The sequence below is a fragment of the Stomoxys calcitrans genome, chromosome 2 (genome assembly GCF_963082655.1).
Source record: "Stomoxys calcitrans chromosome 2, idStoCalc2.1, whole genome shotgun sequence".
Classification (NCBI taxonomy): Eukaryota; Metazoa; Arthropoda; class Insecta; order Diptera; family Muscidae; genus Stomoxys; species Stomoxys calcitrans.
The window spans coordinates 2799778-2924893 of NC_081553.1; the positions used below are offsets into that span (position 1 = coordinate 2799778).

General features: G+C 35.9%; 5 protein-coding genes and 1 long non-coding RNA gene across 6 annotated transcripts; 4 read left to right on the forward strand and 2 right to left on the reverse strand.

Moving 5' to 3' along the window:
* Positions 1-1451: 1451 nt before the first annotated feature.
* On the forward strand, positions 1452-34622 carry LOC106084358 (probable sodium/potassium/calcium exchanger CG1090). The gene is made up of 7 exons (XM_013247982.2): positions 1452-1541; positions 25434-25649; positions 26520-26763; positions 26829-27118; positions 27190-28195; positions 32999-33187; positions 33950-34622. The coding sequence occupies exons 1-7, from the start codon at positions 1539-1541 to the stop codon at positions 33958-33960; spliced, it is 1959 nt and encodes a 652-aa protein (XP_013103436.1). The 5' UTR covers positions 1452-1538; the 3' UTR covers positions 33961-34622.
* Positions 34623-53612: 18990 nt separating this feature from the next.
* LOC106084364 (sideroflexin-1-3) lies at positions 53613-84477 on the forward strand. Its single transcript, XM_013247987.2, has 8 exons — positions 53613-53714; positions 75014-75371; positions 77054-77171; positions 79198-79273; positions 79343-79428; positions 79491-79618; positions 83420-83577; positions 83643-84477. Exons 2-8 carry the CDS (start codon positions 75059-75061, stop codon positions 83727-83729), a joined length of 966 nt encoding a protein of 321 aa, XP_013103441.1. The 5' UTR covers positions 53613-53714; positions 75014-75058; the 3' UTR covers positions 83730-84477.
* LOC131994966 (putative nuclease HARBI1) lies at positions 54621-56103 on the forward strand. The gene is made up of 3 exons (XM_059362252.1): positions 54621-54975; positions 55032-55458; positions 55511-56103. The coding sequence occupies exons 1-3, from the start codon at positions 54857-54859 to the stop codon at positions 56036-56038; spliced, it is 1074 nt and encodes a 357-aa protein (XP_059218235.1). The 5' UTR covers positions 54621-54856; the 3' UTR covers positions 56039-56103.
* Positions 56061-57595, reverse strand: LOC131994967 (uncharacterized). Its single transcript, XM_059362253.1, has 3 exons — positions 57142-57595; positions 56900-57080; positions 56061-56842 (listed from the first exon to the last, which is right to left on the reverse strand). The coding sequence occupies exons 1-3, from the start codon at positions 57189-57191 to the stop codon at positions 56246-56248; spliced, it is 828 nt and encodes a 275-aa protein (XP_059218236.1). The 5' UTR covers positions 57192-57595; the 3' UTR covers positions 56061-56245.
* Positions 84478-90622: 6145 nt separating the features above from the next.
* On the reverse strand, positions 90623-90974 carry LOC131995001 (uncharacterized). The gene is made up of 2 exons (XR_009397047.1): positions 90888-90974; positions 90623-90822 (listed from the first exon to the last, which is right to left on the reverse strand). It is a non-coding gene; the product is annotated as an uncharacterized LOC131995001 (long non-coding RNA).
* Positions 90816-120436, forward strand: LOC106084360 (mitoferrin). The gene is made up of 6 exons (XM_013247983.2): positions 90816-91648; positions 114110-114198; positions 114261-114385; positions 114459-114694; positions 114773-114934; positions 118216-120436. The coding sequence occupies exons 1-6, from the start codon at positions 91532-91534 to the stop codon at positions 118645-118647; spliced, it is 1161 nt and encodes a 386-aa protein (XP_013103437.1). The 5' UTR covers positions 90816-91531; the 3' UTR covers positions 118648-120436.
* Positions 120437-125116: the final 4680 nt, after the last annotated feature.

Consider the following 125116-nt stretch of genomic DNA (forward strand, 5'->3'; position numbering starts at 1 on the left):
GCGTTTGGCATCATAGGCAGCCATGCTATCCTCTGCGACACGATGGCTCCTAATAACTCATGCAGAATCATATCCAAAACATTTCTGAAATGTTTGAGATATAAAAATTTCGGGACTAATATTTTGTGCCACACTTATTCCAGCATTTAACATTTCGTTTTTATCTTCGCCTTCTTCTTCCATTACTCAAAGCTTAGCCAGGAAATAAAGGTGTTGCCACCTAACCAATAACATCCATGTAATAGCTGCCGTTTCTTACCACAACATTTCAACTAGCGGTTAGTTGAAGCAAATGCTCCCCATGTTCAGTGCTCTCTTAAACTTTTTACGTTTGGATGGGGCTTTTGTTAGCCCGAATGGAAACATAACACAACAGTTTGCAGTCTGTGCTCTGAGAGTTCGGTAAAAACTTTGAAACGTAGCGGAGTACTCGGTTTCCGCAACACTTAACATTACGGACGGAACACACACACACATATCTCTCACACATAAAAACAAAACACATACATATGTATGTACGTACACAAGTAAACCTACTTCTCCAAACAAACCTACACACAGCGGCGGCAACAACAACAACAACAACAGTAACCAAGCGATTAGAATAGAAACGGAGAGCAAGAGCAAGATTCGCTGTAGAATCATCATCCTTTAATGGAAAAATTATATAAAATAGGGTAAAAAACCTTAACAGACTTGAAGACGACAACGGAAAACGACTACGTCGCGGCGTCACAGTCAACCGAGGCAGCAATGACGACGACCAAACACGAATAGTGAACGAATAACGCGTTGAGAGCAAAACGTCTTCCGACACATGACAATTGCCAAAGCTGAAGAATAGTTGAACTACGGAATCAAAGGATGTGTAATTAAACACCAAATCAAGGAAATCTCGAAATTATTCCTGAAGTGGCTCTTGGGCTCAACAAAGCGAATAGAAAAAATAGAAGGTGCAAAAGTATGAAGAAATTGAATTGAATAAGAAAATGTTTGAAAATTGTGAATGTAAAGAAAAATGCAATAAAACGAAATGAAAAGAAAAGCAATCTGAAAATGGTGTAACACTGCCCTGTCAGCCAGTAAAAGTGAAAAAGAAGAAAAGTGTAAAGAAAATGTTCTGAAAAACGAGCGAGAGTGCAAAGAGCAAGCAGCCAAGTGTCCACAAAAGTAAACCACCAACCAACGTAACAATCTGACCAAAAAAATACCAAAAGCCAAGCCAAGCTGAAAAAACGGTAGGGTTTTTTCGTCTGTATCTATTTTCCAAAACAAGAAGAAAAAAACACAAAATACCAAAAAAAGAAATCAAATTTCACCACCCCCCTCCAGTTACTCAGCACGGAACCAGTGAACCAACCAACCAACCAGCCAGCCAGTTAGTTGTCGAATACGCCACGGAATTACGTGTGAAGTGCTGCCTGCCTTGGCTGGGTGTTACGACAGACCAGGACTATTGACAGGCAGCGCCTGTGTGGAGGAGTAATTGAATTTGCACGGGATTTTCTAAAAGGATACCGACCGCAGTGCACTGCAAAATGGTAAATTGTTGTTCACAATTCCCTCAAGAATATTAATTTAGGTTCCACTCACCCCAGCCAACGAACCATTCAACCATCATCCATCAACCGACAACACACAATTCAATTGTTTTGTAATTTCCTTTCATGAATGTGTAAGTGCAAGTCTTCCATTTCCATACCATTTCCCTTCGCCTTGCTTCTGCCACTGCCATTGCCCCTATACCTTCTCCGGCCTCTGTCTGGGCTTTGATGCTCTGACATTTTGCGTATTCTTAAGATACCAGGCGACATCGACATCGCCATCGCCATACACTTCACCACAATTCACCCAGCCAACGAATGAATGCCAACCATTTGAGTGTGTTTTCCGCAGTGGTTATGCTGATGCCGCTCCTGCTCTTAAGGGACAAGTGTCTATGTCTAGGTTTTTCTTCTTGAATTGCTGTTGTTTTGCCCATAAATGAAAAACAAAAAAAACATAAAAAATAGAAACAAAATACACGTCGACAATCAAAAACACAAGCATTTCCACCGATGTACACTTAAAGTGGCAAAACAACGACAATAAATGCAACAAAAGGACGACAATTGCACATTTCCCCAATAAAAGGCAATTGTTGGTAAATTAGCAGCAAAACAAAAGGATTTGACGACAGCGGTCTGTCTAAAGCTCGCACAATCACCAATCCATCCATTTATTTTTCCCTTATTGTTGTTTTTTTTTTCAGTCCTTTTATTGTTCCCATTCACAGGAAAAGCATTTCAATGTAAAAAAAATATATAGAAAAAAATCAGAACCTCCAAACAATTGTTTGGCAAATCTTATGATGTAACTCACCATTGCGCTTCATAGGTCATAGGGGGGAGGCGAGTAGGGTTGATTGTCGTGATACATTGAAGAGCGAGGTGGAGACCGAAAGCCAAGAGAGGCATTTGGGCGACACTCACAACCACCACCACCACCACCCCACATTCTCTGTATGTAGTAGTTAGACCCCATGTTAAGGCTCTATTACACGGCATGTAGTTGTCTTATGACATGCCAAATTTGGCACGAAACTAACATATACATTTTTTCGATTGGAGCGGGCTCTATACTTCTGACAAAAACATAAAGCAATCATCTGTTTTGTTGTCAGTCGAATGAAAGCAAATTAAATTGATTTTACCAGCTGTCTCACAACTTTTGAATTTTTTACGTATAAAAAATCAGCTTTTGCTCAAATTTTTAAGTTGTGTCATACGAAAATAACATACAGATGTGATAGCAAAAACGACGAATCGTATGTAAATTGACAATTTTGACAAACACTTTCAATTACATGTGAATACAAAAAGTGACCTGTCATAAGACATCTACATGCCGTGTAATAGAGCCTTAAGCCGCATAGTTCGTTTAGTTTTTTGTCACTTGAACTTGGCTCTTGTGTTGAATTTTTATTTTGTATTGTGGTGAACAAAATATTTGCTCTGCTTTACTGACAAAAATCAAAACAAAAGCTATGTCAAGGAAAGGATTTATTGAATATAAAGGAAACATTCCAATTATATTGTGAAATGTCACGTATCCCTTATACATGCGATTCAGTCTGCGTCCATTTTCTGTTTCTCCCTTAAGAAGATTGCTAAGAAATAACCTTTTTAAAACATTTGAGGAATCTTTCGTTACCCATTGTGTCAGGATACTGATATAAAACCAACCAGTTTTTAAATTTCACACCTCTTTCTGTAAATTTGACATGAGCTCTGTTTTTCCGCAATGTATCTGATGTAGCCCCCATATACATCGATATGCTGTATTCAACACATAAAACGCTTATTTTTATTCGATTTCGCTTAAATTCATTACAATGAGTTTTGTTAGAACACTTCGAGTGAAACATCGACTCGGTTTTGCTACCCACTGTAGATACCATATTAACTAACAACTCTTATTAGTTTAGTTTAGTTTCGGAACACGAAAATATTCTGAAAATGATACAGATCGGGCAATTTTTTCAGATATGTAAATGGCTTATAAACCGGTTTTCCGAATTATGGTGTTGAGTCTTGGCCTAGATCGGACCGTATTTGGATATAATCGTCACATACATCGATTTCGCGCATAAATGTCTAATGTTCATAGAATAAAATTTCCCTATCCCAATTTCGGCCGAACTTTTTTTTCGATTGAAACAAATGATTTTTAATCTAAAATCTACCTATAGTGAATTAAGCGATCTGACAATACTTTCGAATGAAAAAAAATTCTCCCATGTATTGTTCAAAAACTGGTCACAAAGTTGTGTTACGCACCCTACGCAGAATGAAAGTGTCTCTCGATGTTAGTGTATATTTTGGGCATTTCAAGCGAATGTTTCGTAGTTTACCTCAAAAAATATTCTATGATTTAAAGATGAACAAACGACAATTTTAAATTTGTGTCTTAACAACCAAAAACTTTTAAAATTGTTGTCTTAAGCCGTGAATCCTTTGTGACACACGTTACGTTATCGTTTATTTACACCATTTAAGAGAGATTTTACGCTTTTAGATCAATGAATTTATATTAATTTATATATGAATTTTATATTTGTATAAGTAAATAGTTTATGGTCTTGAAAAGCAAAAACCGATATTGGCTCGTATGGCAGCTATATATATATTTATGCAGCCATCGGAGCTGTATTTGGGAAGGGTATTGAAAGTCATCAGTGTGCTTTGAATACAAAATTTCAGCCTAATTAGTGTAATTGACACACTTATGGGCTTAAAAGCAAAAATTAGAATATGTGCATCAATGGAAGCTATATTTATCTGTGGACGTTTTCGGGTCGTATTAAATACGGGTATTCGAAGGCGTAAATGGAACTCCTTTACCAATTTCTAGCCAAATCGGGTCAATATTAAGGCCTCTGAGGGGCCCACAAATTAAATGGCAGTTTCGTGTTATCTTAAAATCTAAACTAAATTAAAAACCCTCCCAGGTTCGTCGATAATATAAAAATTGTTCTTAAAGTTGCTATTGATGAAAAGAAATAAAATCAAACAAGTAAGAGCGTGCTAAGTTCGGCCGGGCCGAATCTTATATTCCCTCCACAATGGATCGCATCTGTCGAGTTCTTTGCGCAGTATCTCTTGTTAGGCAAATAAAGAATAATGAATAAGGACGGAGGAGGAGCTATATCAAGTTACAGTCCGATTCGGGGCTCAAGAAGCAAAATCGGGAGATCGGTTTATATGGGAGCTGTATCAAGCTATAGATCAATTCTGACCATATTGCACACGTATGTTGAATGAAGGTCATGGGAGAAGGTTATGGACCGATTTGGACCATACACAAATCTTGGAAGTGATGCCAATACACTACTTGCAAAATGACAATCAAATTTTCTAAAAGCTCAAGAAGTCAAGACCCAAGATTGGTTTATATGGCAGCTATATCAAAACATGGACCGATTTAGCCCATTGACAATCCCAACTGACCCACACTAATAATTTGTGCAAAATTTCAATCAGCTAGCTTTACTACTTCAACTTACAGACGGACAGACGGACGGACATGGCTAGTTCGACTTAAAATGTCACGACGATCAAGAATAATTATACTTTATGGGGTCTTAGATGAATATTTGGAGAGTTACAAACAGAATGACGAAATTAGTATACCCCCATCCTATGGTGGAGGGTATAAAAAGAATTTTAAAGTTTTGAAATTTAAATGTTGGTGAGAGGTCAAACTGTGACCCACGCTGCAGAAAATATTTTACTATACATTTTTTCAGTGTTTTGTAAAATTTTTATATTTTGTTTACATGAAGGAGCACTCGAAGTGTAATGCCAAACATATGATGTTATGCACTCAAAAAAATAAAATAAAACACATATTTTTTGTGACGCACGCCACAACGCGAGGACCTGACTTTGGATGTCTCATATTTTTGTTTATAAAATAATAAACCTATTTTTTTAATAAAACTGAAGACTATTAAGAGTATACAAATATTTAAATATTTGGTCCATCTATGTTTACTGTATTGCAATAAACGAACACATTATAAATGTTAATTTTTTTGTTTAATATTACTAAAGACCTAAGGTAGGATACAATTTGGATATGATTTCTATATTAAATTTCATCAAATTCCAATTTATTTTATAGATTTATACAATTCAATATCTACTCTAACATTGCGTTAATCAAAAAATTCATTTGCCTTTATTTGGAAATTTGGTGGTTGGTAAACTGTTTCTGGGATCTGCCCATATACAACATGCAGTGGACTTGTGATGAGAAGGACATATGGATATAATTCCAATTAAAAGTTTTTAATGGCCCGTACTGGCGTTGAGCTGTTTTGTGAATGTGAAACTTTAAGAAAGGAAAAATAAATTTTCGACTTAAATGTAGGTATTAAGTTTGTTCACTGTAGAAAGTTTTCATAAAACATAGTTTGCTTTATTACTGAAAGGGAACAAAAGGAGGTCAGAATAGTTTTCGGTAACCTAGCAGGATACATAGGGCTACGAGCTCACTTATGCATAATAGATGCGGCAAGTGATAGCATGAGGGGAAGATGATGAGACAACGGCATTTCGGTGGGGACACAATACCAGGCATGAATCGACTTGGGGTTATGGTATGGAATCAATTAAGAATTTTGTTTCACTGAAAGCATTTTTTTTTTCCTAATTTTAAAGATTTGTGCCAGTAAAAAATAGTAAAAAATATTTACCTTTATATTAAGAAATTTTTATTTTAAATGGTAGTTTAATAAATCCTTAACTTCTTATTATAGACAAAAATCTTTAAAGTAAGTCAAAATATCGTTGAAGGTTAGGAAATTGAACTTGGGACTAGACACCAGTGAACCGTAGTTAGAGACGCAAACGAGCCTTACAAATTGGAACGTCTATGAACGTTTAGTTTTTTTTTTTAAGCTTAACAAAAGAATTTTTCAAAAATACAAAATAATTGAAAAAATACTAAAAAAATGAAGTCGAATAAGAATCAAAAACCAAAATCAAAATTTGAAACGGATGAAATGAAATTTATGGATAGCATATTTTGTAAGTTTTGGTTCTTTGGCTCCTTTGGCTCACTTTTTTCCCTGCGTAGTAGCACGAAATTCCTGATTAAGATATTTTTCTTCGAGGTTAATTTGTAGCATACAGAGCGAACAACAAGCCGATTACTGACTTAGTTGTATGTCCATAGTGACAAGGGGGCGGATTAATATCCACACCCGTTTTCAATCTAACCTAACCCAAATGGAGAGATTGCTCTACATGGAAGCTATATCTGAATATGGTCAGTTCAAGATGTTTTGAAGACTGTAGCGTGATTACAGCTGACAGACGACCAGACGGACGGACAGACACACACACGAAGTGTTACCACTTTACACGACTACATTTTTATTTATTTCTTCCTGCACAACAAGATAAAGATCATATAAATTATAGTGCAGGAACACACGTATCAAGAAAATATTCAGCTTATCTTCAGAAATCAAATAATTTAATTTAATTAACTTTAAAAAATTAACATTAAGTGAAAGAACAAGGATATTAAAATGAACAGAAGGGAAGTGTGTTATGTGAACGTTTCCAAATTTTGAAAATATATACGAAGGCTTTTCCTAAAATTATACATGCTGCTGATGCTTTGTAGATCAGTTGTTAGGGTATTCCATTCAACAAATGTATGGAAGTGACCCAATTTTCAGAATCCATTGGACAGCCACTGTGTGTTCGAAATGGTTTACATGTTCTTCATGTGGCGGTGCCGAGTCTTGTTGGTGCCTTCATGGTCTACGACAAAAATGTTTACGTGTCCATAGTTCTAAAGCAGTTTTCAAAAAGTTTTCCCGATAATAACTCACATTTATTTGACGGCTCGATGAAAATGATTGAAGTGCGGAGTGGGTAGGCTCAACTTTTCATACGTGTGCTCGGTTGAATAAACACGATTATTTTGGGAGTTTATGAAGAGCTTATTTCTGAAATTTTTCTCGTTCGTGAAAGTGTAGGATATACCTTTTGTGTAAAATCGTGTCCCTTTTGAAACGTTTAAAGTTTTTCTTGAGATCGTTTTTCATTATATATTGCATCCTTTCACGACATGTTTTTCAGATCTTTAGCCATTTGATTGCCTCTACGGCACGGCTTCTCGTTAACCGATCTCCATAATATTGCGTATTTTGCTTATTGGTATCAAAAAGAAAAACGGAAGGGTGTGCCTTTCCAAAAAAAAAAAACTTTTTGTTTTTTGAGACACTCTAAGGGTTATATCTGGCTTGTAATACCATGGACCTTAGACGCATTCCATTGAAGTTTTTTTTTTCAAACCAATTCCTCATTTCCCGATCAAAACGGTTTTAATACGTTTGCTTTTGACGAAAGCACGCTAAGTTTTGAAGGATTAAAGCTAGGCCCTTGAAATTTTGCACAAATCCTTATCAGTCCCTGTTTTGATATAGCTGCCATATAAACCGATCTCCCAATTTGACTTCTTTAGCTTCTAGTGGGCCTAATTTTTATCCGATTACGTTTTTTGCGTTTGTTATGATTTCCATCATCAGTGCCAAGTATGGTTCAAATCCATCTATAACCTGATATAGCTGCCATATAAAACTATCTCCCAATTTGGCTTTCTGAGCTTTTGGGCCGCCCAATTAGTACTCAATTTGTCTGAAATTTAGGAGGTGGTATTTTTCTATGACTTCTAACAGCCATGAAAAGTACGCTACATATCGGTCTATTAATTAATATAACTATTATATATTTGGAAAATTCATACAAAAAACTTGTCACATTCGATCCTTGGTGGAGAGTATATAAGAATCGGCCCAACTGATTTTACATATTCATTTTTTTGTTTGTTTTTGTTTCGTATAGACTGCATAACGGCTGAACCGATATTCAGGAAATTTGTACAGAAACTTGAGTTAATAATATTGTTAATTGTTTTTGTGTCTAAAGGCGGTGGGCTATGTTTCTAAGCGAACATATTGATCCATTCCATCCACATCCACCCCAAGCCCCCCTTGGAGGGCAAAGAGACCGAACGCACTATATAGACCGCTTACAAAAAGGATTTGGGATACCAGTACGAATCTGACATCGACGTTTAGAGCAAAGCCATACTGCCCTTCTTGTGAATATGTACCAAGTGATGTCATGGAGACAACATGGAGACAATCAATGAACTCTAACTCAATACATGTGCACATGTGGATTATTTTATCAATCAAAGATTATCAATATCAAAGATTTCACCATTTTTGCATGAAAATGTTCTGCTTTTCCCAATTTCCCTATGCTCTCTGCCAGCATCTTTAACGTTTGCGTTTTCAGCTTAATTTTTTTGTTTCAGAAACAAAATATTAAATGAAAAAACAACTTTTTTAGAGCCACTGAATTTGTCGTAAGACTTAAACCATTTAAATGTAGTATCTAGTAACTATTATTGGCCGTTACTGCAAGTTACTGTATTTTAATCCCACATTAAATTTTCGCTTCCTTTAACCTTTTGATGATACGAAAAGAGTCCAATAAATTTGGATTATTTTTTGTAGCCAGACTTTTCTGCGACTTTCCTGCACTCTCAAAAGCTGCGTTCTTTGTGAAGTAAAATGAAACGTGAAAATAACCTCTAAGCGACGCAAGGACCAATTTTCAGTTTTATCAACTTTTCTTTAATTAACTGTCATCACTATTATTGTTTTCCCCTGAACTTTTCCCATAAAACTCATTACAAAGAAAGGGGGTTTGAAAGGAGAATTAGAGATGTCAGAAGTAACAATTTACTTTTGGCTCCATACAAAGCGAAGCGATTCCTTGACATTTAACTTTTCTCGGGTCGCCTCAAATGCGCGGGTGAGTGGATGACGAATTCGACGACAAAATGCCATCGATATTTTGAACATCACAACAAAAAAGGCGACCCCGACCATACAGTTCAGCATTCTATTTGATATCAGCAGAACTGTCAACCACCACCCACTGCCACCTACCATTCATCAGTTGTTGGCAGGTGGCGTATTTAGTTAGTATTTTTCATTCGTTATCTTAACATTTCTCATGGCATAAACATCGACAGCAGGAGCACAGAGGTGAGAACTGAGGCAGAAGCAGAACAGCAGCAACAGCTATTTCTGTGTGTGTTGTTATCTCTTGGAAAACATTAGCTCAAAACATTTCCATGCATACATTGTGCTACTCTTTTTCTCTTGTGCAGTCAGTCGAATTCATTCATTGCGTTAAGGTCGACAATACTACACAACCTTAGACGCACACACACACACGCACGCATCCACATGCTAATGCACACATTCACCGTTGCTACTGTGTGGTGTATTTGGAACAAAGAAGAAAATCGTAAATCGATATTATGCGACATGTTTGACCCCCATGTATGGAAAAGTGTATTATCTCAAGACAGACGTTGAACTTTATTCGTAAAAAAACTTGAGGCACATAGATACAAAGAATGAAGTTATATTAGGTATATAGAGATAAAAAACACATTTGTCTCCTTCGCCTATTACTCTAGTCCAACAACTTAGGATGTTCATGTTGTTTTAGGGTTATAAGCAATTTGTAATGTTGTATGCCAGACTAACAATATTTGGAGATGCAACTCTTTTGCGGAAACAAGAGTTTTCCACTCTCGTGTGAAGACACTTGGTGGCGCTGTGCAGCTCAATGTCCGAGAGTGAACAAAGTTGTTCGTCGTACTCTGCCACCCACCAGCATACAAGCCGAATGTCACTTACACTCTGGCCGAGTGGCCCACTCACGAAGCCAAATTTTAATAACAGAGAAGAGCTCTTTCGTTGTATGAGTACCAGTGCACGTCGCTGTGTTCGTTCATGCATTGAGACTTAAACTGAATGTAGGCTTGAATAGCTTATGCTCGTGCATACGACTATGTGTACACTTGCAGGTGTGTTTGTCAAAGTGTCACAAATCGCATTGTAGACACTCATTTGTACACTCAAGCCATTGTAAATACAACCAACAATGCCAACGCGAGATGATGCTGGCTGCATAGACAGAATATCCGGTTCATTTCAAGGTGCCAAGAGAAGGAAACAATAAATTTGCCGGTGTTTTAAGCACATACATTCATAGGAATCCATTGTAGCCATGAGGGAAATAAGCATATATATTTGAATATGAATGTTATTGAAAATAAAAAATAACAAAATGTTGTCAACAAACTATTTAACAAAGGACAATGGGAATTGTGTCAAAATTGAGTATCACAAGAAAATCTTTACCATTCGTACAAAATTTCGTTGCCAATTTACTAAGTTGACAAAATGTCCAAAACGTCCAAGGGCACAATAAACCAAATAGGAGAATTGATTTATGTAAAGACTATATCTATTTAGGGTTGTATATTTTTGACCTTTATATTGCGAAACCCCAAAAAAGCATCATCCATTTTTATTTATTTTTTTTATTAATTTAGGAAAAACATATTTACAAAACCCTAGATATGTATAAAATAGATGTGTATAGATATGTAGATAGATATGTATTATAGTTAATGTTGGTTGATATTGTTATTTTTTTTTCGAATTTAAAGGGAAGGGTAATAACAAGGAAAATGGTGGAATAAAAAACCGCTTCGTCCACACAGTGCGTTGTACAAAATCAGTGGCTTATATTGCGATTTGGACTAAAAGCGAAATTTGATATTTGCTATATTTTTGGATAATAATCGATTTCGCATACAACAAATGGTTTTGAACTATATGCGAAGGGTCTATTGTATGGTAGGAAATTGGGTTTTTTGTCATATTCTTTATTATAATAAAAAAAACGAAACAGTAAAATGTTTTCATCGGACGGAGTCCAAAACTGTCAAGGCTATCATCACAATGTAAATATTTCGAAAAAAAAACTTGAAATATAGATTCATAGCTTTTTTTTATTTTCATAATTGATATAAGCCAATTGTAAGGTCGCCTACAGTCCATGTACATACAGTGAGCGTCAAAATCAAGTGTACAAAAGCGTTCGGTATAAAATAATTTTCATTGTAGCCGATTTTTTAAGAAATGCTGTTTTTTCAAAAAAATATTTAGTCTACACTTAAATCCGAAAACCAACAAAAACGCAACTTAACAAACAAATGCTTTTGTCTACTTTATCATGACGCTCACTCTATGTGCATTTTGTTGAGATAACAGTGTTTTATTTATTCGAACAAATTGTAATATCGTTCCTATTTTATTATTTCGGATGGAAAGCTTCAGTCAAAATTCACCAATTTTTATATTTTAATTTTGTGCTACATCTTACAAAAATGTTGTGCATTATATGTTAAGACAGCTCCATACATTTGGCTTATAAGCAAAAATTAACTTTATCGCGAATACACAATTAGGTTTAAAATGATTATAATTGACTTACAACCTAATCATACTACATCTTTCATTCTGCAATATGACGTGTGGAGATGAGCGAAATATACTGCAGTAAGTAGTAAAAGGACTATCCATGGATTGAAATAAGGCAAAGCCAATTCAACACATTGAGTTGAAATTTTATACGGATAAGAGAACGGTTTGGTTGTAATTTTCATATACGTATGAACCCTTTCTCAAATAACATATTATCGTCACCACAAATTATTTTAAAACAATAATGTTTAACACAAAACATAGAAAGAGAATATGACGAAAGCAGTGGATTGTATGACGTGTATTTTGTCCGTCTCACCTAACACTGTCAAAGGCAACGATATGCAGCAAATGGTATGCATTTTTTACTGTCGATTGAATAAAGCCTTTATATATACAAACTAGTTTGTTTTTGTTTGTCTGTTGATTTTGACTTGAAAATGGCTTCGCTAATTCGCTAAAGCAAAAGCTATAACATTTGTTGATGTCGGAAAGGGATCGGACCCTCTCCCTTTCCCCAAAAGCACCACCCAAAATCGATCAGAACATTATGGGACTAAATTGAACGGTATTTGGGAGCAGAGTACGAATATGATATTAAAAATCGAGTCCAAGTACCTAAGGCCCCAAAACAACTCCAAATAAAAGAGCTGGCTTTTTGTAATTCAATATTACACTATGCAGCATTTGTACCGAACTAAATTTGATTTTTGCATTTCATTTCTAAAATTTTTAACTCCATGTTTCATACCACACCAAAATGTAAACAAATGCTGACCGAATAATGCATTCTTTGATTGAGGTGTAGCGGCATTATAAAAGAGCGTAAAGACGCACTCATCAAAAACAATGCATGAATTACTTGCTGTTGTTGAATGAAGGCAAGTAAAAGGCAACGAAGATTGTTTCATTCTGTTCTCTGATACCGATGTCTGATACCTATTATATTTCGTAAAGTATATATATTACATCTTCTGGTTGAAAAGTCCCGAGATGAAATCAGAATCATTTTCAATTTATTCTGGCAAATCTACATTTTTCGGACATCTTGCACCGGTATTCACAAAACATAATGTAGATCAAATAGCAAATGAACCCATTTTAAGGTTTCATGAAGTCTTGTGAACAAGGCCGTAACGTAAGATGGTCATTAGGGCGATAATAAGCAAGGTAGATCTGATAATTCTCATTGGGCAATATATCTGCTCACACGACATTTGTACAATACTCATATCTATCCATTATTGTTTTTTATTCATTTTCGCGACACTGTACCGCTAGGCACTGTGTCGGTCATGTAGCTGAGGTGGATATTAAGATTAAACATTACTTTAAATTGACGCGCGTCCGTAGTCATTAATTCGATTTTTACATTTCCCTTTACAATATTTCCCTCTTGTCGCACAGTAACTAACGCATACATACAGCCATTAACATGGTAAAAAGTTATGACGTTTTGTTTATCTATGCTTCGTATCCAGTGTTGCTTGGTGCTTGCTCTCTTCTACTTTCCTGAGGAGAGAGAGAGAGCCCCATTGTCTCTTTGTGTAGCTGCATCGTTACTGTAGTGGAGTGAATATTGCATGTTTGTGTGTCTGCAGATTCCCTAATGTGAACGGTAAAGGTGATAACATGAAATAGTCAGCTACCAGAGTTGCTGCTCACTTTATTTTGCCATAGTTGTTATCATTGGCATTTGGAAGCTTTACGCTAAGCTAAGAGCTTCTTTGCTGGAACCAACGACATCATCTCAAGAGATGTGCACTTACCTATACTCCAGTAAATGTTCCCGTGGTGGTGTGTGTTTGACTCCTGTTCAACATTTCCATCACCAAGGGATGTCTTGTTGCTGTTGTTGACTTTTGCTTTTGACGCCGCTACATTTCAATTGATGCCTTTGTCTCTGGGCTGTGGTCTATGACAATCATAGTCGTTGATGTCAGTTCTATGATGTCATCCCTGCAATTGGTTGCCAATTGTGGCGATTGCTTTTAGTCATTTTCTTATAGCCGAGATTTTTGTTGTTGGTGCTTATTTGAATCTGGTTCAAATCTATTGTTGCTGTAGATGCTCTGTATGAAAAATGTGGTTTTGAGTTTATTGACTCTGAGTGGTACTCACCGTCGCCACATTGCGATGCCGCCTGCAAACAGAAGAGTTGTAGGGTCTAACTAGGTTGAGTGGATCAAATTTCATTTTTGTGCCGATGGCTTCTTCTTCGAAGGTGTTGTTGCTTTCCATTTCATGCTTGTTAGCCATGAAGTTTTCGAGTTCAAATAAATACATTAAAGTGTCGTACAAGGCAACCAAAACCGTCCGGCAAAATGACAGAAAAAAAAGTTAAAAAATCAAAAAAAAACATGCATCAAAAACAAAATACTTTCGTTCCGATGTTTTTTTAGATAGCGAAAAAAGTAAACATTTAATCGCAGACATTCTGTCTGCAAAACTATTCAACTCAAAGAATCCTTATCCTACACTCATAGAAAAAGGTTGCTAAAAAATAGCAATCACTGTCTGCTGAATATAAGTAGTTAATTGTTTTGCTATTGTAGTTCTGCTATTACAGCAGTAGTACTGCAATTTCAGAGTAGCAGGTTTATTACTGAAAAGTCTGTTGTTTGCTGAAAATGTCTGCTGCTTATTACGAAGGAGATTTTAGAAGGAAAAATAGAACACATATGTAAATGTTTGTCTCAGTGTATATTCACCACTGAATGAATACTTTCCATAACCTTTTTTCTTTAAATTTGCATACAAAAGGCCATGCTAGTCATGTGCACATTAGTAGAGCAACAACAAAAAATCCGAGCTTACTTAGCCACATTTCGAAATGTATACCAATGGATGGATCAGGTAGTTTCTTTACAGTAATATTACACAAATTAAAATCGAGCATTTTAAGTTTAATTTTGCGGTTCGATAATTGCCAAGGAAAGGGCAACTGCGTACAAAATCGAGGGGACGTATGGCGTGGGCGCCCTATAAGTATCCACCAGAGTTCCCTGCACGGGATTACTATGAGCACCACATGGGTTGGAAGTCTGATCTGCGATTTGTGTGGTGTTCATCTTCATAACGAGAAGATCAGCTGAAAGCTACCGTGTGCGTTCGCAGGTTGCGGAAAGTGGAATGCTTCGTATACGCAGTAGCTACAATTGTAGTCGCGATCATTCACCGATATCGAGTGGAGAGTCACAGTGATAGGCCCGGCGACTCTGCCTTTTGCTTGAATACTGAGTGCCTGTGATACTCGATATGACAAGACGAAAACCAAATTTCTAAAAGGATTCTAAATGCCTAAAGTAATCAAAACAAGTAACAGGCAACCATAAAAAATAGCATACATGTTTTGTTTTCAGCAGACTTGTGTACTCAAAACAGCAGATTTTGTTAGTTGAAATAGCAGTAAGAAATGTTTGCTAATGCAACAGCCCTATGTTTGCTGAAACAGCAATAATGTCTGCTTTCACATTTTCAGCAGACAAAAACTGCTGTTTTAGCAAACATTTTTGCAGTTTTGAATAACAAATTTGGTTGAGAACATAATTGTTATAGAATTATTCATATGGATGCTCATTTAAAGATTTACTGCTAGAAATATTAAAAAAATTATAGGGGGGATAAGTTTGGCTGGGCCGAATCTTACATATTCTTCACCATGGATTCAATTTGTCAAGTTCTCTGCGTGGCTTCTCTTTACCAAAAAGTAAAGGGAGGTCAAAACAACAAATTCCATGGATTTTTTATAAGCACAGATAATTGGATAGATGTTAGAGGTCATAGCAGAAATAATAGGTGACCCCAAATTAGATAAGAATAAACCGGCTTTTTCCTTTTTAAAAAACTGGTGCAAGATGAGTGACATTTTTAGTAAACTGTTTATTTCTTTTAACAAGAAAATATTTTTTTCTAATGAAGTTAACATTTGATCTGCATATCGCAGTTACTGAAATGAAAATATTTCAATGAAATATTCTCCAAAGAAAAATATCCGTAAAATTTTCTCTCAGTATTATGCAGTCTCTGATCGCGAGAAGACTTACGCATATACAAGCTGTTTTAAGTTCTTGTTACAAAAGAAAATATACGGATTCTCTTGTAACTCTTAGTGCAAGTACACTCAAATTTAACTTACAGAACACTAGTCACATCAACAACTCCAAAGTGTGCTCAACCTTAACTCGCCTGGACTCGAATACTGCGGGCTTATAATGTCAAGCCACCACCAGTAACCATCAATTTATTATATTTTCCATCCACATAATCCAACAAGACTGCCTCAGAATGTAAGTTCAACATTTCAACATTTTTCTGAATTATTAATTACCCACATATTCTTTGTTCAGACCGTACTGCGATAACTTTTTTATTCAGGCCAATTTCTAGGAAACTGCAAGACTTCATTATGATTTTTTTAGATAAATTGGAGATATTTAAAGGCTTTAATAAATTCGAAGTTTACCAACCATACTTTGCATAACCAATAAGTTTACCGAGTTCCATTGAAAAAATTATTGAGAAGTTTATACATAACAGGCTTAAGTCATTTGTCGTTGAAGCCAATGTACTTCAAAGTTTCCAATTTGGGTGTAGGGAAGAACAGTCAACTGTCCATCAAATAAAAAAACAAGTAAAGTTCGGCCGGGCCGAACTTAACGCCTTTTTACTTGTTGGATACTCACCACCTCGGGTATATAAGTAAACCACCTTTCGTCAAAATCTGGTGACAAATACAAGAGCCTAACACAACTCACTGTTCGAAATCGGACAATAAATGCACCTTTTAAGGCCCCAAAACCTTAAAATCGAAAGATATATCCAAATCTGGACCAGCTATATCCAAATCTGGACCGATCTAAGCCAAATTGAAAAAGAATGTGGAAGGGCCCAACACAACTCACTGTCCCAAAATTTGACGACACCGGACAATAAATGCGTTTTATAGGCCCAAAACCTTAAATCTAAAGATAGGTCTATATAGCAGCTATATCATAATCTGGACCGATCTGAGCCAAATTGAAGAAGGATGTCGAAGGTCCTTGCACAACTCACTCACATCGGGCAATAAATGGGCCTTTTATGGGCTCAAAACCTTAAATCGAGAGATCGATCTATATGGCAGCTATATCCAAATCTGGACTGATCTGTGCCATATTGCAGAAGTATGTCAAGGGGCTTAACTGAGCTCACTGTCCCAAATTTCGGCGACATCGAACAATAAATACGCCTTTTATGGGCCCAAAGCCTTAAAAAGAGAGATCGGTTTATATTGCTGCTATATCCAAATCTGGATTGATCTGGGCCAAATTGACGAGTGATGTCGAAAGGCCCAATACAACTCACTATCCCAAATTTTGGCAAAACCGGATAATAAATGTGGCTTTTATGGGCCTAAGACCCTAAATCGGCGAATCGGTCTGTATGGGTGCTATATGAAGATATAGTCCGATACATCCCATCTTCGAACTTAACCTACTTATGGACAAAAAAAGAATATGTGGAAAATTTCAGCTCAATAACTTTATTTTTATTGTAGTGTGATTTCAACAGACAGACGGACGGACATGGCTAGATCGTCTTAGATTCTTACACTGATCAAGAATATATATATTGTACTTCAAAGGGTCGGAAAAAGATATTTCGATGTGTTGCAAACGGAATGACCCCATCCTTCGGTGGCGGATATAAAAAGAATGATAGATACAATAAGATCTACAAAACGCCTAAGATATTCCACAATAGTTTTACTGCTGGACATTGAGAACTTTTTGTCCGATTTTCGTCTTTATGACAACAAAACCCACAGTTTTTCTTCGATTTGAGAGACATTTTGCAAATACCATACTGTCATTAACTTCCTCAAATGCACTGGATTTGGAACAAATCGATTTAGTTTAGAAGGTCTTTCTATAAATAATTCTGCATTAATTTTAGTTGGAACAAAGCATATTTGCAACTTTCCAGTGTTCCAAATGCACCAAACACCATAAGGGATCCGGGGCCATGGTTTTGGTTGCAGCACTCTTGTCGAGGGTACCAAGAATCCCATTCAATATTTAATTTAACCATCGGGTCGATCAATATTAAAGTTTATGTTGTCACAAAATTATACAAATCGAATTCTTCCCCCAAAAATTTTTATTTTTCAGTAATCAAAATTTTTGTGTCTTTATAGCGCTGAGTTATATAAGTTTTTGAACTTTACATAGCTATAAAAGGCCAACATACTGCTTCAATATTTGTTTGATATGTTGTCTGAAAACAGATAGATTCAATTCGTATTATATTTGATTCCAAGTCATGTTTTCATTAGCTGTTAGTGTTGAATATGCACTTTTGTCTATGGTTGTGTACATCCACTCCGCTCAACGCTGCTATAGTTGGCAGATTTAATTTCTACAAGTTTTTTTAGTAACTAATTTCATTTCAATAATCATTCTGCTCCTCATGCCTGAGAGTTTGTCTCCACGTGAATTTTTTCGTCAAAAATCCAAACAAAACAAAAATTGTAAATCTATTTTCAATTTTATTAAACCGAATCACCGAAAAAAATAGATGTTGTTGGCTTTTTGGTTCCTAAAACTTAAGTTGTTTCTAATGCACCTATAAATATATTCCAGGGAAATTTTATACTTCCACAGAAATTAGAAATAACAGTACATTGGGTGAAGTTGAAATAGAGAATTGGTTATGGAATGACAAAGTGTTCAATGAAGTGACAATTTCGTCCTTTAATAGCTGTTCAATACTGGTCTCATTTATATGGAAAATAGCGAAATTTTTTGCACATATAATTATTTATCTGCGAAGGTACTAAAACTCTAAATGATTATTGAAAAATTCTAAATTTATATCAAAATTGATTTCATACAAATCTGGAAGTTTCTGCAGCTGGAATGCTGTTGGTTGTAATCTGTCGATCTCAGCCGATAGTTTGTGAGAAACCTCGCATAATATTAAGAAGTTCTAAATTTGTGTTGACTTAGTGTAAAGGATGCAACATTAGGTGCTTTCTTAAGCCCTTTACCTTTGTTTTGTTGTAAAGTATGTCATAGAACTCGGGTATACAAGGAAATTTTTCTTATATTTAACCCATAAAACTTTAACTTTATATACAGCCCATAGAACTACTCAAATCTGTTCAAACAATAAAATTTGATGTTTTGTTAAATCAGATCTGCGGAGTCGAATCAAAATAGCTCGACTCCGACTCATCCTCCGGAGTCAACTCTGGGGACTTAAAAATGCTTTATTTTAGACCAACCACTAAAGAATGCGGTTGATACTCTAGTTGATACCTTGGCAATACGGATATAAAATATGTAAAAACAAAAAATAAAAATTGGACCTGGAGGGAGCTACGGGATCTTGAAAATTTGTGATCCCCTTTAGAAGATTATGAAAACGCATTTTTCATTTTTATTCAAATTGAGGATGAGCATGAGGAGGATGATGATGAGTATGAAGACATCACATCGTGGTTGTAAAGGGACACCACATTAAATTTACTTCTACATTAAAATGCGATTGCAGTCCCTGGGTAGCGTCAACGACAACAATAGGGAGCATTTTGAATAGATACTTCTTATTGTGGTTCGTTTGCTGTCTTATATTGCCCATATTGAGTAGATTGATTTTAATTTATACAATAATAGGTCAACTATTCCTGAATTGGGCTTTCAAACTGTTCGAAAACTGAGCTACCCAAAAACGTGTGCAAGTTTTTAATATTTTTAAATATTCACTGCTGGATAAATATGGAAAAACTAAAAAGTGAAAAGTGAAATGTTCCCTAAAATAATGAAACAATTTTTGTCCTGTGATGCAAAATTCAATGACTTTTTCCAAACATAACATTTTAATGTAATTTTACATTTTTTAAAGACAACTTTAAAAAACCTTTTTCTAAGAAAAATTAAGTTTGTGAAACGATTTTATTAAATTACTACTAAATTTTACAATTCCAATAAGAAATTGTCAGATATTAGGAAAAAGTGTTGCCCAAAAATCTCAATAATAACCGGTATTCAATGCAAACGCAGTGTTGCATTTCAATTTGGAAGATTTGCTGCAAATCTCCTTAAATAAGTAGATTTGCTCACATTGAAAATGGATGGCAGAACTCGTTGCAAAACACGAGATTTTCGAAATCTCGTCACAAATCTAGATTTGCTCCAAGTGGAAACATGGTTTATCTTTTCGAAAATGTGTCTTATGCTATGTCTATACATAGTATTATATATATTATACTAGTATTATGTGGACATAGCGTTAGTAAAAATATAGTCAAATGTTGTATTTAGAGGAAAATTTAAAGAAGGGTTTTTGACAAATTTTTAACGATTGTGAAAATGTTCACATGTTTAGGTATACATTATAAATATTATAATCAATATTAGTTATACGCCACCCAAAACTATCAATGCAGTAGAACGACTGTACAACCCCGTTTTTTTAAATGATTATTTTAATTTTCTTCCCACCAATACCGATTATGCTATACGTACGATGAAAATATTAACACTGAGTGTGTGTGTGTTTACATAACTGAGTTTGGCTAAACTATATATCGTACATTTCCATATCTTTCACTAAAGAGTACTGAAATTATTCTTCTGATTTAACAATGGAGGATATAGGCACTTAAATACTGTATCTAGTGTAAATACTTTTCATGACGTCTGATACCACTTGAATCTTGAATCGACCGACTTAAAATTTCGGATTTTGTCTTGGATTGGATTATACATAATTTGTTAAGGACGTCTCCGCAGTGGTTCATAGTTTTCTCGATTAATACGTACACCCTACGCCACAGTATAGTACATCTTAGTGTACTTGTCTGCAACACCCAGAAAGAAAAGAGATATCCCATTGAAAACTATATTAGAGAAATTTAACACGGCTAAAAGCCCCACAAATGTTACCAGCATTAGTGAGAGGATAACCACCACAGACAATTCTTTTGTGTTCAGTGTCATAGGCGGACATGCTAATATCGGTGCCATGGTAACCTCTTATTTATCTACACTGCAAATTGCAAATTACCATTTTCTTAAGGAACAGCAGGGTTACATCGATCATATAAATGTTCAATTGACGACTCCGAAAGGCTTGACGCAGAGCGAACCTAAATAGTAGAGAAGTTTACAGGGCTGATAACCTAAGATCATAACCTCACAAGTGTCGCCAATACTAGGAGGGGATAACCACAGCTGAAAATGTTGTCCTGATGTTCTCGCCGCGACTAGAGCCCAGGTGTTCAACGTCAAAGGCGGACATGCTAAACCCTGAGCTAAAGTAGCCTCAAAATATATACACACTTGGAGTTTCAAAAGTTAAAAAGCTTCTTCAAGAACCAATCGGTTTGACGCTGGACCACTGTGCGGCGTCAGGACAGAACAGAACAGAACGTCTCTGCACATACCCTGTATAAGGGAAATATTGTATAAATGTAATCAAATAATTAAATATTTGTTTGTGTATAATTGTTAGATGGGATGAATGGCTGGGCTTGAAAACAGGAATCATTATAATTTGGAACACGTCCTTTTGGCAAAGTCAATATTGAATGCATACAAATCATGTTTGCATAGATTTCTCCATAAAGCCCAAGCAGTCAGGAATTCACCGCCCACACCCAAGCCCTCAATACTTTCAGCCACTTCTGGGTGCGTGTGTGTATGTGTGTTTGCATGAATGTTTGCTTATGCTGCCGTTAAAATCTTCATCTCATTTGAACATTTCAGTAATCCAAAAATTAAATATCTTATGGCGCCCATCAGGCTAAATCCCCGGCATGTCATCATCAACAATGTCGACGCTTTCGTCGTCATCGCCTTGGCAGAGTCTAGAACATCTCCATCGTCACAACGAATAACCTTTTTGCGACACTCGGTTGCCTTCAATTGGGTGAGGATGATCACGGCATGGGATTCAACACCACACAAAGCGAAATTCTGTGCCTTCGAGGATGCACACAGACAGTAGTTCGCACAATAAGACGACACTACGCTTAAAACATTGGAATGGGGATTTAGACCCAAATGGAAAACTAAATACGTTAAGAATTGTTTGGTATTCACATTCAAGGAGAAGGGATTTGCTTCGGGGGACTTAACCCCCGCCAGGAGCTTAGTTGCTGCTGCATACCGATGGCATTATAAGGCACAAGAATATAGATAGTCGACAATCTTCTTTGGAACATAGAAAAAAATTTGAAGAGATAATTTACACCTCATGTGCAAATCAATCATATGATCACACAAACGTTTGGTGATGTGTGCCGTTATGCTATGGTGTTTTGCTAATAAAAATCCGAATTAATTTTTTGAGTCCTTCACCGAATGTACATTGATTTGTTCAGACTTTTACTTTTTATATCGTCTTTGGAAACGATTCATACATTTGTGGAAGTTTCCAAATACATATGTACAGTTCACTTGGACATTACATTTTCGCAGATGCACAGGTTGTCCCTATGTCAACCCATACTGGTGTGCAAAATGTGTACCCTACTTGCAAAGGCATTTTATTGCAGTCCCAAACGGCATACTTTTTTTTATTCATCCCGTTCCCCCAACGTGTAAGTTTGGTGGTAGGTCCCCCAAACAAAGTCCTTTTATTTCAGTCGCTTATTTTTGCGTTATACATGTCCTATTGAAGGGCAGGGCATGATCCAGATGCTTCGTCCCTAATATTAATATCAGATACATACTCTACTGTCAAAGACCTTTCATTTAAGTCTCATATTGTGCCGAAGGGACATGTCTTGGTGGGTGTTTTTATGGAGGGGATAATCCCCAAAAAATGTATCCCAAATATGTTTACCAGATTCATAGTCTTCTCACAAAGACTCTTCATATCCATATCAATGTGTGTATCGATGGACATACATGCCCCTTTTTGGGTATTTTGGGACTGAGTGGGCCCCCAAGACACCCTTGGATCAACATTTTTTTATGAGTGTTGTACTTTAATACTCCGAGATCTCGCCTTTTTAAAAAGTTTGTTAAGGGTAGGGTCCGAATATCATAAAATAAAGAACCAGAATCCTATTTTAACCGGAGGGCCAAACTCTACCACCCCTTCATGAAAATCGATGCAGCCGTTTTTCTATACGGAACAAACGGATTTTCCAATAACAGGTGGCATTTTGACATTCAAAGGATATTTATTTCATAATAAACAGGATGGTAAGCCGTTAATAATGAAAACGAACATCAGTCAAATGACCACCACAACTATGCTTACAGGATCATATCCTTTTCATGAAATTTTCATGTCTAAAATTTTCAGCGGTGGTTATCCCCTCCTAATGCTGGTAATATTTGTGACTTACTGTAGGGTTTGGTATGGCAGCCATGTAAAAACTTCTCCCCAAAGAGGTGTCGCACTGCAGCATGCCATTTGAACTCGGCTATAAAAGGAAGGTACCTCCATCATTGAGCTTAAACTTGAATAGGACAGCATTCATTGATATGTGAGAATTTGCATTTTCGAAAAAGTATGGTCCAATGACCCCGCCGGATTTTAAACTGCACCAAATAGTCACACGTCTTAACAATAACTCTTGGATTTTCCGAGCCCAAGATGCGACAATTTAGCTTGTTGACATATCATCAGTCAAGATGATTTCATGCTTTCACCATTTGTGTAGTGAATTTTAATAATTTCATCGCGTTTTTGAAGTTTTTATACCCTACACCAACACCACTGTGGTAAGGGTATTATAACTTTGTCCATTTGTTTACAATTATTGAATTATTTTTTAATTGCTATGATTTTTTTCAATTACAGTCGTAATACAATTTTTTCGTAATTTTGAATTAAAAAATTAATTGAATCAATTAATTTTTTAATTGAATCTGAAATAATTTTCAATTACAATCGCGATATATTTTATTCGTGATATTTTATTAAATTAAAAAGTTAATGGAATAAATCATTTATTAAACTGGATCGAAAAATGTTTCAACTATGAATTGGTGTTAGACAAACATTTTTTCAATTTCTTCTACAAAAACGGTGATTGATATTATCATTTTTGTGAAACAGTTTTAATTACAAATTTTCGTGATTGAACCCGATGTTAATCTTTCTCTGTGTAAGTCAACGGATCGGCCTAAAATCACTTTTTGATTCGATTTTGCTATGTCCGTCTGTCTGTATTCTTGTGATCAAGGTAAAGGTCGTATTTGTTGTCCGATTATAAAAAAATTTTGCACAAGTCACTTTTTTGGCCCAAGGGCAAACTCTATTGAACGGTTCAGATTAAGATATATTTAGCTCCCATTTATATATTTCATCCGATATGGCCTTGGCCATAATTTTGATGTGATCTTTACAAAATTTTGCACAACAAGTTCTATTTAATGTTCCAACATGTGCTCATAATTTTATCGAAATCGGTTCAGTTTTAGATATAGCTCCCATATATATCTTTCATCCGATATAACCTTTTAAGGCCACAATTTTGGTCCAATCTTTACAAAACTTAGCATGAGGTATTTTTTTACGTCCCAATATCTAAATAAAACGTCGTCCAGATTCGGATAAAACTCCCATATATATATCTGTCATCTGATATGGCCTTTTAAGGCTGTAGAAGCCACAGTTGTAGTCCTATCTTAACAAAAATCAGCGTAAGGTGTTTTGTTTAACGCCCCAGTATGTGTACAAAATTTCATCAAAATCGGTCATGATTTAGATGTAGCTCCCATATAAATATATATTTCATCCTTTATGGCCCTTTTAGGCTGTAGAAGCCACAATTTATCTCCCATCGTAAGAAAATCGTACAAAGTTTTATTCACTATTTCAAAAGGAATGCAAAATTAAAGTCTTAGTAGGTTTCAACAAATGTTCTTTGTAGTAAAAGTATTACGTAGACTCGGTGGTGTAGGGTTTTTATAGGCGGCATCTTGAACCCTTAGAAGCCGCAATTGTTATTCTATTTGACCGAAATTTTGTGCGTAGTGTTCTATTACGACTTCTATTACAACAATGTACGATCCAAATCGATTTGTAACCTAATATAGCTCCCATATAAACTTACCTCCTGAGTCCACGCCTTGAGCCCCTGAATATTGTAATTATTGTCTGATTTGGATGAAATTTTTATTTTTATGCACTAAAATTCATACCAAAGTCTTGCTTGATTTTGGCATCTGAACCAAGAAAAGTTAGGGTTGACTGAGAATGTCAGTGCTGTTGTCGCATTTTTAAATGCACTTTCGGCTCGAATTTTTGTGTTTTTGTTTTACCGTTACTTACCATTCCTGATGTCGCAAATCGATCGTTCTGTGAACTTGTAACTGTCTTTCGCACAGTACTTCTCAGTTTATCGGGAAGATTCCCAATAAACACATAACATTTTTGTTTACTATTGAAAACCAACTAAGCACAACTCCAAAGATCCACTACTCCTGCATATATTTCTTCCTTATTTCATATCATCGACTTGAACTTTCAATACTCAAATAAAAATACTTCAATTTTATAATTTTAGGCGTTTAGCAGAAGAACTCGACGAGCTCGAATGTGGAATATGGGTATTTTGTTCCTGATATACTACAGCGTTACAGTGTACTCGGCTAAAGATTCCAAACTGGATGAACCTGTCTCGTTAACCGATTTAGGCAGTGCTGAAAGCCAAAATGAGGAGCTTCCTGCCAAGTCCGGCGAACAATTGGATGAAACTAGCGAAGGAGCGGAGGAGACAGAGGTAGGTCTAAATGAACGATTATCCCCAGTATGTAACAAATCGGCATATTGTTCTGAGACCCAACAAAGTATATGTATTCTCAATCGTCTTGACATTCTAAGTCGGCTTTTAGCCTTTTCCGTCCGTTTGTCGAGAGCACGCTAACTTTCGAAGGAATAAAGTTTGGCGCTAAAAATTTAGCACGAATACTTGCTATAAGTGTGAGTCGGTTGGGATTGTATATGGGCTATATCGGTCTATAGTTTGATATAGTTGCCATAAAAATCGATCTTGCATCTTGACTTCTTGGGCCTCTAGGGGGCGCAATTCTTATCCGATTTGGCTGCAGCAGATATTTTATTTTGACTTTAGAGGGCGCAATTATTAAAGTGGTTTGTTTTGACTTCCAACAACTGCGTCAAGTATTGTCCACATCGGGTCACAACCTGATATATCTCCCATATAAACCTGAGACCCCGATTTTATTTCTTGAGCCATTATAGGGCTCAATTCTTATCCGATTTGAAATTTTACACAATGAACCAAACCAAATATATCCCCAATCGGTTCATAGCTCGGTTTTGCTCAAATAGTATAGCAATTTTTATCCATCATTTTTTGTTTGTCTATAAAGAGATATTGGCTACAGAACTTGACAAATGCGATCCATGGTGGGGGGTATATAAGATTCGGCCCGACCGAACTTAGCACGCTTTTACTTATTTTTATTTACTTATTTGCCCAATTTTGTATTTTAAACCGGACGGGCCATTTATAAAATTACCATAGAACTACACATTTATGGGAGATTACTCTCTTCAAAATATTGTATGACATATTTCAATAATATTTTTGGTTTTGTTTTTCAAATACAACAATTTTTATCTCCAGTTTATAGTAACTAGCACACAAGCCACACATGCAGCGCCGAGTCACTCACTGCCAACATGGCGCCCTAAGCGTGAAAATTGTACTCCTCCAGCGATAGAACAGTTCCCTCCCACCCTCATGGGTCCATGGCTGAGAAGACATGGAGGTCTGATTATACACGTCCTGGTGGCTGTTTTCACATTCTTCGGTCTGGCCATAGTGTGCGACGAGTATTTTGTGGCCAGTTTGGATCGTCTGTGCGAAGGTGAGAAAGCTTTTCAACCGTTCTTATCAATATTTGTAACCTATCTCCTCCTCTGCTTTAACTAGAATTGAAGTTATCTCCCGATGTGGCTGGTGCTACTTTCATGGCGGCTGGCAGTTCAGCACCGGAATTGGCCACAGTGGTCATTGGTGTCTTCTTTGCTAAGGACGACATTGGTATTAGTGGTGTAATTGGTTCGGCCGTCTTCAACATTATGTTTGTCATTTCGGTGTGTGCTCTGTGCTCGGGCACAGTATGCCAACTCAACTGGTGGCCTTTGGTGCGTGACTGCTTTTTCTATTGTTTGTCCATATTGGTGATGTTGATTATCATTGTCAACGATGTGATCTCCTGTGTAAGTAGACCAAGCACAAACGATCGCAGAAAAGATTCTTTAATGTGCTCAAATTCTCTTCCCTTCTGCAGTTCGAATCGATCGTCATGTTGCTGTGCTATGTGCTGTACTGTGTCGCCCTGCATTTCAATTCTGATCTGGAGCGATGGGCCATGTCTCTCAATCTTCCCTTCAAGCTTCCAACCAAAGAGGAACAGTCATCTTTAGTCACCTACAAAAACGTCCCCGACACCACCTATACAGAAGGCAGTCAACAGCAGACTAATTTGTCACAAGAGCCTAACGCCGCCTCTGCGACACCAGGAAACCAGCAGCAATCAGACTACCAGAATTACACCGATCCAAATGCCAGTTGGGACCCAAATTCCGCTTGGGGCGAGGAAGCCTCCAGCAATCCCGTAGGAGGGGCCAGTGCTAGAGCCACCCAACCTCCGGTGGACGATTGGGGCATGAGTCAGTTCAGTGGTGGCCAAGGCCAAGAGAATATGGCCTACAATCCCGATCAGCCTGAGTCGGTAGTTACACAAAGTGCTTCGGCAGATGCAGCGAATAAGCCTGTGGTGGGCAAGCCTCAACCACCTGGTGGGGGCGCAACGGACTACTACAAGTCCAGCGACAAATCCAAAGAAGCTCGTCCCAATCCACTGGAACGTCCTACCGCGGGTGGGCTTCCAGCACTGGTTTCCTGGTATGTTGTCTATCCCATTCACTTCATGTGCCAGAAAACCATGCCCGACTGTCGCACCGAACAGTATCGCAATTGGTACCCCTTCACATTCCTCATCTCCATGATCTGGATTTCGTTCTATTCATACTTCATGGTGTGGATGATCACCGTCATTGGCTCAACACTGGGCATACCGGATACGGTGATGGGTCTAACCTTTGTTGCTGCTGGTGTCTCTGTGCCCGATGCCCTAAGCTCAATAGCTGTTATCAAAGAAGGCTATGGCGATATGGCCGTTTCAAATGCAATCGGCTCGAATGTCTTTGATATCCTAGTGTGCTTAGGTCTTCCGTGGTTCATACAGACGGCCATCATTAAGCCGGGCTCTCACGTCAATGTCATATCGAAAGGTAAGTGGACTGGAGTTAGCGAGTGGGTGACGTGGGTCACACGGGTGACGTGGGTACTCTTAAGAGCTTCGCCAGAGCAACCTGGAAGACTTAAGGACAGCTGAGGACACTCAAGTGTCATTTGCCCGTCATTTCTTTTAATGAGTTGTGTGTTTTCTGTCTTAAACTTTAACGTAAAACGAGGTAATATCCAAAAAGTTTCTCAACACCTTACCTCTCCTCTTCACAAGCAAAACAACACCGGGACTCCCTCACTCCCACACACAGTCACTCTCCCAATAAAACACTAAATGCACATTTGTTTGCATTCGCAGCCACTAGACACTACTGACACTTGCAAAATTTTCCATTTGGTCAAAATTCAAAATTTACTTCAAGCCTATTAACCTACTGCTGACGACGAATCAATATGAGCACACATATTTATTTCTTCTACCATCATTCACTGCTATTATCACTTAGTTAGAAGTTTTGGTTTCTACTACACCATAGTAGAAAATCGTATTATTTATGGCTTTTCTATCGTTCTTGAAGTCCTTTTTGGAGAGAACTATAATGCCACTAGTGTTGATAGGAACAAATGTTACGATGATTAGTTGGGTTCGGAGCGGTCCCAAAAGTAGCCGACCTAATGTAGTAAGAATATTATTTTGTTTCGTAAAAAGTGGCAACCTTCTAAAACATATGTTTTATGTTTCAAAAGTAAGCGATCTCCGTGAATTGGCAAATATGGAAAAAATTGGTCACGGATATATTTATTATACAATACTTTCATTTGCAAAGCCTCCGCCCCACCAACATAAAAACCGAGCTACATTCTGCTTTGGTGAAGTCTGGTTGGCTGAGTTTAAACGGGACCGGTCGACTTGTTGAGCCAAAAAGTATTACAAAATCCACAAAATGGGAGTAGAAGACCGTCAATTAAAAATTCGTGAGATGGGTTTGCTCTCAATACATCGGAAACAGCCCTGATCTCAAATCCACCTTTGCGATGGCAAAGATCCGCATAGCTTCAGCACGTACCTTATTCGGCAGATATAGATAATTTTTGTGTCCAAACTTAAAAAGAGGACTTGTCGGAAAAAGATTTGCCAGTACTAAAGAGTTGGAAGTTGCGGTTGAGGGCTATTTTGAGGACCTATAGAGATCTTAGTGCAAAAACAGGGTATCAAAGCTATGAAAAATCGTGGAAAAAGTGTATCGAGTTAAAAAAAAGGTTATGTTGCGAATGTGTAAAGAACATTTTTTCCATATGTTTTGTGTTTTCTTTATTAGGTCGACTCAATCGAGCTTTCGATAATCACTATCATACATCTTCTTCTAATTTCTAACTTACAACTTTATCCACTTATGAATCGCAAGTGACACGAATACCAACATTTTTTTTAATGGAATTCATTACATAAATGTCTTAAAACCGGATAAAAATAGTGCTCCACAACATATGGTTGTAAAAATTGAGCCAGTGGGATATAAACATCATAATAAGACCGACCAACTTTAGCGTCCGCCACATAAAACGTGTAGTGATCGCTTTCGAAAAATCAATAGACGCAATCCTGATTACTTCTTTTAAAAGTTTGTCCACAAAATGTAACGCAACCGTTCCATATATCGAGAGGGTACCACAAAAACGGCTAGTTCGTGCTGCTCAACATATTTTCCAATTAGATAGTGCACTTTTGTGACGCTCAATATGTTCATCCACGGGGATATGAACAACTTTATGGAAAACGTCAAAATGTTTAAGGGAATATTAGATCCAAATAAAAAAATGCAAATTTTGCCCATGAACATTCCAATAAGGAACAAGGGAAAACTTCTCACATATCAATGAGTGCAGTCCGATTCAAATTTAAGTTCAGTGATAAGGGGCCTCCTTTTTATAGCCGAGTCCGAACGACGTACCGCAATGCGAAACCTCTTTGGAGAGAAGTTTTACATGGCATATTGCCTCACAAATGTTGCCAGTATTAGGAGGGGAAACCACCGATGAAAATTTTCTTTATGATGGTCTCACCAGGATTCGAACCCAAGGGTTCGCTGCGGTGGCCTCCATGTATATATATTGGGTTGCCCAAAAAGTAATTGCGGATTTTTCATATAGTCGGCGTTGACAAATTTTTTCACAGCTTGTGACTCTGTAATTGCATTCTTTCTTCTGTCAGTTATCAGCTGTTACTTTTAGCTTGCTTTAGAAAAAAGTGTAAAAAAAGTATATTTGATTAAAGTTCATTCTAAGTTTTATTTAAAATGCATTTACTTTCTATTAAAAAATCCGCAATTACTTTTTGGGCAACCCAATATATAAATATATTAGATCCAATTTATCTAAATGTTTCTCGTTCCAAAGAAATTATTATTGTGAGTTTATGTCGCAGAAGGGCTATCGTCAATAATAATCCTTCCAGATTATACATTTTTTTTGCGTGAGCATGAAAAAACGATTGATACCTCTTGATATACTATAATGATTCTGTCTTTACATATTTTAATGATAAGTCATCTCTCTTTTACATCTGTCCTACGAATACGTAGGAGTTATTTTGTTGCTACAAATACCAAACATCGAAATTCCGTCCTTTTACAAAATTACCCACTCACATTCCATTATGGAACAGTTGTCCGATTAATGATAAGGGACCTGATTTTTAATATCGAGTACGAACAGCGTGTCGCAGAGAATTTCCCCGTTATTTTATAGACCACAAAAGTGTTTATTAAGTTCCGCGTATGTCAAAAAAGGAGCCACGTGGAGGGCCAGTTACTACTAACTGGGGTCCACACTTACCCCAAACAGGAATCAGGACATGGCAATATGGAGCTCAATTACAGGGTATGCGAGAGTAGAATACGAATCTGGTATCCAAATGTGGGACCAAGTGTTTAGGAGGGCCACCCCAAAACACACTGAAAAGGGGCTCAAATGACATGTATTTGAAAGTAGAGGACGAATCTGATACCATCATTCAGTACATTGTGTCTGTGGTGCCACCCCAACTCCTTAACACCCCTCAAATAGGACGTATTTGCTGACTATTCCAATATGGAGCTCAAATAAAAGATATTTTAGAGAAGAACACGAATCTGATATATATTTTCAGCCACTGAACAGCCGCTCTACCCCCAAAAACTCCCCACAAAGCGGACATATTTACCGACTATGGAAATATTCAAAGGCTCCGATTCTTTCACTTCTCGGGACAAGGTGTCTAGGGGCCGTCCGACCTCCATTACAACCCCCAAATAGGACGTATTTGTTTACCATGGCAAATTGGGGCTCAAAGAGAGTGGAACACGATGTTCATAGATTTTAAGGCCCCACTCCACAAACGGAATATATTTGCCGACTATGCCAATTAGGGCCTCAAATGAAAGGTATTTGAGAGTAGAACACGAATTTGATATCCACCTTTGGGGCAAAGTGTTTGGAAGACGCCTCATTCCATAAACTCCCCTAAAATCAATGTCAATATGGGGTTCAAATAAATGGCACAATGCTGATATTTTTCGGGGCTAAATGTCTGGGTAGCCGCCACACTCTCTAAACACCCCCTAACTAGACATATTTGCAAATTAGGCCAATAATGGATTCAAAAGGAAGGTATTTTGGAGTAGAGAATGAATTTTATATCAACATTCGAGGTGAAATGTATGCTGGGCCATCCCAATCCCAAAACCCACATGGCAATATCGGGCTCAAATAGAGTATTTTAGGAATGGTGTACATCTAACGTCCAAACTTAAATGACCCGAACCCCTCCGAGCGATTTCGTAGACTAATAAAGATCATATAAAGACATTTACATGGTACTGCACTAGAAGCTCTATAAGTATCGAAAAAAAATATTCTATGGATAATTTTGTTCCATATTGTAAAATAAGGCTCAGCGGAGCGGGCCCGTTTCAGCTAGTTTGCCTTTATAAAAATAATGTTCACTCTACACTACTACTGTGGTATATAATAATTATATCGATTAATGGAGAATTACTAACGGATTCGAATTAACCATATCCGTTTGTCTGTGTGTATTCTTGTGATCTATGTACAAATCGGGTTTGTTATTCGGTTGAAACAACTTTTTAACAAGTAAAAATATGCTAAGTTCGACCGAGCCGTATCTTGGGAACCCACCACCATGGATTTTACTAAAAATGTACACAACTGAACTTTTTTAAAGGACACGTGTACTTTATGTAAAAAATGTCTAGCAAATCAGATAAAATATAAGCTTCGTGGGGCCGTATAAGACATTTCAGGAGATCGGTTTATATGGAAGCTGTATCATGATGTAGACTGATTTGAACCATACTTACCACGGATGTGGTGGGCACAGCAAATATATAACGGAACAAATATGTTGCTGTTCTCACGTGTTTAAAGAAAAGTACACACTTGTGTTATACATATTTAGAAAATTTGTTGAACTTTATACCCACACACTTGCTTTAAGCACCAACTCATTATCATACCTGATTCACTGGTGGACAATCTTATGTTTTATTTCCATCTCTCTCTCTCTCTGCCTCTCTCTACCTACCTATCTATCTTTTTCGCTCATATTGCACAGTTAGTTGAGGTTGTTGCAATTGGTTCTTCTCACCCAGCTCTGTTGTAGAAAATAAATCATTAATTAAATTAACTAGTCGATAGAGGAACGATTTAATTGAATCGAATCTAATTTGCCAAACACACCCACACAAACACTCTTACAAATGTCACCTGTTTAGTTCACATAATAAAACTGTTTTGCTTTCTTTTTCCATCCCCTTCTTCTCTTCTTTTAAACTTTGCATTTACAGGTCTGACCTACTCCACCATATCGCTGTTCTCAACGGTGATATTCTTGATACTTTCGACTCACTTGAATGGCTGGAAATTAGACAAGCGCCTCGGCATCATCCTGATGGTGTGGTACCTGTTATTCATCACATTAGCCTCCCTGTATGAATTGAATGTATTCGGCTACATGAATCCACCTGAATGTCCAAGTAAGTAGAAATCCCCAACTGTTTCTATTTCCAATCCAACAAATGTATGATGTGACTATTGAATTATTTGTGATTGTTGTCAAAGTCACTATTGAAACTGAGAGTAGATTAATAGACTACTTGGCGTATAAGCTATTCAATGTACAATTAATTAAATTAAGTATACGCCTTGGCATTTCAAAATTCTGAGTGTGAGATAAAATTGGACGAACTGTTGGCAATTATTTGTGAGGCTCGCCAAAGAGAAACACTCAATCGAAAATATCATCATTCACCAGGACACAGGACAAATCATGAAAATATTTGCCTATTTGCCTTTTTTACAACAAATTCCATGCGCAACTTTTTCGTGGATCATCACCTATACTGGCTATGACTTGCAGAGCTTTTAGAAACTCCCTTGATTTTGGTCCTATTTTGATTAAATTGTCTGAAGTAAAATTATGTTCGTACCATGTACAATACAGATAGGTTTATAAATTGAAGTCACCATTCGGAAACCCAATTTTTTATTCAATTTCAATATCCAGTGCCCGTCATATATCTATCCTAAATTTTATTGTGGGACAGCGGGCAGACTTATACTAAGTCAATGGGTCGAACGGCGCGTCAATCTATGGGAAGACTTACATCGTAGGGAAGATTTACAAATATTTTTGGGATTCCTGAAACATGTTTTTTCATATTCTCGCCAGAATTCAAATTCAAACGTATCTTTTCAGATTAAAGCTAAATTAATTGAAATATTTGTTTATTTTTCAGGTGATTACTAAATAAGTTGACTTTGTTCGTTTAAAAACTACATAGCAAAAATAAACCACAATACTATGGAGACTTCAATATCCAGAGCATCCCACATGATTTTAAGTGTTTCATTGTGTTTCATTCAAAACCAATTTCGTATCGAACCCAATCGAAACACAAAAGTCGACGACAAAAAAGAAGGTTTGGAAAGAAGCGAAATAAAATAAGTATAACAAAACGATAACAACCACCACCATCACCATCCCTCAGCCCTAAATACGAGTATAGATTGGAAAAATTGTTTATCATCCATCATCGAAGATGCATAGAGGATATTTACGAATATTTGCACACCCCTGTAGAGATTTGATATTGGCAGCATTCTGTGCCACCACTTGACGGAATTAAGTTTCTAGCGGCAAGGCGATCAGGAGATGTCGTCAACATGGCCAGAATGGCAGGGCATCTTGAATGTCGGCGAATGAGAAACTTTAGGCCAAAAGTGGAAGCTAAGAATGACAGCATTAACCACCCACAGCATTTATCGAATGAAATTCTTTACAGAATAAAAAGTAGAATGAACAACAATAACAACAATAATAATAATAACAACAACAAGAATAAAATATTAGCATATTTTACATTTTTACAACGCACCATAAACAATAAAGAACAAGAAAAAGATGAACAATATTATAACAATGATATAATATAATGTACTAAAACAAAACTGTAGTTAGGAATATAATTTTTGGAAAACAAAAGAGAAAAACTTCTGCAAAAAACAAACAAAAAACCAACCAAAATACCAAATATTTAATTATTTATTCAAAATGGCAAATAATGAATTATGTTTATATTAAATTATTTACCAAATAAAAACAATCGAAACCAACATCAAATAAAATTAAATTCAATTCAATTGTCATCATTTAATGAAATGCAATAATTTACACATATTACTCATTTGTTGTTTTTGTTTATTTTTTTGCGTACTTATATTAACCATAATAATTAACTTTATTTTTAGTATAATTTTAACACAAAATAGTTTATAAACATTAGAAACAAATTATAATAAGCTTTAATCTAAAACCAAAAAGGAAGAAAATCAATATCAAAAGAAAACAAAAATAATTAAGAATACAATACAAGACAAAAAACTATTGGTAAATTTTATTTATATACAAAAATAATAACCCCCGCCCAGCCCCCAAACAACAACAATGATATAATAAAACTAAACCACGCGTCGCATTTGCATAAGGCATGGTTGGCAAAGGCACAGAATAATCACCTTTAACATATATTGAGCAATTAATTCAATAGTAAATGGTTTTATTTCACCAAATATTTCTTCGCCCTCTCCATGAAAGCGCTGCGCTATTAAATTATGAATTCAATTTTTTTCTGGGATAAAATCCATAGCTGAAAATTTATCCTTATAGAAGATAAAAGTGGCAATCCATTAAGCACTTAGTTCATTTGGTAGTAATCCAACCCACAACAATCTCACAGAGAATTAATTAACTCAGCTACCGGGTCGCTACCCATGAAAATATTTACTTTCATTTGTTTATTTGATGACCGATCGAAATCGATTTCTCCAAGGCATTTAGTCGTGCGCGCTTCTTTTTCCGCAATTTCTAACCTTGTTTTAAGATATTTTGTTTCTCCAAGGCATTTAGTCGTGCGCGCTTCTTCTTCCGCAATTTCTAACCTTGTTTTAAGATATTTTGTTTCACTTGATCGTTCCAAATATCCAAATATAATCTTTAAGTGAAGCTTCTTCTTCCGTTCTCATAACATGTTCTGTTCTCACTGACCTAGTTGTTACATTCAGAAAAATGCTTATCGTAAATATGAGTTGATAACATAATACACGTTAGTTCATGATCTTTTCTCACGTTTAATTAAAATTTCCTAAGGGGTTAGAAAATAAACATTGTACAAATAAAATTAACACTTCATGAGTTTAGATGAAATTTTATGAGTATAGATGAAATAGTTAAAAACTCAGGTGGTGTTAACTATTTAACATAAATCTATTTCTTTGAAAAAAGCAAGCACTTTACTTAATACGCATAGGTAAAGGCATATTATCGTCAACGATACCTCTTCCGAAACTTATTACTGAATGAACTACTCAAAGAATTTGGAATTGGAATTTTAGTTCGATATATGTAACTAAACTGTTTGAGTTCACAACAACATGTAATATTTTAATAACTGTTAGTTAGTGTTGAACCAAAATTGATTTGCTGACTGTGGCATTGCCAACTCCAAAAATATATTCTTTATTTCTTTTAGCTCCCCACAAACGCGCGGAATAATGTGGGGCATTATTTTAAAGTATGAAATAATAAATAATGGAATATGTCAAAACTAAACAAAAGAGTATGGTCATCTTTGATGAAAATGAGTTAGAAAAGATTTTGCTTTTGGATTGAAGAAGAAAATAGTCGAAGACTTAAATAATAGTGATGTGGATGAATGCATAGAGTGTCTGCTTTGGAAGGTTCTTGCTTCAATACTTGGCTGCGACAAAAGTAGAGTTTATTTCATTAATAATTGCAATGTTTCATATTAAACTTGTCTTCTTCAAAACAGCTGAGCAATTGATAGCGTGATGCGCGGATGGGAGACAGTTAGAACCGGGTTATTTAATTAAAATATACTAGCCAATCTCCAATTAGATGCTTCAAAGAGTTCGGAGTTATTCATTTAATAGCGTAGCAGCCAACATTGTAGGGGGTTTTTTGTTTTGTTCTGTCAAAACCAAAATCTAAGTCCAAAATGGTTTCTTTTTCCAAAGAGCATTAATAATGAAAACAAATGAATTAACAACAAAATGCAACGAATTTTCGTTAATTAATTAATAAAGGAATTAAAATTCCAAAACCAAAAATCAAATATGAGCTACACAAGATTGAAATGAGATATATTCCACTAAAACGGCTATAATAAACCACCATCACCGTATCATCATCATCATCATTACCGTCATCAAGTACACAATCATTTAGAAAAAACTATATTTTTTAAATCAAACTTATAGTTTGTTGAATAATTTGTGATAAAGCAAAAAAAAACTTAATAGCTCTATTCAGCATTGCTTTTAATTATCATTTACTTAATTTGCACTGCTTCACATCTTGTCTTTTTCATTACATCCCAATATGTTGCATTTCTGAACTAAGTTTGGTTTCACAACTTCACAGATTAACTATCCACTGAAGAGAAATATTCAAAAGCACCAGTTGTAATTTGAGATTATCGAATCTGCTTCAACATAATTGTGAATGCTGCACAATTATATTGATCAGATTGGTTGGGAGTGGAACAATTCACTAAAACATATACAAGAAACTATTACAAAAACCTCCCCTGCGAGATATATATAAGAGATCTAAGCTGGTTGAACAAATTTATTTAAGGTTCAATTTTCAACACATACGCAAATATCTTTGGTCAAACTCTGAGTTCAATCTTTAAATTACACAAAAAAATGGATTTCAACCCCCAAATTAAAAGTTGACTCACATGGATCAAATTTGGTGTTCAAAGCTAAGGACTTGTCGGTGACATCAAGTAAAAAATATATTTAAGACTGGGTCTTTTTAATTTTCATAGGTCCAAAGGCCTTGATTATCTGCATAACATCCCAGTTTTTCGCAAGTAGGGCCGGTACTCTGTTTCACTTTTTTGGCCACTGCCACCAAAAAATTATTGAGAATGTTCTCAATAATTAAAATTATATTTTCAGGCTATGAATTTTAAAAGGCAGTAAGAAACAATAATTGGTGTATTATAAAGTCAAGCTTGTATATTCTGTAAATAATTAAAGCAAAGTAATAGTTTTAAACTTTCACAACTGTTCCGAAAGTGGAAGAGAGTACCTTGTCATTGGTAAATAAACATTTCTATGCCTTCCAACTTGATTTCCATCCCACAGTTTTTGTTTCCTATCACACTGTCTGTGTGGGAATTCAATCTTAAATCATGTTTTTCCACAAAAACCCCATTAAGGAACAGATGGTACACTTCACTTCTCTTTGACATTCTCTTTATGAAATGTTGAATATATTTCTGTAGACATTTGAAAAAACAACATTTCTCGAAAATTAAACAAGCATACGAGAAAAAACAAAAACAAAACGTTTAATTTATAAATTTTTACAAATGTTGAAAGGAAGATAATATAACTATATATCTTTTGATATTGGATTGAATATCATGGGCATGCTTGTAAAATTTGTACCTTCGAGAAATGTTGTTTTGTCAAATGTCCACCGATTTAATTGGAATTTAAATATTGTGGCGCACGGATCAATTAATTCTACGAATTACAAATGCTAAAATACAGTCACATTTTTATATCGGGATTCAAATCGATTTCTTCCAATTACAACTTTTCTTGTCTCTCTTTCTTTCGCTTGATTTATCAACATGAGCTGATTTTCTACTACAAAATCAGAACATAAGGTGTTCATACAAGTGTATCAGTCTTAAATGATTAGGCTGTTAGTTTTTCCGTCAAGAAGATTTTTGTGTTTGGGCACTGATGATATCTTAGCAATGTGGACAGAGTTCAAACCTTGGCATCTTCCATTATTTTAAATAATGACCTGTTAAACAGTAATGAATCCCAATTAGAAATATTGAAGTAGCATTGTTTCTTAATTATTTTGCTTATATTTTAGTTAAACTTAGTAATTTTTTTGTTAAACAATCAATCACATAAGATTCATTTGCAATTTCATAACAGTAAAATACTACACAAAACATACATTCAAAAAGTTATAGGTTTTTGTTCTTTCTTTTTTTTTTGGCTATCAATGAAAACGAGCAGAATTTCATGTCAATTTATCTCGGTGTTAATTATGAAAGCAACTAAAACAAAAGCTAAACAAGTTCAATTTTTTCAAATATAAAAAGTCAATTTGATTTTATACATTTTTATTTGTAAGTGTTAAAGTAATTGTAAAAGAAATTTTAAACAAATTATTTATAAATTAAATATACATAGAGGCAATACACAAACAAAATACATACATAAATACATTTTTTCCAAAGCAAATATAATGTTATGACTAGTTATGATTCTACCTAATTTTGAAGGAAAATATAAATAAATTGTAATAATTTTAATTTTAATTTCCTTGCAGTAAAATTAAAGACAAAACAAATCAAATTAATATTTACTTAAAACATTTCTATATGTCTATTTTTTAAAATAATATAATGATTAAATTAAAAAAACACACACACAAAACAACAACCACAACAACTCTTGTTTATTCTTTTCAAAACGAGAACAATTGCAGTTTTATCTATAAATTGTTATTTATATTAATACAAAAAAAGGAAAAGAACTTAACTGGTAACAATAATTATGTGCTACTATTACTACTACTATTTAACAAATGAAAGCAACACATCATACATATGCAAAAAAAACATATACAAAGTCTATAAGTATTCATTTCCTTTTGTGTTATATAATGAGGAAAAACTACAATAATACTCTTAACCATAAATTAAGCCCTAAATTAAGAATTCAAAAGACAATGTATAAATTTATTAATGATTAACCTATATATGTATGTTCCACTATATGTTTTTGTTTTCAAAACTGCATTATTGCATCTCGACCTTTCCTTCTCTCTTTTTCTTCTTTACCAAGCTTAAAATTTATTGCTCTTTAGCCCTGCCAGTAACAAGCAACAATGAAACAAAAGAAACTAGTTAAATCACATACACTTTTTAAACTTGTCCCTGCATTCATATGACAAACTTGCGTTTTTCTGGAGCAAGTAAAAAAAACACTGTAAACCATAACACCAGAAACAATCTTTCCTTTTGGCATGTCTTCAAAATAGACTCTACACTAGAAATAACTTCCAAATAAAATTAAAAAGTGAATCTTAAAACTTCCCGATACAAAACTGAGAAACTACCAACTACCAAACTCATAACTTCCCTATACAAATCTTACAAAACTAACAAACCGCTATACGACAATTTTATTATAATTATCAATCATAACAAATAGAACATATAAACAATACAATTAAATACAATGGACGAAATACTTACAAAAAATCCATTCATGCATATACAGGAGTAGTCTAAGCAGTGTCAAATAAAGATACACGAAATGAGTATACATTAACCATTTATATGATGACACAACATGCATAACTTTTATATCAGCATATACGAACTTTCATTTGGACATAAAAATTAACAAAACCCATGAATATGCACTTTCATTCGGTAAACTTAGAAGAAAAGTGTTCCAAATATGTATCCAACATTTATAAATTCGAGTATTGTACTCACTATAAATATGTAACGTTCCACGTTTTTGGAGTTTTTGCAAGTTGTGCTAAAATTAAATTTTTTAAAAATTTTTAATTTTTACCAACTGTTAAATTATGTTACGAAAAGTGTTGTGTTTTTATGATTCGTAAGATTCTTAAAAACGTTTGTAAGTTAAAAATAATGTATGATTCAATAAAACACCCCTATGAGGAAATCGGGAAACCAGCCCCTAGGTTAGGTTGAAAAGATAGTGCGGATATTAATCCTCCCCATGCCATACACCTATGCCAGTAATCGGCTTGTTCTGCGCTCTAAATGCTACAATGTGTCCTCGAAAAAGAAAGTCGGAACTCCTTGCTAATTACAAAATCCTTAATTGTTTTCCATACCACGCCCCCAAGTTGGTTCATGTCTGGTATTGTGTCCCTACCCCTACGGCGAAACACTGGAGGAAAATAGGTGAAAATGTAGTACTCTATTTATAGTGAGGAAAATGGCAAAAAGAAATTTTAGTGGCAACGCTTGACATCATTGTCGGCATAATTTTTTGTTTTATTGGTTTCAATGGTTGGTTTTTTTCTTTTGTTATTTTATTTACTTGCGAAAAAAAAATAAAACAATAAAAACAAAATATAACTGTCAAATTTCGCTCGCGGAACAAATAAACATTTCCGCGACTATTCCTAAAGCAGAATAGAATACCAACCCTTAAGGCGCTATTATACGGCATGTATATGTCTTATGACATGTCACTTTTTGTATTCACATGCAAATGTTTGTCAAATTTGTCAATTTACATAGGATTCTTCATTTTTGCTATTACACCTGTATATTATTTTCGTATGACATAACCAAAAATTTTGAGCAAAATCGGATTTTTTTATGGGTAATAATTGTTAAAGTTTTGAGAAAGCTAGTAAAATCACAAGTTTGTGAAGACAATTTAAATTGGGGTTTGCTTTCATTCGACTGACAACATTAACAGCTAATTTCTTTATGTTTTTGTCAGTAGGAATAGAGCACGCTATGAACGAAAACAAGTAAAAGCGTGCTAAGTTCGGCCGGACTGAATCTTGGGAACCCACCACCATGGACTATGCTAAAAATTTATACAAAATAAGTAAGTTGTAGTGCATAATTTTATTGTACATACCAAACTTCTGTCAAATCAGCAAAAATTAAAGCTTCTAGGAACCGAACAAGGATGATCGAAAAACCGGTTTACATGGGAGCTATATCAAGTTATAGACCAATTTGGATCGTACTAAGCACAGTAGTTGAAAGTCATATCAGAACACTACATGCAAAAATTCAGCCAAATCGGACAAAAATTGCGGCCTCCAGGGGCTCAAGAAGTCAAATTGGGAGATCGGTTTATGTGGGAGCTATGTCAGGTTATAGACCGATTTGGACCGTACTTAAAACAGCTATTGGAAGCCATAAAAGAACACCATGTGCAAAATTTCAGCCAAATCGCACAAAAATTGTGGCTTCTAGGGAGAACGGTTTATATGGGAGCTATATCTAAATCTGAACCGATGGCCCATTTGCAATCCCTAACGACCTATATCGATATTAAGTATCTGTGCCTACCTACATCGATATTAAGTGTCGTGATTTCGACAGGTGGACGGACGGACGGACATGGCTAGATCGATTTAGAACGACGAGACGATCAAGAATATATATACTTTATGGGGTCTTAGACGAATATTTCGAGGTGTTACAAACGGAATGACTAGATTAGTATACCCCCATCCAATGGTGGTGGGTATAAAAACTACATGTGCAATTTTTAAAAGTGATTTTCATATGTTAGATTTGTTTGTATCACATGACATGCATATATCAACATGTGTTAAATTTGACATGTCATAGGGCAACTGCTTGCCGTCTAATAGAGCCTTTACTCAACTCCTTTTTACTTCCTTTCAGTAAAAGCTTCGACTTTTCACAATCCGTATCTCCCCATAGGATTTGCTTTGTCCTACCGACCGTTTCGCTGTTTTACGGTGTGACATGCTAGTTCGTCGCCCACGCACTTAAATCAGATTGCGTCGCCGCGAAAGGCTTTGGATTAACAAAGTTTATTGACGGCAGTCCACTGCGTAAATATGCCTGAATCCAAATTCATATATGAAGTTTCTTATCTATTTACAAAATTTAACTTAATTCGACTCTAATAGCATTTCTGACACCGCATCGTTTCCTCAATTCCTTCCATTAATTTAATGCACATAACATTGTTACAATGAAAGCTATCGTCATGTTAGACATGTGTTACATTTCATTCGAATGCTATACTCTCTGGACTATCTAGACTATGCGCCCTCTTCTTTTACACCAAACAATTAACCTTTCGCTCTCCTCACATTCTCTCAAACTTGCATTGTTTACAGAGTTAAGTTTCCATCGAGTTTTTCTTGAAGGGTTTGAGTCTTTGCTATGGCAACAACAATTTCTGTTTATCACACATCGAAACCACATCAATTTAAAGAATAACTGAAATGATTTTTTATGAAGCTTATTTCCTTTAATAATGTTTGTATATATACATTGTAACCTTTAGACGTACATATACACATACAAACAATATATACCTATTTACCTATTCTTATACAATAACAGATAACATTTAGGTTATAGTGTTAAACTAAAAAAATCCATATAATCTCCTGATATATAAAAGTAATACAAACACAAAAATAAATAAATTAAAAAACTTAAAAATTAACACAATAACTATTATACTAATTAGCTAAAATATTTATTAATTATGGCAAATGTCTGTTGTTAAGAATTATTTGTTAAAATTCGTATCCGTTTAAGTTTCAATCAACCAACGTTCATTTACCTGAGTCCCTCACGCAGGCAATCTCCTTCTAACACTAAGAAATATTTTGAGGTGAACATTTAAACTCAACATATATACATGCATGACATGACATACCCACATAGTTACATATACATATATATATACATATATACAACACAACAAAAGAATGAGAAACAAAGCAACTAGCGAAAGCCGACATGCCGACGAAAAGACAGTTGGCAGGCAGTTGCACCCATAGTGTATGGGCAGCAGACAAAACGTATTCTTATGTGAAAACAAAAACAAGATACCAACTAAACAAGAACTACTACCGCAATGAGAGAAGAACAAACCAAATCAATGAAAACAAAAATAAGAAGGACACGATATTGTACAATGTTTACTGTTGATGTTATGTTAGTTTATTGAAAACAAAAAATAAAACAAAGAAAATACCAATAAAAATACAATAAAACAAAACAACTACAAAACAACAATGATCAATCATTACAGCTTGCACTTACCCAAACAAATACAAATGTCACATTGTTTTATTTGAAAATTGGAATGGGAACAACGCCATTCAGCTGGACTTCACATGCTGAGTACTAACATACGATGCACCACTATTCGCTTTGGTATTTTAACAAACAAGCGTAAGGATCGCATATTGTTTCGGTACCGAACACACTTACTTGCCACCAGGGACATAGCCAGGGTGGTTGCAGGGATCCAGGAATTTATTGAATTTTTTTAAAATTAAATTTAAGTGAACAATTCTCTAAAGACAAACTTTTGCCTAGTTCTGGGCTTACCTCGAAATTATTTTTTTTTTTTTGGCCCAAACTTCAATAAAATTTTTTGTGTCTGATCAATGCATTTTGCGACACGATATTTAGCATAAATTTTTTTAAAGCTTTTTTATTTTGCGTTTCTCTTCTTAATAGAAATAAAAACAAAACATTGGTATAATCTGAACACAACTCCAATAAAAAATGACTTTTTTCTATGTGCAAATAAAACTTCAAAGACGTTTAAAAATTTCTGTAGACAAAATTAATTAAATTTTTTTCAAAATATCAATACCAATTTTTCTAGCGACAAAATTTAAAAAGTCAAAAATATTGGCTAAAAATGGAATGTTGCTTAGGCCTGGGCCTCCTTGAAAATATTTTTTCTAAAAGACTGATTACAATAAACAGTGAATAACATTTTTCAAACGACAACTTTTTCTAAAATTTTTTTTATTTTGAACAAATTAGGAAAACTTAAGGACTTAGAAAAACATGATGCAAAGTATATACGGCAATAACTGGATGCAATTTATACTGGACATCTTTTCAATTTAAAAGCGGATTTGCGATCGATATTAATAAAGTACGAAGGAAAATTAAGCAACATCATTTCAACCGAAAGTAGATGGCTCTTCGTGAAAATTGGTCAAAATGAATTTTTTTTGGTGTTTGTTTAGCTATTACCTTTTTGGCAACACTGGTTTAAACAGCTCACACAGGTTTCTGATTCACTGTCAAACATCTTAAGTTTGGTTTATAATGTAACCATCTTTCAACGGACAACGCTTGCAAATTATTGAATTTTATTATCAAAATGCGTGATCTGTTAAAAGAATTCATCGCGCGCCTCTTCCATTTTATGGACGAAGCCCATTTTTGGCTCAGTGGGTACGTAAAAAAGCAGAATTGTCGATTTTGGAGTGAAGATCATGGACTAGAATCATTGCAAGAGCCACCAATGCATCCAGAAAAAGTCACAGTTTGGTGCGGTTTATGGGCTGGTGGCATAAATGGACCGTGAACTGTGGATGGTCAATGGTAAGTGCTACCGTGAGATGATAACCAACTTTTTGCCCCCAAAATGCAAGAATTTAACTTTCATAACATGTGGTTTCAACAAGACGGTGCCACATGCCACATGCCACACAGCACGTGTAACAATGAACTTATTGAGAGGCGAGTTCGGTGAACATTTTATTTCACGGTCAATTGGCCGCCTAGATCGTACTACTTAACGAATTTAGACCATTTTTTATGGTGCTATGTTAAAGCTCATGTCTATACAGACAAGCCCGCTTCAATTAAAGCATTTATACGTGAGATACCGGCCGAAATGTTGGAAAGAGTATGCCAAATTTGGACTAAGCGGAAGGACCATTTGAGGCGCAGTCACGGTCAAAATTTGCATGAAATAATCTTCAAACATTAAATTCTATGTAGGGGTATTTAGTTTGTAGGGTAGTTGTAGGATATTATATAATCGGCTACGCCCGTTTTTTGCCTTTCCTTACTAGTTAATTAATCTATTCTGCCAAATGTAAAAAAGCAAAAAATCTAATTAATTATTAAATATAACATTAAGGATTTTAAACACCATTATGACTTTGGAAGAATTTGTTTCTTTTGGCATGCAAGCAATTATTCGTGTGATCGAAATAACAGATAGAAAATTTCAGCCAAATCAGGTCATAGACACGTCTCTTATTAGCCAATGACTTTTTTCAGCAGAGTTGTCTATACTATAGCACCTATATCGAAATATGGTCTGATTTAGACCGTGTATAAAAAGTTTTATCGGAAAAGTTAAATTTTCCCCATAATTAATTTATTAATAATTGTTCTACTTACAACCGTAATTGTTCTACTTATAAACGTTTACTTATAAAATCATATATGTTTTTTGAGACGACAAGACGGCAACATCAGGTACCGGAGATCCAAATGAAAATGAATCGTCACTCACTAAAACCACTCAGTAATCAATGTGCAATTTTTGTCACAAGAAATTACCCCTTTTATTCTTTCAGATATCCTATAAAATGTCAATCATATAACGAATTTATTATATTATGTATTACCAAGTAGCTAGCTGGTATTTAAAAATAACCAGACTGTGGAACCTGACAACTTACTGACGATATGCAGATACCCTAAACTGGAATCTGAGTGTGTTATGCCCTGTTTACAAAAAAACAAATTTAAAAAAAAAATGTAATGTTCAACCTTAGTTATCCTTACAATATTTTCTAAAACCATTTACGTTTCAAAATGAAAAAATTGGTGGCTCACATGTAATTCTTATAATATTTGGATTTAATTTCGGTAAATTAATACTAACAATAGCCGCATGTGCAAAAAATCATACGTAAAAGTCGATAAACCAGCCAAATCAACGCTAAAGCCGAATATCTATGGCGCGAAAAAAATACTTTATATTTGGAAATCGGATCAAAAGATCACAGGCGACCTGTAGCGAACACAATTGATTCATTTAAAGAGAGTATACAGCGAAAAAAGACCAGAATATTCAATCAGACACGAGGCCATAATCATCCATCGTGACAACGTTCAGCCACGTGTTGCATCACCTGTCGAAAACCATTTGGAAAATAGTGAAAAGGAAGAGGAAGACTTGAACGGGCCAAATCGGACCATATTTGGATACAGCTGCCATAAAGAACGATCTGCCGATTTAGGGTCTGAAACTCATAAAAGCTGTTGCTGAAATTTGAATAAGTGAGTTTTTTAAGCCATCCGACTCAATTATTATTCAGATCAGACTGTATTTAGACATAGCTGCCATATAAACCGATCTGCCAGTTAAGGATCTGAAGCCCATAAAAGCTGCATTTATTAGCCGATTTCGTTGAAATTTTAAACAGTGAGTTGTATAAAGCCTCCCATCAGCCGACCAGAATATGATCCTGGTCAGACTATATTTAGATATATCTGCTATATGCAAATTTTGCCCATGAACATTCCACTAAAGGGACAAACTTCTCACATATCAATGAGTGCTGTCCGATTCAAGTTTAAGCTCAATGATAAGGGGCCTCCTCTTTATAGCCGAGTCCGAACGGCGTGCCGAAGTGCGACACCTCTTTGGACAGAAGTTTTACATGGCATAGTACTTCACAAATTTTGCAAGCATAAGGAGTAGAAAACCACCGATTAAAATTTTTTCTGATGGTCTCGCCTGAATTCGAACCCAGGCGTTCAGCGTCATAGTCGGACATGCTAACCACTGCGCTACGGTGGCCTCCTGCTATATAGACCCATAAAAAGCGGATTTATTCTCTATTTCGCTGAAACTGTAACTTGTATGAGAGTTCTCGGAACATAAATCACTGTCGAAATTAACACGTTTTTACTTGTCATGATTATCATTTCGATTGATGCCTAACGCCCATACTGGAATACGCGCTATTGAACAAAGTATCATATATGTTTATAGTACATTGGTTTGTTTTATACCGGGGCTACTCTTTTATGACTGAAGAGTTTTGGTAATGTAACAGCCATTATTGACTAAAACTCCAAACATACAAATTATTTCATTTGATAGAAATGAATTGTTATTTAATTAATAAATTGAAAAATCATTTTTGTTGCAATCATCTAGGTACCTGTTCATAAACATTAGCACTTGAGAAACGGGGTTGTTACTAATTTCAACAGCAGTTGAATAATTAAAAAAACTAGTTGTTGCAGCTGGACAAACTGTCGAATGTATTACAATTGCTAAAAGTAACAACATTTAAATCAGTTTTTTATACCCACCACCGTAGGATAGGGTGCACATTCATTTAGTCATTTACTTTGCAACACATCGAAATATCAATTTCCGACCTTGCAAAGTATATATATTTCGGATCGTCGTAAAATTCTAAGACGATTCAACGATGTCCGTGTGTCTGTCCGTCTGTTATAATCACTCTACAGCCTTCAAAAATTGAGATATTAAGCTGAAATTTAGCACAGATATGTCTTTCTGATGCATGCTGATTAAGTTCTTGAACGGGCCAAATCGGACCATATTTGGATATAGCTGCTATATAGACCGATCTGCCGATAAAGGGTCTAATACCCATAAATGCTTTATTCTTTATCCGATTTTGATGAAATTTTAAACAGTGAGTATTTCTGGGCCTCTTAACATCTGACCCAAATATGGTTCGGATCGGAATATATTTATACATAGCTGCCATATATACCGATCTGCCGATAAAGGGTCTGAAGCCCATAAAAGCTTTATTGATAACCCGATTTCTGAATTTTAAGCCTACCGACATCTGACCTAAATATGGTTCAGATCTCACGCTTAAGGGTCTGAAGCCCATAAAAGCTTTATTTTTTAACCGATTTCGCTGAAATTTCAAACCCAAATATGGTTCAGATCGGACTATATTTAGATATAGCTGCCATATAGACTAATCTGCCGATAAAGGGTCTGAAGCCCATAAAAGCTCTATTTATTACCCGATTTCGCTGAAATTTTAAACAGTGGGTTGTCTTCCAGACATCTAACATAAATATGGTTCGGATCGCCCATAATAAATATATCGCCCACTATATTTAGATATAGCAAACATATAGACCGATATGCCGGTTAAAGGTCTGAAGCTCATAAAAGCTTTATTTATTACCGTTTTTTTCCAATTCCATCCAATTTTCACCGAATCGTGCCGAAAGGGGGTTTACATATATACCCGAGGTGGTGGGTATCCAAAGTTCGGCCCGGCCGAACTTAATGGTTTTTGCTTGTTTTTGTTTTCATTTATAGAACTTATCACATAGATAGATTATAAGTAGTAAACTTTCAAAACATATATAAGTACGTCCCAGTGGCGCAGTAGTTACCATTCCCCCTATAGCGTTGATCCTAGTAATATAATTTTTTCAACGGTGGTTCTTCCTTCCAACGCTGCACAGAGGCTTCAAATCCAGGTGTGCACATCAGAAAAAAAATGTCAGCGGTGTTTGTCCACTTACTAATGCTGGTGACATTTGTTAGATATCCACACTCATAGAAATAAATCTGCTGATAATAGCAAACACTATCTGCTGACAGTTAGTAGTCAATTTTGCTGCTATAACAGCAGTACTTCTGATGTCATAGATAAATGCTGGTAATTTCAGAACAGCAGTCTGACTGCTGAAAGGTCTGTTGTTAGCCTAAAATGACTTGCTAGAAGGAGAGTAAAATAAAATTACTTGGGTATTTTTTCTCCAAAAAGAGTCAACCATGAGAAAATATGTTGGAGTAGAATATTTTAATTTTTGTAAAGAAATTTTTTGATCGCGTCTACAAAAACAGCTGAAATATTAAAAACACATAACCACTCGTAACAGGCAATCGTAAATAATAGCATAACAAGAAAAGGGCGAAAAAGAGTTTGCGGTTTGTAAAAGAACTGCCGCAGCGCACATGCGTTGTATGGCGTGGTAAAAAGGGTCATCGTAAGTGTCACAACACACAGACCTCGTAAGCAACAAGTAGGTATAAAGCAGTAATGCGGCATTTCCCTGCTTAAAATACCTTTGCACTTGGTACCCGAGAGGTGGGTTCTTATTGTTGTATTCATATCAGAAATATCAAATAAATGGTTCTGCGAGGAAACAGAAGCGGTAAGTAAGAAGGGACAATGCGTTGCAGTCATGCATTGCAAAGAGGCAAATTGAGATCTACTCCTGTCGCAACTCGATAAGAAGGAGTTTGGGACTAAAGGTGGGGACGGTCGAGAAGGTACAGGGTACCATGGCAGTGCTTATCTCTGGGCAAGGATAAGTGTCCCGAGAGAGGCGCTGAATGCCTTTGTTGATTTTATGCATTGCACCTACATATGTGTGGAGTATGTGGCAACAAAGATAGCCATAAGACTAAGGGAGTCTGGTACATGGCGCTCCTCTAATTTGGCCATTCTTCTGTTCGAGAAGATGGCGTGGTGCCATGCTATATGCTATACAACTGCTTGTATGCCAGTGGAGTCCTTCATGGTTGATGGGTTGGAAGTCGTTTTCTCGAAAAGGGATCTCTAGGTTGGGGCACCCCGCCCCTCCCGGGACCCTTTGTACGAATGGCGACACTGGAGCAGAAGTCTACATTCTTATGGACTTCTGGACGAGTGCAGCGTCTTTCGGGAGGAGATCTTCGCGATCCTGAAAACTTTTTGTCAATTCACCAATAATATGTCTCATGTTTGCTGAAACAGCAGTTATGTCTGCTTTCCCATTTTCCGCAGACAAAAACTGATGTTTTAGCAAAACTTTTTACAATTCTTAACAACAAATTTCGTTGAGTGCAGCCTTGTTAAAACTTCTCTAACAAGTCATGTCGCTAAGCGGCAGGCCATTCGAATACGGCATAAAAGAAGAGGCCCCATATTATTGCGTTAAACTTGAATAGGACTGCACTCATTGATATGAGAGAAGTATTCCCTGTTCCTATATGGAATATTCATGGGAAAATGTGTATGAGTATGTTCTTCCTTCACCAATACTGGCGGTGTTTGTAAGGCATTGTAAATAGTGTTCCGACATGAGCTAAAAACTTGAATGGGAGAACACCCATTGATATGAATGTTCGTTGATAAATCTGTAAAACTAAGAATATAAATATAATTGAAATAAATTCTTTAGGCAGGCTCGTTAAAGGAGGAGGGAGAAATTTCGATTTTCGAAAAATAATTTGTAGCATTTAAGAAAAAGTAAAAAAATTCAATGAATTCGTCATTTAAGTGAATCACTATCGATTATACAATAGGATGATAGGACGCACTCACTTGCGTAAATTTTTCCGGTGTATATTTTATACTCCTACATATAACATCCACATAAAAGCCTTCGTTGCTCTCAGATTGAGAGAAAACTATTCCATGCATCCGACAATGAGGCCCTTGACATTCAATGGTCAAATAATCTCTCTCACATATTTTACTGATAATACACACACACACACAACACAATGTTTTGTTTTCTAAGGGGATACTGAATTTTGCTCATATTTAGTCATACAGTGGTTAGCTACGCTCAAGCAAGAGAACAAACTCTGATAACAGAACACAGTTTGCAAAACGGATAAGAATTGTAGGAAGAATTGCATCAGCACAGAAAAAATATAGACCTAAGTTTGACCGATTAAACATGGTATTGACTTATAAAAATCTTTTCAACAGAGATGTTAATTGCTTTAATTATTTTTGACATAGAAAATCGATATTTTTAGTATCACAACAAGTGATTGGTAAGGAAGGTATACGTTGAACATATTTTTAGTTGTACGAATTAAGTTGATATTTAATGGTATAAATTGTGTATCAATATTATACTCTCTTCCCTTTCCCATATATACTACGCGAAAAAATGCCGGATGTTAACAAAAAGAATGGATAAATAAGAATGTAAACGTGGTATTTATAAAAACATATTAATAATATTATCTTTTTTTAATATTTTATTATCCATATATAGATTAGATTGATTTGTCGGTGTCGACGACAACGAAGAGAGGCTAAAAATGGAATCGACAATTTTTCTTTTTTTATAACCCTGAGACCATTAAGAAAACATATAAATATTTTTAACCTATATTTTTCATGTTTTATACGCAATTTAATCCAATGCAATAAAAAGTTTTTTATTTATGTGAAAAAGATAAGTTATTTATTTTTATTAAAACATTAAAAATGTTATATAAAAGAAATGGCAAATTCCAAATGAATGATTTATTGAGTTAATAACCACTTTAATTGAACTTTTGAGCTTACCATAAATCCAAATTGCAAAATAATTAATCAATAATTATTTCGTCATTCCGTTTGTATATATGTATATACATATGTCCTTTACATTCAATTGAAATGTATTATGCATATTACAAAAACAATATGACGAATAGTAAAATGTTCATCGTTAACATAGATCATCAACAAAGTGTGTCCATCCTACTCTATCGTTGGCCAAAGCCTTGGCTTGATTCCACGGTATATGGGTTGACTCCATCACCCTTTTAGTACAGCGGATCCATGTGCTTCTGAAGCGTCCCCTTTTTCGCTGTCTGTGCGGGTTTCAGCGTCTAGGACATTTCTCGCTGTATCATCGCGCGTTCGGCGTAGGATATGACGCAACCAAATCCATTTGGTTTTCCGGATTTCTACACCAATAGGGGTAGTGTTTGTTCTTATTTGCAATTCTTCATTTGAAATACGGTTTGACCAGAAAATTCGAAGTATTTGTCGTAGGAAGCGATTACTAAAAACTTGGTTTTTGCGGGTAGTCGCTTGTGCCAAGCTCACAGTTCTACAGTCATATAATAAGGTCGATTTTACACTGCTCTCGGCGAATCAACTTTTGTACTATATGAGATGTCAATGCATCTATAAACATGTTTTGTAGAACTAGGAAACATAGCGTGTATTTACGTTAGTTTGGATCGACATTTTGTCTATTATTCATTTACTTTCGACCGAGTAAAGCTAGCGGCTCAAAATTAATATTTTTTATTAGTCCGGTTGGGATTTAGCATGATGCCTTCTGTAATGATTTTTAAACGACCTTTCGATTTGACATCCGGCGCACCTGAAGGTCGCAATTTCGATCCGATTTTTCGTTTCTACCTTTCCAAAGAAACTAACCAATGCTATCACAGATGTTCAATACTAATGATGTGTATTCCGACTCTTTCTAAATGCGCTAGGTGCAAAGACTGTGAACGTGCAATGAAAGTGCTTTAGCAATTTTTCAATCGATTGTGGTAATGTTTTTGCTATTAAAGATGAAACTATTTGTACATAACATGTTTTAACTTTGTTGTTAGCTTTGAATTTGTAAATTTAATTGTGTTTTTATTAGTTTTTATGTTCACTCATTTCCTTTTTTCCCTCTTGAATTACCTCTTACGAAAGAAACAAAAGAAAACATCAGTTTTCTAATAGAAGCCATTATTTTTGGGAGAGGAAAAGAACATCTATAAGAATCTACTGTTAATGAATGCTATGGTGAATGCATGGTACTTTAAAATTGCACTTAACGCGCTGTAGACATTTTAAAAAATTTTCAGTCAAAAACTTTTTTAAATCGCAAAATAACGTGCTGATACATATAAACAAATTTTTTTATTGTAATAATGATTAGTTTACGAATTATGTATTATGAATAATGGCATGCAAAGCTATTAAATGAAATAATTACTTTTTGTTCCCCATTCGGGTTGCCAGAAACTACTGTGCCCCATTGTTTGTTTGACGTAAACATTCTCCAAAATACGAAAGTGAGATGAGCGTAGAACAAAGAGAACTACCACCAGTGCGGTAAAAATAAGTTCTCCAAATGACGGTAGCTAAGCTTTTTTCTAGAGATGGGCGCGTGAGTTGTATATCAATCACGCAAACTCACGAGAAAAATCAGAACACAATTTGGGTCAAATAAACGGTTTCAATTGCAATGAATGAATATTCAATTACTTTTGAAGCAGAGTCTATAAAGAAATACGTTTGTTGCATTAAACGATAAATAAATAACTAAAAATTAGTTTTGTGTGTTCGGCTTATGCGTGAGTGGTGGTTTGTTCATGAGTCACTCACGTGTGAAGATTTTGATTTTATGCACAACCACGTTATTGGGTATGGATTTAGCATACGAGGCATGTGACTCACGCTTGACACAAATTTGTATTGTCACGCACTCATCTTCTGTTTGACGTAAAAATGTGTTGATTTAGCTTTTTCGCATCGCTCAGTTTACTCTCCACCAATTGAACAGAGCCAACAGTTCGACAGTTAAGTTGCTGTCAGTTGCTAGCCTGCTCCAAACCAAACCGGTCGAACCTCCCCTGAACCTCAGTGTTAAGGTAAAAGTGAAAAAAGAACGAAATTACAATTTAATGAAAAATGGGAAAAATGCTCAAGAAAAGATTACTGATATTCCTCGCCAGCACTTGTTAATTTAGAGAACAAAAACAAAAGAAAATGTGTAAAAAAACGCTCCAGAAAAGCTGTGCGTTAGTGTAAATGTGTGCCTTTGTGTATGTAGAAGGAACAAAAATCGTAAGAAATTAACGCTTCACTCAAAACCATCTGGTTTTCCGTTTAACGCCCCAACCAAAGGAGGCAAGCCAATGACAACGACGACATAATACTAGAACGACAGACCACATCGTAACACAAGTAACCAAGCAAGCAGGGATTTATGTGATAGTGCAAGTCCATAACTCAATCATTTTACTTTTTTACTACTACTGCTTTTATTGCCATTGTGGATTATTCGATTTGACTTGTCTTGTGCGTTATGTAACAAAGTGATTTGTTGTTTGTCGCGGCTGTTGTCCATGTCAAAAGAATAAAAACGGTGATAAGAACAAAACAATAAATGATGTGTACCATTCCGTTCCTCTACCGCGGCTGGCAGCGCTCGACCGTTCCATCGCAACAGAGAGCTCACAAATGTTCACAATTCAATCAATACCCGTATACACGCGTTTTTTGCTTCGTATGATTATTATTCCTATGCTGTCGAATGCTAAACAAGCTACAGAAGCTACCGTACAAACAGAGAAAGAAGAAAGCACATTAGGCAAGCGAGTGTCTTGTCGTGGTCGCAGCAACAGCAGTAAAGGCAACAGTATTTGCTCTGTCCAAAACAATGCTCCTCCTCGCACAATGTCCACTTTGAACTTTCGTCGTGAACCTAAATTATAATTTCTTTCTTCAAGTGAATGTCGGCAATCGTTATCAGTCGATTGAAATGTATGGATTATTCGCCCATGTTCTTACTTTCGACCATTTTCATTTCCGCATCGTTTTTGAAATCCGCACATTTTGTTTTCCCATGTTCTGTGATTCGAGGGGAAGTCCACTTTCGATGCAAAATCAAAAAACAGCTGATTTTGCTGTGTTTAGTGAAATTTGTAAACAAAACAAGAAGCAAACATACGTTTATTTGTTTTAAGCCGGCATACAAATTTGTTAGTTTATCAAATAATTTTTGTAAAATATGCCTGCAGGCATGTTTTTGGCTTTGTTAGCTTCTAGAAAAGAAGCATTTTATTTGGAACGTGTTAAACGTCGTAAGTTAAGGGATGCTTTTGATCCTACCGATATCCCAGATAGTTGGTGAGTTCTTGTCCACTTTAACATGTGTCATCTAAATAATACATATCATCCCATAGCTTCATTGCTCTGTATAGACTAAACAGGGAAGCATTTTCAGATGTTTTGAGAGAAGTTGGTCCATATATAAAAAAAGGAAGCATTCCAGTTAAGCTTCAATTGGCGGCTACCCTAAGACATCTTGCAGTGGGCAGTTTTCAGGGAGTCATTGCAAACGACTTGAACATCGGTATTGCACGTACAACAATGTGCAAACTATTGTGGCAAGTTATAAAAGTGCTTGAAGACAAATTATGTCCAAAATGGATAAATCTCGAAATGTCCGAAAATGAAATGCAATCGTCAAAGATGCACTTTTACGAAAAATTCGGATTGCCTGGGGTGATAGGTTGCGTTGATGGCACACACATTAGGATAATTAAACCACCCTTGGATGCATCTCTCTACTACAACAGGAAGGGATATTTTAGCATTAATGCAATGATTGTGAGTACTACACAATTTGAGTTGATATCAAAAAACCTATTTTTCATTTAAGATTTGTGACTACCAAATGAGAATTCGTGCTATAGAGGCTGGTAGGCCAGGATCTTCTCATGATTCATTTATTTGGAATTTAAGTGAAGCCAAAATTTTCTTCACATCCCAAAGAAGGAATGGAATGCGAAACAGTTGGCTTCTAGGGGATAGTGGTTACCCACTTGAATCATTTCTCATGACTCCATTCAAAGATCCTCAACCTGGAACTCACCAGCACCGTTTTAATATTGCGCATACCTCAGCTAGGAATATAGTTGAAAGAACTATCGGCAATCTCAAGAGCAGATTTAGATGCTTACAAAACAGTGCGATTCAATATGTTCCGCAGAAGGTAGTTAAACTTGTCAACGTTTGTTGCGCATTGCACAACATTTGCAAGCACTACAATTTACGATATGAAGATATTCTTGTTGATAACGAACCCCCAGACCAAGAAGATGATATATATTCTGAGGAGAACGATGACTTGCCAAATAGCGCCGAAAGCCGAACAATTAGAGATAACATTGCATTATCACTCTCATAACTTTCACTAAAATAAATGCCAATATTTTTAAAACTTTTATTAAACAAAAAATAAGGAACTTTCAATTGCTTGTCCATTTTTTCCACTCTGGCCTAAGCTTACAAAATACTTAAAAATAATAAAAACAACAGAAAAAAAATGTAACTTTGAGATCGCATTTAGTTCAGGTACGCACTCGGTCCAAAGCAAGATTTAACTGCCAAGATTTTAGTCTTCACCAAGACCAAGCTTTAGCTTTTCTAGCTCCAGAAATTTTATTTTGATCTCATTTTTGGTGACTAGACTTCGCTCTAATTGAATGTTGTGGCGTTTCATTTCGTGGAGCTCTTCTCTTTTAATAGATTCTATTGAAGTCAAAGTTTCACAAACTTTTTTTAAATCATTTGACACCGTTTCCTTGAGTTTCACCAATTCACTTAACACATTTCCGATTCTATCTAGATGTTGGTTTTCTTCTTCGACGATGGAATTAATGTCGGGAACAACACGCCTACGCTTTGAAGTTGAGGGAGTTGATGCTTCAAAAACTTCATCAATTTCTTCCATTTCTGATGGTATTTCTTGTTGACTAATAGTATTTATTTCCAAGTTTTCTTTATTCGCACCCGACATCAATTTTTGAGCCCCAAAATTATTAGCAGGTTTTATACCATCGACCACTTTGTGTAGGCCACAAATAACTGCTATCTCTTCTTCTATGCGTGCAAGCACATACTGGTTAAATTGGCCGCCTCCAGTAGTACGCGTTTCTATTTTATTGTGAGCCAACTTCTTCCTTATATTGCATTTTAAGTCAATCCAAGTCTGTAAAGTAAAAGAAATAAATAAACTCACTCTGGCATTAAAATTGCATTAACAAACCTTTTTCCAATTAGATACATCTTTAGTTGGAGGACCTGCCGCATTAAGTTGTCCGCTTAATTCCTTCCACAGATCTTCCACCACAACCTTGTCCCCTTTAACAAACCCTTTGGCAATGTCTTGATGATTTCTCATGAAATCCAGCAAAATGTTGTCTTGGTTGTTGTTTTTGTGTTTTCCCCTGCAAAAAAAAAAAAAAGTGATTAATTATTGCTTATAACATTTATAAATTGAATACTTACATGTTTCTTGGCGGCAATGTAATGAATTTTGTTTTGTTTTGTTTTATCATCCACCTGTGCTAATTACAAACCTAAAAATGTGCGCTCCGCTTGTCAAAAAATATTTTCTGCCAAATCATACATTCACACGACCAAATTTAGAGCTGAATCAAACATACCAATGGCAAACAAAACAACATTTTTTATTTAATAATTTGCAGTTAATAAAGAAAATTTTTTTTACTTTTGGAAGCATAAATTGGAAAAAAACATATGCAGTTTTTATTTTATAAAGCTTTCCTAAGGAGAAAAGTTCTTTTTAATGGAAAGAAAAGCGGAATAGATATCAATCCGCCAGGGTGTATGCAGTCGGAATGAAACCTCATTTTTTTTTGTGGAATCGTTTTGCAGAACAACACAAAATAGAAATCGAATCACATTCGACCAAAATCGAATTGTAGAACAGGGCCGATTGTCTTATGCGTGCTATGTTATGGAATAGATGACAAACGTTTCATATAATCTCAATCTAATCGGAGAAATCATAGTCTCAATCCAAGGCAGCAAACGTCAGTATAACTTGTGAAGTGCATGCAAAAAGAGGGTGGAAAAATAACTGAGTGTTAGCACTTGCTAAGAAACACAAAAACACAGCTAAAGAATGGATGCAAAATATGCATTGGCATTGTATCAGTGAATATTGATTGCATCGTTATCGTGCATACGAGATTGGAATTAAATTCACTTTATAAGTTGCATTAATCGAGAGCTTAATTTTGTTATATGGTAACTGCTGAACGATGTAAAATTATGTCCTCGTACACTCAAAGAAAAAAAATTTTATGAACTTAGCGAAAATAGTTTAATGCACATAAGTACTCATATAATTATAATTTATGGTTCAATTTCCCACACAAGTGTGTATTACGCATATACTTATTCTCATGAGGCTCTTGTATATGCGTTGGTATGATGGGTGTTTGCCAAAAACAACGCAAACACCACAATCTTACTTTTTTAATATACATTTTTTAAAATATTGTATGGGCTTTCTCACCGTTGCAATACTACAAATATGATTCGAGCGAATGCGTTGTGTTGATACGCTGTTTGCGTTGTTTCCATTCTCGTCTTACATTTACCCATAACACCGCCGTGGCCAAAGGTGATGTTAAAAGCGATGATAAACATAGTATGAAAATGAATGCACGGGTATTCATACTATCACCACTGATAGATACAAACACCACATTTTTAGGAGTATACCGCAAATCAAATCAAATCAAATGGTATGTTTTTTAAATAATACCATAAGGTTATTTGAAAAGAGTGCGCGGATATTAATCCGCCCCATGCCATGTGTGAAAATTTTTACTTAATAGTCATAAAAGCGTATTTACTAAACAACCGTTCTTAACTTGTGACAAATCTTTAAATTCTCTGAAGATAGAGTGGTCATATATGTATATGTACCACCGCCGCTTGGCACAAAGTGCGTTCGGGCACTTGTCCTGTGAAACTTTACAGAGAGTAAGAACACCATTTACTCTCTTTAGTTATTTATTTGAATAAAGCAGCTGGTTTTCACGAATCGTCTGTTCATTGCTGCTGAAAAAAAACATTAAGCAGAAATTTGCGGTCTCTCAATTTTCTAACTCTCAACAATTTGCCAGCTCGCTCTCTTCTACTATTGAATAAAGTAAGCGAACGACTTCGAACAAACATATGAAACAATTGTCACAAAATGTTACTTATGGACAGATCTTAGTGGTAGTCTACCAACAAAACATTAATGCAATTAAATTTTTTGTTAACCCTAAGATGGGCGAACATTTATTTCAACATTGTTGAGCGGACGCGGTCTGAATAGACCACAACTTAAAAAGCGCTATAAAATGTTAATGGATTTGGAATGGGGGCATACTAATTTCGTCATTCTGTTTGTAACTCCTCGAAATATTCCTCTGAGAACCCATAAAGTATATATATTCTCGATCGCCATGTCATTTTAAGTCGATCTAGCCATATCCGTCCGTCCGTCTGTCTGTCGAAAGCACGCTAACTTTCGAAGGAGTAAAGCTAGACGCTTGAAATTTTTCACGAATGCTTTTTATTAGTGTAGGTCGGTTGGGAATGTGAATGGGCCATGTTTTGATATAGCTGCCCTATAAACCGATCTGATTGAGTCACTAGAGGGCGCAATTCTTATCCGATTTGGCTAAAATTTAGCATGAGGTGTTTTGTTATGATTTCCAACAACTGCGCTTAGTGTGGTTCAAATCGGTTCATAACCTGATATAGCTGTCATATAAACCCATCTGGCGTTTTGACTTCTTCAGCCTCTATAGGGCGCAATTGTTATCCGATTTGAAATTTTGCAAGAAGTGTTTTGTTATGACTTCTAACAACTGTGCTAAATATGATTTTAATTGGTCCACAACCTGATATAGCTGACATATAAACCGATCTGGGATCTTGATTTCTTGAGCATCCAGAGGTCGCAATTATTATCCGATTTGGCTGAAATTTTGTACAACAACTTCTCTCTTGACTTTCAACATACGTACCAATTATGGTCTGAATCGGTCTTTAGCCCGACACAGCTCCCATATAAATCGATCTCCCTATTTTACTTCTTGAGCCCCTTAAGGGCGCAATTTTTATTCGAATTGGCTGAAATTTTACAACAATTATGCTCCGAATCGGACCATAACTTGATATTATAGCTCCAATGCTGTTTGCCTAAAAAGAGATATCGGGTAAAAAAACTCGACAAATGCGATCCATGGTGGAGGATATGTAAGATTCGGCCCGGCCGAACTTAGTACGATTTTACTTGTTTTAAATCGTTTTTTAATTTAAAAAATGAAAATTAACGACAAGAAAACGAAATTATGGAAATTCCGCTAAAAAAAAAACAAAATTTTAAGCTTCTAGAAGCCGTAAAAGTCTAATCTGGGAGCTAATTAGCTTATAGACCGATTTAGAAATTACTTATCATGGATGTTGGAAGTTATAACAACACACTCCATGCAAACACACTTCAATGGGCTTAAGATGCCAAATCGGGAAATCAGATTATATCGGAGCTATATCAGGTAAGTGACCGATTTGGAGCGCGCTTGAAATGGCCATTAGAAGTCCCAAAAAAAACCTTCTGTGTATAATTTCAGCCAAATGGGAGAACAACAGCGGCTTCTGGAGGCTCAAGAAGTCATATCGTGAGATCGATTTATATTGGAGTTATATCCAAATCTGAACCGATAAAGCCTGCAAAATATCGAGCGTATAAGATTGTTAGTTTGACCGGTATCGTTATTTCCACCAGCCTATGGTGGTGGGTATAAAAATATAAACAAATAAAATATTTAAAGTAAATAAATTTTATATTTTCAAACTACTCCAACTTTGTTGTTAGCTAAGAAATGTATATACATGTTTTAAATTTGTTGAAAGTACCAGAATTGGTAAATTGAAAGTACCAGAATTGGCCCGCTTAAATCCGTCAGTATTAATTTGATTAGAATATAAGGTCTAAAAAAATTCCGAAATTTATAATTTTTCGTTTTATTAGCTTAGAACAAAATATTAACAATTTACAATACACTAATAAAAAATGGATAGCAAATTATGCAATAACATGTTTGTGGTTTACTACGCTTAAAATTATGACGTTTCTTAACGGCGAAAGACACTTGTACAGGGACGAGTGTCACACAATTTTTTGATAAATTTTTTAGCAGCTAAAATAAAAATATGTTCTTTTTTTTGCATTCGAATATGTGTTTGAATCCCTCTCTACACTATAAGTACTTCGATGGAATCTCTATCGTATCGCCGCTCACTTCAAAAATGCGTACGAATGTAGCGTTTGTCTCACGGAAATCGCCCACATAGAAGTTTATCTATATCTCATACTTTACATAATCATCTAAAAGTTAATGCCGTACAAACATTTTGATACTACATCTTCAATATAATATTTAGCACAACAAAGTCCAATTTTTTATTTATTTTAAAGCTCATTCGTACGCCCTAATCTTGCTCATGTTACATTGGTATTGTTTAGCACTGCTGTGCAAAGTTTATAGCAAATAAAAAGGTGCATCGTTATAATCAGGCTGTTGGCAATATCATGTATTTACTATGCAAGTGCTTATGCAAGGGCAAATATGAATGTATGCTTATGAATTTATTTATGTATGTACTAGCTAGCCCGGCGTGATGCGCTACAAGCCGATGTGGCTTTATAACAGTAATGGGCACACTAACCCAGTTGAAAATGCTAAAATGTGTTCGTGTGAGAGGCAGTAAAATCCGAACAATCAACTAAGTGAAGAACCTTTGTAAAATAACAACAATGCGTCAACCGAACGAAGCCACACCAAGTTGCTTACACTGTATGTGTGCTAGTTTTCGTTTTTCCTGTTAACCATCTATACTTTATAAGAATACAAATACTTCTTTAAGTATTATGAATCCGACTCGAAGGACATGGGTCCGTCCTCCTACCTAACCTATAAATACCATATCTGATACAATAGCTTAAAAGTCTCGTAGGTCCTAACTAGATAAACCATACATCAAATTTAGATGTATGATTCTCGCAGCTCTTTCTTTGAGTCCCATATTGTCCCTATCGGGCTGCATGTCACCGAATTCGGTTATCAGATTCCCACTTTATTCACATAGTCTTTTCATTTACTTTCACTCCGTTTGGGTGTTTTTTGGCATCCCTCAGACACTCAGTCCCTAACGTTATTAGATTCTTACATTACTTCCAATGATCCTTTGCGTTCGATTTTGTATCGATCGTCCTACATGTACCTTTGGGATTATTTGGAGGTGCTTGAAAAGTCGAATTTTGGCGGCCCCCTGACATTGCCAAATTTGTATATCATATTCGTATTTTATACTCAAATACGTGACATTCGAATCCTATATCATTTCTATCGGTCTTCTTTTCCACTATGGGATTTTAATGGGGAGGAGGGTTGACGCAAATTTTTATATCAAAGACGGTTTTTACTCCGAAATACCTTTCATTTGAGTCCCATATTGCCCCAATGTAAACATATTCGTTGGGGGTCGTTTTTGTGTTTGTTTTGGTGCGGGTCGCCCTTTGAGAACTCACCACATATTTTGATACATGTTTCGTTTACTACAGAAGGAGTCCGCTCCCTTTGGGCGCTATTTGTACAGCGTACCTAGGACATGCATACACCTCGAGAGCCTGGTGAAATGTATACCCAAACCGCTCAAAACAAGTTATGCGACCCTTAAACCCTTACGTTCTATCTACTCAAAACCATGATATTGTGGATACCATGATAAAGAGTAGGACATCCCCCGATCGACTCAAATAAAAATAGCATGCCTTTGTCAACGGAAATTCGGTGGAGACTGTCCTCCACGGAGTTGTGCATAAAATATAAGAAAGCTTCGATGTCAAGACGTACACATTGGCGTTATGCATTCTCATTGAGGGGGCTTTTAATAATGTGCGGACCAACACACTGAGGTCTGCTGTATTAGCAAACATTTCGGTCAGCTAAATCTGCTGTTTCAAGTACCTGTTGTACCTGTTGCCTGTTACTTGTTTTGATAACTTTAGAAATTTTATTGGAGGAGATTTGTGGAATATTACTAAAAAGACGCTACCTGACCCATTCATTGGTATACATTTCGAAATGTGGCTGATCTCGGTCCTATTTTTTGTTAATACTCTACTAATGTGTACATTACTGGAGTGGCCTTTTGTATCTAAATTCAAAGCTTATGAAAGGTATAAATTCCGTGGTGATTATAAACATCCACTGAGATTATAAACATCCAGTGAGTCACATTAACATTTATATTTTATTTGTATTTTCTTCTAACTTCCCCATCATTAATAAGCTGCAGTCATTTTCAGCAAACAACAGACTTTTTTAGCAGTAAGCCTGCTGCTCTGAAATTGCAGAACTAATGCTGTAAGCAGAACTACTGCTACAATAGCAGCAACATATACTACTAATATTCAGCAGACAGTGTTTGCTATTTTCATCAAACTTTTTTCTATGAGTGTATGGGTCTCAATGTAATTCCAAAGAAGAATAAAATTAGAAACAGTGTGTCGTTTTAAGCCACCCGCCATCCAACCCGAATATGGTTCAGATCGGACCTTAGTGAGTTGTTTTAAGTCTCCCGACACCAAACTCAAATATGTTCTATATCCGACTATACTTAGGTATAGCAGCCATATAGACCTATCTCCCGATTAAGGGTCCTAACCCCACTATGCCAATTATCTTTATGCAAATTATAGCCTAATACCTGCGGAATAAGATTCTTTGGCCGATTCCCGAATCGTATAGCCTTAGTTTTTTATTTTTCTTAAACATTTTTCATTTTGCCAACCAAATAGTTTAAGCTTTACTTTACCCTTTGCTCCTTTGGAGAAACTTTAATTTGCTTTTCCCTCTAGGCTCTTTGATTCAATGCATTTCAATTGACACAATACGCAAAACTTGAAAAAATAATACTCGAGTGTAAACACCCCAAAAATCATACATACATAATTTGAATTCGTTTATTAACACAATTTGCGAATGTTGTCTCTGAAAATATGTGAATAAAAACTAAAACATATTTTATATTTAGCTACAAAACTATTGTAGACGATGATATTTTTGGAGGAGTATTTATGCAATCTACTTGTTATTGAATAGCACACTAGTACGCAAAAATGTTGTCCTTGATGTTAAAAAAGTCTATAGGTTCATTGCACTCAAACAAGCATTCAGAAGCTTAAGATGCAAGACAATGGCACTGAGACATTGTAATGTCCTATCACTCGCTCACTCTTGTAGAGATGCAAGATGTTAAAGCGGGGTATTGATAGGCATTGGTATATCTAACTGAAGTCTGGGCGCTGGAAATCATACACAATTTCAGGTAAATTGGGAATGAATTTGGGCTTTTTCTTCTGGGGCACAAAATATCAAATCAGGGGATCGGTTTTAAAAGGACATATATGCTCAAACCGATGCAAGTTAAGGCTTCTTAAGAGCCCAGATGAAAGAATCATTTTTTATTGGGGTTTCATTTCATTCAATTTCAAGCAGATTCAACGGACTGACAGACACGAATAGATGATCAAGTGAGCATATAAAAAACCGATCACTTAGAGAACTGTAACTCCCATATACAAGTAACCTTGATCTAAATCTGAAACGATTTCTATGAAATTCAGCAGTATTGTCAGCAGTCATAGGAGAATCCTTCGTGACAAATTTCGTGAGAATCGTTAAGCAAATGATCAAATTATTGCGGTATTAGTCCAAATCGGACGAACTTATAAACGGGAGCTATATCCAAATCTGCACCGATTTCAATGAAGTTAATCATAACCATGTTATAATCGATAAACAAGTGTCGATTTGATTACAATCGCACAAACATTGCGAAAGTTAAGATGAGCTGAGCTGATTAAATTAATTTGATCTCATACAAATATGGCAGTCCCAAAATGTTCTTTATATGATAGAAAGGTGGTGAAATAAGGAACATTTTGAGGTAATTTTGAAGGGGGCATAAATGTTTAAAATTTAAAAAAGTGAGGAGGAAAATGAGAGTTTAAACCATTCCCTATGTCATTGCCCGGTTTTCGCGGCTAACAGACAACGGCACTTAGGCATCTAAGCACCGAACCCAATTCCAGGCATGAACCCACCTAGAGGCGTGGCATGGAAAACAATTAGGGATTTTGTAAGAAGCACAGAATTCTTAACTTCGATTTTCTTTTCCAAGGTTACTTTTGTGAATGAATCATTAAAGTGCACAGTAACAGTTATTAAACGATTATTGTACAATAAACCTACTACAGAATTTCGTAAAGTGCGATTCTTTACTTTGCTTTGGTAACCCTATGCCGTTTTAGTGTTAGTGCCGAAGAAAATTGCTTTTGCTTCGGGTTTGTGACAATTGGTTATTAAACTAATTTGTTTAAGAATTATAAAAAAAATGCAATTCACAAAAAACAAATGAATTTGTTCTCATCACAAGCAACTGGGAAATAATAAGCATGAAATTTTAAACATAAAATCTTTCTTTTTTTTATAAACCGGTGGGTCGAATGTTGGATTTTTTATTTAGTTTGCATCACTAAAAGTGTGTCCGGCTGTTTTATAACAAAATCAAAAAAAATTTACAAATAGCCATCGGAACTTCTCAAATTGCAATTAATTATAACCAGCGTAACTTTAGAACAACTCCTATTGACTTATGTAACGACTTTAACTCACTAAACGAATTTTTAATGAATTCAATATATTCCAATAGATTTGCATTCAACTGATTTACACCGTACAAAAAAAAATGGGAGACACCACTTAAAAATGTTTATTTTTGCTTTCGACTAATTGGGATTTTCATGGCCGTGTTTCAAAAATATACACCCGTCCGCTCATAAAAGAATAAAGAATAAAGAAATTCTTTTTCTTAACTTTTTATAAAATTGGTTTTAATTAATAAAGTAGTATAAATTATATTTATCCGCATATCATTAGGAGATCATTTTCCTAAGTCTCGCAAAAGTTCTGTTTATTTTTTCAAAAGATTTTTTTTCGAAATATTTTATTAAATAATATTATTTATTAATTTGCGAGTGTATGCAGAAATTACAATAAGTGAAGTTAATATTTGGTTAAAGAAGGTCAGCGCCAACAACAATGCTCATTGAGAAAAAATTTTTTAAAGCCTTAATAGGCTATTAAAGGTTTGCGAATACGGTTTTTAGTGCAAATTCCTAAAAAAAGGTTCTAAAACCCTCCATAACTTTTTGTAAATGCGGCTGTTAGTATTTAGTGCGCACAATAAGCCGATTACTGGCTTAGGTGTAAGCCCATAGTGGCATGGGGCAGATTAATATCCGCACCCTCTTTTCAACCTAACATAACCTACTATATCATGTCTGCTGGTATTTAAAATCGATAAAAATATTTTTTGTTGATTTTATGACCTTTGTTGAGCTTTTCTACATCTCAAAGCAGAACAAAATGTGTGCTGTTTTAGAAAACATTACCACTGTTCCATTTTCAGTAGATTTTCTATTTACCTTAGGTTGCATAAAATATGACTGAAAATTCTATCCATCAGAAGTATTTCACCCTACGGGAAATGTGTAGTTAATTGCCCCAAATATACCGGTCTCAAGGCGTATTTAATAAGGTGGCCGCATCGGCGAATTGCTACAACAAAGCATCTTTGTTAGGAACTTGATATGTTAAAATTTGTAAACAGGGCGAAGAAAATTCGATTCGCCCTCACTTTTAAAATATTCAGCAAATTTGCTTCGACCAATCAGTGTAAAAAGAAAGAAGTTTATTTTTTGAGTGTCAAGCAAGAAAAACGAGGATGACATTGTCATAATGGTGCGTGTCCGTTCAGAGTGCATATAGCACTAGTCACCAATACTAGGTAATTTGGTATGTTCAGGGGACCTCTCCTAGATATGATGGAGCTGTCGCTCTCACTACTAAAAGCCCAAAAAGCCATTGCAATGTCAGGACTTTGACCTTGCGCAGGGCACATGGCGGACTTAAGCTTGCTTCGTGGGGATGAGGAGAAGTCATAGACAGTTGGGCACCCATTATGGGACTACCCTGAAATTGCGACAGTAGGTGCTGGTTTATGGCTACACAAACACCTAGTTTCCTGTCTAAATTATCTTCATGCAATAGATCTTTCGCTATTCTTGACTACTATAGGTTATAATGGCATTTTGGAGGGAACTTCTCCAGACTGCCTGGCATATTGGCTCCTAATCTTCTTCATTCTAATATCTGGCATTGTACTGACGTAAATTTTATCAGTGTTCTTCTGCGCTTTTTGAATCTCTCGTGGCGACACAATAGACCTAAGTTCCCTGATTGAAGCTGATAGTGAATGAGTTTGTTAGACGCGTGCCATTACATAACCTAAGTTTAAAAACTATACTAACAGCAAACACAATTTATAAAATATTAGTTTTGAAGTTTATATTTTTGTACAGCGAATTCAAAAATGAATTGACACATCAAATTCTCTCAACTGGGTAGATGCGGCCATTTGATAAATACGCCTTGACCGGTCCTATACTGGAGAACTAGTTACCTGTCACAGGAATGAACATTTTAAATTGCCATAACTTATGATTGTTAATTATTTTTTAAGAAGTAGCTTAATTATTGTTCGAAATTGCTTATCCGTTAGATATATTTGCTAACTAATGTTATCTGCCTTAAAAATACTTGCACAGTATACTCATCCTTTTCGAACTGTCCCAGGACCTATCCAACGATGTTAGAATGGTGGCAATTCGTCACCTCGAGCTACAAGCCCTTATAAAAGTGATGGGTTTTTTCCATGTAAGGGAGCGAGAACTGGGGCCGGTACCTATCACCAAAGGATCTATCCCGTGACAGGTTTGGGACCTGTCCCATTTTCCGTAGTGCAGTTGTTCGTTGTTATTAGTTTTAGACGAAGACAAAAAAAATATATATTTTTATTTTTTTTTTTTGCACAATTTCCTTGATTCATTTTGAACAAACAACACCCCACATTGTAACAAAAAGATAAAAATTATTTTTTGTATGAAATTTTAATATTTAAATAGCTGAATGCTAATTGCTTATTAAAATTTAAAATAAATAAATAAATGATTCAAATTAAATAAACGTAGCACGTAATATACATGGGTTGAATACAAGTATAAGGTATGAAGCTTTAACTCTTTACCACATTGCTATTTTCATGAACAAAACATTTATAAACAATTATAACTGTTAATTGAGAACTGCATAAAACAGAAACGTCTACTAAAAGCGCCCTAATTTTAATGTAAACAAGCAAAATAGCATAGCAACCAATTCTTGGTAACATAAAGGTCTAAGATATCAGCTTAAGTAATAAAACAATTAAAAAGTCGTCAAGTTCGGCCGGACGGAACTTTGGATACCCACCACCTCAGGTATATATATAAACCACCTTTCGTCAGAATCCGGTGAAAAATGCATAATTTTATGCCCCCATAGCAGCTTTATTAAAATAGGGTCCGATTTGGACCAAATTCGACATTGATGTGGAGTGGTCTAATAAGTACAAGTCATTGTTCAATTTTACAGAACAAAATATTGCTCTTTTTAGTAGCCATATCCAAATATAGACCGATCTGAACCATATACGAGACGGATGTCGATAACTGTCACTGTGTCAAATTTGAGCGAAATCAGATTGTAAATGTGCTTTTTATGGGGCCAAGATTTTAAATCGTGAGATCGGTCTATTTAGCAGCTATACCCAAACCTGAACCGATCTGGCCCAAATTGCAGCAAGATGTCGAAGAGCATAACACAACTCACTGTATCAAATTATATTTGGTACAGTGATATATCGTGAGATCGGTCTATATGGCAGCTATATCCAAATCTGGACCGATCTGAGCCAAATTAAAGAAGAATGTTTAAGGGCCTAACATAACTCACTGTTTCAAATTTCTACGAAATCGGACAATAAATGTGACTTTTATGGGCCCAAGACCTTAAATCGAGAGATCTATCTATTGTATACGGCAGCTATATCCAAATCTGAATCGATCTGACCCAAATTGAAGATGGATGTCGAGTGGCCTAACGCAACTTACTGTCCCAAATTTCAGCAAAAGAGGATAATAAATATGGCTTTTATAGACCTAAGACCCTAAATCGTCTAATCGATCTAAATGTGGGCTATAGTCCGATATAGCCCATCTTGGAACTTGACCTGCTTATGGACACAAAAAGAGTCTGTGTTAAGTTTCAGAAGTGAATTCAACAGACAAACGGACAGACATGGCTAGATCGTCTTAGATTTGTTCGCTGATCAAGAACATATATACTTTATAGGGACGGAAACGGATATTTCGATGTGTTGCAAACGGAATGACAAAATGAATATACCCCCATCCTTCGGTGGTGGGTATAGCAACTCTAAAAAACGCAATAATTAAATTGGGACCCTAATACCTTGAGTTGAAACATGATATATGGCAAAACTTGAAATTATCGAGTATTTAGCAGTTTATTATTAACACATTTCAAAATTCCAATTGTTAATAGCTTTTTTATCGCATGCATTGTTCTTTTCTAATGAACACCGTTTCCCAAAGAAAAACTACATTTCGATTGCAACGCGTCGAAATATTAATTTTACTGTACACGTATTGTTCCTCGTAAACATTTAATATTCATGGGTCTGACTGTCCCTCTAGAAGCTGATCTCCTAGGTTCATCATGAACAAATTTTCAGTGTGAGTGTGAGTTCTTAAGCCATGTACAACTTATCTACGAAATGATGTCATTATCGAACAGCCCTCTTTGATGTGAGAGATATATCCCTGGTATTGCTTGGTTTTCTTGAGCAATACTTAACTGCGATTTTAAAATATCTCAAATAATTTAAGATTAATATATAAGCGTAGAACTTTACCGACTTTCTACAAATTTATTTATGACATTAATAAAAATATTAACATTCTCTTTATTTAAGAGAAATTTTTTGGCAAATAATAATAATACAAGTTTTACTACAAACTATTGCAGTTTTATCGACGTTACTGCTTGAAAAACACTCGCGTGTCGCCAACATGGAAAAGGTGTACTTACTTGTTGCTACATACCGTTGTATATGTACACATGCAGAAGCTTTTTATTTCTTGTGTAAAAAAACTAAAATTGAAATAAAAAATAAATTGTCGACGCAGCGTCACATAATTGTGCCACCAATTAAGATAGGAGTCGAAAGAGACGCAGCGTGAGCATGAGAATATGGAACATTGAACGTAACATTGTCATAATTTTCCCTATAGACTCGGTGCGGTCACATACTCGTACAAAGTATGAACCATCAACTGATAACGCATCCATAAATATTGGCCTATGGAATATGTAAACATAAGCGGATAAGTCTCTATTATTGGTGTACACCTAAAAAAATTATCATTTTATTATTGAGATTCCATTGCTAGATACTGTTCGGCTATAGACCATTTTGTTTAAAGCCATTCTTTTCATGGTATTCTATAGCAAAAAGAAATTTTGTCTCAGCTTGATGGACTTTTGCACCATTTTAGCCTACAGGTCCAATTTTATATCTTTTAAAGCGTCTAGAGGAATAAAAACCCAAATTGGGGGAACATTTTTGCGAGGGTCTATAACCATGTATTACACATGCGTAATAAAACATTCCGCACCAAATTTGGGATAATGATAGTTTCGGCGAATCATAGTGAAATTTTGGCTTTAAAAAAAAACATTTCGAGGTAGGCACAAAACTGGGAAAAGGTTTGTTTTTAGAGAATTTTTCACTAAAATTTAGTCTTAGAAGAAATTTTATTAAAATTTCATCTTTAGAAAAAAATTAAAACAAATTTAGTCTTTAGAAAAAATTCGTCTTTAAAAAAAAATCGACGAGGGTCTTGAAGTTTTTTCGCTTGAAAATGTTATGCTTGGAAAAGAATTGATTAATTGTGCTTATGGAGTAAGTACATGCAACAAAATTTCTTATTCAAAACAGCAAAAAAGTTTGCTAAAACAGCAGTTTTTGTTTGCAGAAAATGGGAAAACAGACATTACTGCCGTTTTACCAAACATAGGGCTGCTGTATTATAAAACATTTCGGTTAGCTAAATCAGCAAACAAAATCTGCTGTTTTAAGTATAAAAATCTGTTGAAAAAAATTGTTTATGCTATTTTAATACCCACCACCATAGGATAGGGGGTATATTCATTTAGTCATTGCGTTTGCAATACATCGAAATATCAATTTCCGACCCTACAAAGTATATTTATTTCGGATCGTCATAAAATTCTTACGATTCTTACGACGATTTAACGATGTTCGTGTGTCTGTCCGTCCGTCTGTTGTAATCACTCTACGGCCTTCAAGAATTGAGATATTGAGCTTAAATATGGCACAGATACGTCTTTTTGATACACGCTGCTTAAGTTCCCGAACGGACCAAAGCGGACCATATTGGATGTAGCTGCTATATAGACCGATCTGCCGATAATGGATCTGAAGCCCATAAATGCTTTAATCTTTACCCGATTTCGCTGAATTTTTGGGGCTCCCGACATCTGACCCAAATATAGTTCAGATCGGACTATAGTTCAGAACGGAGCATATAGACTGATCTGCCGATACAGGCCCATAATAGCTTTATTTATTACCCGATTTCGTTGAAATTTGTGTTACCGATCTGCTGGTAAAGCGTCTGAAGTCCATTAAAGATTTATTTATTATCCGATTTCGGGTAATAATTGAAGCAGTGAGTAGTTTTAGGCCTCCCAACAACCGACGCAAATATGGTTCAGATAGCATTTTATTTAGGTACAGCTGGCATATAGCCCGATAAAGGGTCTGAAGCCCATTAAAGCTTTATTTATTACCCAATTTCGATGAAATTTGAAACAGGGAGTAGTTTCAGGCCTCTTAACATCCGACAAAAATATGGTTCACATCGAACTGTATTTAGATATAGCTGCCATATAGACTGATCTCCCGATAAAGGGTCTGAAGCCCATAAAAGCTTTATTTGTCATCCGACCTAAATTTGGTTCAGATCGGATTATATTTAGATATAGCTGCCATATAGACCTATTAAGGGTCTAAGGCCCATAATAAGCTACATTTTTTACCCGATTTCGCTGAAATAGGAAACAGTGAGTTGTGTTAAGCCCCCGAAAATCAATCTGAATATTAACGATATTAAGATATAGCTGTCATATAGACCGATATGCCGATTAAGGGTTTGAAGCCTATAAAAGTTGCATTTATTATCCGATTTCGTTGAAATAATGAGTTATCTGATGCCTCCCGATATCCGACCCAAATATGAACCGGATCGGACTATACAGATATAGCTGTCATATAGACCGAACTTATTTTGTGTCTTAATCCCATAAAAAGCGGATTTCTTGCCTGATTTCGCTGAAACTGTTAATTGTATAGAAATTCTCGGGACCTGAATAAAATATGATCGAGACCAGCGCCTATTTAGATATAACTATGGTTATAGTAGTAGACTTAAAACAAAGTAGGATGACTATTATATCCCTGATGGTGGGAACTTAAGACGTTATTACTTGTTTATGTTCGCCTGTTACTTGTTTTGATTATTTTAAGCATTTTTTTAGATTTTTTTCTTTTTGAAATTTTGTTGGAAGAGATGCTTTTAATTTGTGGAATATTACTGTATACACGCTTCCTGATCAATCCATTGGTATGCATTTCGAAGTGTGGCTGAGCTCACTCGCATTTTTTGTTATTGCTCTACTAATGTGTTCATGACCTTTGGTTTCTAAATTTAAAGAAAAAAATTATGAAAATTACACATTTTGTGGAGATTATAAATATCCAATGAGACATATATTAACATTTGTATTTTTTTTTCTAACATCCCCTTCATAGTTAAGCAGCAGTCATTTTCAGCAAACAACAGACTTTTCAGCAGCCAGCCTGCTGCTTTGAAAATGCACAACGTCTGCTGTAATAGCAGAACTACTGCTATAATAGCAGCAAAATTAACTACTAACATTCAGCAGACAGTGCTTCCTATTTTCAGCAAACTTTTTTCGAAGAGTGTAGTCTTTTAGACCTCTGTGCAAATTCAGATGTGTCCTTTGCAACCTACACTTTTTTAATTGGTATGTAGAGCACCATTGATCCATTTGACAAAATCCGCAGAAGAAGCTTCAGCAGACCAGAAATCGCGATACAGATTGACAGTTAAATGTCAATCTGTATCGCTTGGCCTCAAAATTGGATATCAAATTCGTTTTCTACTATCAAAAACCTATTATTTGAGCACTGTATTGCCATAGTAGGCAAACATGGCCGGTTTGAGGGGAGTTTAGGGGGAGGACCCTGAAATAATATCAGCATAGTGCTAGAGCACGATTTTGTTTGAGCCCCATAATGTCAAGCATTTTGAAAGTGGCCATCAAGATATTCAGGACTACAGGTCTCTTTCAGATCTACACTAATTATTTTTTTTTGTATTGGTTATCTACATTCAAAATCATATTTCAAAGCTACCACTTGGGATACCACATTTTAATGATCCGCAGGTCCTCCGCCGCAAGTGTCCGCAAGTGTCTATCCCAATTTGAGGGTAAAGAGTGTACTCTCCTTTTATTGCTGTCCTATTCTATCCTGATCGGCGTTCTTTTTTTATTTTTAATTCCTTTTTTGGGTAGGATGGGGGAGAGCAATTGCCCTCCGACACGTTCCTTCATTTAAATACAATATATTCTCGGTCGTCCTACATGGCAGTTTGGTGTTGTTTTTATTGGCAGGAGCGACGCTAAGACACAAAAGACAATTTATCTGAGTCCTTTAATGTCGAGATCTACATGTACGGCTGAACGGCAGGACGTGACCCAGATATTTCAATCATTATATCAACATTAGATTTGAACTCTACTGTCATAGAACTTTTGTTTGATTCCCATATTATCCCGATCGAACTACACGTCTTATTGAAGCGCACTAGGTGGTTGGGCCGGTCCCAGACTCTGTCCCACATGTGTATATCAGAGTCGTAGTCAACTCTCAAAGATTTTTCATTTTATACCAATTTTGTTTCGTTGGTCATTCATGCCCGTTTTGGGGGTTTTATGGGTTGAAGAGGCCCCATAGGCACCTTGGACCATATTCTTATAACAGATGTGTACTCATCTTTCAAATACACTTCATTTCATATATATTGATGATTAGTATATCGCCAATCTTATGCGTAACAAATTTGCACCTTTTCTATGTTTCTCTGAAAATGTTCTAATTTTGTTCAAAATTAGTTTCACATTGAGAAATAAATTAATTTAATAAAAGGAAAGGTGCTACATGCATCTCATTAAAGAATTTTCAAATGAGTATCACTTCAAACAAAAAAAGCAAACAAGGCATACGTAACGTATGAGTGTTACAAAAAATTTAGTGCTTGTTAAGTATACGTCATAAAATCTTCGGAAAAAGATAAGATAAAACTGCATTTTTAGCGTTTGCGGTAGAACAACAATGTAAACGACGAACCCGGTTGTTTTGAATCAAATCCCAAACATTGTTTTGGAATATTTTCTTTCCAAATTTAGATACTATAACAAAAAGTTAGAAGTAACATGATACAATAGTCAGGAGGAGCCGGCTATTGTTTGTGATGGACTTTGTCTCCATATACCGACAATACCTTCCAAGGCATACACCTGTTTATTTGGTATCTTTTGGAAACAAAATGGCTTCAAATGGTAAATTCGCTTTGATTCTGAACGATTTTTACACATCATATCTCATAACAGTCTATGTGGGAGCTACGATATATCTGAGTGCGACCATTTTTTGATATAATTTTACACACATATTCAGATAACACATAAACCATCTCATGCTAATTTTTATGAAAATCTGGAATCAATTTGCCTTTCTTCTTCGGTCAAAAATGTGATATTTGCAATATTTGGCGAGAGTCGGACAACAAATGCGTACAAATACATAACACGTATGTAGCTTGCTTAGAAAAGGCCATTGATGGTATACGGAAGAGCAGAATCAACTGATCGGTTTACTCCAAATAGACCCAGTTTCCTCTTCTTTCTTGGCATAACAAATGGATACACAAAGTTATAAAACCTTGTACAAAGTTACGTGATGTAGTTTACAATTTGTTGAAAAAAATTGGATGAATATTTTTAAATTGGTTTACTTTTATAAAAACGCTTCAATACCATTTATATCAACATAAGATTGACCTGCAATAAATTAAACCCAAGTAAACTTGGGGATCCCCATTTTGATTTTAATTTCTAATTTTAGTATATAAACTATTTATCTTTTGCAGGCTAAACTTCAGTTCTAGCAACAGGCAGCAAGAGTCTAAATCGAAATGTCAGACATAGCCAAAATCGATATCGATCAGCCCAAATATGAACAGAGCACTTATGTGAATCGTGCCAAACATTTTTTCCTTCTGACAAATCCCCTCAATTTGTTGGCCTCAAGTGATGAGCTGGAACGTGCTAAACGTATTGTTACCGATTACAGAGCTGGCAAACCTGTGCCAGATGTGAAAGATGTCGAAGATTTATGGAGAGCCAAATACCTGTATGACTCCGCCTTCCATCCCGAAACGGGGGAAAAGTCCTTAATTATCGGTCGCATGTCTGCCCAAGTGCCCATGAATACATTGATAACAGGATGTGAGTATTGAGATAAATAAGAAAAACAATCATTTAATTCATTCAAATATGAACACTGTTCGAGAATTGACTGTAATCGATGTTAAAAATTAAAAATATTTAAAATATCGTTGGATTTATTTGTCCAGCTGAAACCAATTGGCTTTGATTTTGCTTCTATTTAGAATAGAAAGCAAAATAAAACCCTTTGTTACCCGCGATTTCGAAGCTCTTTAGTTAGTGAGTAGGTGGAAGAATGTAGTATTTTTTTGGGCTAAGCTAAATGAAGATGAAGCTTTGGTCAGCTTCGAAATCGCGGATTAAAAAGGGGTTTATTTTGCTTTCTATAACAAATAGAAGAAAAATTGGTTTGAGATGGTCAAGAAATTCAACGATAAAATGAAACAAAATAAAAGTAGCACAAAAACAGATTATTTCAAATAAGTTAAAGGATTTCTTAATAGAATAGGATACGTTAGGAAACGCCTTGGGTCTTAAGATGAAGTCCGCTAGGTATGATTAGAGTCCATTGACTAAATTAGTCTTCCCTGAGGCCATTAGAGCCTCGTAAGGACAGAGTTTACTGGTTCCAGCCTATTTCCAGGCCATTTCTCCAGCTTATATCCAAAATCGTTATAGGATAAGGCCAGTGTCCTGTGATAAATTTCTTAGTCGTGTGAGTCATATTGTTTCCATAGACCTCTGCATGTTTAGCAGTGGCCAGATTTCTGCCAGTGCTTAAGATGGTGGTTCCTTTTATCATCTATATTAGTTCAAATGTATGTATATAAAATTTAGTTTTTATCATACGAAACCCTTTACGAGAGAAATTTCATTTTGCTCAAATGATTCGCAGCTTGGTCTAGTCTGCATTTGCCAGCGAACCTCATACGCAGAAGGGTTACTTGCGTATTTCCCGCCACTTACTACAGGTATGGCTGGCATTCGTGGGTTACTTTATTTATGCCCCAATAATCTTAAACGCCGTTCGTTGCTAAACCAAAGCACTACAACGGCACAATTTTTCCGCAGCCATATCGTTCATATCTATCCCATTAGTGAGCATCAATTTGCTAATTGTCCGAAAAAAATGTCTCTATGTACAACGCTTCACAGGTTTCGCCTGGCTTCAGAGTTACAAAAACAAATTCCAAACCATCATTTGTTTCCTTCCACACAAACTTTAAATTATATCCTTCTAAACTGCAATTTTGTAACTGATTTATATATCTCATCGGTTATCATGTATTTTAACCAAACTTATAAATTTCAATTAAACAATAGACGAGCCCCCGAAAAATGGAGTACACACGTTGCAGCTCACACATACATATTTCTTAAACGAAAACAATCAAATTCTACACTTCCGTTATTTTCAATTAATGACAGCAAATTTTCAAGTTCACTCCAAGGTTCAATGAACGATCCAATCGTATGTCAGATCGCAATGCTTGTTCATTTTTAGGGTATTTTCAAATTGTCTTTCTCACAGCGTCACAGCGTTGTTGGTGGGGTGTCCTATGTCTTTGTGAACTATTAAGTAATTTAATACTTGTGTTATTGTTTCGTACATACATACATACATATATACATTATATGTATTACATACACATATATGTACTACACCAATATGAGGACCTAAATAAAATTATTTTCATTTCTTTTCATGCGCTTTGTTTGTTTGTTATTTTTTTTCCATTTAGGCATGCTTTCTTTCTACAAAACAACACCGGCTGTGGTTTTCTGGCAATGGGTGAATCAAACATTCAACGCTGTTGTAAACTATACAAATCGTTCGGGTTCAACACCCATCTCTAAAGAGTAAGTTTTATTCAATATCGATACTCGTAATGAAAACATTCGACCACAAGTTAAGGGATATGCGACCTTTGTCATACCGTATGTAAAATGTTGTAATTGGGACTTGGACGTCACGTCACTATATCGCCTCTGAATATCGTGTCATTAATCTGTCTGCAGCAAGTACGCCAATTTTCTACTAACTGAGTGATAAAACTCTCAGCTTCAAATTTTGGAAAAATACTTTTCATTGTTGTTGATGGGTTAGCATCTCAGTTGGGCAATAACAGGTGAAAAAAAATAGTATGTCAGATATATATTCAAATATAAAGCGATTTAGAAAATTTGCAATCCCTAACGAGCTACATTTACAAAAAGTTCAAAGTTCGTTCGTTCGACAACTATTGTAATTTCGACAGAAGGTCATGTCAAGACAGCGCACACTATACCCTCAACCAAAGGATGGGGGAATACTTATTTCGTCATTCTGTTTGTAACTCCTCGAAATATTCGTCTCAGAACCCATAAAGTATATATATTCTTGGTCGTCATGACATTTTATGTCGATATAGCCATGTCCGTCCGTCTGTCTGTCGACAGCACGCTAACTTTCGAAGGAGTAAAGCTAGCCGCTTGAAATTTTGCACAAATACTTATTATAGGTGTAGGTCGGTTGGGATTGTAAATGGACCATATCGGTCCATATTTTGATATAGCTGCCATATAAACCGATCTTGTATCTTGACTTCTTGAGCCACTACAGGGCGCAATTTTTATCCGATTTGGCTGAAATTTTGCATGAGGTTTTTTTATGATTTTCACCAACTGTGCTGAGTATGGTTGTAATCGGTTTATAACCTGATATAGCTGTCATATTAACCGATCTGGGGTCTTGACTTCTTCGGCCTCTAGATGACACAATTCCTATCCGATTTGACTGAAATTTTGCACGACGTGTTCCGTGTCGTGCTGCCATATAAACCGATCTTGAATATTGACTTCTTGAGCCACTAGAGAACGCAATTCTCATCCGGTTTGGGTGAAATTTTGAATGAGTTGTTTTATTATGATTTCAAACAAATGTGCCAAATACGGGTGATGCATCGATGCATAACCTGATATAGCTGTCATTTAAACCGATCTGGTGGAGGGTATATTAAATTCGGCCCGGCCGAACTTGGCACGCTTTTACTTTTTACAATAGCAAAGTTGTACTGGATTTTTAAAGATATCATAAGGTATCATACCACATATTTGCATGTGGAGGTAGCAATCCTCGTCGAGCTCCTGTAGTTGAACTACCTCGCTCAGGTCTATACGACCGATCTTCATTGGCTATTGAAAGGCGCCAATAATTCGCTCAGTATTAAAGCAAGATCCGGTGCCGCTCGGCCTCTCCACTCAATATCGCAAATTGTCCGCGACTGCAGTTACAGCTACTCCGTATGGAGCATTAAACTACACGCATCCTGTGGGCTCGACCGGCAGTTATAGTTTAGAACTATATAGTACATGTCACTATTAATCGCCACTTATTATCCTAGATGCACTATATGCTGTGTTTTATTTAAGTACTATATAGTGCCAATCACGATCAAGCGGTTGTTGTTGTTGTAGAAGTGCTTTGCACACTGAGGCGGCAGCCCTTGCCGTTGAAGGAATCCATCGGGTCAATCCGGTACATACAACCGGCTGCCATGGGATTGGCCAATCGGTTATTAGTTGCAGTGGTTGCTTTTAGTCCTATCCAGGCAAGACAATTTTCTGGATAGAATTTCAATGCAAAGTTGTACTGGATAGTTTCCGATATCATGGATAACAGATAATTAGTGCCGATTAATAGTGATTTGCATCATATAGCACAAAACTATAACATACCCGGCACAAGATAAGTATATATGTATACGTTACAGAATCAAAAATATATTTTTCGAGGTATTCCTATGAAATGACTTCATTATATTCCCCCAATTATATGATGGTGGGTCGTGTCTTATTTAAAATTGGATTTTGTGATATTTTCAATATCCCTTTCGTTTGCTTTCAGGCAATTGGTGACGTCATATATTTTGGCTACTGGTGGTGCTCTGACAACAGCTTTATCCCTTAATAGAATAGTTAAGGTAAGAAGAAAAATTGTAGCTTAGTTTATTCAAAAATAACGCTTTACATCATATACATACAAATTTCAGAATTTAAATCCTTTAATTGGCCGTTTGGTACCCCTCGCCGCTGTGGCTGCCGCCAATTGCATCAATGTCCCTATGATGCGTTTGCAGTAAGTAGACACTACTTTTAATAATCCCACATAAGACTTTAAATTTCCTTGTATTACTTTAGAGAATTGAAGAATGGTGTCACTCTTTTGGATGAACAAAATAACGAAATGGGCATATCAAAGAAGGCTGCAGCGGTGGGCATTACTGCTGTTGTCGCCAGTAGAATAGCAATGGCAACACCAGGCATGGGTAAGTCATAGTTTTCTTTTGCATCTACACACTTATACTCTTCGTGTTAGGCGGGTTTATTTTAACGACGAAATTATTTTTATAATATGTACATTAGGCCGGGTTAATTGTATGGATGAAAAAAAATTAAAAATCGTACAGCAAAAACGTAAACTAAACCATGTATCTAAAATAAAATCCTAATACGGGCCTCTCGACATCAAAAAAAAAAAAAAAAATTTCTTTTGATATTCAATTTTCTTTTAATCAAGGTATAGGTCGTATTTGTAGTCCGATTATCGTAAAATTTTGCAGAAGTCACTTTTTTGGTCCAAGGACAAACGTTATTGATTTTGAACAAGATCGGTTCAGATTAAGATTTAGCTCCCATATATATATATATATATATATATATATATATATATATATATATATATATATATATATATATATATATATATATATATATATATATATATATATATATATATATATATATATATATATATATATATATATATATATATATATATATATATATATATCATCCGGTATGGCCTTTTAAGGCTCCAGTAGCCATAATTTTGATGCGATCTTTACACAATTTTGCACAAGACATTCTATTTAATGTTCCAACATGTGTCCATAATTTTATCAAAATCGGTTGAGATTTACATATAGCTCCTATACATATCTTTTTGCCTTTGCACAACAAAGATGGGACCAAAATTATGGCTACAAAAGCCTAAAAATTTGATATCGGATAAAAGATAATAATATATAGAAGCTATATTTAAAATTGAACCGATTTTGGTAAATTTTTGCACACATGTTGGAACATAAAAAAGAACGTCTTGTGCAAAGTTCTTTTGTAAAGATCGGACCAATATTTTGGCTACTAGAGCCTTAAAAGGCCAAATCGAATGAAAGACATAAATGCATGATATATCTAAAACTGAACCGAAATTATGCACACTTGTTGGAACATAAAAAAAACGTCTTGTGCAAAAGTGTAAATATCGGACCAAAATGATGGCTATATATATGGGAGCTATATCTGAAACTGAACTGATTTTGAAAACATTATGCACACATTTTGGAACATCAAATAAAACGTCATGTGCTAAATTTTGTAAAGATCGTATCAAAATTATGGCTACTAGAGCCTTAAAAGGCCATATCGGATTAAAGATATATATGTGGGAGCTATATCTAAAATTTAACCGATTTTGATAAATATTTGCACACATGTTGGAACATTAAAAAAAAAGTCCTATGCCAAATTTTGTGCAGATCGGACCAAAATTATGGGTACTAGAGCCTTAAAGGGCCATATCGGAAGAAATATATATATGGGAGCTATATCTTAATCTAAACCGATTTTGGTCAAAAGTCCAAACATCTTTGAATTGTATGTAGTTCATCGTTTTTGATATGCGATTAAAAAAATCGAACAAGCCTAATGTACATATGTACAAGCATATATATATTTATTTAAACATTACTTCAATTCAGTTTTCTTAAACCTTTCTCATGTCGAATATAAAGTAAAAATTGTATTGATGATGTGCTTCAGCTTGTTATCAATCTCTAAGTCAAAATTTCGTGTGACCTAAGAGATTTCTTGAACCTATGAGGAACAAAACACAAATCTGGAATAAAGTGAGTGACTTTCATTCGTCTTGGCTTGTTTTTTGACATCGACAAACGGGATATTAATTTTTTTTAACCACCACTACTATTCTGGTTATTCCAGATATCAATCTTGTCATTTTAAGTTTAGCACCTCCAATCATAGAAAAAAATTCTGCTAAACAGTCTGCTGACTGTTAGTAGTTAATTTTGCTGCTATTACATCAGTAATTCTGCTACTACAACAGTAGTTTTGCATTTTCAGAACAGCAGGTCTACTGCTGAAAAGTCTGTTTTTTACTAAAAATGACTGCTGCGTAATTTATGATGGGTTTGTTAGAAGAAATAAAATGAAAGAGAAGAGTTTTGGAAAGAAAATGAGAAAAAAGGTTCCAGTCACACACCCACACACTCATGTTATCCTTTTGTTGTTAATTGCACACTCTGTTTCTACAAGAGTTTTGAGCACAGGCTCATGTGCGCTATGTTTATGGCATAGTAAAAAGGGTCACGCTATTGTGAAAAATACACAGCGCACATGCGTCATAACCATCAGATATATATGATGCAACATTTCCCTGTTTAAAATACCTTTGCCCTATTGTTGTTCTACCTTACTCAGGATTCACTGAATAAGGTTAAGCCAAGCGATCAGCCGATATACTTTTTTTTAATATTTGGCAGTACTTGGCATTGAGGATGTCAACTTGTTCTCTTTTTACATTCATTCTTTGTTTACGTTTTCTCCTATATGATGACATTTTCAATCGTCAGATTTGACATCCTTAATGATGTTTATGGGGCCTATCCACTTTGTGTTTTTGCATGTGACCTAACCTTCTATTAGTGAATCCTGTACCTTACTGAAAACAAAAGATGTATTGTCGTTGTTGTGTTAAAAGACAAAATACCTCGCAGAAACGGAGAGTAAGAAGCGACAAAACGTACACCCAACCAAATTGGTTGCTCAACGCAGCAAAAGTGTTTGATAGAACAGCAGTTTTCGTCTGCTAAAAATGGGAAAGCAGACATTACAGCTGTTCCGGTCATTTCGGTCAGCTAAATCAGCAAAGATGCACAGAATCATGTGTACCACGGAAATAGTGTAATAGTCACAGAGAAAAGTCTGTCATAACACAAAAATACATACAATAGGAAAAAGTACAGCTAACAGGCAGGGTTTTCGAGCGTGGTTAATGTGGTAATTGTATCATAGAGGCGTTTTCGCAATTAAAACGATTCAAATACAACATACCATCGCACGGCCCTTGAAGCCATCACACCTAATATGGTTGAAGACTTCTAACCAAAGACGAAACGCGTCCCATAGCTATCTCTGGCTTTCCTTTTGCATTTTGCAAAGAAAATCTCCGATGATTTTAATTCGTGGAATATTACTGTAAAGAAGCGACCTGATCCGTCCATTGGTATACATTCCCGCTCGCATTTTTTGTTATTGCTCTACTAATGTGTACATGACTGGCATGGCCTTTTGCTTCTAAATTTAAGGTAAAAAGAATATGGAAAGTATAAATTCAGGGATGATTATAAACATCAACTGAGACTCACATTTACTTATGTATTTTATTTTTTCTTTTAACATTCCCTTCACAAATACGCAGCTGTCATTTTCAGTTTCATTGGGTTTCTCGTGAGTCTCGACTTTCATATGACCTTCAACACCCCACCTTTTAAACCAACCACCCGATTTGACTTTGTAAGCCCATATAAGCCACAATTTTTCAATGATTGGGTAAAATCTGGTGCGTGAAGTGTAGTTATGCTCTGCAAGATCCACCAAAATTACAGTTTAGACGGCCGATACCTGATTCCTTAAATTTCTTTCGATTTAGATGAAATGGAGATTACTCTTACAGCTCCTAACAGGCAAATAATTCATAAAGCGAACTTGCGATTTGACTTCTTGAGCCTATAGATGTGAAATTTATTAGACAATTTGTTGAACTCTCGAGCGTCATATGAGCTGTCGAAATATCAACCCGTTCGAACTTACCGCCTATATATACAAGTTTATTGAAATAGTTTTCTTTTAGCTTCAATTTCAATAACCTTGTTTTTGCTAACCGGAACAATAATGTTGGAAAAAAAAAATATGGAATAAAAAAGACATAACAAGTTACATATGTACATAACCAAGCATAAAGAGACAAAATTTTTGCTTTTTTCCAGTACTCACACCATTGCTGATCAACAAATTGGAGAAGGGTGGTTTCTTAAAACGTTTCCCCAAGGCTAGTGCTCCCATCCAAACCCTGTTCTGTGGATTTGTCCTAATCTTTGCCACTCCCATGGGTTGTGCATTCTTCAGTCAAAGGGCAGCCATTAATGTAAGCCATTCCATTTCAATTTTAAAAAAATATGATAAAATTTTGTTTTTGTTTTTATTTTTTAGGTTGAGAGTTTAGAACCTGAAGTTAAGGAGGAAATTAAGAAGAAGAATCCTGCTCTAACCGAAGTATGGTTCAATAAGGGATTGTAAAGCCCTACAGCACAGCAAGAGGATACTGCAGCGGCTTCCAAAAAACAAAAGAATTTGAAAAGAGCTTAGCAAACTTTACAAAAAAAAAAAAACAAATCTGTTCAACCCAATAATGTGTTTGACAATAACTTAAAAACCCCACAACAGCAACAACAACTTACAGCATACTTTTCAAATTGCTTTCTTTAGTTCATCTTAGATAGTAAAGTCGCCAATTTCTAGGCTGGTGAATATCAATGTCTTGTTTGTAGTTACCAATATGCACACAACGGTCAGTGTTCACAACCCCATTGCATTTATTTTATGTGTGTGTGTATGTGTGTTCGAGTGTCAATTAATGTTCTTTTTGTTTGAACTCATCCATCTATACTTTAAAAATAAATTAAGGTCAAAAACTAGGATTTGAATTCTTCAATACAAAATAAATACGTAAACATGAATGTATGTGCATTTGTTTATATGCACAAAATAAACATATTTTGAAAAAATTACCTTCGATCCTAACTTTTTAGATGCGCATCAATTGAAAATACATATAAACTTGACGCACATCTGAATGGAGTCTTTTAAGGTGACTCGTAATACACAAATTATTTTAAATATTCAATAATTAATTAAAAGCTGAACTTTTTCACTTCCTAAGTTACAAAAGAATACATTACGTAAGCACACATACTTTTCGTTAAAAAAAATGTTTATTCTGTTATTATGTTTATTACTCCAATAAATGAAAGAGTTTAAAACTGTATTAATGTGCTGCATTTTACATTCCATCATGTGGCTGAAATCTTGTCATCAGGATGATTTGCACAAGTTTTGTTGATTCCAACAAAATAACATAATGAAAATTTTTGAAATTTCCCATTAAGGGATGATACCATGGGTTGAGGCCACCGTAGAGCCTGGGTTCGAATCCTGGCGAGACCATCAGAAAATACAAAAAAAAACGGCGGTGGTTTTCCCCTCCTAATGTTGGCAACATTTGTGAGGTACTATGCCATGTAAAACTTCTCTCCAAAGAGGTGTCGCACTGCGGCACGCCGTTAGGACTCGGCAATAAAAAGGAGGCCCCTTATCATTGAGCTTAAACTTGAATCGGACTGCAATCATTGATATGTGACAAGTTTGCCCCTGTTCCTTAGTGGAATCTTCATGGGCTCTGTTCATTGACTCTGTTCTTCTTTTCACTTGAACAACTGTCAAATTGTCACATGAACAACTGTCAAAAAAAAGAAAATATGTGTAAAAACACTTACTACTCAAAAGCAAGATTAAAAAAATTATGTTATTTTGTTCAAAACAGAGTACATAGCCTAAGTTTTTAACTGTCCGAATTAAACATTGAATGAACGTTGTGGAAATTTTCAATAAATTTTAAAGTGATCCAATTAAAAATGATTGAAATATTTTTAAATAATCCAATTAATTTTTAAATGGATCAATTAAAACATTAATTTAATATATTTTGCTAAACCGGCCCACACACCATATGTTAAACACCTGTAACACCAATTTGTGGTCCATTTTTGGAGCAAAGGTCCATGAGCCCTCCTAGGAAACAAAACCCCACGCTAGGTTTTCAAAAATTTGCGGATGTCAAGGAATGTATTCATATAAATTTGCCGTAATCTGTAACGTGGTCCTTAAATAATAATAACAAAGGCTAAAAGCATTTGAAAAGACTGTTTGTATGGTTTTATCTTATGAACATAGAAAGCAGTTGGCAAAATGTTGAGCCGCTAGGTGGAAGGACTTGTTGACTTGATAGGACGATAAATAAAACATACATGTTAGGGTCTACGATTATATTTGTAATTTAAATCTAATCTATCAATTTTTTAACTGAAAATTACAAAAATTTCAATCAGCATCGTAATTGAAATAATTGTAACATGGTGGAGGTAGACTAGTACCACAATTCTGTAACTTATAACGGACATCGTTTAGTTAAATATGTCGACAAAAAAATCTTTTACACTAACGATTTTGTTATTCTCTAATTTCTCGTTAACAGATATCGTTATCTATTTTTGCTCTCTGGCAACTCTAACCAAAAGAACGAAAAACCAAAAGAAGAAATCGTAAAAACAATAAATAATTCTTCTCATAGCCTGTAAATACTCTTTTATTAATTTAAAAACATCACAAATCTAAATAAAATGTACACAATGATTTAGGAAAAGTGCTTTCAATACCAATTTATTCGTATAAAACTTTTGCGGATATTTTTTCATAGTAAAAAACAAACGCAACCACGCTTATTAATTGATTGTATACACTAAATGTTTTAGAAAAAAATACTCTAAAGCCTTCGTAAATATAAATATTTATTAATTTCGTCAAAATAAACATGAAATAATTGTCAGTTGTTTAGTTACGGATTTCTATTTGTTAGCGAAAACAGCTGATTTTGACGATGTCCATTATCGTAAAAGTGGCTACTGAATACAAATTTCGTTTTTTTTCTGTTATCGCTTTTTAACTAAACGATTTTCGTTAAAACACTTTACTGAATTCCACCACAGCAGTCGTCCAGGGTTTACCTTTAAGGACCCACAAACCTTCCTTTCGGGGTACGCAATCTATGTTTTATTGATAATATACTTCAGTTATTACAATTCACGATGGTGTTATAAGCTTTTAGGAGCAGGGTGTTAATTAGTGTCAGCCAGTAAGGCGCTTCGGCTAGTAGTTGCCGGCTTCGGGAGTGGAGCCACTCGGTTGGGTACTCAGTTCTGATTTCTGAATATACTCAGAGAATTGTTGATACCAAACGTTCTCATTTCAGTAGCATACTCTGAGAAATTTATTTGTAAAAAAGCAGCATAAATGTTTGCCGTAATGCCTAGTACTGACTTCATTCACACCGAAAATGCCTATTAAATTATTGCGAAATGCGACGGACTCTTTTCATTGTCAGAACACAAATCATTTTATTTTTGTAGTAAAGAAACCAAAAAACCCCATTATTAACTATTACAAACATTATTGGCAGGTAGATTTGAAATAGGTTTAGTTGACAGATTTCCTCCCAAGCTAGGTAACTAGATAAAAGTGATGGCGTAGGATATCCCTTGACAGCTTGCAATCTTTAAATTAATGCTTTGAAAAAATGTATATTAAATCAAACGTAAAATTATCATTGTCTTTTCTCCAATATATATTCAACAAGCTTCGTTTAAAATGCATATGGAGCAGTGAAAACTTTCGTAATTCAATGAACAATGTATTTCAAATCCTTGCTACCCGAACTGCAAAGCCTCGTTCTGCAACACTTGCAGATATCCGGTGTAACAAAATTTGTGGATTTCTATTTGACTTAAAGAATGAAAACCTACTGCATAAGAGTGATGGAATGCCAGATATAAAAGTTAAAAAAATTTATAACACTTTATAATTCACAAAATCAGAAAACTGTACTCTCATAGTAGTTTCCCGCAATCCGACACTGATCATATCTGTGGAAATTATACACAAAACGAAGAATCATATTATATATAGCCTTGTTAACCACGCAAAATTTCCATGTGACGTTGCCGCATAAGCCTCAATACGATAACAAAGATCTGACGTGAGTAATGCAAAAGGAATTTTTCGTTTCACATTGATTAAAAGATACGTATTTACACTACATAACAGACGTAGTGAAATTAGGACAGTTTTGAACACATTTCTTATATGGTCAAAAAAATCAAGTCTACAATCAAAAATAATGCCAAGGCATTTTAAGTTGTCGACTAACTCAAATGTACATTTATATGTCGACGTACATCAATATGTCGACCATCGACATGTACATATGCTTAATACACGTATTGGGTTCAAAAAGCAAAGGCTCGAGCTGCCATTACACGATTAGATATGTCATATGTAATTTCAAAAGTAGCAACTCTGAAAGTTGTACACATCGTGCCATACGTAAAAGTTTTAACATGACAAATGGATATTGGAATAGATATGCAACTTTTTCGATTAAATCCAGGATTCACTACATGGCGAAACAATTAAAGGTGGTCTCATTTGTACAACAACCACAAATCATAAGATGCAATCCGCCACCTTGCCATCAAGCTGATCGACGTTTTGCCAACACACATAAAGAAATTTGTATGCGTGTGTGTATATGTGTGCGTACATGAACAGAAAATATGCGAGAAAGAAGAAAACAACAAAGAGAATGCAAACAAAAATCTGTCATCTTACTACCGTCAAAGCTGGCCGGCTGCTAACAGCTGTTCGCGTGAGACCATCTTTTTAAATCCGCCTTGGATTCACTACTATTTAAAAGGTTAGGTCACTTGCGAAAACATAAAGTGGATAGGCCCCATGAACATCTTTAAGGATGTCAAATCTGCCGATTGAAAATGTCATCATATGGGAGGAAACATAAACAAAGAATGGATGTAAAAAAAGAACAAGTACATCCTCAATGTCAAATGCTGCCAAAAATTAAAAAAAAGTATGTCGGCTAATCGCTTGACTTAACCTTATTCAGTGAATCCTGGATTAAATCGAGCTTTTATTTAAACGAATGTGCATGCAGGCAGATTTCTATAGGGTTGCCCAAAAAGTAATTGCGGATTTTTCATATAGTCGGCGTTGACAATTTTTTTCAAAATATTTATGCCATAACAGGATTCACTGAATAAGGTTAAGCCAAGCGATCAGCCGATATACTTTTTTTTTAATATTTGGCAGTACTTGGCATTGAGGATGTCAACTTGTTCTCTTTTTACATTCATTCTTTGTTTACGTTTTCTCCTATATGATGACATTTTCAATCGTCAGATTTGACATCCTTAATGATGTTTATGGGGCCTATCCACTTTGTGTTTTTGCATGTGACCTAACCTTCTATTAGTGAATCCTGATGCCATAAGATAGCAAAAAGGGTGTGATAGCAAAAATGATGAGTCGTATGTAAATGGACAATTTTGACAAACATTTAAAATTACATGTGAATACAAAAAGTGACATGTCATAAGATAACTACATACATACCGTGTAACAGCGCCTTTAGCTGTATTCACACATAGCCCATTTTCACAAAGCTAAACTCGTATTCTTTCTAGCACCATATTTATATTAGACTCAACACTATGGATCGAACAACTCTTAAAAACATGTGAACATCGTCATCATAAATAACCATGACATATACGTTAATCTGAAGCAGGAAACAGTATCATTAATATAAAGGATAAATAGAAAAGGACCCAAAACAGAGAGAGAGAGAGGGACTCCACTCAAGATAAATCGATACAAGTAAGTGCAGTTGCCCAAAAACAAAAAATCGAGTGCACTATCTGATAAAATCAGCGTTTAGTGCAACTCTGATTTCGAGTGTTTTTTCGTTGTTTGTGTATCTTATCGCTCTTAACTACAATGCACACACAGGATGCATTTATAAGGTGAGGTCTGGCCAACAGCTGAGTACAATGTTTTTATTTTTGTTTTGATTTTGTAGTAAATCTAATTGTCAAAGGCTTAAAACAGAGCTGTGATTTTTTCTAAAATCTTAAAACGATGTTCTATTTGATCTGATATTCCACCCACAAGCAACAAAACAGTATTGATGATGAAAATACAACTATAAAACACATTTGAGGAAGATAAGTTGTAAAACAATGTTTATTTCTAAAACCACTTTGACGTTTCTTTCTATTTATGGCATTTGCTATTCAAGCAAAACGGATTTAAAAAGTTGGTCTCACGCGAACAGCTGTTAACAGCCGTCCAGCTTTGCCGCTATTAAGATGGCAGATTTTTGCAGGCATTCTCTTTGTTGTTATCGTCTTACACGCACACAAATTTATTTGTGTGTGTTGATAACAATGCTTGATAACAATATGGCGGATTGCAACATATGATTTGTGGTTGTTGTACAAATGATTCCACCTTTAATTGTTTTGCCAATGTGCAAAAGTCCTTATAATGCTAAGTTTAAAGTCCATGTAAAGTCCTTATAATGCTAAGTTTATATGGCTCATCATGATACGTGGGCATTGTAATGCTCAGTTTACATGGCATTACTTGATTTTTTCGATGATTGGCGTCTAACGATTATCGTTTAAACACAAATGTGTAAACATAACTTGACAGATATTGGGAAACATGTTTTGTGAAAATAAAATTAAAAAAGTATTGAAAATTAAATAAAATCAAAAAAGGGAAAAAAAATATGTACTGTTTTTGGCAAAAGATGTAATCGACACGTACACACGATGGTACGATCAAGATGTGCCGTATACTGCCTACAATGGGGATTTTACATGCCACATCATGATGCGTGATCATTGTAATCAACGACTATTGAGTAAATAAAGATGAACCTTTTCTCTCCCATAATAATTCTACATAGAAATGTGTTATCATTATTTGACAAATATAGAAAAATACGTTTTGTCAAAATTAAATTAAAAAAGATAATAAAAGTATTGAAAATTCAATAAAATCGAAGAAAAAATTGGTGTACCGTTTTTGGCAATAGATGCAATCTTGAAGTGTCGTGTAAAGTCCTTGTAAGGAATGATGTGTTAATTGATTAGTGGAAGGTTAATCTTGTGATTGATTTATCATTGTTTCGACTCTTTGTCAAAAATTTCCAAAATTTTCCAATTCCTATTTCCTACTAGTTTTTGTAAACTTTTGCAATCAATGTATATATATATATTTATTTATTTTTTTTTTGTTAAACATTTTTTACTTCAAAGTCGATTATTCGACTTTTTTAATCAGTAAAAGTCGACTTCGTTTTTTCGACTTTTTTGCACAATAAGTCGATTAATCGATTAGTGGAAAGTTGACTTTGGGATCCCTATTACGACAATTGAAATGAAATTTTTACAATAAGTTTCAGAGTAAATTAGTTTTTTTTTTTGAAGAAATTCAAAACGGAACAAGGGTTTTGTCAATATAATAACAATCAGCCATCATCTTGCTTGCTGGGAGAGCAAGAAATGTAAGCAACTCTACTTGGTTTTGGTGAAAACGGCAAACATTCGATTGTACTAGTTTTGATTACAGCAAGCGGGCGTGTGTTGTGCAGAGAAGCAAAAGTCCAAATTCAAATTCCTACACGTTTCACCCGAACCTGGAACCAGAAAAAAAATGTTGCTAATGGAATGTTCTTCGTACAGATACGTCTAAGAAGATAACCTATTTCCAATAAAAAAAAGGATTGAAGAATTTCGATAAACAAAATTATTTGCAAAATTTAAATGTTCCTGTGTCAATCTCTTATCTTTAATCGTCGTTCAAAGTGAAATACAAAAACCCCAACGTACGCGAGAGAGTTCCCCCCAAAACACACGCTGAACAGAGCACAAAACACCACTAAAATTTTTGTCAACAGAGTGAGAGAGAGAGGGAGGGAGCCGGAGAGCCCAAACATCTGCCGACTGTGGGGAAAACGAAAGAAACCGGAGAAAAACATAAAACACTGACATTTGCAATCTCGTTTAGTCAGTCCGCACTCAAGACTCAAGTAGTTAGGCATACGGGCAGCCCCAAAGCAACCTCTCCACAAATCATACATCCATCTAGGAAGGCTTGCTCTATTCTACAAAAGAAAAAGCAAGCAAAGTAGATAAATAGGGGAGGAAGGCCAAAGCACAACAAAAAAGGAGGATAAACGGAAGGGCTACCAACAAAAATTAAAGAGGAAGAAAGTTGCTTTGATGCGAGTGGATTTTAAATTATTTTTAATTAAAATTGAAGCGATTGGAAGTGCTGCTACAAATCAGCTGTAGGAGAAAATCATCTTTCTTGTAGCCGACCGCAAGGAAATACTCAATTCCAGGATGAATGTGGACGATTATGAATCTTTACCCACAACAAGCTTGGGTATCAATATGACAGCTGGAGCCATAGCCGGTGTCTTGGAACACATTGTAATGTATCCCATGGACTCGGTAAAGGTAAGCGAATATACGCTCAAAATAACAACAACGCTCATATCAATTTTTTTTATTATCAAAATGAAAAGGTAGCAATTACCTAACCTAACATTTAGCTTTTGTAGTGCGTTTAGTGATGTAATTCACCTTTTTGTGCTTTTGTATGGTGCTACAAATACGATACGGATAAATGTACGCCGCTCACTCTAATTACTCTCCACATACGCTCTCGCCAGCATGCCCAATCCATCTCCCCATCGGTCTCTGGGAGCATATGGTGCGATTGGTGGTGAATGTTCTTCTCGTTTTTTGTTTTTATACCCGCGTTCTATAGCTCCCCTCGCGATAGACACCACCTTCACCCACATTCACGAAATTCTTAAAAAATTCGTTATATGTATGTGTGTGTGATTTTATGTGTGCATTTTTTTTTTTTTTTGAATTTCGTATGGTTTTTTATTTTTTTCTCAAAAATTCCTTGTGTGCCTGCCTAATGCTCACATTTTTTTAAACATTTTACAACATGTAACATGTGTGCAACCAAAATCAGCTGATGTTTGGTTTTGCAATGTTCGACGGGAAGTGAGGAGCTGAGCACCTACCCAAATTTATCCCAAGTAGTTTTATTATGAGCTTTGTGCAAACAACATGCAAGTGAGAAAAATTGATTAAAATTCCTAATTGCAATAATTTGCCTTTCTTTGAAAAAAGTTCTGCCAATATTGGCTGATTTTCTTTTGCTTGCGCAAATTATTTGACGATTTGTTTAAGAGGATTTTGTTTCTTTTTGTTTTTGCTTTGCGGGAATATACCAAACCAGTTCTATGTTCTATTGCTTATTCCAATTTTTGTCTTGTTATTTGGCTACAAAAACAAAGGCCACGTTAGCTTTGTTTTTAAGGTGGTTCTTATATATTTAGAGGGTTGCTTTTTTACAATTTCTGGTTACTGCGATCGAATAAATTGGTAATTCTCTGGAATGGACTTCTTCGTGTCTATAGCTTTATGTAACAAAAATGGCCTGACTCCTTTAACCGAATTGGTTTTTAAACCTTTTTTCTTTGGCAGCATCTGATGAGCTAAAAGAGTGACAATGTGCACTAACAATTTGCCAGTTTTTGACATTAGAAATTGTATGAAAAACCGGCTGCGATGTACGCTTTGGCATGCACAAATATTTAACATACAGTATAATTATCTTAGCTTCTCCAAAAGCACAGAGATGATTTTTTTATATTTTATCTCTTCCCTTAGCAACGACCGAGGTACAATTCTAAAAATGAGTTAAAATGCAGAATAATAATTTTACAAGATCTTATATTTTTAACTAAAAAATAACATATGTCTACAGTAAAGGGGAATTTGGCGGACCATTTGTGTATGGTCAATGTCAAAAATCGTATTTCTCCCAGCGATCTGGTCTGTGCAGTGCTACAATCTATTAGGTTGCCGAAAAAGTAATTGCGGATTTTTTAAAAGAAAGTAAATGCATTTTTAATAAATCTTAGAATTAACTTTAATCAAATATGCTTTTTTACACATTTTTCTAAAGCAAGCTAAAAGTAACAGCTGATAACTGACAGGAGAAAGAATGCAATTACAGATTCACAAGCTGTGAAAAAATTTGTCAACGCCGACTATATGAAAAATCCGCAATTACTTTTTGGGCAACCCAGTAGTTTTTATAGCTGAGCCCGAACGGCATGTCACTTAGCGATAACCACACTGAAAATTATTTCGTGTGTCCTCGCCTGGATTCGCAATTATTAGCCAAAATTCGTTGATTCCATGACACGAAGTCTTACCAATTCAAACGACCACAAATTTTTTCGACACAACTTCCGGAAGATGCACTGTGCACATGTGTATGCCATGGGAGTAATATAGTTGAGTAGAAATAAATTCTCCCAGTACAACACACAAACACATGCATTGGAAAAGGAACAGCTAGCAGACAGGGTGTCGAGCTCTGTTAGTGTGGTATTTATATCATAGAAGTGATTTCGCAATGAAATATACATAAGTACAACCTATCAACGTTCGGCCATTGAAGCCTTCACACCTAAAAGTGCACGAAGATGACCTCCCTTCCTTTCAAAGGGGTCGAAATGCATCAAACCATGGTTGGTGGTTGGTGTGATCTTCTGGCTTTTCTTTTCCATTGCATAGAAAAAATTCTTCAATCGTTAAGATCGTCTCGAAAAAGAAATAGAAATGAAAATATTTTTTTTTTTTTTTGATCCAAATAGAAAAAAATTTTAGAAAAAACCTAAATTCCAGATCTATTTTGTCGGATATAACCACCTTTTTACCTTGTCTGCCAAACAACGAGCAGTGCGAATGTAAACCGCCGGTGTTTTGGCCCGTTCCCGTTCAATTTCCATACTGGAATATTTTTTCCAACTTACCCTCTTCTCTAAAATGGACCAAATAGAATTGGACAGCCACTGTGTGGACGAAATTAAGTGCAGAACATGATTTTTTAGCTCTTCTTGGCTCTACTAAATTTCCGATGAACATTGCATTAGAGAACAGGGAATACTTCTCCCATATCAATGAGTGCAGCCCGAGTAATGTTTAAGCTCCACGATAAGGGGCCTCTTTTTTATTGCCTAGTCCGAACTTGGCAGGACACCTTACAAATATAGCCAGCATTAGTAAGGGTAAAACCAAAGCTGAAATTTTTTCTGATGTTCACGCCGGGATTTGAACCCAGGCGTTCGGTGTCATAGGCGGACATGCTAACCTCTGCGTCACGGTAGCCTTCTTGGCTCACATATGCTTTATGCGACGTTGACGAGTTTTATTGATACATCCATGATCTACGACTTTTATAATAAGTCTCTTTTACTCTGAAGCCAGGCTCCTTGTTAACGATTGGAGAGTGCCCATCGGCGGTCACAGTTGCCCATACAATCACTTGAAACGGAAAATCATCAAATTTAATGAGTAGTTAATTTTTGTGATCTTAGCGTTTAAATCATTATTATAATATAATCTCTGTATGCATACAGAACACAAAGATTATTTTATTGTAATTTGTTTAAATTGGCCACAGCGTGACTTCATGTTACATCTACTATAAAAGACTCAAAGTGGGTTTTTCTGTTTGTTTGTCCGAATAGACTCGAAACGGCTGAACCGATTATTTCTTGAAATTTTCACAGAATAATACTATACAATTTTTCTCATATCGAAAGGGTGCGGACGCTCCCAACCAAAATAAAGGTGGACTCCAATGAAGGTATACGGGAGTACAGTAGGAATTTGATGTTATAAATTTGGTTCAAGTACCTAGTAAATAGTAATTTTGGACGATCATGACAATATGGGACTCCATTGGTTATTCATAGGCGTCAAAAAACTTGCATTGTCGTATCGAGCATCACAAAACTTTCACTTAAACTCGGCACTCGAAACCGTTGATTGCATTTGCAGCTACTCTGCCACACAAATCAAAGGGAAAGTTGCATCATATGCCGTGCTTATAGTTATTGAAACAACTAAGGTTTGGACAGCTATTGCTCCTGTGAAATGAAAGCCAAATCCTAAAAGCGTTCTTCAATTTGAGCTTCCAGGGAAAGAAAACTAGACGGAAGATGGATTAATTCGATGATTCATTATTGTTCATATAAACAAGTGTGTTACGCCCTTAAATTATTAAAATATTTGATACTCCTTCATTAATCCGTTTTAAGTTTCTTTCTTGTATTTCAACTTATTAAAATTATTCATAGGTTTGGTATGAACTGTAAAGTAATGCAGCACTATGAAATGTGAACAATTTCCGCTTTATCTTTATACGAATTTTAAAATAAATTTTGGTCGCAGTCTAGAAATTTTGCGCCTAGGATAGAAAGCGTCTACTTTTGGCCACATATTGCACAATGTGGATATTGGTTGAGCAAAATCATATCGATAGCTTAAATTAAAAAGGACGTTTTAATTTGGAAGATACAATTGTGAATAGCGGATCATCTTTTTTAGTATTATTTTTACCAACGAAGTTTCACACACCATAATTGTAAGCTTAAAAAAAGGGAAACTAACTAGTTTTTGCCTTCTCCTGTAAACAAACAAGAAGTTTTGTTAACGTTTTATATGAACCTTGCCTACGATTTAAAAGAATGCCTAGTTAACTTTTTTTATTCTACTGTAACAACAACAGCAAATCGAGTTAGGCCTTTTTTATATTAAACCATTGATATGGTCAGCAGCTACAGCGGAAAATCATTTTTCCTTTTCTGTAGATAATCAGAGTTAACAGCATGAGTAAACGTGCAACGACAATTGTCGGAGTCTATAATTTTAAACGTGTGCCTAAGTGTGTAGGAACTGAAGATGACTAATTTTATGATGGCTCAGCTAGAACCATTCGCTCTTGTGTACTTTCCCCGAGTATTTTAATAATTCAGAGTACAAATGAAATCACCATTGATAATAGAGAGTACGATAAATTATAATAAAATTAAATAATTTTTATATTTCAATAACACTATGGAACAAAATTTAACTTTTTCCAAAACAATAGGAAAAATTGCAAAGATTATGGAAAAGCAGGCAGAAAGAAAGGACGCGTGTATCGGCGTTTTGAAAGTTTACATCGAAACCAAACTAAACAAGAGGGGGGAAGTTGCCCCCTTCTGGACATTTTTCCAAATTTTCGGTTACGATATCTTTTTATTAGTGACAAGACTGCGTAGAAAATCTCTCAACCGACTCACTGAAGGGGTATATAGATACCTCTTTTTAAAAAGGTTAAACTCTTTTAAAATGGTTTTGTAGCTGATCAAAATTATCTACAAAAATGTTTGCCAAGATATCGTACTATAGGTCTTTGAAAACACTAAAACCCAAAACTTAAATTGAAAGCCAGTTATCAGTAAAAATGTAAATGAAGGATTCAGGATTAAAGTTGTACTATTTCTAAGTTGGTGTCAAATTCTTTACCCGTTATTTTTTGTTGTGTTTCACAGTGTAATGTAAGCAATTTAAAGATGTCACAAACATCGCAACATGGAGCAAATTTAAATACATTTCTGAAAACACCTAGAAATGTTATTTTATTATTATAATTTTTTTTTTTTTTTTGGATATTTTTTGAATGTTGTGAAATTTTTTCGATTCGGATGTCATGACATAAATGAATTTGAACTTAGTAGCATAGTTGTTTTTATGGTATTATGACATATTGGAAGGTTAAAATATCACAATATCCAAAACCAGATTTTGGCTTTCTGACATTTGAAAAAATATTTTTGTGCTTTGTGTCATCGTTTGGGCGATACAACTTTTGTTGTTATAGGCAAATGACGGTACGCCGTACTCGCCAGATGAAAGACGCGCATTGGAGTAAGAGACAGACCTGCTTATGTTCGAACTGCAACAGATTGTCTACACAGTTCCTTCATGAGATCAGCAGACATAAGAGCTGACAAAATATCGATTGATATCTGTTCTATCAACATTATCGGCAAAATTCCGCTATTTCGCCAATCGTTCTTTTTGTTGAGCAACTCTTTGACACCTGAAAATATTCAACTGCGACCCTATGAAGTATACATACATGTGTATTGTTGATCGTCATGAAATTTAAAGTCGAGCTAGACATTTCCGTCCGTTCATCCGTGGAAATCATATGTTATCGATTAATGTCGTTGGGGATTGTCAATTGGCCATGTAACTCGGTCCGTGTTTAAAATAGCTCCCATATAAACCAATCTTACAAATTTGACACGAAATGACATATATTACCTCCATCATCCATACCAAGTATGGTCTGAATTGGTCCCATATAAAGGGTGATTTTTTTGAGGTTAGGATTTTCATGCATTAGTATTTGACAGATCACGTGGGATTTCAGACATGGTGTCAAAGAGAAAGATGCTCAGTATGCTTTGACATTTCATCATGAATAGACTTACTAACGAGCAACGCTTGCAAATCATTGAATTTTATTACCAAAATCAGTGTTCGGTTCGAAATGTGTTCATTCACCGTTCAGCGATGAGGCTTATTTCTGGTTGAATGGCTACGTAAATAAGCAAAATTGCCGCATTTGGAGTGAAGAGCAACCAGAAGCCGTTCAAGAACTGCCCATGCATCCCGAAAAATGCACTGTTTGGTGTGGTTTGTACGCTGGTGGAATCATTGGACCGTATTTTTTCAAAGATGCTGTTGGACGCAACGTTACGGTGAATGAACACATTTCGAACCGAACACTGATTTTGGTAATAAAATTCAATGATTTGCAAGCGTTGCTCGTTAGTAAGTCTATTCATGATGAAATGTCAAAGCATACTGAGCATCTTTCTCTTTGACACCATGTATGAAATCCCACGTGATCTGTCAAATACTAATGCATGAAAATCCTAACCTCAAAAAAATCACCCTTTAAAACGATTTCCTGAATTTACTTCTTCTACTACAAATTGACAAAAAAAATATTCCTATTATTTCTACTAGGAGGCCACCGTAGCGCAGAGGCCTGACGCTGAACTCCTGATTTCGAATCCAGGCAAGACCATCAAAAACATTTTCAGCGGTGGTTTACCCCTCCTAATGCTTGGCAACAACGCCGTTCGGACTCGGCTATAAAAAGGAGGCCCCTTATCATTGAGCTTAAATTCGAATCGGACGGCACTCATTGATATGTGAGAAGTTTGCCCGTGTTCCTTAGTGGAATGTTCATGGGCAAAATTTGCAATTATTTCTACTATGATATCTGAACCAATAATGGTTCAAAATTGTCCATTTCTTGATAAAACTCGCATATAATACTCCGATCTTCCGAATTTGGCAAAAGTTTTCTACGATGATGCTACGACCTCCGACATTTTAACCAATTTGTTCCTCCCTATAAAAAGAAACCGTGCAAAGAACTTAACAAAAGCGATCCATGTTATGTGATGGTTGGAGGATAATTAATTATTTTCTGTTAATGTTGTTGTTGTTGTAGCAGTGTTGTATACACTAAGGCGGCAGCCCTTGTCAATGAACAAACGGTTGCCATGGGTTTTCTGTTAATAATTTCCCTTTCGTTTATTTTAATTTGTAAATCCAGACTATTAGCGATAGAAATGTTGAGCTTTTTTTCTATTTTGTGTCATAGGTTAGGTTAGGTAAGAGTGGCAGTTCCTTACAGATACACTTAGGCAATTTTAAGCCCATTGTGATAACACAGTAGCGACACGCCAAGGCTTCTGGCGGGAATCGAAACCACGACCCTTGCACTGGTAATCAAAGCACGCTAACCACCTCCCTGATCCTATCAAGTTGAAACTTCGTGATCTAAAACAAGAGATTCGGAGATAAACAAGAGATCTTGTAAGTCAAGCTAACGAGTAAATGCCGTTCTAATACTTGAATTGTTAGTTATTTCGATCTTTTTGCTCCCTGAGATTTAGGTTTTCATTTCCTTTAAATAACATGAGCTTCAAAAAGATTTTGAAATAGGTTTTAATACTCATGTCACCCCTCATAATGCGCAATTGTTGTCCAATGTCAATGTCATTCACCGCAAGTACAAATTCTGTCAGCCAATGAAAAAGAAATGAGTAGACTTTATTGATAGCTCTTTAAATCTCTGCATTGGCGTGAAAAATAAACCTGTTGTCATATAATTTTGCTTTTTTTTTTGTCTGAAAAATAATGTTTTTGATTGTTATTATTGGCATAATTGCAGCTATTTTATGAAGAAGACTTTATCAGAATGTCGCGTGCCAATCACCATCAGCGCCACGTTTCTAATTTGCCATTTGAGAACAACAAGAACAAAGTTGTCTGTAGTCTTTCAGAGGAAAAACTAAACAGTCACCAATAGCGTCTTATCTATTTTCTAGGGTTCTTTTACATACGAACGTATTCAGTCTTATCTTGCAATTTTTGTATACCCCATGGGGTTTCTTCCAATTCATACAGTTATTTCACGAAACTGTGTTATCTTTTTGTTGGCATAAGATTTTGTTTGTATATATCAAAACACGGTAAAGGTTTATACGTAGCCTTAAAATGTAAAGGAACTCTGTGTGGCCTATATTGCATTCACCTGATATTTATAATTTATTTATTTTTTTGTGAAATATAACGGCCAATAAAGATAGGTGCAGCAACTGTTTATTGAATGAAACAATTTGTACAATCGGTGCTTAATTTTAAGCTCTTAATGACAATGTCTTGCTTTAAAACTAAAACAAAAAGCACAATGAAAAATGCAAACCGTATCAAAACTTAAAGAAAAAACACACACACAATCAAAAGAATGAAAATGTTTTGCAGAAAAGCAAATGCCTTAATGTTAGCATCAATAAAGCAAAAAAAAAACTGCAAAAAGAAATTCTTTACAAACATTTCTAAGTCAAGATAGACCCAGTTATCTTTGCAAATGACCATTTCTACTCAATCTAGTTGCAGATGACTAATAGAAACAACAAATTTCGAATCCCTCGGCAGCCGGTTGTATCTACCGGATTGAAACGGTGGAGTTCTTCATCGGCAAGGGCTGCCGCCTCAGTGTATAACACACTGCTACATCAACAACTACAAATAAATTTCGAAAAGCATTTTACATTTTTATCATAAATGGTGAATGTACTCGTAACTGTCGATGCTACTTATTGCTGTTTCATATAAAAAATTAATATGGAATGCATTTGTAAATATCCCCACATTTCCATTGGCCTACTGACCAGCATCTCATGAAACTTCCTTAAATCTACCTTTGCCACAATTTTTGTTTTATTGGACTCTGCTGACCCAAACGTATATCCGTTTGCCTCCTGGTATATATTTCATTCATGAAAATTCCTTAAATCTGTCTATGCCATTTTTTCAGTTTTGGGCTACAACAACTACTACAGCATCATTTGTTCTTTGCTGTCCCTTGATAAATGGTACAACAACAGCACTTGTGTGCAATGCAAAAACTACGTTTTGTCCCCTGCTGTTGGATGTTGTTTTTTGGTTATTTAAAAGTCATTTTTATTGCTATTTTTCATAGTTGGGTTTTGTTGTTTGCTATTTTTGCTATTTATTTTTTTATTATTATTTTTGCTATTTTTCATCAATTGAATGTTGTTTTGTTTAAAAGAGCCGTCTGACGAATTAGTCACACAGTACAACAACCAATCCCATGGCAGCAGTATGTACCGGATTGACCCGATGAATTCCTTCATCGGCAAGGGCTGCCGCCTCAGTGTACCACACACTGCTACTACAACAACAACAATCAATTCAAACCTACCGCTCTGATGATGGACGAATTTCGAAATATAAGTAGTAATAAATATCATTAAAACCAACAAAATGCTATTAGATCCAAAGAAAATCCGAAATAATAGTAAATTTTCTCCTCTTACTAAACCTTTTCTCTATATGCAGATTTTCATGCATATGCTTGCCCTTCACTGTTTCTGTTCAAATTCCATTATCGCTTGTTCCTCGCTTCAGATAAACCTGATAATAATACGTAAAAAAATACTGTAATGCCTTTTACTGGACTTGAAAACAAATTGTAAACTAAAAAATTAAGGGATATATTTTAGTTAGAAACTGAATTTTTATCGAGATATATAATTTTTGTAATATCTCGATAAAAATTGAGTTTCTAACTAAAATAAAATTTTTTTAGTTTGGTTGATTTCTTTACTTGGAAATTATTTCATAATGAAATAGTCTCCAAACAATATCGACGAAATAAACACGAAAACAAAATGAAATTTTCCCAAATTACTTTTTACTTTTACTTTTGTATCTTGTGTTTTAACGTGACATCCAACATCCGTAGAAAATATGGTCGGTCTATAACCTGATGTAGCTCCCATATAAACCGATCTCCTAATTTGTGATCTTGAGTTCTTGGAAGTTGTTATGTCTGTTATGACTTACAAAATCGGTAATAAGTGTAGTACAATTTGGACCGATATAACTGCTATATAAACCGATTCCCCGACTAATCTTCTACGGCCCCAAGAAACTTAAATTTTTGACTGTTTCGGTAGAAATTTTGTACTTAAAACACAAATGTACCCTTCAACCAAGGATTCGGAACGTAGCAAGGACCGGACCGGAGTAGCCTTTTTTTGCCAGAACGGAAGCCGAACGTTTTTCTATATAAAAACCGCTCCGCTCCGACAAAAAAAAAACTTAAAGTACATTCGGGCTGCCATCTCAGTGTACAACACACTGCTACAACAACAACAACTGAAAATTACGGATAAGTGAAACCAAATTTGAAAAATTTTCATCATTTCACTTATTCGGTGTCGACTGTATATATTACGTTACGTAGCGAAAAAATGTCGCGGCGAGGAGCGAAAAACTTTGTGCCGAAACGAAAAAAAGTGGCCATTTAGGATCCCTACCAACAACTTATTTCATTTGTGTAATATTTTATTAAAATTCATGGTGGCGGATTCCCAAGATTCAGACCTTGTTTAATTCAATGTTATACCGATTTTGGAGACCATAGTAGAAGTCACTGTGTGAAGAATTGCGACTTTTAAGGGTTCAAGAAGTAAAATCGGGAAATCGGCTTATATGGGAGCTATATCAAGTTATGAACCGATCCATACAGTCCATACTTGGGATATATGTTGAAAGTCGTAGTGCAAAATTTCACCCAAAACCGAAAAGGACAGCACTCTCTAGGGCTGAAAAAGTGCAAACCTCTGTTGGAGGTCATAGAAGTCACTGAGCAATATTCCAGCAAAATCGGATAAGAATTGCGCCCTCCAGAGGCTCAAGAAATATAACCGGGAGATCGGTTTATATGAGAACTACATCAGTTTTTCAACCTATTTGTACTATACCTGGCACAATTGTTAGAAGTCATAAAAACAAAATCGAATAAGAATTGCGCTCTCTAGAGGCTTAAGAAGTATAATCGGAAGATCGGTCCATGGTCCATTTACAATCCAAACCGACCTACATTAATAAGTAAGTATTTGTGCAAAATTTCAAGCGCCTAGCTTTACCCCTTTGAAATTTAGCGTGCTCTCGACAGACAGTCGGACTTAACTTGATCGACTTAAAATGACATGGCGATTAAGAATATATTGTATGTACTTTATGGCGCCTTAGGCCAATATTTCGATGATGATAACATCGAAATCCACCATCCAATGGTGGAGGGAATAAAACGTAGAATTTGGTTCTAAAATTCTGGATGGAGGCTGACATTTTCTAGGGGGAGTACTATTTTTTGTATTCACATAGAACAAAATAACAAAGATCTTATGTTGTTGTTGTTGTAGCCGCATTTTCATGTGGAAAATGTGGCGATCCTTATCAAGCACCTGTAGGTGAACAAGCTCGTTCCGGTCCAAAGGACCAATTGCCGCGGGAACAGGGTGGCCATTGGTTATTTAAAGACGCCAATAACTCGGCTTGTCATACCGAGCATCATAGGCATTCAGTATTTGTGCAAGAGCCGGTGCCAACCGATCGCTCACTGAGACTCTTCGCTCGATACCGCTGATTGTCCGCGGCATTCGTTACAGCTACACCGTATGGAGTACGGTCGCTCGCAGCTAAGCTTCTCGTGACAGCAATGAACACCATACAGATCGGACCTCATTCTTCCAGCCTGTGTGGTGCTACCAGCCATCCCGTGCCGGGTCAAATATCTTATAATTATAGTATATGAGATATGAACCCTTTATAAAATTGGCAAACATCTATGTTTCATATTTAACGTTTCAAGACTCCACGATTAAGTTTCAATTGTAAAGTTGGATTATATACCCACACTAGAAATTATCCCTTAAGTCGATTTGCATATAATACGAATCGTTTATTATTTTTAATGGCATTTTGTGTGACCGCAGCCACTTGTCTATTTTGCGGGTCTGATTTGAACATGGCGGTGACCGCAAATAATTACTCGCTTATTCCAAATGGGAGTATAATAAAAAGCAAAAACTTTCTCCAACACATTTGCAATGGTTACCTACTTTGCCTAACATATATACTATAATTTTATTAACAAGAAGCGTATGTACATACATAAATCAATGTGAGTTATATGATATTTTCAAAGACGAACATCTTATATCTTATCGTCGAAAAAGCGATGCGTTCACTTTGGTGTTGCTTCTTTTGTGTCGTGACGAGAAGCATCTTTTGTTATCGGATCACGTTTTGCCTATCTTCATGAGCTGCTAAGCGTGTACGATGAGTTTTTCATTTTCTATAGGTATCGTCGTCAAACGATAAGATTTCAATTGAAGCATGAAATCTACTAACTCGTCGCTACCATTGGCTTTGGCATTCGGCTGAGATGGGAAAATACATAGTATAAAGAAATTGGATATTTAGCAATAGCAGATCAGAGACTCAAAGTGTTCTGAATGCAACTGAATGAGCTTTGTAGGCTTGCTTTCATTGGAAAAGTCGCGAAAATGTTATCGAGAAATTCCTAGATATTCGTACATACTCATACATACATACATGAATACTTGACAACAAAAAGGGGAGTAAAAGTGTAATCACACGAAATATACTCGGTAATCATGACTCTTGATTATAGTATGAAACATTCATATACCACTTTCAAATAGAAGAATCTTAATTGTTCAGTTTGCTATTCCATGCAAATACACACATATCGACTGTTACCTGATATTCAAAAGGCCTTAACACATTTAGGAACGGCGTACGGTGAAAATTAAAATTTTTTTTTAATAAGCCCAAGGTAGCGGTAGCATAGTATGTTTTTACCCAAATCTCCAGAAGGGAAATTGTAGATTTTTAACAAAATATTGGTGAATTTAAAGCTCTAACTACAGTTCCCAATCAATAATTCTTATTTAATTGTTGCGTTATTTTGCTTTTCATCCGGAGATATGTATTTATACATGTTGTATTTTATAAGTAGGTATAATTCTTATGAGACGTTATCAAGTGCTACAAGGTAGAAGATATGTAGGTATGTACACATACATACATATGTATAATAGTCTGTTTGTGTGTATGACTATGCATGTATAGCATACACGACGAAGAGAGTCAGTCATGCCCATGCCACAGTTAAATAATCTGACCCACGTTTGTTCCGATAGTTTGATTCTATATTGTCACCAATATATTCAAATGAAAAATAATAATGTTTAGTTTTCGTACCAACCACAGAGAGATACTTGGTAGGGCGATTGTGCAGAAGCCTCTAATACCAAATTTGCTCATTCATTTCTTCTTCTTCATAGGTAGGGCAACGAATTGGAAAACCACTAACATGTAGTTCACATCGACCTACATGTTATCACAAGTTTGAGAATGTTAATTAATAAATTTTGAAGAAATGTGGTAACGGTGTTATCAGATTATATGTTTTTGTCTTATGACATGTCAAATTTTGCTATTGTTAAAGTTGATAATCATTTTTCAAAATAGCACTGTTATGTTTTCGATTAGAGCGGTGCTCTATTTTTCTGACAAAAACATAAAGAAATCAGCTGTTTTTGTGGTCAGTGGAATGAAAGCAACTCCAAATTAAATTGTTATCACAACTTTATGATTTAAACAGCTTTCTCACAACTCTATAACAATTTGTAGCCATAAGAAATCAGCCTTTGCTCACTTTTTACGATTATGTCATACAAAAAAAACATACTAGTGTAATAGCAAAAATGATAAATCGTATGTAAATTGGCAATTTTGATACACATAATGAAATACCAATGACACACAAAAGTGACAAAGACAAGAACATATAGTCCGGTAACACCTTTAGTTGTTTTTGTTGTAGCAGTGTGTTGTACACTAAGGCGGCAGCCCTTGTCGATGAAGAAAGGACTGTCAATCTGTTACGGACAACCGGCTGCCAGGGGATTGAAATGATGTAGTTATCAGCTCAGGCTTTCCAAAGAGATTAATGTCAATCAGCCTTATTCCGGTGAAGAATTTCATATTTAGTGGTATTCTGTACAGCTTTTGCCTTCGACGCTTTTAGAAACATTCCATTAAGGAACAGGGGATACTTCTCTCATATCAATGAGTGCAGTGGGATTAAGGTTTACGCTCATTGTTAAGGGGCCTCCTTTTTTACGTCATGTTCGATCGGCGTACCGTTAGCGATAACCCATGGTAGAGAAGTTCTAGCATGGCAGAGTACCTCAGAAATGTAGCCAGCATTAGTAATAGGATAACCAAGGCAAAAAAATTTCTGATTTCACGATTTTCACATCTGCGACATGATGGCCTCTTTAGCAATAGAACCATAACAAAAAACAGTGGCTCAATAAACTTTACGTATAATGTGTCTAGCACATAAAATGGGTAATATATATAGAAATGATTTTTTTTACATTGAACTTCAATCGTCGTTAAATTCATAAGAAGGTACAAATATAGGAAAAAAACATAAAAATTATTGGAAATGATATCAAAAAAGTTTACGTACATTAAGATCATAATTATTTTTGGATAAATAAAAAAGTTTTATATGACTTTTGTATTCCGTGGATCTTTCTTTAGAGGTTGGATTTGCTCCCCATCGTCGATTCACTCCTTTAACATGAATTTGGTTGACGTTTTTCCCTATATTGGCTCACTCTTCTCATCAAGTAGGTTATAGGCCTTCTTTTTATGAAATCTTGTGGTTTAAATACGTTTTTTCGAGTTTTTCTCCGATTTGGTAAATTGGATCAATGGCAGATGTTTTTACGGATGTATAAAGCTCTTAACAATCTTTTCATTATCATTTTTGGAGGTCCCAATGCAGAACCCTGAGGAACTCCGGACATAAGAGGAACAGTTGATGAAGTGCACTTATTCAATTCAATAAGATAAGTTTAATGGTGCTCACATTGTCAAGATTAGAATACTACCTAATCGAGTCCGTTAGCTAAAGGAGGGAAGTAGTGCTATGGCCCTTACGAAGCCCACGTTGATTATTGAAAAATTCTGGTCCCTCATAATAATCTCGCACACCTTAGATAAGACGGGTAAAATCGAAATAGGTCTGAAGTCTTCAGGCCCATGGATATTTGAATTATTCGGTATTGGCACTACACGAGCTGTCTTCCAACATTCTCGGAATGTAAACGTTTCAAAAATGGTATTCATTATGTCCAAAATTACTTCTGATAAATACGGAAAAACAATATTGAAAAATTTAATTGATACTCCATCAATTCAACGGCCCTAGATTTAGTCTTGGCAATGGCAAGAGCAATATCGGCAACCTCCCCAAAACTGAAAGAAAACCCAAGCATGACGACTGAACTCGTTAAAAAAACTATTAAGTTCCCACTATGCAAGAATTCATCGTCGCCGACACACCCAAATCCTCGAAGAAGACGCTACAATCCATCTGAACTAAGCCCACTAAAACGTCTCAAATAATATTTCCGCCTTTCACTCCGAATGACGGACTTGGCCTTATTTCTATATCGACAATATATTCTCCATTTCTCAGAAGTGTTATTTTCCTGATAATCGGAATATACTAGAGCTCAACCATTCATTGTCATTGTTACCAATTGCCTTCCTAACAATGAGTACATATTATGAAAACATTGATCATCTGTTTTCATATGTACTCATTGTTAGGAAGGGAAGAAATTAACGCACACTTTGCATTAACATCCGAAGACGTAAATAAAAAAGAAAAGTCAAAAGCATGTTTACACTAAATTAGACCATCTATTTCAATATTTCAAAATTCCTATAGTCACGAAATTCCACGAAAGTATCAATTCTATACAGAGGAAAGTCCAAAGACGTGAAAATAAGTGCATGGTAGGAAATAGCGGTGCTTTGAACTTGACCCGATAAACTCTGACTAACTAACATAAAATCAATCAACGACCTGGAAAACGTCATAGTGCCTTGGTCTACAGTTATGCAAAACCGTTAAACAAAGCCTTGAACAGGAAGAATGAACGGAGGCAGCTATAGCACTTTTGAACATGTTGCGATTAAAATCTTCAACAACAACAATTCCCCATATCTTTACATTAAAAGAGATATTTTTGCTATGATTTTATTTTGATTGTCTATTCATATTCTATTCAGAATTCTTTACCTACGAAGTTTCGGAAGGTACATCCGACTTCTGAAGTCGTTCAGAACTCTTCAACGAAGTTTCGCCAAAAAATTTCTTTCCGAAACTTCGACTTGACTTTTGACTTTCGGAACGATTTTGGATGCGAAGTCGGATGTAGCATCCGAATTTCGTGCAGATTTCGTACCAATTGGTTTGCTGAAAAATTATTACGTCCCAAATTAATACCAAACATGATTTATTAGGTTTGAATAAATATGTTTATCCACGATAATAAACTAGTTCACCAAAACCAGGGCACCCAGCAAACCATGTGGAGGTAATGTCAAAGATTTGTGAATACGGCCATAGGTGTAAAACTTTACCCATTTCAATGTCCTGCTTAATTTTACAGCCCATACCGGCTGAAATATATAAAAAGCTGTTTTCTAAGCTGAGATAAAAATAAGCATAATGATAGAATATGCGCTTTTTGATATATTTTCCAAGAATACATTCTCCACTTACGAATTTATGTACAGGTGCATAACAATGAAAAGAGCTATGCTTTTTATTCATTATAAGTACGTTCAAATTCTGTACGATTTGAGGTGGATAGAAAAACAAAATATTATTCGCTTCACGGAAAAATATTTGTTTAACCGTGAGTCGTGAACAGTTTTGTCTCGTGAACGGAAGTGCAAAATCACTCAGGCGCACATTTCTATTGGAAACCCAGCATGTACTACTAGTTTTAAATATACGAAACAGTATGTAAAACTAGTAGTATATATATTAATTTATTTCTAATATATATTACAAAGATAAATTTATGAAATTTCTTATATTTCATAAATTTATATTTAACTAAACTAATTAACAATGCTGTGAGGTGATATTCACTATAACCTGACCTTAAAACATATGGGCTAACTAGTTTGAGAAAGACTATTAAGAGTAGTAGAATTAGAGATGTGCAGGTGAGTGATGTTTCACTTACGCTCACAAAAATTTTAATCGCTTACGGATGAACTTTTCGCTTTGGCTCACGTCCACGAACAAGCACAAAACCACAATTTTACGAAGATCACTCGAAAGACAATTTTACTCATGCACTACTCGAGAGAAAATCAGGACTCGCGGGAACATTACGACTAATGGTTGAAAAAACCCTATGAATTCAGGCAAAAGTTTGAAAGAAATCGAAACCATTTCTGACACATAAAAGAAAGAAGCAAATAAGTGGCTATATATGGGGGTATACACTGAAATAGGCACGTGATTTTCTCGTGAGTAGTGATTAGTGTAGTGAACTTGATTTTACTAACTTACGATCACGCACAAAGAATAACGGGATATGGTCTTGCCCACCATCACGTAATTCACGTTGAATCACTCGTGACACGACCCAGGCGTACACCTCTAATTTGAAAAGAAAATATAAATGGTACTTTATTATGGATTTCATTCAAAAACATATTCAGTAATTTTGTCACTTACATCGTTTTGACGGTTAGGGCTAGGTGTGAGTAGTTCTTCGTAATTTGTTCAAATCCGCAGTTTTATGGCATTAAATTGCAAAAAACAAATAAAATAACATAAATAAAAAAATCACATCTTTTGTAAACACTACAAAAATCATTTGGTGTGCCCATTGACAATTTTAATAATAGTCAGCTTTTATTAAGATATGCTTGCAGCTGCGGTCAAGAAGTCTTCGTACTACTTGGCCACGCAATACATTTTCTCTAGCTAAATTTTGTATCAACTGTATTGACTTTGTCATTACATTGCTGGCGACTACTCTATTGCTAAGGCGGTTAGCACCTTTAAAACTGAGATTTATAAATTTATTGCTTGATACGGTACACAAATGATAGACAAGAATGTTCGGCCCGGCCGAACTCCAAGGTTATTCCCATGTGTCTTCTCGAGCCAGTTGGCGACAAAAATGCGGTCCGATATGACTGAATTTTTGCTAACTCTTTGACTAACCTCTCACCAAGAACATCAAAATATTTCTTCGATTTATCTGTCGGCGCTGTGGTTACGCAATGGGCAAACATTTTTGTGTGTTTGATTTAAGGCTCCAACTAAAACCTAAAGTAAGCGAAGTTAGTCTCCCGCTGGGGTATATTCCATTAAGAAACAGTAGCGATACTTGCCTCATATCAATGAGCATTTCCGATAAAAGTTTTAGCTCAATGATCTCCTTTGGAATGCCGCGTTTAAACGGCTTGCCGCAAAGGATAAGGAGAGGATTTTTTTTAAGTTCTCGCCGAGTTTTGTACCAATGCGTTCAACGTGGAAGGCGGACATGCTAACCTCTGAGCTGCGGTGACCCCAGGTTATATCGCCAATGCCACGTTTCCTCTTCGAGAAAATACACAGCATACTAAAAAGCCATATCCACAGCAATTGTTTTCTTTTCCCTTGTGTGGCCATTTAGTTTGATCAAGGAAAAGCGAGAAGACTTTCCTCATATCAGAAAGTGCTGTCCGATTCAGGTTTTAGCTTAAAAGGTAGAATCTCATCAGAATTCGAAAACAATAGTTCAGCGTCATGGGTGGACATGGTAACCTTTAGCGTCACGGGGATCGATTTAGCAACAAATGTTCAGGGCATAAAACAATTTGTCTATAAAAACTGTAATGTAATTCTAAACCGCAAACTTATATCACTTTGGTTTAAATAAACACTTTGGAATAAACAAATAGAACATTCAAAATATATACAATAAAGAAATTACAAATGGAGAATAACAAAGCTTATAAATCCGTGCTGACATGACGTAAATGTGCCAATATATAGTATATAAAGAAAATTGGGTTTTTCCATTTTTTATGATCTAGACACGATTTCAGCCTTGGCATTTTCATATGCTTGTCAACGCCCAAAATGTAACCCCCTGAGTTTTCTCAGTAAATTATTAGATAAAAAATATTTTTGTTTGTGTAGGTGCGTGGAGTAAGCATATAGCTGAGTCCGAACCGACCGTAGACCGTGGCAAAGTACCTTATAAATGTTGCCAGCATTACAAATACAATAGAAATTTTGCCCATGAACACTCCACTAAGGAACAGGGGCAAACTTCTCACCTATCAATGAGTGCAGTCCGATTCAAGTTTACGCTCAATGATAAGGGGCCTCCTTTTTATAGCCGAGTCCGAACGGCGTGCCGCAGTGCGACACCTCTTTGGAGAGAAATTTTACATGGCATATTACCTCACAAATGTTGCCAGCATTAGGAGGGGAAAGCCACCGCTGAAAATTTTTTTTGATGGTCTCGCTAGGATTCGAACCCAGGCGTTCAGCGTCATAGGCGGACAAGCTAACCTCTGCGCTACGGTGGCCTCCAGTGTAAGTTAATATTCTACAAATATATCATGTTTTGCTAATAGGCCAGAACATATAATAAAGTGAGTCTCAATGCATATTCAAAATTTCGATTTGTTTGATTTAGATTATCGGACAAAAACACTAGCTACAACCAAAATTATTTTAGGAATATTCATTAATTCATGAATTTTTATTTTCTGTGAATACACAATTCACCGAGTATTTCAGACATGTACGTCTTACAGAAAGAGGCATTAATTAAACACCATTTCAATCAAGACCATCAAGCACTAGAAATGTTCTAATTAATTCATTCGATGCTTAAAACTTCGAAGATTGAGGCGGCAGCGGTTCAGAAATCAATCAAAGTACAATAATCGCCCAATAAGAAAGCCTACTAAGTGCCTGTTGTAATATTAAAAAAGAATTAAATCAATTTTAATTGCTTTATACCTCCATGATTTGTAGTATAAATCAATTTGAGAGGTTTAATCGCATTTGTCTCTTTATTATTTACAACCTAAATTCAAATGGTACCATTAAACAATAAATAAATATTGTACTCGTATTCACAACACAGTATAGCTACGTATGATACTCAGGAATTCTGTTATTCCGAGGTTTTTAAGATCAATTTTGAACAATTTCGAATACATTCGATATTCATAATAGGGTCCAACTTCCCACAAGTTTCCTATCTTTCTGGAGTTTTTATTTATCTGGTAACGTCTGAATGTACGGCTGCTAAAATTTTGCAATCTCAGAAAATTACTAAAGATTTATCGAAGGAATAAACATTTCTAAGTGATTAATTCTTTGTGGAAACATTGAAATTCCTAAGAAACCAGTAGTTTTTACAATCTGCCATGATAATAGTTTGCACAACATATCTGCCGCCTTGTCTAATAGATTGCGTTGTCGATATCTTCAAGGAAAAAAGTCGTTCTAACCCCAGCGAATGCTATAGGATGCCTCTAGGATGGAGTCTTATTAAATTATAAATAGCGTTGCACCCCAGCTTCACTGCATTATCGATCTTGAGATCGGCTCTCTTTTCAAATAAACGGATTGAAACTTCAGCATCCCTATACAGCTCCCTAATTAGCGTCACAATCTTTTCAGGGATGTCCTTAGTAGTCGATGAATAAACTGTTCAGTGGTTGCACGAAAGGATCCAGTCAAGTGCAGGCGAATTATGCTGATGCTGTAGACTTGCCAATTTACTTTATTAATGTCGTATATCAATATTATTCCTATCCTGTTTTATAATGTGTGAGGTTGTTGTTGTAGCAGCGTGATTACAGTGAGACGGTAGCCCTTGACAAGATGGTATACTATAACACTAAGAAAGACGAACTTAAAATCTGTATCCATTCTTGAATATTCATTTGCTTCAAGTCTGGGGTGGTGGAATGGGTTTTTATATATCAAGAGAGAGATAATTTTATTTCTCAACATTTCGCAGATTATGAATTTGTTTTTCAGTTTCTACAAAAATGTATTTGGCTTTGTTCCTCTACCCGAGGGCAACATAATTTTGTTTAAAGAGGTACATAGCGTAAATGCGTGTATCATTTCTTTGCACTACTTCCGACATACATAATAATATTCGCAGATATAAATCTCTCTAGCCTATCTGGGTTGGGTCACCTTCTCTATATGACGACCGGGCTTGCTTGCAATCGTTGTGCGAGTTATGTTGGAAAGTATCGACAAATTATTGCGTTTAAAAATCTCCTATTAAATGACAATCAAGTTTTTTTTATATATTAAAGATAAAATATTATAGTTTATTTTTATTATTGTTTACATATAGCATGTCATATTATAAAAAAAACTATAATTATGGTAAAGTGTACAATGGGGTTAGTGCTAATATAAGCTTGCACAGAGTAATTGAATACAAATGTACATATAGAGATTTTCTAAATTATTAATGGTATACACATTTGTGCAATTAGAAAACATTCAAATCATCCATTTTTGGGTAATTTTTCAAATGTTCTTTTTGTTGCTATGGTGTTTGCGCTAAACATCTTATTCCGGAAAAATTGTATATGTATATTTTTGCAAGAACACTACACCCGACTTTTTATTTCTTCTTATTCTGTTCACCCACATATTTCAGACTCTTAGCATATATCTGAAAATCGTGCCGTTTGTACACAGTCCCACACACATACGTAACTAACACACATTCGTGCTGTGTAAATGCATGAATCATTTTCATGGTACATCTTTCGTATAACCAACAAACGACCAGTTATTATTGATTCTTCCAAGCTTACAGTGCCTGGAAATACAATTCAAATGAGAATCATTACGAGTATGAAAGACTTTTTTTTACTTTGGCCCCGGCCACTACTTGAATGTTGAAACACACATTCGCCATCTGTACCATGACAATGTACATATGGTAGAGCTTGAGCAGCGTTTACACTATAGAGGAAAAATCGATATTGGGTTTCGTATGTGCGATGTTAGAGACTTTTATAGCAGTCCAAAGTTAGTTGTAATTTGAGATTTTGTTGCCATAGATCCAATGATACAGCCTTTTATCATTTCTAAATATACCTTAGAGTTAGGCGCACATTTGCAAAATTTCCATTAATCTTGGGAGAGAGCCACCCAATGACATGTTGTTGAATACACAGGGTTTATAAATAATCTCGTCGTAAAGTTGTATTCTTTGGGAATTGTTATTGCAGGAAATATCATGTCAGAAGATAACAATTTCAGTTGAGATTTTATTTATAAGGAACAGAGTACACACATACATCTCAACACTTTATACAATGCAATTCAAATTGCCTTGGCTCGCCCACCGACCCGACGACACGACCCTCTTAATAATTAAACATCACAGAGAAAAGCAGGGCCTATATGTATCTACGTTACACGAGAAGTCCATAAAATACAGTGCATTTTCGCCATTTTGCAAATATTTTAATCCCCAACGACTTTGAGATTTTGCTGTCAACATTATCTCTGTAAAGTTTTATTCTTTGTTAATTAGTTTTGGAGAAGTCTTCTTATCTGAAGATAAGGGTTTTGCTTGAGTTCCTTTCTTAAGTTTACAATGTCTAGTACATAACGATATACGACTATTTGAAACAATTTTTAATTGTTATTGACATGCTCTAATCGTCTTCTAATTACAGACTCGCATGCAAAGTTTATCGCCGGCCACCTCAAAGTTAAACATCACAGCAACTTTTCAGAATATGATTAGAAAAGAGGGTATATTTAGGTATACAATTCCATCCACAATCGGTTTGAGGCGTTGTTAATTGGTACTTTTGAAATTTGCAGACCTATAAGAGGAGTTACGGCCGTTGTGGCGGGTGCTGGTCCAGCGCATGCTCTTTACTTTGGTTCCTATGAAATGTCCAAAGAGCTCATGACTAAAATCACCACACATAATCACATAAATTACAGTAAGTCTGTCTGGGGTGATCATCTCATGAGGGGGATTTTTGTACAGCTGTTTGCCTTTTGTCTTACTTTTAGTGGCCTCCGGAGTGATAGCCACACTTATCCACGATGCCGTTTCAAATCCAGCGGAGGTAATTAAACAACGGATGCAGATGTACAACTCGCCCTACAAATCAGTGGTGGCCTGCATGCGTGGTGTGTACCAGAGTGAAGGGCTTAAAGCTTTCTATCGCTCCTATTCCACGCAACTGGTAATGAACATACCAAATCAGACAATACACTTCACCACGTATGAGTTTTTCCAAAATAGGGTTGGTAAAGCATATATTTGAGATGTAACAAAAAATAATTTACTTTGTATGAATTCTCTTTTCCTTTATATTCATTAGCTAAATCATGAACGAAAATACAATCCTCCAGTTCATGTGATAGCAGGTGGAGCGGCTGGAGCATGTGCGGCAGCAATCACTACTCCCCTGGACGTTGTTAAAACTTTGTTAAATACACAGGAGACTGGCCTTGTCAAGGGCATGATGGAAGCTATTAGTCAGGTAAGAATGTCAACATTTTTGCGATAAGAAAATGGCCTGTTGTATTGCTCTATGGATAGAAATCATGAAATAAGTGGAAGAGTTTGCGTATTTGTTGTTGTTGTTGTAGCCACATTTGCACGTGGAGGTGACTAACCTCGTCAAGCTCTTATAGGCGAGCAAGCTCGTTCCGGTCTATACTATCGATCGCCGCGGGAACATGGAAGTCATTGGTTATTTAAAGGCGCCAATAACTCTCCTTGTTATATCGAGCATCAAAGGCACTCAGTACTTACGCAAGAGCCGGTGCCACCTGACCTCTCACCCGTTACCGCTGATTGTCCGCGACTGCCGTTGCTGCTACTCTGTATAGAGCATTCCACTATTCGCAACCTGTGGAAACGCCCGGTAAGCTCACAGCTAAGCTTCTCGTGATAGCGATGAAGCGGAGGTCCGCACAGAGCGGACCCCAAAGTTCCAGCCTTTGTGGTGCTCATAGCTATCCCTTGCCCGTGTGGAAAAAAATGTTTGCTATTTAAACTGCTATAATTGTGATTAAATGTGATTCGGTCAGCAGTCATAGATATGCGACAAATTTGCACCATGTTCCTAAATGTAATGGTTTTGGTGAAACGTGCATTTACTCTTCAAACTATGCAACTTGAAAAAATAAAAAAAAAAATTAAAAATACATCAACTGAAAATATTAGTAAAGCCGATTTTTTGTATTTCGTTTAAAAAAGCCTATTCTTATTTCAAAACTTTCCACTGATAGCAATGAAGTTGTAGTAGTATGAAACCATGCAAAGACACCTTAAAGCCACACATCGGGCGTGGGCTAACTAGAACGTGTCGAGGATAGATGACCGTTCATAATTTGAATATTGTCGGGACAACAACTACGATTGTTTAGGATCTTCTACTAACGTCATCGATATCCGTCGAGGTTTAAGCCCAATGATATCAGTTTGAACAACAACAAGTTTTTTTTCCACTTACAATAATTATATTTGAAATAAAGTGAACATGCTACACTGGTGGTGGCTTGCCGTGGGCTTACGCTGTTTGCAACATGTAATCCAGCTTTTGTGATCATGTCTAGAACTCGTCTTCATCTTGAGTAGGTTGTTACCATGCCCATATTCTATCGCTCTGTAGTTGAAATCGCCAGCTAATATTTAATGTCATACTGTCATTGCTGTTTATCCAAGTAGTTTGGAATCCATATATCTGCCGATTTGTGCGATCCGCAAGCCAAGATCCTCGTTCCACCATATAATGTCGGCACGTGGTTTTGCAACTATTTGCAATATGAGATCAAGGGCGGCCTTTCTCCTGTGTGTGTGTTGGCCTATAATGTTTTTAGCACGCCTGCTGCACACCACTTGATCTTTCCATCGGGCTTTTGGTCGTATACCACCGTGTTTGCCTTTAAAAGACTTCTTTTGTGGAGCTTTGATACGTGTAACTATTTTGGTACGTCTAACAATGCTATCGTCGTCATACAGCTCATACACCTCGTGGTTCATACGACGCCTATATCCTCCATTAACGCAAATTAACGTCTATATATTTTACCAAGAATCTTTCTCTCAAACACTTCAAGCGCTGCCTCGTCTGCTTTCACAAGTACCCATGCCACGGAACCATCTAACAACGCGGGTAGCATCAGTGTCTTGTTGTAGGATTTACCAGTACTAAAGCCGCATTTATAGGGTCCAAATATCTCATTGACTCTAGTTTTTAATCTTTCACACAGTTTGCTCGAGAGTATCTTATGTGCTATGGGGAGGAAAATTATTCCTCTGTAGTTGGCACATTCCGCCTTGCCTCCTTTCTTGTGTACAGGTCATAGTATGCTGAGGTTCCAATCATGTGGGGTATGCGTTTTTCTAGCCAGATTGCGCAGACACGTTGTTGCATACGCCTTATCAGCGTGGCGCCTCCGGTCTTAAATAGTTCAGCGGGTAACTCTTCGGCCCTTGCTGCCTTGTTCTTTAGTCGGGTCACTGCTACTTGGACCTCATTCTGACTTAACATTCTATACCATCATCATTGATTGGTTCTGTATCCTCTCGGTATCCTCTTCGCCCTCATTGTCGGACACTAGCAGCGTGGTAAAATGTTATTTCCATATCCTTAGCATTCTATCTGTGTCAGTTATCAGATTTCCTTCTTTCTCTCTATAGGAGGATACGCCTGCATCAAAGCCATCAATTTGATGTTTAATTCTTTGGTGGAATTTCCGGACTTTATTCTGACTACTGTACATCTCAATTAGCTCACACGTCGCGTCTTTCCATTTTTTTTTCTGCGGAATAGACGTTTCTTGATTGCGGTTGCTCTATAAGCCGCATTTTTCGCTTCAGTAGCATCTCGACACTCTTGGTCGTACCATGGGTTTCTTGGAGGAGGCTTCCGGTACCCAAGTACGGATTTCGCGGCATTTTCCACGGAGTGGGCAATCGGAACAAGTAGTGTTTTCATCAAGCACTTGGGTCAGTCGAGTGGAGTATGCCGTTGCCTTCCGTTGTGTTTGCAGCTTTTCAATGTCCAATTTCCGTGCAGTTATCCCGTATCGGCCGGATGCTTATTTCATAAAACGTAATTTTAAAAATGTTATAAAATACGTAATTTGCTTTCTCAGATTCCAACATCACCATAGTTTCGAACTCACTGCATACCAGCTGTTTGAAACCCACCCCCAAATACCAAACAAAAATCAAAATCCAAATGTTGAAGAAATGTGTGCTGTTTTGTTAAAATTGATTTCAATTGACATAAAAGTGATGTAATTGTAAAAATATAGCTAGTGAGAATGTCTCCACTAGGATTAAGAGGAGGTGCCAGCTTGCCAGATATTTCCACGGCATCTCCAGAGTGACGTAACCTGGCAAGCCGTCATTTCTATGGGATCAGACCACCTCCTCATAATTCTCACCATCGACCGACAACCCGATTTCATAACCTCTGATCGCCGGACGTTTAACAATCAAAAGAAGGCCGATTGGGTAGGCTTCAGAGAGCACACCAATTGCCGCTTCAGTTAACTAATTTTTTTTACTCGGAAAGCTTATTTTGCAATTTACTTTTGGAATAACAAAAAAGCTGGTAAAGAATTAAATAAGCGAGCTACATGCACTTGAAAATACCTTTCAATCCAAGACGTTAACCTAGGCGCTTATTAACGAGAAATTAGTTCTGAGCAGAAGACACCAAACAACAGTTTCATCACTTATTTTCCAATCAGTCAAATTGCAATGTGATTTCTCAATGTGGATTTTGTTTTTATTCTATTTCAGATTTACGCCATGGCTGGTCCTCTTGGCTTCTTCAAGGGGTTGACTGCACGTGTGCTTTATTCAATGCCTGCAACCGCCATTTGTTGGTCCACATATGAGTTTTTCAAGTTCTTTTTAAGCGGCTTGGACCGCGATCAGTACAAGTCAACAATAACCGGCAAAAATATGTTGCAACCACGCAAAACTTCCAACATAAATGATGAGGCACAGCTGCGCAATGCCTATGTGTTACCAGTGTCCGAGAGTACGGAAGAAACAAAAACTCCCAAAGAAACGAACACACAAACGACGCAACCACAATCGCTGCCAACGGGACCTATAAAAACCGTGTGCGAGTTGTCGTCGGCCGTAGCTGGTACCCCGACTCTCAACTTGACCACAAGACACACAGACGTGAAAAGTCCATTCGATCGAGGATTCTCAAGTACATAAAGCAATGCTTGGTATGATGGTACCTAAACATACATACAAAATATCAACAACGTTCAATTGTGCGTCCCAGATCCCACACCAACGAATTACACAGTCAGTAAGTCCATCACAACACTCATTGTCGCCGTCGTTCAGCGTTAAATGATGTCTCGCCTGTGAGTTCCAGCAGCATCTATAGACGCAAAAAAAAAACTGATTTTCCGGTGCACGCTTCTACTTCTCAACAAGTATGGACTGATGCGCAATGCTATTCAACTATTTGATTATGGAGGCAATATAAAAACCCGAAAAGTCGAGTCGAGTTATCAACATGTCAAAACAAAACATTGGCCAAGATTCCTCTATTTTCCTTTGGATCTTCTTTGAATTGTATATGCAAAACAAAGTTTTGCCCCTGAGGAATCCTCCAGTCGCTTGCATTTCCTTTGTCCTCAACACCCCAGAACTGCGAACGATGAAAGCTTTTTCGTGGTCGAAAACTATCGTCATGTAATATAACAAAAGCAAAACAAATCCCTTTATCGTTATTATTATTTTTAAAACAAAACTATGTATATGTATGTTATATAAAAATCCCTCTAGAAAATAAACAAAACAATAATAATTTAAAAAAAAAATTAAAAAGAAATAACAATAAAACACTCAATTTGTAATAAAATTACAGAGAAAAACTAATACACTGCAAACTAGTTTCGTTGTGCTTCGAAATTGGAGAAGGAAATCAGCGCTACACTAATTTCAAGATAATCACTAATCAGTTGTTTATGCTGCCCTGCTGCATGGAGACGTCTTTAGGCTTATTGTTTTGTTGTCCTGAATTATTATTAAAGAAAAGTAGGCGATAGGCAGTTCTCATTACAAAAACATACCTACTAAAACAAAACATTTACACAAATCTAACCCTTTAAAACTGAAATCAAACTCGCTCAATAATATTCTGTTACTGATACTGTTAGCACTTTTAAATCAAAAGAGACCTCACCATGCCACACACAACTTGAATGAAGAAACAAAAAACAAAATTTCAACGCCTATTAAAAATAATTGTTTGCGCATTATTGGCTCTCCTAATATTAGTTAAGCTAACATCATCTGGGTGACAAGACAAACAAAATCTAAGCATGAAGCAAGTAAGACCATTGATGTATTTTTTATTAGAACTAATCCTTTAAGCTCAAGTATTGATTTTTATTTTCTCGTTAAGGCATTTTCTTTATTTACTTTGGCACTGGTTCTGCAAGAAGAAGAAAAACTGAAACTGAGTTCTTATTTATTTCCTCTCCATCTGTCTATCTATCTTTAATTTATAAGGTAATATTTTACTTTTAAAGACAAAAATGTAATTTGTTTTTTATTTTTTTTACACAAATTATTATGGCATCAGTTGCCAAGCAAGAGCTAGATCTACATACTTGGAATAATAGAAGTAAAAATCGTATATTGTTATTTATGTATTATTTTATCTTTCTAAGAAACCGTTTGAAAAGTTCTACTTTATAATTACCATTTCAATAAATCGATCGATCGATCGATAGATCGCTCGTCGATTGTGCTATTCACATAGCATTAAAGTGAACCTCTAATAAATATAATATAAGAATTAAAATACTGCATAAACAAAAGCAAACTTTAAACTTGTTATCGTGAAACGACACACCACACACACAAAACAAATTCGGATACTTGTAAAAACAAAATCTATGTATCTACCTACATACATAACTATATAGGAAAACAAAACGAAAACAAATATAAAATATTGTTTTTATGTCAATTACAAATAAATCTACTTCAGCTTGTTTTACTTAAAATTACTGCTGGGCTAAAGGGCCAAAGGCGTTATACATATTTTTGCATCGAAACAATCCAATGTATAAAATTTAAAAGGTAAATGAACTAATCAAACTATTTTTGGGTTATAAAAGTTGATGGCAGTTATTTGCAAAAATCCTGAGGAAGCAGATGTGCATTCACTTCACTTTTTCTTATTTGTGGTATACTCATAAATGCCATGCGACGGTAGACAAAGACGAGCGCTAAAAGAGAGAACATGACCGCTGCCCCGGCCCTGATATTAAAATCGTTATGGGAGATTTTAATGCGAAGATAGGGAAGGAAGACATTTTTGGTCCAACAGTCGGAAAGTTTAGCCTCCACGAGATAACGTCCATTAATGGATTGAGGCTGATAGATTTCGCCGCGGCAAAAACATGATAGTTAGTAGCACCAGATTTCAACATAAAAATATTCACATGGCTGTCACCCGATCAAAACACGAGGTACCAAATTGATTACGTTGTGATAGATGGAAGGCATTCGTGGAACGAATATAGATTCGAAACATTACTTCGTCGCATTTGAACATGGCGAAAAAGTACAATCTGACACTGCACGGAAGCTCGACATTGAAAAGCTACAAACACAAGAAAAGGCAGCGGCATACTCCACTCGACTGACCCAAATGCTTGATGAAAGCACTCCTTGCTCCAATGATGTAATGGAGCAGTGGCAAACTAATGCCCAATCCATGGAAAGTGCTGCGAATTCCGTACTTGAATACCGGAAGCCTCCTCCAAGAAACCCATGGTACGACCAAGAGTGTCGAGATGCTACTGAAGCCGGCTTATAGAGCAACCCTGCAATCAGTAGAAACGCGCCAGATGAAGGAGAAGTATAGGGGAAAAGGAGAGAGGAGAAACGTCTATTCCGCTGAAAGGAAAAGGAAATGGAAAGACGTGAGTGTGAGCGAATTGAGATGTGCAGGAGTCAGCATGAAGTCCGGAAATACTACCAAAGAATTAAACATCAAACCGATGGCTATGGTGCAGGCACATCCTCCTGCAGAGACAAAGAAGGAAATCTGGTAACTGACACAGATAACATGCTGAGGATATGGAAAGAACATTTTACCCAACTGCTAGTGGTCGACGTTGGCGGCGAAGAGGATACCGCAGAACCAATCAATGATGATGGTATAGAATGTTTACCTCCTAGTCAGAATGAGGTCCAAGTAGCAGTGACCCGACTAAAGAACAATAGGGCAGCAGGAGCCGACGGCTTACCCGATGAACTATCTAAGACCGGAGGCGACACGCTGATAAGGCGTATGCATCAGCTTATCTGCGCAATCTGGCTAGAAGAACGCATATCCGCTAATAGGAATCTCATCATACTATGTCCTGTATATAAGAAAGGAGACAAGACGGAATGTGCCGACTACAGAGGAATAAGTTTCCTCCCCATAGCATACAAGATTCTCTCGAGCGTACTCTGTGCAAGATTGAAAACTAGAGTCAATGAGATAATTGGGCCCTCTCAATGCGGCTTTGGACCTGGTAAATCTACCCTGGACAATGTCTTTGTTGACTACAAAGCCACTTTCGATACCCTTATACGTTCAAAGGTACTTCAAGCCATGTCTGGGTTTGGTATCCCTGCAAAATTAATAAGACTGCAGTATGACACTTGCTGATACGCTTTCTTCAGTAAGAATAGGAAAGAATCTCTCCGAACCATTCAATACCAAACCAGGTTTCAGACAAGGAGACAGCCTATCGTGTGATCTCTTTAATATCCTGCTGGTGAAGATTATACGAGATGCAGATGTGAATAGATATGACACACTACTCACAAGAGAACACATGCTACTCGCCTATGCCGAAGACATCGACATCATAGGTCGGTCACCGGAAGTAGTAACTGTAGCCTTTGAAAGAATCGGAAGAGAGTCAGTGAAAATGGGTCTGGCAGTAAATGGGTATAAGACGAAATGGATGGCTTCAGCTCCCAAAAAGCCTTGCACAACCGAGCAGATAAAGAAAATGGAGAAAGTTTGGAACCACAACTTTGAGACAGTCAGTAACTTTATCTACCTCGGCACCGCCGTAACCGAAACGAATGACACCAGTTTTGAGATTAAGCGAAGAATAATACTGGCAAACATATGCTACTTTGGACTAAGTAAGCAGTTTAGAAACAAGGCCACCTCTCGACATACGAAGATTACACTATACAAGACGCTAATACTACCCATGTTGATATATGGTTCTGAGGCATGGGTACGTGTGAAAGCAGACAAGGCAGTTATTAAAGCATTTGAGAGAAAGATTCTTTGTAAAATATAAGGACCAGTTTGCGTTAATGGATAATATAGGCGACTATGAACCACGGGCTGTATGACGACGATAGCGTAGTTACATGGTCATGTTGCCAGAATGGATGAAGAAGCTCCAACAAAGAAGTCTTTTGAAGGCAAACACGGTGGTACAAGCAAACCGGAAAGACCAAAAACCCGACGGAAAGATCAAGTGGTGGGAGAAACCTCGAAATTTGGTGTCAGAGATTTTGAATGAGGCGCTTAGAACGCTATTCTACGTTCGCCAAGTGGAACAAATGTTCTGGCACAGCCATTTAAAGTAAGTAACGTAAGTACATATACTCATAAAAATGCAATGTAAGTATGTATCACCACCGAAATTGATGCAGTATTATGCTCAAAAAAAATGTATGAGTGGCGAGAATGCATCAACACAACACATTAACTTAAATCATATCATATCGATCATCTTCCCCAAATGCCCTACACATTCTATAACTTGCCACACACATTCTGCATAAGTAAGCTCGGATATGAAATTATTTTGTCTAAAAACAAAATTTAATTTAATTAATTCTAAAAACATAATTTCGCAAAATTTTCCTTAATAACAAAATTAATTTTTTATAATTTTCTATAAAGACCAAATTTAGCTCATGGCAGGTCGCCTCAAAATTACTTTTCCTAAGGCAAAATTTTTTTGTTTCTATTTCGAGACAAGCTTAATGTTCGGGAATTTTTGCAATGGAAAAATAAAGCCAGAGATCACAACACACCAACCACTATGAGTAGTCTTTGTGAGAAAACTTTTCCACCATATTAGGTGTGGAGGCTTCAAGGGCCGTACCCGCCGCGGGATAACTGTGAGCAATCCCATGGCAGCCGGTTGTATGTACCGGATTGACCCGATGGAGTTCTCCATCGGCAAGGGCTGCCGCCTCAGTGTACAACACACTGCTACAACAACAACAACAACCACTGTGAGCACCACACAGGCTGAAACATTGAGGTCCGATCTTTGTGGTGTTCATTGCTGTGGCGAGAAGCTTAGCTGCGAACTGCCGAGAGTTATTTTGTCTACGCCTTTAAATAACCAATGACCAACCAGTTCCCGCGGCGATTGTTCCTTTGAACCGGAATGAGCTGGCGCATCTATAGGAGCTTGACAAGGATCGCCACCTCCACATGAAAATGTGGCTACAACAACATTGGTACGTTGTACTTTGATGCACAAATGACATGTGTATGCCATGGAAACTATGTAGTCGTACAGAAAATAAATCTATCCCCACAAAAAAACACAACAGCTGGTGTAAAAAGTGTCAAAGTTGTGTTAGTGACACGCTTACTTCGAAGATACCAATTTTATGGCCCTTGAAGCCTCCACACATTATATGGTTGAGAAGTCTTCTAACCAAAGACAAAACGCGGCCCATAGTGGTTGGTGTGTTATGATCTCTGCCTTTTCTTTCCCATTGCGAAAATCCCGATCGTTAAGTTCGTCTCGAAAGAGAAACAAACGAAAAATTGAAAGCACGTTTTTTAATAAAATTCTTTTAAACTAGTTCGTGTTAAATGAGTTAAACTGTTAAGATCAAGGCGTATCAAATAAGGTGACCGTATAGCACAGCTGATGGAACTTGATATGTCAATTAATTTTTGAATTCGTCTTATAAAAATATAGACTTTAAAATAAACATTCTCTAAATAGATTTTTGTGTTTGCTGCTATCAGCTTCACTCAGGGAACTAGGTTTATTGTGTCGCCCCCGAAAAAGATTCAAAAAGCACCGAAGAACACCGACAAAATTTACGGCAGTAGAATGCCAGACATTAGAATGATGAAAATAAGGAGTAATGGAAGCCAACATACATGACAATAATGGAAGCCAGGCGGGCTGGAAAAGTTTCCTCTTAGCTGCCATTTCAAGCCCTATTGCAGTCAAAAAAAGTGCCTGGAAATAATTTATATAGGAAAAAAATTTTCATTTAGCCATAATCCTGCGTCTACCCCCGCAATTTTTTTGGCAGTGCCACTATAGGTGATCAATCGCCATATTCCTATTTGAGCCCTTTTCTAGTGGTACGCTAATTATCCTGCCCATCAAAATAGTATGAACTCAACTCAGGAGGAATCCTCACGCCCACCAGAGAGTCATGCATTTGACACATGTGATGTGTGGTCCCTAGTTACGATGGAAACTATCCCAGCCCAATTGTAATTGAGCCAGAAATACCCTGACCCTGTATACAAATTTTGACATATCAAGTTCCCAAAAATATGCTTTGTTGCGATGTCTTGGTTAAGATATTATTGTTAAATTTTATATAAATTCAGAAGTTTTTTTCATAAAGTTTTTTGTAAAATTTTTAA

Coding starts and splice junctions, on each gene's coding strand:
- LOC106084358 (XM_013247982.2), top strand. Junction 26,764..26,828: donor TTTGGATCGTCTGTGCGAAG/GTGAGAAAGCTT, acceptor TGCTTTAACTAG/AATTGAAGTTATCTCCCGAT. Junction 28,196..32,998: donor CGTCAATGTCATATCGAAAG/GTAAGTGGACTG, acceptor TTGCATTTACAG/GTCTGACCTACTCCACCATA.
- LOC131994966 (XM_059362252.1), top strand. CDS start 54,857: ATGCCTGCAGGCATGTTTTTGGCTTTGTTAGCTTCTAGAAAAGAAGCA. Junction 54,976..55,031: donor ACCGATATCCCAGATAGTTG/GTGAGTTCTTGT, acceptor ATCATCCCATAG/CTTCATTGCTCTGTATAGAC. Junction 55,459..55,510: donor TTAGCATTAATGCAATGATT/GTGAGTACTACA, acceptor TTTTCATTTAAG/ATTTGTGACTACCAAATGAG.
- LOC131994967 (XM_059362253.1), bottom strand. CDS start 57,191: ATGATAAAACAAAACAAAACAAAATTCATTACATTGCCGCCAAGAAAC. Junction 57,081..57,141: donor ACATTGCCGCCAAGAAACAT/GTAAGTATTCAA, acceptor TTTTTTTTGCAG/GGGAAAACACAAAAACAACA. Junction 56,843..56,899: donor ATGTATCTAATTGGAAAAAG/GTTTGTTAATGC, acceptor TTTACTTTACAG/ACTTGGATTGACTTAAAATG.
- LOC106084364 (XM_013247987.2), top strand. CDS start 75,059: ATGTCAGACATAGCCAAAATCGATATCGATCAGCCCAAATATGAACAG. Junction 75,372..77,053: donor GAATACATTGATAACAGGAT/GTGAGTATTGAG, acceptor TTTTCCATTTAG/GCATGCTTTCTTTCTACAAA. Junction 79,274..79,342: donor CCCTTAATAGAATAGTTAAG/GTAAGAAGAAAA, acceptor TACAAATTTCAG/AATTTAAATCCTTTAATTGG.
- LOC106084360 (XM_013247983.2), top strand. CDS start 91,532: ATGAATGTGGACGATTATGAATCTTTACCCACAACAAGCTTGGGTATC. Junction 114,199..114,260: donor AGAAAAGAGGGTATATTTAG/GTATACAATTCC, acceptor TGAAATTTGCAG/ACCTATAAGAGGAGTTACGG. Junction 114,935..118,215: donor TGATGGAAGCTATTAGTCAG/GTAAGAATGTCA, acceptor ATTCTATTTCAG/ATTTACGCCATGGCTGGTCC.